This window comes from Sciurus carolinensis, chromosome 11 (genome assembly GCF_902686445.1).
Source record: "Sciurus carolinensis chromosome 11, mSciCar1.2, whole genome shotgun sequence".
NCBI classification, from domain to species: domain Eukaryota; kingdom Metazoa; phylum Chordata; class Mammalia; order Rodentia; family Sciuridae; genus Sciurus; species Sciurus carolinensis.
The window spans coordinates 21,732,267-21,876,445 of record NC_062223.1 but is presented as its reverse complement, the minus strand read 5'-3'; the positions used below and the strand labels follow the sequence as shown (position 1 = coordinate 21,876,445).

The window sequence follows — 144,179 nt, the reverse complement described above, 5'->3', positions numbered from 1 at the left end:
TACCACAGTTTCTTTATCCATTCATCAACTGAAGGACATCTAGGTTGATTCAACAATCTGGCTATTGTAAATTGAGCAGCTATGATCATTGATGTGACTGTATCTCTATAGTATGCTGATTTTAAGTCCTTTGGGTATAGGCCAAGGAGTGGGATACCTGGGTCAAATGGTGGCTCCATTCCAAGTTTTCTAAGGAGTCTCCACACTGCTTTCCAGAGTGGCTGCACTAATTTGCAGCCCCACCAGCAATGTAAGAGTGTACCTTTCTCCCCACATCCTCGCCAACACCTGTTGTTGCTTGTATTCTTGATAATAGCCATTCTAATTGGGGTGAGATGGAATCTTAGGGTGGTTTTGATTTGCATTTCTCTTATTAATAGAGATGTTGAACATTTTTCCATATGTTTGTTGATTGCTTGTAGATCTTCTTCTGTGAAGTGTCTGTTCATTTCCTCACCCATTTGTCGATTGGATTATTTGTATTCTTGGTGTAGAGTTTTTTGAGTTCTTTATAGATTCTGGAGATTAGTGCTCCATCTGAAGTATGATTGGCAAAGATTTTCTCCCACTCTGTAGGCTCTTTTTTCGCATTGCTGATATTTTCCTTTGCTGAGAGAAAGCTATTTAGTTTGAATCTATCCCAGGTATTGATTCTTGCTTTTATTTCTTGTGCTATGGGAGTCCTGTTGAGGAACTCTGGTCCTAAGCCGACATGTTGAAGCTCTGGACCTACTTTTTCTTCTGTAAGATGCAGGGTCTCTGGTCTGATTCCGAGGTCCTTAATCCATTTTGAGTTTAGTTTCATGCAGGGTGAGAGATAGGGGTTTAGTTTCATTCTGTTGCATATGGATTTCCAATTCTCCCAGCACCATTTGTTGAAGAGGCTATCTTTTCTCCACTGCATATTTTTGGCACCTTTGTTTAGTATTAGAAAATTATATTTATTTGGGTTTGTGTCTGTGTTCTCTATTCTGTACCATTGATCTACCTGTCTATTTTGGTTCCAATACCATGCTGTTTTTGTGACTATTGATTTGTAGTAGATTTGAAGATCTAGTGTTGCCATACCCACTGTTTCATTCTTCCTGCTAAAGATTGCTTTAGCTATTCTGGGTTTCTTATTCTTCCAGATGAATTTCATGATTGCTTGCTCTATTTCTGTAAGGTACATCATTGGGATTTTAATTGGAATTGCATTGAATCTGTATAGCACTGTTAGTAGTATGGCCATTTTGACAATATTAATTCTACTTATCCAAGAACATGGGAGATCTTTCCATCTACTAAGATTTTCTTTAATTTCCTTCTTTAGTGTTCTGTAGTTCTCATTGTAGAGGTCTTTCACCTCTTTTGTGAGATTGATTCCCAAGTATTTTATTTTATTTGAAGCTATTGTGAATGGGTAGTTTTCCTAATTTCTCTTTCTGAAGATTCATCACTTATGTATAAAAATGCATTGGATTTATGAGCAATGATCTTATATCCTACTAGTTTAGTGAATTCACTTATGAAATCTAAAAGTTTTCTGGTGGAATTTCCTGGTTCCTCTAAGTATATAATCATATCATTAGCAAAAAGTGATAGTTTGAGTTCCACTTTTCCTATTCATATCCCTTTAATTTCTTTGGTCGGTCTAATTGCTCTGGTTAGAGTTTTGAGGACAATGTTGAATAGAAGTGGTGAAAGAGGACATCTCTGCCTTGTTCCAGTTTTTAGGGGGAATGCTTTCAATTTTACACCATTTAGAATTATATTAGCCATGGGCTTAATATAAATAGCCTTTACAATATTAAGGAATGTTCCCACTATCCCTATTTTTTCTAGTGTTTTGAGCATGAAGGGGTGCTGTATTTTATCAAATGCTTTTTCTGCATCTATTGAAATAATCATGTGATTCTTGACTTTAAGTCTGTTGATATGGTGAATTACATTTATTGATTTCCTGATGTTGAACCAACCTTGCATCCCTGGGATGAAACTCACTTGATCATGGTGCACTATCTTTTTAATATGTTTTTGTATGCAATTTGCTAAAGTTTTGTTGAGAATTTTTGCATCGATGTTCATTAAGGATATTGGTCATAAATTTTCTTTCCTTGATGTGTCTCTGTCTGGTTTAGGTGTCAGGGTAATCTTGGCTTCATAGAATGAATTTGGGAGGGTTCCCTCCTCTTCTATTTCATGGAATACTTTGAGAAGTATTGGAATGAGCTCTTCTTTAAAGGTTTTGTAGAACTCGGCTGAGAACTCATCTGGTCCTGGGCTTTTTTTGTTGGTAGGCTTTCGATGACTTCTATTTCATTACTTGAAATTGGTCTATTTAAATTGTGTATGTCCTCCTCATTCAGTTTAGGCAATTCATATGTCTCTAGAAACCTGTTGATGTCTTTGAAATTTTCTATTTTGTTGGAGTATAGATTTTCAAAATAGCTTCTAATTATGTTTTGTATTTCAATGGTGTCTGGTGTGATATTTCCTTGTTCATTCCGAATTTTAGTAATTTGGGTTTTCTCTCTTCTTCTCTTTGTTAGTGCGGCTAAGGGTTTATCAATTTTGTTTATTTTTCAAAGAACCAACTTTTTATTTTGTCAATTTTTTGAATTGTTTCTTTTGTTTCAAATTCATTGATTTCAGTTCTGATTTTAACTATTTCCTCTCTTCTACTGCTTTTGGTGGTGTTCTGTTCTTTTTCTAGGGCTTTGTGCTGTAGTGTTAGGTCGTTTATTTGTTGATTTTTTCTTCTTTTATTGAATGCACTCCATGAAATAAATTGTCCTCTAAGTGCTGCTTTCATAGTGTCCAAGAGATTTTGATATGTTTCTTTGTTCTCATTTACCTCTAAGAATATTTTAATTTCTTTCCTGATATCTTCTATGATCCATTTGTCATATAATAGCATATTGTTTAATCACCAGGTGTTGGAGTAGTTTCTGTTTTTTACTTTTTCATTTATTTCTAATTTCAATCATTATGTTCTGATAGAATACACGGTAGTGTCTCTATCTTCTTGTATTTACTAACGTTAGCTTTGTGGCATAATATATGGTCTATTTTAGAGAAGGATCCGTGTGCTGCTGAGAAGAAAGTATATTCCCAATTTGTTGGATGGTATATTCTGTAAATGTCCGTAAATTATTGATTGTGTTATTGAGATCTATGGTTTCTTTGTTCAATTTTTGTTTGGATGATCTGTCCAGTGTGAGAGAGGCATGTTAAAATCACCGAGTATTATTGTGTTATGGTCTATTTGGTTTCTGAAATTGAGAAGGATTTGTTTGACATACATGGATGAGCCAATGTTTGGGGCATAGATATTTATGATTGTTATGTCTTGCTGATTTATGCTTCCCTTAAGCAGTATGAAATGTCCTAATTTATCCCTTCTGACTAGTTTTGGCTTGAAGTCCACAATATCTGAAATGAGGATGAATACTCCAGCTTTTTTGCTGAGTCCATATGCGTGGTATGTTTTTCCCCATCCTTTCACCTTTAGTCTATGGGTATCTTTTTCTATGAGATGAGTCTCTTGCAGGCAACATATTGTTGTAAATTTCTTTTTAATCCAATCTGCCAGTCTATGTCTTTTGATTGATTAGTTCAGGCCATTAATATTAAGGGTTACTATTGAGATATGATTTGTATTCCCGGTCATTTGGCTCTTTTTTTTTTTTTTTTGACATGACTTGGCTTCTCCTTTATTTGACAATTCCTTTAGGATAGTTCCTCCCTTTGCTGATTTGCATCGTTGTTTTTCATCTCTTCCTCATGGAATATTTTGCTGAGAATGTTCTGTAATTCTGGCTTTCTTTTTGTAAATTCTTTTAGCTTTTGTTTATCATGGAAGGATTTTATTTCATCATCAAATCTGAAGGTGAGTTTTGCTGATTATAAGATTCTTGGTATCCATGTTCTTTCAGGGCTTGAAAAATGTTGTTCCAAGCCCTTCTAGCTTTTAGGGTCTGGATTGAAAAATCTGCTGATATTTGTATTGGTTTCCCCCTGAATTTAATTTGGTTCTTTTCTCTCACAGCCTTTAAAATTCTGTCTCTATTTTGTATGTTAGGTATTTTCATTATAATGTGCCTTGGTGTGGGTCTATAGTAATTTTGTGTATTTGGAGTCCTATAAGCCTTTTATACTTGATTTTCCATTTCATTCTTCAGATTTGGGAAATTTTCTGATATTATTTCATTGAATAGATTGTTCATTCCTTTGGTTTGTTTCTCTAAGCCTTCCTCAATCCCAATAATTCTTAAATTTGCTCTTTTCATGATATCCCATAATTCTTGTAGATTCTGTTCATGATTTCTTACCATCTTCTCTGTTTGGTCAACTTTGTATTCAACATTAAATATTTTTTCTTCAATATCTGAGGTTCTATCTTCCAGGTGTTCTATCCTATTGATTATGCTTTCTATGTAGTTCTTAATTTGGTTTATTGTTTCCTTCATTTCAAGGATTTCTGTTTGTTTTATTTCAATATCTCTAACTCTTTATTGAAATGATCTTTTGCTTCCTGTATTTACTCTTTTAACTGTCAATTGGTGCAATCATTAAATGCCTGCATTTGCTCTTTCATCTCATCATTCAATGCCTGCATTTGCTCTTTCATTTCATCGTTTGCTTCCTGATTGTTTTAATTATGTACATTCTGAACTCCCTTTCTGACATTTCTTCTGCTATGCTGTCATTGTATTTTATTGATATAACATCAAGATTTGTTTGGGGCATTTTTTTCCCTTGTCTTCTCATATTGTTCAGGTATCAGTGGATCGATGAGATATTGCAGATTTCCTCTATTGACTTATAGTGTCCCTGAAGATTTCTAGTATATCCTCTCTTAGCCTTCAGTAGCCTGAAGTCTTGGAGGAATTTGATAATGCGGTGTTCCACAAGGAAGCTGCCTCTCTAGGGGTGGTGACCCTCAGGTGGGGTATATTCCCTGCTAGTGGGCAGAGGTGCCTCCACTTGTTGACCAATGGTCATCCAAAGGTGAACTAGGCTGTGGGCTGAGGCAAGGCCTGTTTGGGCCTGTGTCTCTGGTTTTACCATCCTTGTGGGAAAACCTCACCCGGCAGGGAAGACTCACCCAGGAAATTTCAATATTTTGCAGCATTCAAGTGATGTCATAACTATTATTGGAAGCATTTAGCCAAATTTATTGTGATAACCAGTAGCAAAGAACAAAGCAGCATCATTTGAAGACTTGCAGTTTGTCTAGAAAAGTGGAAGTACAGCTGGGGCTAATGAAGATATGGTTGTTACAGAGATAACAGTCACTGAAAACATGCTTAGTAATTTACTAGGGAAAATAGGAAAGATGGCCTAAAAGCATCTCAGAAATTGGCAAGACCATTCTCATTAAATGCCCAAGGGAATAAAAAGAGTAAAAATTCCTTTGAGAAGAGACCAGTTGGACACCCTGTTTACACAAAGGCTCCCAGGAAGTGGTTTCACTGTGCTCAGCCAGCCAGTCTCTCAAAGACTGCTTCAACCTGTGTCCCAGGAGGCTTGACAACTTCTCAATATGGCAGCAGACCTTGGCATCACACACACCACATTGTTCTGGTTCTGCAGGGTTTCAGGGTTAGAGGGCCATGGAGCTGTCCACTGAGATTTCAAAGGAAGGCCTCAGAGACCAAGCAAAGTGTACGAGCTTCAGAGTTCCTTGGGGATGTCTCATAAAGGGTGATACTTAAAGAACTGAGAAGAAATATGAAGCTTCAGTGGAGACCCTCAGATTAAGAGATGCTAGTGTTGTGAATTATCTTTTCACGAAAGCTGTAGAAACCCAGCAGATATAATTCAAGAGAGAAGCCATAGAGACTAAAATCATCAACATGATAGGGTCAGAGCTATAGGAGCCCATTGGAGAGAACATCATGATGTAAAATGCTCCAGATACTGAACTTACAGCTACAGAGCTTGTTTTTCCAGCTGGATGTTGGTTTAGCTTTGGTCCCATTCTTCTTTCTATTCCACTGTTTCTCTCTTGTGGAAAGAAAATGTTTATTTATTTATTTATTTATTTATTGTGTGAATTAGGAAGTTTTTATTTTCTTAAAAATTTTTAAAATTTATTCTAATTATTTATGCATGACAGTAGAATTCATTTTGACACATCATACCTAAGTGGAGTATAACTTCTCATTCTTCAGATTAAACATGATGTAGAATCACACATGTCATGTAAACATGTATGCACATTGAGTAACAATGTTCAATTCATTTTACTATCATTTCTACCCCCACACCCACTCTTCTACCTTTACTCCCTTCTGTCTAGTCCAAAATACCTCTATTCTCTCCCCATCCGTTATTGTGAGTTAGCATTGCATATTAGAGAAAACACTCAGTTTTTGGTTCTTTGGGATTTACTTATTTCACTTAGAATAATAATCTCCTGTTCCATCCATTTACTGGCAAATGTCATAATTTCATTCTTATTTAAGGCTTAGTAATATTCCACTGCATATATATACCACAGTTAGTTTATCCATTCATCTGTTGAAGGGCATCTAGGTTGGTTCCATAATTTAGCTCTTGTGAATTGAGGTGCTATAAACATTGATGTGGCTGTGTCACTATAGCATCCTGATTTTAAGTCCTTTGGGTATAAATCTAGACATGGGATGACTTGGTCAAATGATTGTTCCATTCCAAGTTTTCTTAGGAATTTCTATATTGATTTTTAGAGTGGTTCCACCGATTTGCATTCCCACCAGCAATCTATGAGTGTACCTTTTTCCCAACATTCTCACCAACATTTATTGTTGCTTGTATTTATGATAGCAAACATTCTAACTGGATTGGAATGGAATCTCAGTGTAGTTTTGATTTGCATTTCTCTAATTGCTTGAGATGTTGAACATATTTTCATATATTTGTTGATCAATCGTATTTCTTTTTCTGTGAAATATCTGTTCAATTCCTTAGCCAGTAATCCATCATCAAGAGTATCCATAGTCTTAACAGTTGCAGTAGTGCCCAAAAGTACAACTCCAAAATCCCATGAGACTTAAGGCGAGATCTTAGCTGTGAGAATGAAAATCAAAAGCAAATTGCATATATCTAATTCCATTATAATGAGATATTGCATATATATATAATGCAATTATTAATTCATTATAATTAAATATGCAATTTTCATTTTATTTTCACTCTCACAGCTACGAGTTCACCTTGGATTGTAGAATTTGGACTTGTACTTTGGGGCAATGTTGCAACTGTTAAGACTATGGGGTCTCTTGGCAATTGATTAAATGCATTTTTTCATTGTGTGATAGTCATGAGCTTTTGAGGACAGAGATGAAATGTTATGTTTTTTTAAATTTATTTTTATTGTAAACAAATGGGATACATGTTGTTTCTGTTTGTACATGGAGTAACAGCATACCATTTGTGTAATCATACATTCACATAGGATAATGAGGGTTGATTCATTCTGTTATTTTTTCCTTCCCCCACCCCTCCCACCCCTCCTTTCGCTCTATACAGTCCCTCCTTCCTCCATTCTTGCCCCACTCCTACCCCTCATTATGTGTCATCGTCCACTTATTAGTGAGATAATTCGTCTTTTGGATTTTTGAGATTGGCTTATCTCACTTAGCATGATATTCTCCAATTTCATCCATTTGCCTGCAAATGTCATAATTTTATTATTCTTTATAGCTGAGTAATATTCCATTGTATATATATACCACAGTTTCTTTATCCATTCATCAATTGAAGGACATTTAGGTTGGTTCCAAAGTCTGGCTATTGTGAATTGAGCAGCTATGAACATTGATGTGACTGTATCTCTTTAGTATGCTGATTTAAAGTCCTTTGGGTATAGGCCGTGGAGTAGGATAGCTGGGTCAAATGGTAGGTCCATTCCAAGTTTTCTAAGGAATCTCCACACTGCTTTCCAGAGTGGCTGCACTAATTTGTAGCCCCACCAGCAATGTATGAGTGTACCTTTTTCCCCACATCCTCTCCAACACCTATTGTTGCTTGAATTCTTGATAATCGCCATTCTAATTGGGGTGAGATGGAATCTTAGTGTAGTTTTGATGTGCATTTCTCTTGTTACTAAAGATGGTGAACATTTTTTCATATGTTTGTTGATTGCTTGTAGAACTTCTTCTGTGAAGTGTCTGTTCATATCTTTAGCCCATTTGTTGATTGGGTTATTTGTATTCTTGGTGTAGTTTTTTGAGTTCTTTATAGATTCTGGAGATTAGTGCTCTATCTGAAGTATGAGTGGCAAAGATATTCTCCCACTCTGTAGGCTCTCTCTTCGCATTGCTGATAGTTTCCTTTGCAGAGAGAAAGTTATTCAGTTTGAATCTATCCCAGTTATTGATTCTTGCTTTTATTTCTTGTGCTATGGGAGTCCTGTTAAGGAAGTCTGATCCTAAGCCAACAAGTTGAAGATTTGGACCTACTTTTTCTTCTATAAGATGCAGGGTCTCTGGTCTGATTCCAAGGTCCTCGATCCATTTTGAGTTTAGTTTCATGCACGGTGAGAGATAGGGGCTTAGTTTCATTCTGTTGCATATGGATTTCCAATTTTCCCAGCACCATTTGTTGAAGAGGCTATCTTTTCTCCACTGCATATTTTTGGCTCCTTTGTCTAGTATGAGAAAATTGTATTTATTTGGGTTTGTGTACATGTCCTCTATTCTGTACCATTGATCTACCTGTCTATTTTGGTTCCAATACCATGCTGTTTTTGTGACTATTGCTTTGTAGTAGATTTGAAGATCTGGTGTTGCCATACCCACTGTTTCATTCTTCCTGCTAAAGATTGCTTTAAGCTATTCTGGGTTTCTTATTCTTCCAGATGAATTTCATGATTGCTTGCTCTATTTCTGTAAGGTATGCCATTGGGATTTTAATTGGAATTGCATTGAATCTGTATAGCACTGTTGGTAGTATGGCCATTTTGACAATATTAATTCTGCCTATCCAAGAACATGGGAGATCTTTCCATCTTCTAAGGTCTTCCTCAATTTCTTTCTTCAATGTTTTGTAGTTTTCATTGGAGAGATCTTTTACCTCTTTGTTTAGATTGATGCCCAAGTATTTTATTTATTTATTTATTTTTTTGAGGCTATAGCAAATGGAGTTGTTTTCCTCATTTCCCTTTCTACTGTTTCGTCGCTTGCATATAAAAATGCTTTTGATTTATGTGTGTTGATTTTATAGCCTGCTATTTTGCTGAATTCATTGATGAGGTCTAGAAGTTTTCTGAAGGAGGTTTTTGGATCCTCTAAGAATAGAATCATGTCATCCGCAAATAGTGACAGCTTAAGTTCCTCTTTTCTTATACATATCTCTTTAATTTCTTTGGTCTGCCTAATTGCTCTGGCTAGAGTTTCGAGGACAATGTTGAATAGACGTGGGGAAAGAGGACATCCCTGTCTTGTTCCCATTTTTAAAGTGAATGGTTTCAGTTTTTCTCCATTAAGAATGATGTTGCCCATGAGCTTAGCATAAATAGCCTTTACAATGTTCAGGTATGTACCTACTGTCCCTATTTTTTCTAGTGTTTTGAGCATGAAGGGGTGTTGTACATTGTCGAACGCTTTTTCTGCATCAATTGAAAAAACCATATGATTCTTATCTTTAAGTATATTGACACGATGGATTACATTTATTGATTTACAGATGTTAAACCATCCTTGCATTCCAGGGATGAACCCCACTTGATTGTGGTGCACAATTTTCTTAATATGTTTTGGATACAGTTTGCCAATATTTTGTTAAGGATCTTTGCATCTATATTCATCAAGGATATTGGTCTAAAATTTTCTTTCCTTGATGTGTCTTTGCCTGGTTTGGGTATGAGAGTGATATTAGCTTCATAGAATGAGATTGGTAGGGTACCCTCCTTTTCCATTTCCTGGAATAGTTTGAGAAGTATTGGAATGAGTTCATCTTTGAAGGTCTTGTAGAACTCGGCTGAGAATCTGTCTGGTCTAGGGCTTTTCTTGGATGATAGATTTTTAATGGCTTCTTCTATTTCATTGCTTGATATTGATCTGTTTAAATTGTGTATGTCCTCCTGGTTCAGTTTGGGAGGAGCATATGTCTCTAGAAATTTGTCAATGTCTTCGGTAGTTTCTATTTTCTTGGAATACAGATTTTCAAAGTAGTTTCTCATTGTGTTTTGTATCTCACTGGTGTCTGTCATGATATTTCCTTTTTCATCACAAATTTTAGTAATTTGAGTTTTCTCTCTCTTTCTCTTTGTTAGTGTGGCTAAGGGTTTGTCTATTTTGTTTCCTTTCTCAAAGAACCAACTTTTTGTTTTGTCAATTTTTTGAATTATTTCTTTTGTTTCAATTTCATTGATTTCAGCTCTGATTTTAATTATTTCCTGTCTTCTACTACTTTTGCTGTTATTCTGTTCTTCTTTTTCTAGGGCTTTGAGCTTTAATATTAGGTCATTTAGATGTTGAATTTTCATTCTTTTCTGGAATGCACTCCATGCAATGAATTTTCCTCTTATTACTGCTTTCCTAGTGTCCCAGAGATTTTGATATGTTGTATCGTCATTCTCATTGACCTCTAATAATTTTTTTATCTCCTCCCTGATGTTTTCTGTTATCCATATTTCATTCAATAGCATATTATTTAGTCTCTAGATGTTGGAGTAATTTCTGTTTTTTATTTTGTCATTGATTTCTATTCTCAGTCCATTATGATCTGATAGAACACAAGGCAGTACCTCTATTTTTTTGCATTTCCTAAGGGCTGCTTTGTGGCATAACACATGGCCTATATTCCAGAAGATTCCACGTGCTGCTGAGAAGAAAGTGAATCTGTTTGTTGATGGATGGAATATTCTATATATGTCTGTTATGTCTAGGTTATTGATTGTGTTATTGAGTTCTATGATTTCTTTGGTTGCTTTTGTTTGGAAGATCTATCTAGTGGTGACAGCAGTGCATTAAAGTCATCCAGAATTATTGTGTTGTGGTCTATGTGATTTGTGAAATTGAGAAGGATTTTTTGATGTACAGGGATGCACCATTGTTTGGGGCATAAATATTTACTATTGTTATGTCTTCCTGATTTATGGTTCCCTTAAGCAGTGTGAAATGTCCTTCTTTATCCTTCTGACTAACTTTGGCTTGAAGTCCACTTTATCTGATATAAATATGGAAACCCCCACTTTTTTACTGAGTCCATGTGCCTGGTAGGTTTTCTACCATCCTTTCACCTTTAGTCTGTGGATGTCTTTTTCTATGAGATGAGTCTCTTGCAGGCAGCATATTGTTGGGTCTTTCTTTTTAATCCATTCTGCCAGTCTGTGTCCTATGATTGATGAGTTTAGGCCATTAATGTTGAGGGTTATTATTGAGATATGATTTGTATTCCCAGTCATTTGACTTATTTTTGGTTTTTAAGTTGGCTTGGTTTCTCCTTTGAGTGGTTTTTCTCTAAGGTAATTCCTCCCTTTGCTGACCTCCGTTGTTGTTTTTCATTTCCTCCTCATGGAATATTTTGTTGAGCACTTTCTGTAGCGCAGGCTTTCTATTTGTAAATTCTTTTAACTTTTGTTTATCATGGAAGGATTTTATTTCATCATCAAATCTGAAGGTTAGTTTTGCTGGGTACAAGATTCTTGGTTGGCAACCATGTTCTTTTGAAGCTTGAAATATGTTGTTCCAGGTCCTTCTAGCTTTTAGAGTCTGGTTTTAGAAGTCGGCTGCTATCCGTATTGGTCTCCCCCTATATGTAATCTGATGCTTTTCTCTCACGACCTTCAAAATCCTATCTTTATTTTGAATGTTAGGCATTTTCATTATAATGTGCCTTGGTGTGGACCTGTTGTGATTTTGTGCATTTGGTGTTCTGTAAGCCTCTTGTATTTGATTTTCCATTTCATTCTTAAGGTTTGAGAAATTTTCTGATATTATTTCATTGAATAGATTGTTTATTCCTTTGGTTTGTATCTCTGTGCCCTCCTCAATCCCAATAATTCTTAAATTTGGTCTTTTCATGATGTCCCATAGTTCTTGGAGATTCTGTTCATGATTTCTTACCATCTTCTCTGTTTGGGCAACTTTATTTTCAAGATTAAATATTTTGTCTTCATTGTCTGAGGTTCTGTCTTCCAAGTGGTCTAGTCTTTTGGTGATGCTTTCCATTGAGTTTTTTATTTGGTTTATTGTTTCCTTCATTTCAAGGATTTCCATTTGGTTTTTTTTTTGAGAATCTCTATCTATTTGTTGAAATGATCTCTTGCTTCCTGCACTTGCTCTTTCAGCTTATTTGTATTATCATTCATTGCCTGCATTTGCTCTCTTATCTCATCCTGTGCTTTGTGAATCATCTTAATCATGTATAACATGAAGTCCTTTTCTGACATTTCTTCTAACATAGTCATTGGATTCTATTAATATAGAATCTAGATTTGTTTGGATCATTTTCTTCCCTTGTTTTTTCATGTTGTTCATTTATCTTCACCTCTAGCAGTGCAGATCTGGGGTATTGCAGATTTCCCCCTATAGGCTTATAGTGGCCCTATAGGTTTCCAAAATCCTTTCTTTAAGTGGAAATCATATTAGCAGTGCCCACTTCAGACACTATGCAATCCTAGACCAAATAGCCCCTATGAGGACAATAACAAAATTGTCATAATAAACAGAATGAGTTCAAATATTGTCTTCAGTAAAACAAACAGATTTGCAATAAGGTCTGCAGTTTCAAATGGAGGACAAAGAGGATGCAGAGGAATGTAGAATGTGGCTGTTAATGGGATAAGAAAAGAATATACACAAGTTCTAGATAATAGAAAGGTTGAGAGTGTAATCAAAAGAAATCGGATGTTAGCATGCAAAAAAGGAAGAAAAAGACTCTGAGACAACAGGTAAACAAAAGGAGAAGAGAGCAATAAATAAAAACTTAAATTTTTTTCAATAAGGAGAAAAAAGGAAATCTACAGTATAACAGTCATAAAGTAATTAAACCTCCCAGAGTTCAGTAGCCTGATGCATGAGAGGTACCTGACAATGAGCTTCAAGCTTCCAGCAGGCATCTCAGGATGGGTTTTGCCCCACCTAAAGATCAGAGCTACGGCTTCCAGGATTATCCAAGATGGCTGCTCTGGCTTCCAAACGTGTTGGCAAATGGGGAGCTGCAGCTCAGTGTGTGGCCGTGGTCAGCAGGAGGTCCTGGAGGCAGAATGTGGTTGGTCAGGCAGGGATACTGAAGGTCGGGTGTGTTTGGTGTGGTTGTGGGATTCTGGAGGCCGGTTGCAGTGGGTCTCGGGTTCCGGTGATAGGGGGCAGTCAGTTGGTCTGGGGGTCCTGGTGGCAGGGAGCAGTCAGTCGATGTGAGGGCCCCAGAGGCAGGGAGTAATCAGTCAGGCTGAGGGATCCTGGAGATGGGACTCAGTCAGTCCAGCCAGGGGTCATACGGGGCCTGGCTGTTGTCTCAAAATGGTGGCAACCACATGTAATCAAACCTGCGGGTACTGTAACAGTGAACTTCCAGGCAACAGCAGGCAGCTGGTGCTCCACTGGAGGTCGGAGATCAGTTTGCTGACTGTTGTCAGATGATCAGGAGATGAACCTCGTGCATTGGGTGATGGATAGGTGTAAGGCAGGCTATGGACAGGCGAGAGGCAGGCAAATGGGGGTTGATAGGTGCCTGACAGTGAGCAATCTGCACTCAAAAAATGCATCGATATGCTGGCAGACTGCAGGTGATCACAGCAGACAAATGGGGTAAACAGCAGGGGATACATAAACAGGAAAAACAGATATCCTCTGCTTGAAACCAGAGTTACAGAGTGACAAGGAACGCAGCCTCCCTCTAGTCCACCATCTTGGATCTCCCCTCGAAATATTATGATTTTGATATATTGTGTCACCCCAAATCTCATGTTTGAGATAATATAAGTACACAGAAGTATTCGCTAAAATAAGTACAAATGTCCCTTTTTATGTGTTCATCTGTTTATTAATTATACATTTCTCTCTAAAATTAGTTTGAATTTTTCTCATGCATCATCGAGTACTATTTATTATTCAGAATCAACTACTACATTCTACAAGTTGTAATGCTAACATCAAATTCATTTTAGGTGTACAGATGTTATTTAATATTTATTAGATATACAAATATAATTTATTTTCATTGTTACTAGATTTCAAAAAGTATTTTTTCATATATATATTAATAACTAAGTAAATTACATTTTTAGAAAAATTTGTAAATATGTTTCTATCTTTTGAATAAGATGTATTTCCCATTTAAAAATATTTTCAGAGATAAAATGATTACAGTTTGAGAGCTATAGTCTAATTAGTGGATTGATCCACTAACATGGAATAACTGGTGGCAACTGTAGGCAGGTAGGCTGTGACTGAAGGAAGGAGGTCACTGGGGGGCATGCCTACATGATTTGTATGCAAACAAAGGGAGAGAGTAGACCTCTCTCTTTGCTTGCTGGTTGCCATGTACAGAGCTGCTTTCCTCTGCCATATACTTCCACCATCATGTTCTGCTTCACCTGAGGCCCAGAGAGTTGAAACTGTCTGACCATAGACTGACACTCTGAAATGTGGAGCCAAAATAAACTTTTCTTCCTCCAAATTGTTCTTTTCAGGTCTTTTTGTCATAGGGATGCATAAGTGGATTAAAACATAATCCAACCAATTTTTAGTATTTTATCATAGCAGCTCCAACAGTCGGAGACAAACAGAAAGATGGCAGAAACATTGTTTGAATTATATTAAAATATTAAAACATTGTTTGAATTATATTAAAATATTAGCAAAATTGAATGGCAGTGAATTGCCAATAATTTAGAAAAGGCAGATTGTCCTCCACATTAACTCACCTCACTCTCCTATGTGCACTTTTATTGCAGCATCTACAGACTGCTTTGAACTTCACAATTTCCGTTATTATTAGAATCACTGGGTAAGAACTAAAGAGAAGGAAAATTAAAATCCTACACAAGGGTTCCCAGAAGAGTGAACTGATTTGATTAATTATGACTTTTTCTCGTTGAATTTATAAAGTGGAGTATTCATTATATGTAATTAGTTTGCAGGAATTCATGACAAATGGAAACTTGGGCAGATGGTCATACTCTTCTATCACAAGATTCTGCACAGTCAATGCAACATGAAATGTTATGATCTCTTTCATACTGTCTAGTTCATGCTGAAATTCCTTCCCTTCTCCATCTGTCCAAATCAGATTCTGGCAACAAGCATTACTGCCCAAATATTGTGGTACCAGTGATTGTGGAGAGTTAATATCATAGTTTCCACACCTTGACATTATTCTTCATCTTTGCTGCTGAAAATACTAAATATACAAATGAGAAGGAGATGGGATATCTGTGTAGATATATAACACAATATAATTTAATCTATTTCTGCATAAAACAGGAATTTAGTCTAGATTATTTGCAATGTCCTTTCCAGATAGAACATTTGGTCTCTGTGAATTATTATTTTAATCTCATGTGAACCCATCCCCACTACTGAAATGACTTTAAAAAATTTGAATGAATTATTGTTTGTACAAAAATTTTGTGTTACATCCGTTTTAGTAAGCTTTGTGTTGCTGTGACCAAAAGACCAGAGGAGTTCAGCTTAAAGGAGAAAATGTTGATTGTGGCTCATGTTTTCATAGGTTCAGTTCATCATCCACTAACTCCATAGATCTGGGCCTCAGGTGAGGTGGAACATCATTGCAGAATGTAATAGCAGAGGAAAGCAGTTCAGAACATCACAGCCAGGAAGCAAAAAAAAGAGGTCTACACACCAGAAACAAAATATAAACTGCCTAGGATTGCCCCCAGTAATCTCTTTCCCCCAGCTACACCTTACATGACTGCTATTACTACTCAGTTAATCCGTATCAGTGGATTAACCTACTGATTAGTTTATACATCTCATCATCTAATCCTTTCACATCTGAACATTTTTGCATGGTCTCTCACATGAGCTTTGGGGAATACCTTATATAGAAATCATTAAAATGTCTCCAGTTTTTTTTTTTTTTTAATGAAATAAGAGTCAAAAGAATAATGGTGTCAGGGAGATAGTGGTAGCATGGGGGTCATGAGGCCCCAAACTCGTAAACATATGTTCTCCAACTGGTCTCTTATTCGAACTTGAAATTCCATAGGTGTTATATCACGGTGGACACACAACTTATTTTGTGACCAAGTGCATTAAAAATAATACCATGGTGCACTACTATGATTAATCTACAAAAGCCAAAGTGAAAACATTGAAAATACAAAACACTGGTCAAGATGTGCAACAACCTTCTTGACAGTGGAATGAGAACTGACATTTCACTTCACAAATCTGCCTGACCAATTCTACTCTACCTAGATATACAAATGCCACAAGAACCAGTTTCTTTCTTAGATTCATGCTCAAGAGAATTGTGCTCTGAGAGACATACCCCAAGATGCAAATTTTTTCATTGTTGCTTTATTTGTAATAGCACACATGGGAAAAAAAAACAAAACTCAATTTCTAAAAATTTATTACATCAATTCAACAAGCTTTTCTTTAAAATGTCAGGTAGCATATGTGTTAGACTTTGGAGACCAGAACACTCTGTCATAGCACTCAGATTTATCATATAAACAGAATTAGATGGTATATTAATAACTTTGTGTTTTGAGTCCCAAAAATTTTATGTGCCTTATTTTGTCAACTTTAGCTTTATATTTAACAAAAAATTATGATATGTTTATACTGGAATTTTACACACAAATGAGAGTGAATGAATTACCTGCATATCAATCATATCTGGAAATGTCGCAAACATAAAGTAGAGTGAAAGAAGAACAAAAAGCAAAGAAACATGGAATAGTGTAAAAACTTCATGACTACAATATTCAGCAAAAATACAAAATCGATGGCCATTTCATGATGAATTGGCAGAGACCATACGTTGCTGGTAATTTCCTTTATTCACCTAGTTATGGGTAAACAGAATATATATGAAACTCCAAAAACTCAACAGCAAAAATAACAAATATCACAATTAAAAATGGATAAGAGACTTCAATAGATGTTTTGTAAAAGAAGACGAATGGTCAACAGGCATGTGTTCACATACTCAACCTACTAATCATGGCAGAAATGCAAATTGAAACATCACCTCACCTTGATAGAACGGACTGTGATCAACAGAACAAAACAATAGTTAGAGAAGATGTAGAGACTAGGGAACACTTACACAATGCTGGTGAGACTGTAAGTTCCTGCAGACATTATGAAAAAGTGTATGTGACTTCCTCAAAAAATTAAAAATAGCACTATCATGCAATCTAACAGTCTCTTTTCTGAGTATATATTTAGAGGAAATGAAACCAAAGTATTAAAGGGAATCTGCATTCATGTGGTCATTACAGTACTATTCACAACAGCCAAGAAATACAAACCATCTGAGTGTTCATCAACTGACAGTTGAGTAATCAAAATATTCTGCATACATACAATGGACTACTAGTCAGCCACTAAAGGAATAGAATCCAGGAACTGGGGTTGTGGCTCAGTGGTAGAGCACTTGCCTAGCATATGTGAGGTACTGGGTTTGATTCTCAGCAACATATATAATTAAATAAAATAACCCTCCATCAACATCCAAAAAATTTTTAAAAAATGAATAGAATCCTGTGATTTGTGATAGTGTGGATATATTTGGAGATCATTATGTTAACTGAGGTAAGCCAAGAGCAGATCAGGTATCGCATGATCTCACTCCCACATGGAATCTTAAAAATGTTAATCTCACATACATTCATAGTACATTGCTGGTTAGGAGAAGTAGGGGAGAGTAGTAGGTTAGGGGAGAGTAGTAGGTTACGAGGGAAAGGGAAAGTTTTCTCAATGAGTTCTCAGTTTCACTTACATATGAGAAAGAATTCTGCTGTGCTATTGCACTTCGGGGTGACTAGAGATAGCAATACTATACTCCATCATTTGAATCCCTAGAAAAATGGGATTTTGAAATTATTCCCAGAAAGAAATCATGAAAGATTTTGGAGATAGATACATCATTTACCATGAAGTAAAAAGTACAAAATTTTTGTAAATATCAAAAAATATTACATGGTATATCATTAATATGTGAACTTGAGTGTGTTTACATATCACTTAAAATTGATTAAAATGATCTATAGTCATAAAGCTATATCATTTTTGGTGACTATACTCAACATGAAGTACACAGATCTCTTCAGCCTGCTCCTCCTCTCAGTTGTTTTTCCTGCTCTGATGAGAATCTCTGCTATCCCTCCACTCTATCCTCACACCTTCCATTCTACTCTCTGCTCTGAGTTCACATTTGTGGATTACACATAGGAGTGAGATCATAATGTGTTTTTTCTTCATTGTCTGGCTCATATCATCTACTCTAATGGCCTCCAGGTTTTTCCACATTGCCACAAATGACAGGATTTTCTTTATTTTTTAAGAACAAACGATATTCCATTGTGTTTATGCCAGCTTCTATGGATCTATTCAGCTGTTGATGTACAGTTAGACTTATTCCATGTTCACACTTTGTAATTAATGCTAAAATTAGCATGGCAGTATAGCATACTGACCAGTCTCCTTCAGACGCATATCCACTAGTGTGCTTGCTGGATCATATTGCAGTTATATTTCTCATATTCTGAGAAGACTCCATGCTTTTTTCTACATTGACTGAATTAATTTATATTCTGACAAATGTGTTCAAAGTTTCATGTTCTGCACATCCTGACCAAGACTTTTGTCTTTCATCTTTTGATAACATCATTCTTCAGAAGTGAAGTGATATCACCTTGTGTCTTTAATTTGTTTTTCTCTGACAATTAGTGATGTTGTGTAGTTGCCATATGTAACTGTCATTTTTAGGCCTTGAGGAATGTCTGCTTATGTTTTTTTTTCCCTTTTGAAAATTTAGATTATTTGTTTTCATTGTATGGAGATTTGGAGTTCTTTGTATGCCTTGGATATTAACCCATTAGGTTTTGAAAAGGCTCCTTCCCATTCTGTAGGTTGTTTATTCACTCTCATGATTATTTTATAGCTTTGAGTCAAAATTAAGCTATTCTGTATGTCCAGCAGTGGCTTTATTTATTTTAAAATAAAGGTATCAGCAGAACTGCATGTTTTTCAGGAGGATAGCCTGAGAAAACCCTTCATTGCTCAATTATTTTATTGAAAGAATTCTGTTCTTTGAGGAAGCTCGACTGTGATCTCTGCTTTCAATGAGTGTTGGTTAAATGTCATTGGTGGCTTCTCAAAATCACCACTTTGGCATGTGGCCCATTCATGGAAAGACAGCAAAGGTCATTGGGTCCTTATTATCTCTCTCTTTTACTTCCTTTTTGTCATTGAGTATCTCCGACATACTCTTCTTTGTTCTTTCTCTCTTTTAGGGCACATGTCATCAATTGGGATACCTGGATAATTTCCTAAACTCGTAGTATGTGATCTGGCCCAACTATGCAAAGTTCCATGTGTCATGTACTTACTGTATACAAAAGCCCCATGAATTAGGATTTTTAGTCTATCACAGTGTTCCAGTGAATTGGATAACTGGTTTATAAGGACTTTATTTGATCAGATCTCTAACTGTTAAAATTATTAACTGGCACATCATATGATATTGCATTCTATGGAAAGTTTGTTAGGCTACCTAGGGCCAAATTCTAATGCATTCATATTAATGAGTGGCTTTAGATGTTTAATTGAGTGAATAACTTATCAGAAAAGAATGTTGTATTTTATTTTGTACTCAGGAAGTGTTAAGGAAGAAAATTAAATGCTCATAAACTTTTCTTTTGATATTATCTCTGGATAAATATAACACTGACAGTTAAATGTGCTATCCTTGCTTAGCAATGATGTAAAACCTCTAGAGTTTGCCAAGAGACTAAGGTAGGCAACAGCAATATCTTTTATGCATTACTCATTTAATCACTCTCTTAACAAACATTTAGTATTCAACTACAATTGGAAAGTCTATGTATTAAGAATCAAAGGAGGAAAACAATCACTATAACTGTGAATACATAAGAAATTATTTAGGTAAATAATTTGACAGTTTATTTCAATTGCAAGTCATAACATTGAATTCTGCTCATATAATTTACAAGGGATATGTGATTTACATTGCAATTTTATTGATGAGAAAATAATTTTCATGTTCTGCACATCCTGACCAAGACTTTTGTCTTTCATCTTTTGATAACATCAATACTAAATACTAAAGATAAATTTATTTGCCTGAGAGATGTCCAAGCAGAGTAAATTTCAGGCAAATGTTCAAAAATAATGCAAACAAATAAATTAGAAGTGATAAGCATCGCAAAAGGGAAATGTACAGATATGAAATATTTTTCTGATAATTGTGTGATGAGCAATGCAAACATTCATACATAATTCTGTGATACTATCATTTAAGCAACAGTCTTTTCAATGCATCAATCACATCCCTGTTCCGAAGGCTGTATATCATGGGATTAAACATTGGAGTCACTATGGTGTGGAAAAGAGAGAAGAGTTTGTCAGTTCCTGCCAAATGGTTGGATTTGGGTCTAAGGGAGGTAATGGTACCAGATCCAAAAAATAAAACCACAACCACTAGATGTGGGGAGCAAGTGGAGAATGCCTTCACATGTCCTTGGGCTGTGGGCAACCTCAGAATAGCAAAAACAATTTTGGTATAAGAGACAAGTATTAACATAAAAGTGGTTATAATAACCAATATCACAACTACATAGACAGACACCTCATGCACTGAAGTGTCCCCACAGGCTAGCTTGAGAATGGGGGGTGTGTCATAGAAGAAGTGGTTGATTTGGTTAGAATGACAGAAATGCAGAGAGAACATCTGCCACATCTGCCTTACATGGACTGGCATTCCCCCAAGCCAGGTGTCAGCTGCCAGTTGATGGCACCTTCTTTGGGTTCATGACTAGGGGATAATGTAGAGGGTTGCAGATGGCCACATAGTGGTCATAGGACATCACAGCCAAGAGGAAACTTTATGCAGTTCCCAGTCAAGGAAGAAGCACAATTGGGTGGCACAGCCCAGTAAGGAGATGCTCTTATCCTGAGTCCAAAGGCTGACCAGCATCCTAGGGAGAGTGACTGAAACATAAGAGATTTCCAGAATAGAAAAATTTGTCAGGAAAAAATACGTGGGTTTGTGCAATGCAGGGGCAAGCCTAGTTATTTTGACTATAAGGCTGTTCCCAATGAGGACAACCATGTAAATGATGGAGAACAGCCCAGACAGAAACCCCTGGAGCTTTGGAAGTTCAAAAACTCCCAGCAGGACAAACTGGACCACAGTGGAGACATTGTCTTCTGCTTCTATCTCTTCATGCTTCATCTATGGCAAAGTCTCAATCAGAAGCAGAAAATTAACTTCATTTTCCTTTTGTTTTCTTAATGTACACTGAAGATGGCATGCTTTCAAATTTCCCAGTTATCTATAAGATAAATCCAAACAGTCTGAAATTGTGGTGAAGATTTTTTTTTGGTTTCTAAGTATATCTATAAGATATATTTCAGTATTATTTTCTGATGAGTATTATTACACCTCCCTCCTGTGTCTGTGATGAGGCATTTCACTTTATTTTCATTTGAAGACCCCAGAAGTCTAAATCTGAATCCAGGTTCAAGAGAAACAATAATTCTACTGTTTGAGATTATGTTTTTCTGTTTTCCTAAGTAGTTTTTGATTAATTATCAGTTCAAAATTAAATTTATGAGAACATGGTTCTTAAACTATTTCTAATAATTTTAGAGTATATTTAATCTTTGCAATTTGATTTTATATATTTTCAAACACTGTTTTAGCTTTGATATTTTTCATAGTCTATTATAAAAGTTAATCATTAACAGTACAGCAAATATAATGCAATACTATTTAATCTTTAAAACTCTGTGTTCATTTAATATAAGGCCTATAAAATCTGTCACCACCCGCGGCAACAATCCCGCAGATATTTGTTACCGCCTGCAGCAACAATTGCGTGGGTATTTATCGGAGGCGGACTGGGAATAAACTACTTTTCCTATATTCACTAATTTATAGAGGAAGAGAGACTTTGAGAGAAGAGAGGCTCTGCTTTTAGAGGAAGTTTTAGAGGAAGACAGTCTTCTACGCTTATCAGAGATCTATTTCTTCTTAGAGTTCTGCTGCTTCTTCTTAGAGGTAGGTCCCGCATCCTGTGAACTAAAGGTGCATACTAGAGGTGCGTGCTAAAGGTGTTGTCTCCTGCATACTGCGATCTGTGATCTACGACCTAGAGGTGCGTTCTCAGTTCTCCGCTCTACGATCTGCCTTCTGCCACTGCCTGCTTCTTACTGCTCGCTGCTTCTTCTCTCTGCTAGCTGCTTCTTTTCTGTGCTAGCTGCTTCTTCTCTGTGCAAGCTGCTTCTTTTCTCTGCTAGCTGTTTCTTTTCTCTGCTAGCTGCTTCCTTTAGCTGCTTCTTTTTGCTTTCTTTTTGCCTTCTGCCTATATTCCCTCCAGGAGGTGGAGGGCGGGTCCATGCCAGTTGAGATCAGGTGAGGAGCCAGCTGCCCTATCATGGCAAGGTCAAAACGAGCAGGCCTGAGCAGGAGCACTCAGGGAACACCTGTGCACACGTTGTGTGCGTGGACTCATTTGAACACGGCCAATGATAAATCACCTGGGTGTGCTTATATTAATCAACCTGCTCACTGCCGATGTGATCAAAACAACCTCCAGCTGGCTGCCAGGTGCCATCCCGGCACAGCCCACATGGCACAGCTCCCAACAAAATCAAAAGTAACAGATCTCATTCAGATTTTGTAGTACAATCAATGTTGATAGGATTACTTAGAATCTGGAGATTGAGTAGAGACCTTTAATTGATTTTCCTAACCAGGAAATCTCAATAGTAAAGATACAGGATCATTAGCACATGTGGTCTAGGAACCAGTCCTAACTACAATGTGCACCTCTTTATTCTGAATGCAGATCTACTGCATACATAAGACATTAAAAACAAGTCTTCTCCTGGAGATTTTCCTAAATCTTACATGTCCTTAGCAATGGTTGGTCTTCTACAGAGTTCATTTTTTCCATTCAATCTATTCCCTTGCTTGTGTATGTGTGAGTTCATGCACGAGTGTGTTTGAATGCTTTGTTTGTTTGCATTATGAATGAATTACTTTTTGTTTCTTGGCCTTTATTATAGCTATAATATTATATGTGATACTATATACAGTATTTTATATGAGATATTGTATAGTTTTCCAAAAACGTTGATTTGCTGACTTCTTGGTAAATTATAAATGAGTCAACTAATTGAAGTAATGCCCAAGACTTAAGTACAGGTTTACAGATTTCTGAGTTTGTATGCATGCCTCGTGTGTACATATACTTGTTTGTGTGCTTGGTGGTGGTTATGTAGAAGTTATTATATTTTTATTCATTCTTGCAGAAGAAGTCCATAATTTCATTATTTGCTAAATAATTTCCATATTAGTAATAATGATTTAAATACAAGGGGATTAACTGCAATGAGGACAGGTACCACTAATCTTATTCTAAGACTGTTAAAGTGTGCATGGTGGTCAGGATTTCAGCTTTGAAAACAGATGTAAATGGAGAAAGAACAAAGTCCATGCTGGACTTTGGCATCCTGTGGACTTTCTGTAACTGACCATAGGAAAATCAATAATAATTTCTTGTTCTGTCTTCAATAGGTCATCAAATATTGAAGTCCTAAAGGTTCTTTCAACTTATTCCATAATTGTACAATTACTCTGAATGAAAATTTGATATTACAATTTAAAAAGGTGTAACCAAGACTCTAAGAGGATCACAAACTACCAGATGAGAGGTGGCTTTACTATTATTGCAAGGATATGAAACTACACCACTAAGTACTTTTCCTGCTGCAACAAAATTAAAAAATTAAACATTCTTCTTATTACATTAATTAAGCCAGGATCTTAATACCCAATTATAAAAATTGTTGATTGAATCATTACTTCCTTGTGGACTTCCATGGGTTGTGTTCTTAAATTTGATTAGTCAACCTTAATTTTTAGATATTGCCATTCTCTTCTTTCTCTTTGCAAAATCTGCTAACTCTCTTTCATGCTTTTTGTACATTGTAATATCCTTTGGCTCTTATTTCCTCTGTTCAAGTAGGAGTATACATTTATAAAGCAAATTACAACCAATCTTCCAAACTATAATGAGCAAGAAAAAGCCATATGAACAGAAGTTGCACTTCCTCTATAGCCACTAAAATCTAAATTTTCTTCTTTTCTTTTCTGTCCTTTTCGTTTCTTTTTACTAGGTGGGAGAGTCTTAAATTTTCATTTGTAAAATGGACCAGCAATTTCATGAATATTTAATGTAATTCTTAAGCACAACTGTATGTGAAGAAAAAAAATTATAATTTCTATTATTCAGAAGACTTAGGTAGGAGGTTGAAAAGTTTCAGAAGAGTTTGGGCAACTTGGTAAAACCTTATCTCAAAATAGAAAGGAATTAAGATCTGGGGGTGAAGCTCAATGATAGAGTGTCCCTGTATTCAAAAAAGTGTCCCTAAAAAGAGAAATATTATGATTACTCACAACTATTCAAATTGTTCTTAAACTCTAAACACAATTTGGCATAGGAAGCCTCCTCAAATCACTCAATGTTATTCTTGCTATCTCTAATATTTAAAAGCCTTAGAAACATCTATTTATACTACTAAGAGAGAAAATTTCTAGTAATTAACCTAGATGTATCCATATTTGTTTTGGTTCAGATATTTCATGTTTATTTAACTGTTATCCTCTCTGAAACAATGAACTTCTTTGGTATAAATAGTGTGGAGTTAAATTAGAGCTTCTATAATACATAATACTTATATTCAAAGCAAGTTGATGGAACGACATTAAAGATAAGCAATAAAAGTAGATATCGATGTACATAAGACAGAAGGATGTGCTTCTGCCAGAAATCTCTAATGATAAAAAGTAAAAGCATGCTAACATTTCTCTAGCATTTTTAAATTCATTTATCATGCATTTGGACTCTTCACAAGCAGGAACCCTTTTAAAAGCATTTTAATACTGTGTATTCAATATTTTTCTAACCCATTATATACAATTGGATTTTCAAGAGATATGCTTTCCAGATCCTAATGTAAAATAAACACATGCTTAGCACATAATTATTTAGCAAACATTAGCACCTTAAACAATGATGTAAACAATAATCTTTCATGCTGCCTCTTTTTATTGAAAAAGATAATACCACCTAATAATAGCAAATATCACAAGAGTACAAATATAATCTGAAAAGCATCTTGGAAATTGAAAAAGTAACCAACAACGAAATATTCCTTTTAAATTCTAAACATTTATTATTGCTCATGCTAATAAAGACATGAGTAGACCTGAAAATGAATTCTATTTGTCAGAGTAGTTCCTGCATATCTATTTTAGAATTACTTTAATCATAATGCTTACCTTTCTTGATTGGTAAAAGATAGTAATAAAGAACTTTGTCCTTTTTATAACTTACAAATTTATCTTTTTTTTGTAACACAGGGTAAGTCCTTCTAATGTATATTCTACTGTCAGGATAGTAAAAAAGACAAAAGTGCTCCCGAGGTAGGAAATAGCGACTGCCCTGGGAATAAATTCTTTCCTAGGTAGCTCTAATTGAGGAAAGCATTTCCCTTCTACTCAAGAAGTTTCGTAAACAAACTAAAACATGAATGTCTATACCACCCCTCACATTCTCAGTCTCTCTTCCTTTTTGTGGTTATTAAGACATATGAACACTGAAAATATTAATTATGATACAAATGAAGGTATCCTAACAAAGTTGCAAATGATCAGTGACCTCAGTTAGAAAGAAGTTTGTGTCATGGAATTTTCTCCAGAGTTCCAAGGTTCTTTGGGCAGTCTCATCTTCCATGTGAATCTGCCTCCTGTGTGTCCACATGGAGAGGTTAGTCCTCGTGATCCCCACGTGAAGAAAGATGGTGAAGGGGAATGAAGAGCAGTATTCGCTTTTCCTGGAAAAGTCATGTAGACTTTCCAGGAAGAAGCCCCAGTGTAAAATTTAGTTATCAGGACTACAACAACTTGGACAGGACGCTATAAAATGTAATTTCAAGATAGATTGCAGTGTAACCAACTATGATTCCCTATTTTTATAATTAATTGCCTGAACTTGTCAAAACCTAGAATTTCAACAAGTTACTGCTTGAGTTTCCAGTCAAGGAGCTCCAGGTATCCACACACAAACACACTTAGACACACATGTTCAAAGGATACAATATTAGATCCAACCACAGAAACAATACACACACACACACACACACACACACACACACACACATGTGTCTGTTCACACTATAATTGGATAAATGGAAAATACTTTTCAGGAACATATGCTTTCCTCATTTCCAAACTTTGAAAGCTACAACTATTCAAGAGTTGTATATTTATTTACCTATGTTGAGTGATAATTTTTGTGATCAATTTAATTTTAGCCATTAAATTTTACATGAAACATTAATTTTTGTTTTAAATATCACTTGAATGTTGTACATTGTTTAATTAGGCCATGTCTTTCTCATCCTGTTATGTTATGTATATATTCATATATTTTATGTACATTTTCTTTGATAGATATGTGATTTGCCAATATTTTCCTGAGTCTATAGCCCATATTTATATTTTTCTAAGAATTCTAACATAGAACAAAATACTTAATATTGGCATAGTCTAATTTATATATAAAGATTTTCTTTTTTGGTTGACGCTTTTGCTAACATTCATGATATATGTCCATGCATAGTGACATGTATTTTTTCATACATTTTCTTCCAACAACTATATTTTTTAAACCGTCTACAGCTAAATCAATAAGACATTTTGAGTTAGATTTCTTGAAGCAAGAATTTTAAGTTCACAGTTTTTGTGCATAGAAGTTCAATTTGCTTCAAAAAGTCTTTGCGTACTTCTCAAAAAACTATGTACAACTATGATGCACCAACAACATTTTTAAGAAAATTAAACTACCCTGAATAAGAACAGAGAAAATTTGCTGCATTTTGCATGAGACAGCTTTCATTACCCACTTTGAGTTACATGGAACAGAATATCTACCAGGACTCTACATGCCAGAAAGGTTAGCTCTTCTCTGATTATTATAGAAGATTCATGTAAATTGAAGCAGCATATAGCAATGAAATTTCCTGGGTTATTATTATAAATGATGTCAACTTCAGTAGAAAATCATCAAGACTGGGATAAGATTATTGTTTTACCTGGGTGTCCATAGACTTTGGAACAGATTAGTCAACAATTTAACAGGAGTTTCTGGAGAATGAGAAAATGAAAGTGGGTACTATTGAAATCCTAATCATTGTAGTGATCTGAATGACTGGGTGCAAGTGCAAGACCACACATATGCTCAAGGCAGTCCCAAGAGGGATCCGGTGAATGACTGGGTACATGCAGAGAATACAATTCAACCAACATTGAAAAGTTCCTGAAATTTTAATGCATTTTCCAAGCCAGTCCCAGATTCATCATAAATGAGTGTTGGAAACCTCCCTGACTAGGATATTTAAGGACAAGGTCATTATCTTTTCACTAAGCGATACTGACCAATGGGGAATACTTAGGAGTTCAGATATTGGTATATAAGCAATGACAATTAATAATAATAATAATAATGATAATAATAATAATGAACAGGTTTTATCAGTAGTTTCACAACATAAAGAAAACAGCTTCTGCAAAATTAGTCTAGGCAAGACAAAACAAACAAATGTCAACAACAGCCATTTCTAAATGGTGCTAGAATCTGAAGTTGCTATAGTATGTTTAGAAATTGTTCAGTTTTAACCAGACTTTATGAATTATGTAACTAAGCAAGAAATTGTGACCTGTATACAAAAACAAATTCAATAACATTGGCAACAGCAGGTTGCTGCTTGAAGCCCTGTCCTATGAGAAATATTAAATAAAGTCTTACAGATGAATAGAAGTGACAACAAAGCAAGTCAAAATTACTAAAAACAAAGAGAGACTTTGTGAGGTTAATTATACCAGGAATTATAAGGCATAGTGTTTGAACATTTTTCTATTTTTCCACTTAAATAAAGTAGAAATTCCAAATCAAAAATTAAAAACTGTGATTTTGCATATATTACAACTGATTCTGAAAAGATAATGTGAACAATTTTATCACAAACAATTGCACAGCTAAGCAAATCAACTACTGGAATGACATCACACAAAAAAATGATGTGAAATAATGTGAGATAAAATATCCACATAGACTACTAATGAGTAATTTAATTAAAAATTAAAAACATCACTGCCTAAAATGCCAAGTACCAGATGGCCTCACTAATGAATCTATTTCTTCTTCCTACTTTCAATTTTTATCATCAATTTTAATGCTTTTATGCTGCATTATAATTATATGTATAATTATATGTAATAGTTGGGTTTATTTTGATATAATCATACTGGCATGGATTTAATTTGTTCCGTTTCCATTCCCAATGTCTCTTTTATTCCTTCCCTCTTCCCTTTCTGTAAAGATCATCAAACCAAAATATTATTTTCATAAAGTTCAATATATATGTATGTATAATTAGATGACTGAGAATGATAAAGAGATTCATCACAAATAGTAAATAGGATGAAAAAAGGAAATTTCACATCGGAACTCATAGATATTATTAAAGCACTAATGAAAACACTCCTAATAACTTTAAAACTATAAATATGCCAGATAGATAAAAAGAATTCCTTAAAATCCACAAACAGTCATCCTTTCTCAAAATGAAATAGATCATTTGTATAGTCCATCTAACTAGCAGGAAAATTTATTTTTTTTATTTAAAAGAACCAAGAATCAAATTGAAGTGGTGTATGAAGGTCTTCAACAAGACCTGATGTTGCAAGTAATTTAATTGAGAGAAAGGTCAAAATTCTCAGGGTCCTTTCTTCAGCTGCTACATTATTTTTTTCTGCTACATTATTTTCTAATTGTATAATTATGACCTCATGAAAATTGACTTAATAAAAAAAATGTATGGGCCTCGTTTACCTGTTTCTATGTGACACTCAGGAATTACCCTAGAGCTGAGTTCTGCCACAGTGCAGCCCCTTCCTGGGATGTGACTCAAGGGCACTGATGAGGGAATAGGTTCCCAGGGGAAGGACTCTGAGCAGCACTTCTAGTTGTTCATTTAGTTTAGAAAGAAAAATGGCCAGATGTGTACTCATCCATGGGTTAGAGGTAATGGTCTGAGTGAATAGTCTGAGATTTGGAAGAAATTGAATTGAAAATTGATCATTAAGAAGTCTTTATTAAAGATACATAAACATACTTCTCTGATCAAAAAAAAGTGAAGGTATTTGTGAACCACGTGAATGTTTTCCAAAGGTTAACCTCAACTGAGGAGGTTTTGAATCACCAGATGGGTAAGGAAACCCATTCTGTGATTACCAGCAGCCTCTTTCCCAGTTACCATTAGTATTGTCCACCGGGCTACTGTGCCAAATGACCATGCAGACATGGGGCCAAGCTATGCATGGACACCACAGTACTAACTTCCAATCGTCATCCTAAATCTGATTAGAGCCACTGATGAACAGCCAATCTGTCAGAAGCGGGAATTAACCACAAATTCCTGATATGATATCATTTCTGGGGGAGGCCCTCCCAGCTCTCTAATGGCAGGTTGAATACATTGGATATATTTCACCATGATAAGAGTCCTGTGGTCACTAGAATAGACATTGCTTCTTCCCAAACTCTCTTCTCTCAAACAGTGTCTCATTCTATATTTCAAAGGCAGAACAGTAAGAATGAAAAGACTCCTCAAGTTCTGTTTCACTCCATTCTGAAAGGCAATAGTTTGTGATTTGTCCAATTTCTTCCTGGACATTATTTTTTCCAAAATTATTCTTACTATATTTTTCTTTCTTTTATCATTCTTCTATTACCAATCATTTATGTTAGAGTTTAGTAGCTTCTGGTAGAGGCTTTATCTGAGATTACTGGTGATTTACTCATGCTTTTCTTTGATCTCAGCTGAGGTAGACTTCTTTTCTTGGGTGTGTCATTTAGGTTGTTAACACTTATTCTGGATGTCTTCTGCTACACAGAAAGTAGTACCACATTTTCTTCCCACCTTGGGTTAGGCATCTCCATATAAATGTGCTAAGAAAGAATATTAACTTAAAGGAAAATGCTTTTAAGAACAGGTGCAAACTTTACAACATTTGGTTAAGTCATAAATCCTGGTGACAGGTCATGGTTTCCCAGAAATAGGTTACCTTTGTATGCAACAGTAATAAATTTACTTATATCAATATAAATTTTAAAATACACAAAAAACTATTAGATTCTCTTTATCCACATGGATATTGAGTTATCATTTGCTTATTTACTACATAAATAGCACAAATTAATAATAAACTCTATCAGTGAAACAACAAAGAGAAAAATTTATTCTCAGATAAACATTAGTAATTATATTTAATTCATGATTTTCAATGTGTACAGTGTAAAAGTGTGATATACCAGTGATTTTATAGCAGATACTTGCTTTCATAAAATATGTAATTATCTTTCCTAATTCAACTCTATCTCCTAACTCCCCAAGATTTTCATTTTGAAAAATAAATTGTCAGCATTCATTAAAAAATACTTGTCAGTTATTTACAGAGTTCTTCCTTCTTCCAGTTCTTCAGATTGCATGTGTATATTTTAATAACATTCATTATAATATGATATGATTACAATATAGGAATATTAATTTTAAGGGTACATAAACCATGCATAATGTTCACCAACATCATTTATGAAAATATATTTTCATTCTTTTAACAAATGGTTTCTCTGAATAGTCAATTGTTAGTTGAAAATATGTGTGCATATGTGTGTGTGTCAGTGTGTGTGTTCTTCATTTAATGTCCATTATCTACCTTTTCTAAAAATGGTTGTAACAAATCTATGGATGTGAATGACATGATTTTCAATAAGTAGTACAACAGAGTCTGTAATATTAGTAGTACCATTACAGTAAGAGCTGTTAATAGTATGTTGAGAATAGGTGTTGCACAAACATACAAAAATAAATAATTATCAATGCAATGATTTAAAATTTGGTGACACATATATCCCCATATAGATGAAGACAGAAACATCTCTCAACATAGAAAAAAATTTGAAAATAGTATTGAAGAAATACGTAAGAAACAGAGCTAAAAATATACACCACTTGAAATTTTATTCCAAATGGAGAAAAAAGCAAGCCCTGAAAATATATGCTTTTGTCAAGTAAACTATTTAAATAATAATTTTTTCAATGCCATTATGACATCCTTGTTCCTTAAGCTATATATAATAGGGTTAAATGTGGGAGTCACAATAGTATAGAAAAGAGAAAGCACTTTGTCAGTTTCTTCTGAATGACTAGCCTCAGGTCTGAAATATGTAATAATGACTGATCCAAAGAATAATAGCACCACTGTAAGATGAGATGAGCAGGTGGAGAAGGCTTTGGCCCTGCTTGTGGCTGATGGCAACTTAAGAACTGTAGATATGATTTTGCTATAAGATATAAGTATTAACAGAAATGGGGCAGAAACAAACAGCACAGCAGCCACAAAGATCATGAGCTCATTAGTGAAGGTCTCCCCACAAGCCAGCTTAAGTACTGGTCGGATGTCACAAAAGAAATGGTTGACTACATTGGAAGCACAAAATGGCAGAGAGAAAACCTGGAGGGTTTGCCCTACCTGGACAGGAATTCCACTGATCCAGGAGGCAGCCACCAACTGGAGACAGACCTTGTGGGTCATGACCAGAGGATACTGCAGAGGGTTACAAATGGCCACATAGCGGTCATAGGCCATCACTGCCAAAAGGAAACATTCTGCTGCTCCCAGAACAAGAAACCAGAACATCTGTGTAGCACAGGCAACCAAAGAGATGGTCCTTCTCTGGGTCCTGAGATTCATGAGCATTCTGGGGAGAGTAACTGAAACATAACAGATCTCCAGGAAGGAAAAATTGCCAAGGAAAAAGTACATGGGGGTGTGGAGAGCAGGTTCCACTTTGGTTATTACCAATATAGTTCCATTGCCCAGCAGGATGATCATGTAGATGACAAAGAACATTCCAAACAGAAACCACTGGAGATGGGGAACATCAGCAAACCCCCAAAGGACAAATTCCGTCCATGCAGTTAGGTTTCCTTCTGGCATTTTTACCTGGTGTTTCATCTGTGGAAAGCAAAAACTCAGCATGTGCTTCTCACTTTAACTTCTGAGATAGGTGCTGCTCTGTAAATGAATCTGGTCATCCAGAGCAATACTCAAGGCCACTGGGATTGTTTGTGCTGTGAAAATATGAATCCTTACACATTCCACCTTTTCCTACCTTAGACCCTATGGATGATCACTGTACACATTGCCCTGAAATTTCTTCAGAATCATCCCAGGGTATCTCCTGTCAATAATTCAGGATAATCCAAATTACGCGTAGTCATCTGTATACTGGCAACTCCTGAGGAAGAATTCACAGGTCTGCTGTGGTATCTCAAGTTTAATTAATTACATTTAATTAGGTTATTTAATTGCATTTCATGAAACTCCCCTAGCATGTCTTGTGTATTTTGTCAGGCATGCTTCAATCACACTGTATCATAGGTTACCTTTTCCCACAGTTTTTAAAATTTTATTTATTTATATTTTTGGTGGAGCTGGTACTCATACCTATATCCATACAGCTACACTCTCAGCTCTCATAGCTCAAAAATTTAATGGTTATTTAAAATCATTAAAATGGTATATAACAATGGGGTACCATGTTATGTGTGATGCATGAGTGCATTGCAAAATATTTAAATCATGTTACACATTTATTACCACAAACAATATTTCCTTATCGTGAAATTTTCATGATCATTTTTTCTAGCTTTTCAAATTAAAGTACTTCTTTTTATTGTAAACAAATGGGGGACAACTTGTTTCTTTGGTTGTACATGAAGTAGAGGCGTACCATTTGTGTAATCATACATTTACATAAGGTAATTGCATCTTATAAAAGAAAAAGTAGGTCCAAATCTTCATCATGTGAGCTTAGGATCAGGCTTCCTTAACATGATGTCCATAGCACAAGAAATAAAAGCAAGAATCAATAACTGGGATAGATTCAAACTAAAAAGCTTTCTCTCAGCAAAAGAAACTATCAGCAATGTGAAGAGAGAGCCTACAGAGTGGGAGAAAATCTTTGCCACTCATACTTCAGATAGAGTTCTAATTTCCAGAATATATAAAGAACACAAAAAAGCTTTACACCAAGAATAAAGTACATTTTTATGTGGACATTTCAACTGTCCACTTCTTCCCATCAATTGATTTTAACATAAATGCCTTTATTATACATTCCACAATTATAGGAAGTTGGAAAAATAGAGAATATTTTATGACCAAAGGAACAATGCATCCTTCAGTAGGATATTAAGTGGGAAGTACCAAAGGGTTTTACTTAGTATGGGAACTTAGATCCAGATAGAATCAATTAAGAAAGTAACTGAGGGAAACCAGGATGGGGAGTGAGGTATGTGATTGGGTGCATGGCTATGGCACATGTATATAAGAGACTGGCCACTATCTTAAACTCCATGTCCAGGGGACCGAAGTCTTTGCTGTTCTAAAAATGAAAAACAAAAACAAAACAAAGAAAAAACCCCAAACCAAAAAACTTTACAAACTTTCCAATTTTCATTTTTTTTAGAAAATAACATATTGAGACTTGATAATGATAGACAATTTCTTCATTTCCCCATAAGTTTCATGATTGCAAGTTAATGCAAATCTCTTTTATTGAACTCGTGTTTGTATCCTAATTCCACTATTTATTATCTGTGATATAAGAAAAAGTATTTTAACATTTCTAAGGTATCTCATCTGTGTGAATTAAATAAGACAGTATTGGCAAAATATCAGTGATTCATTTTAAGGTTATTGTCATCTAGTTATGTTTCTGTACTTATAATTGTGTAGAGTATAGAAACTGGGCATTAGAATAATATGCCATTAGTCCCTAAGGTAATAACACATTGCTTAAAGAGTTTTATTCCATAGAGTTAACAGCTATCTTTTAGGCACTTTATCCCATTCTTTCTTTACCTTTGGGTCAGGATGATGGAAAGTTGAAGTTGACTCCTTTGATAAAATAATTAAGAGGTACTCCTTCGTTCTCAGGGGCCATTTAGTAAGTGCACGATTCTAAAAGGTACTGCTAGTTTAGATATTGTGCCAAGGTGTCTTCTGCTTCTGGCTCTTCACTAATCCCAGCCTTGCCTATCATTCTTCAAAATCTGCAGCTTTGGACCTTGTCCCCAAAACACAAAATAAGGGTAGTCATGGAAGTGGAACAGAATCCTACCTCAATGGTTCAGAATTGAATTATAACTCCTCTTCTTACTGGTGTGAGATTCATGCAAATTGCTCTATTCCCTGTGCCACAGGTCTTCAAAAAAAAAAAACAGTTTAAGAGTTGTACCCAGACTTAGGATTAATATGTCAGTTACTGATCTTAATATATGTGAAGCAATTTTAGAGGGCATGATATTTATATGTCTCTTTAAATGCTGCTTATTCTTTTTAAGATTCTTTTAATTTTATTCAATTTCCAGCAACTGGGGAAAAACATTTTTAAATTCTTTTTCTTTTCCATGACATATATAGTGGGCATCAAAAGAGATCTTTGAATAATCTTCTAAACTTATGGAATTCAAAAACTCTCAATATGAAATATCCATAACTTCTCTGTCACATTGTTGTTTATATTCTTCTCTCTATTCTGTGGTTTTACTACCCAAAATACAAATTACTCCTCAGCCCAGTGTGTTGAAATTTGGTCTGATTTTTCTGTATACCTTTTATTATCAGTAAATGATCTAAGAGGTAAAGACTATAACTATTTATTATGTCGGAGCAAGACAGATTGTAAAAAAGTGCTTGTCCACCTTTTATGGTGCTCAATATTTTACTCAGAAATGAATAAAAGTAAAAGACACTGTTAAAATTATCCCTCTTAAGAGAAAGAAAATAACAAGAATTCAATCTTTATTGTTATGGTGAATGGCAATATTTTAAAATAATAATTTCCTATTACAATAACTTTCATGATAGATAAAATCTAAATTAATGTTGTAAAACCCCAACATTTTGTTATGAAGTTATTAGTACCTAAAAATGAAATGAATATTATTTCACTCAAAGGAAGCAAGGTAGAAAGAGCAGAAATTTGTCAATATGCTCAAATAAAATTATACTGCCCATCATTTTGGTACGTGTTTATGTTTGTATTAACCAAACATAAAAAAAACTTAATGCTCTAGTTTGTCTCTTTTAAATACAAGTCCCTATATTCAGAAAAATCCAATAGATTAAAGTAATATGTAATAATATCAAGTGAGGACAATGACTGCAATCTCCCTAAGCTTCATCTCTGTGTGTATATTTCCTGCACATTAGCAACTTAAATTCTAAATTAAAATTAAAGAAAAAAATACATCCAATAGATCTTTTATTTCACAAATAATTATTTTTTAAAAAATTATCCTATATTTCTATACTACTATATTGCTTGTATTCCTCAATGATTATAAGTTCACTTCATGAATTGTTTGACTTTAAATCATCTATTAAAATATAATCTTAGACTGAATAGGTATATATGGAATGTATTGCTTACACAGTGTTAGCTTGAAATGAAGTTTTCCTGTAATATTATCTTTGCTTAAAATACAACAATTAGAATAGTTTTTTTCACTTCAAATAACTTCATATCAGTATTTAATAATTATTATTTCATTGCAAGTTATATTTAATATAATAATATTATATATGAGCTACTTTAATAAAAAATTCATTTTCTCACTGTGTTCTAATCATAAATATTGAATTTGTCTTCTGAAGTAAAGCTCACTATCAGGATAAAATAGTTCATACTTACCTTTCTTGAATGGGTAGATTTTCTTTCTCACTGTAAGTCTTAAATATTTTTATATTTAAATTGCTTTAAGTGAGATCACTTATATCAACATAGATATTCCTTCTGCTTTTAAGATACTTGTTCTTTATAAATTGCTCTTCAAATATCAACAATTCTGTCTACTCCAGGGACTTCTTCAACCTACACATTTAAATTTCTAATTAAGAGCAGCTCCTAGGCATCTGATTATTTGCTTTATATAATTTTCACCAGAAAACTCTTATTCTACCCAGAATACACCATCTTCAGGCTTCTTATGGAATAGAGTGCACAGAACATTTTACTATTTAATATAAATTGGGCAATGAGCAATATCATCTGTAACCATCCTAATTTGAAGAGCTATTTTCATGTGTGTATTTATTCATGTGCATATAGTCCTGGGGATTACAACCAGGCATCACACAAGCATATATCTTAGGGTTTACAGCCCTGAACTTTATTACAGCACTCAGATTTACCTTTCTATCATATAAACAGAAATACACAGTATATTAATAACATCTTGCTTTGAGTTCCAAATATTGCGTGTGCCATACCATGCTGACTTTAGTTTTAAATTAAATAAATAAAATTAAGATACATTTCCTACTGGAATGTTACACAGAAATGAGAGTGAATGAATTACTTGCATATCAATCACATCAAGAAATGTCACCAATATAATGTAGAGTGAAAGAGAACAAAAAGCAAAGAAACATGAAACACTGTAAAAACTACATAATTACAATATTCATCCAAAATACAAAATTGATTCACAATTTGTGGTGAATTGATATAGACCACAAAAGTCTAGTAATTTTTCTTTATTTACCTAGTTCTGGCTAAACAGATAAATATATAAGAAACTCCAGAAACTGAAGAGCAAAAATTACAAACATCTCAATTAAAAATGGACAGTAGAGTTGAATAGATGTTTTGCAAAAGCAAAAAAATGATCCTCAAGTATGGGATAAAATACTCAACCTCACTAATCATGGCAGAAATGCAAAACTGAAACATCACCTCACCTTGATAGAAAGGACTGTGATCAACAGAACAAAACAATAGTTAGTGAGGATGTAGAGACTAGGGAACACTTGCACACTGTTGGTGAGACTGCAAATTAGTGCAGACACTATGAAAAAGTGAATGGGACTTCCTCAAAAAATTAAAAATAACGCTACCATGGAATCTAACAGTCCCTTTTCTGAGTAAATATTCAGAGGAAATGAAACCATAATATTGAATGAATGCACATTCACAACAGTCAAGAAATATAAACCCTCTAACTGTCCATCAATTGACAGTTGAGTAACCGAGGTATTTTACTTACACACAATGTGCTATGAGTCAGCCACTAAAAGAATAGAATCCTGTGATTTGTGACAGCACAGATTTATCTGAAGTTTATTATGTTAAATGAGACAAACCAAGAACAGATCAGGTACCACATGATCTCATTCCCATGTTGAATCTTAAAAAAGTTGATCTCACGTACATTCAGAGTACCTTGCTGGTTAGGAGAAGCAGAGGAGAGTAGGGGATTGTGAAGGAAAGGGAAAGTTTTATCAATGGGTTCCCAGTTCCAAAGGAGAAAGAATTCTGCTGTGCTATTGCACATTAGGGTGACTAGAGGTAGCAGTAGTCTACTCCATCATTCAAAACCCTGGAAAAATGGGATTTTGAAAATATTCCCAGAAGGACATGATGAAAGCTTTTGGACATGGATAGGTTTATCATGATGTAAAAAGTACATAATTTATACATGTACCTAAACATTACATGGTACACCATTAATATGAAAACTTTTGTGTAATTACATATAATTTAAAATTAATAAACATGAAATATAGTCATCAAGCTATATTGGTGTCTACACTCCACATGAAGTACCAGATCTCTTCAGCCTGCTCCTCCTCTCAGTGATTTTCCCTGCTCTGATAAGCATCTCTGCAATCCCGCCACTCTACCCTCACACACTCCATTCTATACTCTTCTGAGTTCACAAATGAAGACTACACATAGGAGTGAGATTGTGATTTGTTTTTCTTTTTGCATCTGGCCCACATCACCAATTCTAATGTCCTCCCGGTTCTTCCACATTGCTAAAAATGACAGGATTTTGTTTGGTTTTTAAGAAAAAACAACATCATATTGTTTATATACCAGGTTCTATGTATGGATTCAGATGCTGATGTACTGATAGACTTACTCTATGTCATCACTTTGTAATTCATGCTGTACACAGCAGTACAGGTATCACCTCAACACACTGGTCGATCTTCTTTGGACACATACCCACTAGTGTGATTGCCGGACCATACTCCAGTTCTATTTCTAATATTCTGAGGAGCCTCCATGCTCTTTTCCACATTGGGTGAATTTATTTATATTCCCACAAGAGTGTTCAAAATGTTATTTTTTCCTTATTCTGACCAACATATTTGGAAGACATCATTTTGCAGACATGAAGTGATAATCACTTTTGCTTTTATTTGCTTTTGAATGACAATCATGTTGAGTAGTTGCCTTACATAACTGTGGTCATTTTTATACCTTGAGGAATGTCTGCTCACTTTTTTCACCATTTTTAAATTAGATTATTTGTTTTCTTGGTATTGAGCACTTTGAGTTTTTTGTATGCTTTGGATATTAACTGGTTAGGGTTTGAAAATACTCTTTCCCATTCTGTAGGTTGTTCATGCACTCTGTTGATAGACTTCTGAGTTGAAATTAAGCTATTCTGTAGGTCCAACTGTGGCTTCTCTCTTGCTCAGTCTCACTGCATGTTTTCAGGAGGCTATCCTGGGGAACCCATTTACTTGGTGAATTACATTATTGGAAAAATTCTGTTCTTTGAGGACATTGAAATGTGATACTTGCTTTCTTAGTGAATGTCAGCTAATTGTTTTTGGGTTGTCATTGGTGGCTTCCAAAGTGACCACTTTGGCATACATGGCCCATTCATGGAAAGGCAGTAAAGACAAACTGAATCCTTCTTATGCCTCCTTTTCCCTTCCTCTTTTGTTATTCCATGTACCTGACATACTCTTCTTTCATCTTTCTTTTTTGGGGGGCTCATGTCATGGGTTTCCTTGATGATCTTTAATCTCCTAGTTTTTAATCTGGCACACTTGTGCAAAGTTCCATTTGTCATGTCCTTACTGTATTCACCATCCCATGATTTAGGGTTTTTTACCTATCACAGTGTTACAGAGAAATGCAATGACTTGTTTACATGGTCTTTATTTGATCAGATCTCTACTAACATTATTAACTGACACATCATATAATATTGCATTCCAGGGAAAGTTGATTAGGTTCTTAGGACTAAATTCTAATGCATTCATATTAACCAATGGCTATAATTGGTTAATGGAATGAATAACTTACCAGATAGTCTTGTTATATTTTATCATATACTCAGATAAGAAATGTTAAGGAAGAGAATTAACTGCTCATAAGATTTTTTTTTTATATTGTCTCTGGAGTAAATTCACACTGAGACATAGTGAATTAAATAAATGTGTTCTTAATTCTTAGTGATGCTCTAAAATCTGTAGAGATGACCAAGTGTCTGAGGTATGAAGCAAAAAATATTGTTTATGCATTCACTCACTTAAGCATTCACTTAAGAAACATTTTAATATTCAACTTACAATTGGTAAGTAAATGTATTAAGAATCAAAGAAGAAACTAACAACCTCAGCTGTGAATACATAAGAAATTATTTAGGTAAATAATCTGCCAGTTTATTTCAGTTGCAAGTCATAACATTTGATTCTGATTATTGATTTTACAAGGGGCATTTCATATACACTGCAATGTTTTTGGTGAGAAAATATTTTTTTTTAGATACCAGTTATTGAAGATAAAGTAATTTGCCCAAAATAGGAACAACCAGACTAAAATTCAGGCTTGTGTCCAAAAGTAACACAAAGAGATACTGAATTGGAAGTAATCAGTATCTCAAAGGGGGAATGTAAGATTTAAAACATGTTTCTGATAATTTTGTGACAAACAATGCAAGCATTCATACATTAATTTGTGACACTATCATTTAAGCAACAATCTATTCAATGCAGCAATCACATCCCTATTCCTAAGGCTATATATCATGGGATTAAACATTGGAGTCACTATGGTGTAGAAAAGAGAGAGCAGTTTGTCAGTTCCTCCAGAATGGTTGGATTTGGGCATAAAATAGGTAATGGATGCTGATCCAAAAAATAAAACTACAACCACTAGGTGTGAGGAGCAAGTGGAGAATGCCTTCGCACGTCCTTGGGCTGTGGGCAACCTCAGAATAGTAAGAACAATTTTGCTATAAGAAGCAAGTATCAACATAAAAGGTACTACAGCAAACAACATACCCACGACATAGACAGACACCTCATGCCCAGAGGTGTCCCCACAGGCTAGCTTGAGAATAGGGGGTATGTCACAGAAGAAGTGGTTGATTTGGTTAGAACGACAAAAATGTAGACAGAATATCTGCCATGTTTGCCCTACCTGGACTGTCATTCCCCCAAGCCAGGCGCCAGCTGCCAGTTGATGGCACTTCTTTGGGTTCATGACTAGGGAATAATGCAGAGGTTTACAGATGGCCACATATCGGTCATAGGACATCACAGTCAGAAGGAAACACTCTGTTGCTGCAAGCACAGGGAAGAAGCACAATTGGGTGGCACAGCCCAGTAGGGAGATGCTCCTATCCTGAGTCCAAAGACTGAACAGAATCCTGGGGAGAGTGACTGAAACATAACATATTTCCAGTGAATTAAAATTTGCCAGGAAAAAATACATGGGTTTGTGCAGTGCAGGGTCAAACCTGGTTATTATGATTATAAGGCTGTTCCCAATGAGTATAATCATGTAAATAACGGAGAACACCCCAAATAGAAACCCTTGGAGGTTTGGAAGGTCAGAAAATCCCAGTAGGACAAACTGGACCACTGTGGAGACATTTTCTTCTGCTTCTATCTCTTCATGCTTCATCTGTGGGAAAGATTAATCAGAAATAGAGAATTAACAGCATTTTCCTTTTGTTTTCTTAAATGTACACAGAAGATAGTTTGCTTTCCAGTTTCCCAGATACATGTAAGATAAAAATCTATGACTTCCATTTGGCTGAAATTGTGGTGAAGATTATTTTTTTGTTCCAAATTTTTAGTATTTATTTTCTGCTGAGGGTTATTAAACAACCCTCCTGTTTCTGTGATAAGGTATGTCACTTTAATTTTCATTTAAACCCTCAAAATTCTATATCTGAATCTAGTTTCAACTGAAGCAATAATTTTACTAATTTAGTTTAAATTTTTCAACTTGCCAAACATCGTTTTCTATAATGATCAATTCAAACTTTACTTAAGTTTATAAGAAAGTATACTTTAAGACATCTCTAATAATTTTTGGGAACAGTATATTTAATCTTTGAAACAGATTTTTGTACATTTCCAAAAACTGATTTAGCTTTGATATTCTTTATATTCCATCATGCAAATTAATGATTAACTGTCCAGTAAATACAATGCAATACTATTCAATCTTTAAAACTCTGTATTCATTTAAGTGTAAGTTTATTATATCAGAAGTCACAGATTTTATTCAGATTTTGTAGTACAATTGGCATTGGAATGATATTTATGATCTCAAGAAGGATAAGGGACATTTAAGATGATTTTCCTATAAAGAGAATCTCAATATTCAAGAGGCAATCTAATTAGAATCTGTGGTCAAGGAACTAGTCTTTGCTAGAATGTAGGCCTCTTTATTCTTAATGCAGATCTACTCATACATCAGACATTAAGCACATCCATTTTCTGGACATTTTCCTCAATCATTCATGTCCTCAGAAATGGCTGCTGTTCTACTGAGTTCATTTCCTTCATTAATTTTATTCCTTTATTTGTGTATATGAGTGTTTATGCATTAGTGTGTTTGTATGCTATTATTCATTTACATTATGAATATATTCATTTTCATTTCTTGATCTATATTATAGCTTTTTAAATGTTATGTACACCATTTTATATGAGATATGGTATAGTTTTCCAAAAGTTTTGATTTACTGACATCTGGATAAATTACAAATAAGTGTAATATTGAAGTAATACCCAAGACTCAAGTACAGCTTCCTTGATTTCTGATTTTCCTTGCAAGCCTTCTGTGTGTATACATCTATTTGTGTTTTTGGAGGTGAGTATGTAGGAATTATTTTATTTTCCTTCACTCTTGCAGAAAAATTCTATCATCTCATTTTTTGCTAAATATTTTCCATATTGGTTATAAATATTTCACATACAAAGGGACTAAATGCAATTAGGATGTGTACCTTTAATCTTATTCTGTGAAGTGTACACAGTGGTCAAGATTTCAGCTTCAAAAATAAATTAAAATGGAGAAATAACAAAGTACATCCTGGTCTTGGTCATCCTTGGTCATCCTATGGACTTTCTCTAGATAAACATGGGAAAGTTAAATAAGAATTTCTTATTACATCCATAATATTCCACCAAATATTGACCTTCTAAGTTTCTTTAAACTTCTTTCATAATTATACAATTATGTTAATGAAAATTTGATATTACAATATAAAATGGTGTATCTGAGACTCTTTGATGACACAAACTACCAGATGAAAAAAAATGTGGCTTTATTGTGATTTTAAGGATATAAAACTCTACCACAAAGTATTTTATTTTCTGACATAAAATTTTTTAAACATTTATTCTTGTATATAATTAATCTGAGAGCTTAATACATGAACAGTTATATATATAATTTATATTATATTATATATATACATATATGAAAAAATATACTGAAAAAAATTATTTATATATATATAATTATTTATATATATTTATAATTATATATATAAAAATTATTTATAAATATATATAATTTTTTTTCAGTGCTGGGGATTGAACCCAGGGCCTTGTGCTTGCAAGGCAAGCACTCTACCAACTGAACTATTTCCCCAGTCCTACATGGACAATTATAAAAACCATTCATTGAATCATTTCTTTATTGTGGACTATCATGTATTATTGCCCACAATTGATAATCTAACCCTAAGCATTAGGAAATGCCATCCTCTTCTTTCTCTTTGCTACATCAGCTCACTCTTTTAAATGCTTTCTACACAAGGTAATCTCCTTTGGCTCTCATTTCCCTCTGTTCAAGTAGGAGTGTACATTGATAAAGCAATTTATGACCAAGATTTCAAAATATAATAAGCAAGAAACAGCAATATAAACAGAACTTGTGTTTCATCTTCATCTACAGCTAATGATATCTTACCCTTTCTTTTTCATAGGTGGGAGAGTCTCAAATTTCCATTTGTGAAATGGACCAGCAACTGTATGAATATTTAAGTTGATTCTCCATGCCTAACTGTATATAAAGAAAAAAATTTATAATTCCTACTACTCAGAAGTCTGAGAGTGAAGAATGAAAATTTTTAGATTAGCCAGGGCAAATTTGCAACATCTTATCTCAAAAATAAAGGATTAAAGACCTGGGGATGAAGCTTCTGCTACAGTACCCTGGATTCAATACCTAAAAAGAGAGAAAAATTATAATTATTCAAATTGTTCTTAAATCTAGATATAACTGAACATAAGAAGTTTACTTAAATTACTCAACTTTCCTGCTGGTTTCTCTGATTGGAAAACCTATAGAAATTTTTATTTATACTACTCAGAGAGAAAATCACCAGTAATTCAGTTAGATATAACCATCTTTTCAGAGTTCAAATACTTCATGTTTATTTAACTGTTAGCTACTTTGAAACAATGATTTAATTTGGTATAAATAGTATTGAATTAATCAGATCTTCTGTTATACATATTATATTCAGAGCAAGTTGATGGAACCAAATTAAAAATAAGAAATGAAAGGATAAATCAGTGTACACAAAGCAGAAGGATGTCTTTCTGCCAGAAATCTCTAAAGATAGAAAAAATATAAGCATGCTAACATTTCTCTAGCATTTTTAGATTCATTTATCATGGATTTTGACTCTTAAACCAGGAAACTTTTCAATAGTAGTTTGATGCAGAGTCATTTTTATAAGGTGTATTCAATGTTTTTTCTAATGCATTTTATTTATATAATTGGGTTTTCAAGAGATATGATCTCCAGGTCTTTTGATGTGAAATTGTTAAATATATGTTTATCACATAATTGTTTAGGAAATATTAGCATGTAAGAAGTTGATATGAACAATAAACTCTCAAGTTTCCTCTTTATATTGAGAAGGATTTTCCATTTTGCTCTCAGTTCACCTAATAATAGCAAAAGTCACAAGAGAACAAATTTAATCTACAAGAGCAATTTGGAGTTGAAAAAGTAGACAACAAAGTGTTCTTTTAAAATTTTAAATTTTTCTTATTGTTCATGTTCATAAAGATAAAGGTAGATATGAAAACAAATTCTATATATGTCAAAAGTATTCCATGCTTATCTATTTTAGAATTAGGTTAATCATAATTCTTACCTTCATTGTTTGTTCAAAGACAGAAAATAATAAAGAAGTTCGTTCTTTTCATCTGTGTTAGGAATTTACCTTCATTTGTAACAGAGGGTTGCCTTGTTTAATATATATTCTACTCTCAGGAAAAAAAAATAATAAAAAATAAAAAAAATTAGACAGTGCTCCTGAGGTAGGAAATAGTGTCTGCCCTGGGGATTAGTCTTTTCCCAGGTAGCTTACTGATGGAGGAAATTAATTTCCTGCTATTCAAGGAATTTAACATAATGCACTAAAACATGAATGGCTATTCTGCCCTTATATTCTCAGTCTTGCTTCCTTTTTGTGCCCATAAATACTGAGAAATCAACAATTTATAACTGCAAATTAGTTATTGTACAAATAAAGTTATTCTAACAAAACTGCAAATGTTCAGTGTCTTCAATTAGAATGAAGTTTAGTTTATGTGTCATTAAAAGTTCTCAAGAGGTTTAAGGCTCTTCAGTTGCTCCTGTCCTCTTCAACAGGAATCTGCCACCTATAAATGTACATTGGGTAGTGAGACTTCATCAACACCCCTATAAAGAAAGGGAGAGAAAGGGAACGAAAAGCAGAGTTTACTATACCTTTCCAATTGCACAAACTAGAAAAGTCTTGCAGACTTTTCAGGAAAAATCCCCAGGTTAAATTTTAGTTACAGACTACAGCAACCTGAACAGGAAGCTGTAAAATGTAATGTCTAGCTAGATCGCCATGTGACCAACTAGGATTCCCTATTTTTATCATTAATTGCCTTCACTTGTGAAAATATAGAATTTTAAGTAGTTATTGTTTGTTTTTTTCCAGTCAAGGAGCTCCTCAAATTGAGTGTAAATAAATAACATAGTTTTATATACCTGACCCACACATCCCCACACAAATACACTGACACACATTCACAAGTTCAAAGAAGAAAATATTAGGTCCAGCCACAGGAACCTGGAATATATGTATAAAACCATAAGGAAAAATGATTACTTATATGGAAAATACACTTTGGGAACATATGCCTTCCTCATTTCCAAACACTGAAAGCTACAACTATTTAAGGGTTATATATTTACTTACCAATTTAGAGTGATATTATTTGTGATTAATTTAATTTTAACATTAAAATATACATGCAACATTAATTGTTGTTTTAAATTCATTTGAAATTTGTACATTGTTTAATTAGGCCATGGCTTTCTCATCCTGTTAAGTTAGAGAGATCTTCATGTATTTTATATGCATTTCCTTTGATGGATATGTGACTTTCCAATACTTTCCTGAGTCTGTAGTCTGTATTTTTATTTTCCAAGAATGTTAACACAGAAAAAAATGTTTAATATTGATGAAAGTCTAATTTACAAATATTTTCTTTTGTAGTTTTTGCTCTTGTTAAAATGTATGATAAATGCCTATACATGATCATACATATTTTATCATACACTTTCTTCCAACAACTATATATTTTAAACATTCTACACCTAAATAAGTAACAAAGTTAATAATTTCTTAAAACAAGAATATTAGTTTTGGGGTTTTCTGCATAGAAGTTCAATTTCTTTCAAGAAAAGTCTTTGTCTCCTTCTCAAAAAAAATTGTACAAATATGTTGTACCAATAAAATGTTGAAGAAAATTAATCCAACATAAATAAGAATACTAAAATTCCACTGTGTTTTGAATGAGACAGTTTCCATTACCCACTTTCAGTTACATGGAACAGAAGATCTACCAGGACATTACCTGCCAGATAAGTGAGCATCTGTCTAATTATTAGAGGAGAAGGTTCCTGTGACTTCAAGCAGCATATTGGGTGGAATTTTCAGAATTATTATGAATTATGTCACCTTCAGTTGCAAGTCATTGTGGGGGTGGGGTCAACATTATAGTTATGCCAGGCTGTTCATAGACTTTGGAACAGATTAGCCAACAATTTAACAGGAGTTTCTGGGGAATGAGAAAATGAAAATGGGTACTGTTCAAAGCCTAATTTTTGTAGTGATCTGAATGACTGGGTGCAAGTGTAAGACCCCATACACACTCAAGGCTGTCCCAAGAGGGATCCAGGTGAAGATGACCATGTATGCAGGGAGAATAATCCATTAAAACTTGGAAACTTCCTGAAAGTTTATTACATTTCCCGAGTTTCCAAGTCAGTCCAAAATTCATCAGTAAATAAATTTTGGAAGTCTTCTTCCTAGATTATTAAGGTACAATAAAGATCATTTGGCTGGTCACCAAACTATACTGAACAATGGGGGATTCTTAGGAATTTGGACATTGGAACATAACAACAATAACAACAACAACAATAATAATGACAATAATAACTAGATTTTATCAGTTGTTTTATAACATAAAGTGATTCCATGATAGTAGTCCAGGCAAGAGATTAAACAAACAGATGGCAACTACACGCATTCATAAATAGCACTGGAATCTGGAGATGCTGTAGGGTGTTAGATCAACTGTTCAGTTTTAACCAGGCTTTATGAGATATGTAACAAAACAAAAAAGTATGATCTATACACAGAAATGAAATCAATAACATCAACAGTACTAGGTTGCTTCTACAAGCTTCTGCCCTATGAGGAATGTGAAATAAAGTCTTTGAGTTGAAAGGAAGTGACACCATAGATCAAGTCAAAATTATAAAAACCAAAGAGAGCCTTTGTGAAACTAATTATACCAGTAATTATGAGGCATAGTGTTTATATGATTCTTCTATTGTCCCTTTAAAAAATTTAAAGTAGCAATTTAAAACAATAATTTAAAGCTGTAATTTTGCAAAATTTACAGCTGATTCTGAAAAAAATAAAATTACTTTAAAAGATAATATGATTAATTGTATAAGAAACAATTAGACGGCTTAGACAAATCAACTACCAGTATGACATCACACCCAAATGATATGCAATAATGTAAAATAAAATATCTACATGGACTTCTAATGAGTAATTGAATCAGTCATTAATGAATCTCTGTACAAAAAGCCAAGTAAGAGAGGCTTTCCCTAATGATTGCATTTTTCTTCTTACTTTCAGTTTTGTATTTCAGCAATTGTAATGCTTTTCGTACTGCACTGTTGTTATACATAAGAGTTGAGATTTTTGATATACTCAACTCATGCCCACATGGATTTAATTTGATCCATTTCAGTTCTAAGTGCCTCCTCTTTCCCTCTCCTCAACCTTCCTGTATTAAGCTTCCTCTAATCTGTTGATCTTCCTTCTACATACTTTTTAAGATACATAAATGTTGAAACTTAGAGAAAGAAAGATAACCAAATCAAAATATTTGTTTTATATAAATATTGTTTTTATGAAGTTCAATAATATATACATATATATATTAAATGATTGAGAAAGCAAAAAAGAGATAAATCACAAATAGTAAATATGAGGATCAAAAGGAAATTTTACACCATAATTCATAGACTTTATTGAAGTACTAATAACAATACTCCTAATAACTGTCAAACTATGAGTGTGCCAATTAAATAAGAACAAATCTGTAAAATGCACAAAATTTCATCCTTTCTTAAGCTGAAATGTATAATTTGTATAGCCCACCTAACTAGCAGGAAAATTGAACTTTTCTTTAAAAGACCCCAATATAATATGAAAGCAGTGTGTATAGGACTTCAACAGGTCCAGATGACATAGTAATTTACATGAGAAAAAGGCTCAAATTCTCAGGGTCCTTTCTCCTGCTAGATTATTTTCTCTCTAATTCTTTACTAATGACCTCATGAAAGTCAACGTAACATTGTCTAAGCATAGTGTACCTGTCTATGTGACATTCAGGAATCACCCTAAAGCTGACCTCCATAACAGTGCAGCCCCTTTCTGGGACATCCCTGAAGGAGATTGATGAGGGTATAGGTCACCAGGGGAAAGAATTCTGAACTTCTGAATGTTCATTTAGTTTGGAAGGAAAAATGGCTAGATGTTGCATTGTGTACCTATCCATGGGTTAAAGGTAATTGTTTGGTGAACAGTTGTAGATTTGGAAGAAATTAAATTAAAAACTGATCATTAAGTAGTCTTTATCTTTAGAAAAGATACATAAATATATTTCTCTGAGTGATCCACAAAGAAGTGAAGATATTTGTGAACAATGTGAATGTTTATCAAATGTTGACCTCTGCTGAGGAGGTTTTGGATAATCAAAGAATTAAGGCAAAGCATTCAGTGGTTACCACCAACCTCTTTGCCCAGGTACCATCAGCGTAGTCCAAGGGCTGCTGTGCCAGGGACCATGCAGACATAGTTATGCATGGACACAGCAGCATGAGCTTCCAATCATCATCCTCAATCTGATTAGAGTCACTGATGAATATCTAATCTGTCAGGAGAAGTGATTAGCCCAGAATTCTTGATATGACAACATTTCCTGGACTGGCCTTCCATCTCTTTAGGGGCAGGTGGATTACATTGGACCTATTCCATCATGAAAAGAGAAGCACTGTGTTCTTTCAAAGATAAATGTTGCTTCTTCCAAAATTCACTTCTTTCAAACAACATTCTTTCTATATTTCATAGTAGGAACAGTAAGAAAAAAGGACTCCTCAATTTCTATCTCACACCATTCTAAGTGCAATAGCTTATGTTTTTTCCAATTTCTGCCTGGAAATTATTTTTCCTGAAATTATCCCTCCTCTATTTTTCTTTCTATTATCATTCTCCTATTACTAATCATTTATGTTAGATTTTAGACACTTCTAATAGAGGCATTATCTGAAATTATTGGTGATTGTTCGCGCATTGCTTCGATCTCAGCTGGGGTAGATTTCTTTTTGTGGGCCTGTCCTGTGAGTTATTAACACATATTCTGGATATCTTCTGCTAGTCAGAAAGTACCAGTACATTTGTTTCCACTTTCTGTTAGGTATCTTCATGTAAATGTAATAAGAACAGATATTAGTCACTTAAAGACAAATGCTTGTAATAGCAGGTGCAAACATTACAACATTTTCATTTAATCATAAATCTGGGGACAGGTCAAACTTCTCAGAAATATGTTACCTTTGCCTATACTAATAATACTGTTTACTTATATCAATAGAATGAAATATATCACAAGAAACTGTTTACATTTTTCTTAACCACAATGCATATAATTTACCATTTGATATTATTCATTATATAAATTACACCAATTAATGGCAATAAATTCTACACTATCAGTGAAATGAAAGAAACATAAAAGAAAAGTGTATTTTGAGATAGCTACAATGAACATTAATTATATCTTCATTCATCATTTTCAATGACTACAGTGTAAAAGTATGTGTGATATAGCTATGCTTTATATCAAATACATCCCTTTATAATATCATATCCTCTTCCCTAATTATATTGTATCATTTATCTCCCCAATAAAATCTTGCCTTGAAAAACAACAAATCATCAATACTTAAGAAAAATAAATACTTGTCAATTATTCACAGCATTCTTCCTTTTTACAGTACTCTAAATTATGTGCACTTTGTAAAAATATTTATTATAATATGATATGATTACCATATAGAATAATACCTTTTAATGGTACATAAGGTAGGCATACTATTCACCAACCCCACTTTTGAAACTACATGTTTTTCTCTCTAACAAGTGGTTTCTCTGAATAGTCATTGTTTGGTGAAAATATATGTGTGTGTGTGTGTGTGTGTGTGTGTGTTTGCCACTGTATCTGTTCTACATTTGATGTCATTTTCTGATCTGTTTTGAAAAATGGTTGTCACAAATCTATGAATGGAAGGACATGATTTTCAATAAGTGATAACAAAGGAACCTGTAAAATTATTTACTCAATTAAAATGATTGCTGTCAATAGTGTGTTCAGAATAAGTGTTGCACATACATACAAAAATAAATATCAATGAAATGATCTGGAATTTTTTAACATGTATATCACCTATACAACTTAAGACAGAACCATCTCCCAACATCACAAATAAAATTTAATTTGAAGATAGTTATCACTGAAGAGATACATAAGACAGAGCTAAAGATACATACCACTGGAGATTTTATTACAGATGCAGAAAAAAAAAAAACAAGTCTTGCAAATATAATTTACATTGATTCACATAAACTACATAATAATTTTCTCAATGACCTTTTGACATCCTTGTTCCTCAGGCTATACATCATGGGGTTAAACATGGGAGTCACAATAGTATAGAAAAGAGAAAGCACTTTGTCAGCTTCTGCGGAATGACTAGCCTCAGGTCTTAAATATGTAATAATGGCTGATTCAAAGAATAACAGCACCACTGTAAGATGAGATGAGCAGGTAAAGAAGGCTTTGGCCCTGCTTGTGATTGATGGCAATTTAAGGACTGTAGAGATGATTTTGATATAGGAGATAAGAATGAACAGAAATGGGGCCGATACAAACAGCAGAGCAGTCATGTAGACCATCAGCTCATTGGTGAACATCTCCCCACAGGCCAGCTTAAGTACTGGGGGAATGTTACAGAAGAAGTGGTTGATTACTCTGGAAGCACAAAATGGTAGAGAAAATATCTGGAATGTCAACCCTACCTGGATAGGAATTCCACTGATCCAGGAGGCAGCCACCAACTGGAGACAGACCTTGTGGGTCATGACCAGAGGATACTGCAGAGGGTTACAAATGGCCACATAGTGGTCATAGGCCATTACTACTAGAAGGAAACATTCTGCTGCTCCCAGTACAAGAACACAGCACATCTGTGTAGCACAGGCAACCAAAGAGATGGTCCTTCTCTGGGTCCCGAGATTCATGAGCATTCTGGGGAGAGTAACTGAAACATAACAGATCTCCACAAAGGAAAACTTGCCAAAGAAAAAGTACATGGGGGTGTGGAGAGCAGGTTCCACTTTGGTTATTACCAATATAGTTCCATTGCCCAGCAGGATGATCATGTAGATGACAAAGAACATTCCAAACAGAAACCACTGGAGATGGGGAACATCAGCAAACTCCCAAAGGACGAATTCTGTCCATACAGTTAGGTTTCCTTCTGGTGTTTTTACCTGGTGTTTCATCTGTGGAAAGCAAAAACTGAACATGTGCTTCTCACTTTAACTTCAGGCATAGATGCCTGCTCTCTAAATGAATCTGGTAATCCAGATCAATACTCGAGGCCACTAGGATTGTTTGCAGTGTAAGAATGTGACTCCTAACACATTCCACCTTTTCCTACCTTAGATCCTATGCATGATCACTGCACACATTCCCCTGAAATTTATTTAGAATCTCTCCATTGTGTCCATAGCCCAGCATAATCCAAAGTATACCCAATTCAAGTAAAATTTGCAAATCCATAGGCCTGCCATGATACCTCAGGTTTAATTAATTATATTCCTCTCTTCTTTCACATCTTTGTGTATTTTCTCAATCATGCTTCAATAACACTGTCATAGATTGTCATCTTCCATACTTTTTAAAATTTTATTTATTTATGTTTTAGTGGTTCTGAGGCTCAAACTCAGGTCCATTGAGGTACATTCCTGGACTACATCTTTAAAAAAATTTTAACAGTTATATAAAAACATGAAAATTGTACATATCAATGGGGTATCATGTTATGTTTTTTACAGGAATGCATTGAGTAATATTTAAATCATGTTACATATTTATGACCACAAACATTATTTCCTTATGGTGAAATTTTCATGATCTTTCATTCTAGCCTTTTGAAATATAGTGTACATTTTTATGTGACTATTGCCACTTTTCATTTCCTCCCATCATTCAATTTGAAAATAAATGCCTTTATCTTATAGTTCATAATTGTAGGAAGTTACAGAGAAAACTTTATGACAAAAGGAAAAAAATGTATCCTTCTGTAGGTTATCAAGGGGGAATATTGGAGGATTTTACTTAGTATGGGAACATGGATCCAGATAGACTCAATAAGAAAGTAACCCAGGGAAACCAAGGTGGTCAGTGAGGAATGTGATCGTATATGTGTGACCCATGAGTAAAAGTGATGGCCACTAGCTTAAACTCCATGTGCAGGATGGCCCACCACTGTCAACAAAACACAAAACAAACAAAGAAACAAAAAATACAATCGAACCAAAAATTCTACAAACTTTCTATTTTCATGATTTAGAAACTAACATATTGAGACTCCATAACAATAAATGATGTCATAATTTTCCCATAAGTATCACCATTGCAAGTCAATGCAAATTTATTTTATTGAACTTGTGTTGAACATTAACTCCACCATTTATTATCTGTGATACAAGAAAAAAGCTATTTAATATTTCTATTAATAACTTATTTGTGAGAATTAAATGAGATGACATTGGCAAAATATCAGTGAACGATTTTAAGGTGATTGTCATCTAGTTATGTCTCTAAACATATATTTAGGTACACAATAGAAACTGGACATCAGGTTAACACGTCATTAGCCTATCACCCCAGCGTGATGTCACATTGCTTAGGAAATTTTATTTCATATTGTTATCAGTTTACATTTTAGGCACTTTATCCCATTCTTTCTTTTCCTTTGGGTTAGGATGATGGGAAGTTGAAGTTGACTCCTTTGATAAAACATCAGAGGTACTCATTCATTCTCAGGGAGCATTTAGTGTGTATACAATTCTAAAAGTTACTTCTACTTTAGATGTTCCATCCAAGGCGTCTTCTGCTTCTTTCTCTTCACTAATCCCAGCCTTGCCTATTATTCCTTCAAACCTGGGTCTTTCACTTTGTCCCCTAAACACAGTATAATGGTAGTCATGGATGTGGGACAGAGTTCTACCTGTATAGACTGGAATTGAATTACAGCTTCTATTCCTGTTAGTTGTGAGATTCATGCAGATAGCTCTATTTCTTGTGCAACAAGTTCTTAGAAAAAAAAAACAAAAACAGACTAAGAGCTGCACGCAAATTTAGGATTAGTATGTAAATTACTGATCTTAAGATATGTAAAGCAGCTTTAAGAGGGTTTGGCATTTTTACAAGTCTACAAATGTTACTGATTCTTGTTAATATTCTTTTAAGTTTATTCACTGTTTCAGGCAACATGAAAAAATATTCTCTAAAGTGTTTTTCCTTTGTGTGACCTGTTTATTGTAGGAACAGAGAGAGATCTTAGAACAATCTCTTAAATTTAAGAAAGTCCCAAACTCTCAAGGTGAAATATTCAGGAGTTCTCCGTCACATTTTTTTTAGATTCTTGTCTTTATCCTCTGTCACAGTTTATATATATTCTTATCTCTATTCTGTTGTTCTACTACCCAAAACACAAATTGCTTCTTAGCCCAAGTGTTAAAATTTGGCCTGATCTTTCTATATGCCTTTTATTTTATTATTACTAAAAGATCTGAGAGGTAAGGTCTATATCTATTTATTACTTCAGATTAGTATTGATCTAAAAAAATGGTTGTCCACCTTGGTATGGTGCTCAATATTTTATTTGGAAATGATTCAAAGTAAGAACCACTACATAAATTACCCCTCTTAAGAGAAAGAAAATGACAAGAATCCAAACTTTTTGTATTGTTACAGTGAGTGACAATATTTAATAAAATAATTTTACAATTACTATAATATTCTGTGATAAACAAAATATAACTTAATGTTGTACAATCCCAATATTTTGTTAAGAAGTTATTAGTACCTAAAATGAAATAAATTTTATTTCACACAAAGAAATCAAGGTAGAGAGAGCAGAAATTTGTCAATATGCTCAAATAAAATTATACTACCCTTCATTTTGGTAAATGTTCATGTTTTTATTGACCAAAGGTAATAAAAGTTTTGCTAATGTTTATTTTTCTATTAACCAGTGTTTAGAAAAAAAATTTAATGCTCTATTTTTTTTTTCTAATTTAAATTTAAGCCTCTGTTTTCTGGAAAAATCCAAAGATTAAAGTAAGATGTAATAATATTCAAGTTCTGCCAACTATTGCAAGCTAACTAAGCTTCATATTTCTGTGTATATTTCCTGTACATTAAAAACTTAAACCATAAAATTAAAGAAAAATTTGATGCTATAAGATTTTTGTGCACAATTATTTTTAAAAAATTATTATCTTATATTTCTCTACTACTATCATGCTTGTATTGCTCAAATATTGTAAGTCTGCTTCATGAATTTTTTTTTCTCTAAATTATCTATTAAAATACAATCTAGACTGAAAATATATACATAAAACATTTCCTACAAAGTGTGAACTTGAAATCAAGTTGTCCTATACTGTTTGTAGGAATTTCAGGTCAGTCAATGCACAGAGGAGCAAAAGTCCTTTGAGTCCAGCAAACTCCTCAGGACAAAAGGTGCTTTGTTTAAATGGTTTAGAGATGCTCTGCAACTCCTCTGTCCTTGAGGCCTGGAGACTTTATCTTCTTATAATAACCTTTGGTAGTAGTGGACTCTGAGAAGCAAGCAAGTTATGTGATCTGCACATGCACAAATCTAACTGTACTGTGTAACCTAGGTAAGTTGATATGACCCTGGATTAGATAATACTGGCTTTCCCAAGGAATTCACTTCTTGCTCTTCGCCATCCTCTGTGCTTGCCTTTTTATTGCTCTCCCTTTAACCCTTATAGTTGGACCACAACTAACTTTTACAGCTGCTGCCCTGAGCAGGGACCCTTTTGGATGTGTTGACAGGAGAAGGGGATACCTTACTGCCTGGAACAGGCTTTGATGCGCAACACTCATTGGCTGGTACCGATCCCACTAGTAAGCTATGGGGAATTCCCTATCTGATGCTCAACCTCATCATTGGACTGAACTTTCTTATTTGCTTAGTAAGGCTAAACATTCTGTAAGTAATGCTGATCTTGCTGCTTTGCTGTCTGAAATAGATTCTTGTCATCCATGGTAACCAGAGGGTAGGTCCATAAGACCCAAACATTGAGGTAAAAAATAGGTATGAGGAGAGGAGGACCCCTATACCTGTGTTACATGCTTGGTATTTGTGTCAAGATGCTATCTCAAAAATAGCCATGACAGAGTTGCAAACTTCTCCGGTAGTCTCTAAGACTGAAGTTTTTTCTCAGCCATCTACTTGCATTCCTACTCCTTCCCCCTCCTTTTCTGTCTCTAGCACAGTCTCAGACAGGCAGCTGCAGAGGGAGAAACTCATACCTTGGCTCTCTGTCCCATTAGATTAAACAATGTTAATGAGCAAGAATATGAACAATTGCCTTTTGTTGTGTTTAAAGAATTAAGAAGGACAGTGTTGCAAAGAGGAATTAATAGTAATTTCACTCTTAATATAATAGAGGGACTGGGAATGGGTTATGCTTTGGTTCCTAGTGATTGGAAAGCATTGGTGAAAATGGTGACTTCTTTGACCAAAATAATGTTTTTATGAGAATACTCTGATTTAGCCCATGTTCAAACTGAGGATAATGCTCAAGGAAATGTTAATATTGATTATGATGACTTGTTTGGCCTGGGGCAAAGAGGGACATTACAACAATTAGCTCAGTGCCCTGAGCCGCCATTGCCCAGATTAGAACTTTAGGTTGTAAAGCATGGAGGAGGATCCCAGACACTCGGGATCCTTCCAATTCCTTTGCTGGACAGATTACACATTGCCTCAAGCTTCTCCTCAGCAAGCAGAATTAGCTGCAATTATTTTGGCTCTTTCATGTGTTTCCCACTGCCTTAAACATCATTACAGATTCTCAGTATATAGCCAAACTGATGCCTCGTATTTGCTCTGCAATGTTGTCACCTCCTTTGGACTGTAATCTGTCATCCCTGTTTATCACTCTTCAATCTATTTTGCAGGATCATACAGCTCCAATATCTCTTGCTCACATACGCAGTCACACTAAGATTCCTGGACCACTCAATGAAGGAAAAGCTTATGCTTATGCTGCTATAAAATCACTTTATACCCTTTTTCAGATGCCGTGGAATCACACAATTTTTTTCGTCAAAATGCTCATTCCTTAATGAAAACCTTTTCTATTTCCTCTCAACAGACCCATTTCACCATTAATAATTGCTCTCATTGCACACCCTTTGGTCCCCCTACTTGGGAAACTGTAAACTCTCGAGGTTTACACTCTAATGCCCTTTGGCAGATGGATGTAACTCATGTTCCTCCTTTTCATCTCTATTCCTTCATATATGTTATCATAGATATCTCCTCAAGCCTTATATGGGGCAGTGCACATCATTCAGAGAAGTTCTCAGCCTGTGTCTCTCATGTGCTCCTTTGCATTGCCATCATGGTAAAACTCATTGTTTAAAAAGTGACAATGCCCCTGCTTATACTTCTTGTGCCTTTGCTCAGTTTTGTAAACAATGGAATTTGATTCTAAACCATGGAATTCCTCACAATCCTACTGGATAGGCCTTAGATGAACGTGCACATTGCACACTTAAAATGTGCCTTTAAAAAAAAAACAAAAAAAGGGTCCTAGCCTTTCTCATGCTTATAATGCACCTTTAATTGCATGGGGAAGGGGATATACTGCTGTTCTTACTCCTACAGGTCCTGTCTGGATTCCTGCCAGATGTGTAAGACCTGTCAATCATCATGAGTTACCATCAAGGTCTTCAAAATTTGATTCCCAAATTCCATTTGACCCTGATGAAGAGGACCCTGATTCAAAGAAGGAACCTCCAACAAGAACAAAAGACCCAAGAGACCTTCTGTCTTCAAATTATCTAGTGACTTCGGGGATATAAAGAGTTTAACAACATTTGCTTAACAATCGCTAGTCAAGATGAGTTTAGAATGTACCCTGGAAAATTTGATTACAGATCTGTTTGCCAAACTTACCCAAAATTCTATAACTATGCTGGCTATTATTGTGTTATTTCTCTCTATTTTTGAATCCTTGTTGGTGGTGCCTCCATACTTACTGGAAATTTTTAATTCTTCTGAAATTTGTATCATCAAGTTATTGTTGATATTAGGGCTGCTAATGATTATTTGCTGTTGTTACATCATATGAGATGCCAAGATTTTAACAATATGTGTTGTTTCAATTTAACTGATTATAGTATCCCTATTCAAAAGGAATTGGATCATTTTAAAGACATTGTAAATCAGATACAAGATGACGGAGGTTTGGATTTATTAGTTTGATTAACCTCATGAGTACCAAATTTTACATGAATCAAACATCTTTTTATTGGAGGATGTTTAATGATACTTGCATTAGTGTGCTGTGCTTGTTTTTGCCAATGTTTGCTTTGTTTTCTCCCTCCAATTTCTTTAAACAGAAGACAAGTCATGTCTAATCAATAGGTCATACAAAACAAAAAATGGGAGTTGCTAGGATTTAGGTCAGTCAATGTAGAGAGGTGCAAATAAATTCATATCAGTGTTTTATAATTATTATTTCATTACAATGTCTTTTAATAGAATAAAAATTATATATGAACTGTTTTAACAAAGCACATTTACCCACAAATTTCTAAACACCAATTCTGCATGTGTCTTATGAATTAAACTTACTATCAGGATAAAATAGTCCATATTTACCTTTCTCCAATGGGTGTTTTTTTCTTCTCACTGTAAGGCTTAAATATTTTGATGTTTAAATTACTTAAAGTGAGACCACTTATATCAACATAGATATTCCTTTTGCTTTTAAGATATTTGTTCTTATAAAGGTCACTTTAAGTATCAACAGTTTTGTCTACCCCATGGACTTCTTCCACCTACACATTTAAATTTCTGATTAAGAGCAGATCTTAGGCATCTGCTTCTTTGCTTTTTAAAAATTTTGCCCAGATAAATATCAATCTACCCAGAACACACTATATTTAGACTACTTACGGAAGAGAGTGCACAGTACATTTTATTTCTTTTTGTTGTTGTTCATTCTATTTAGTTATACATGACAGAAGAATACATTTTGATTCTTTGTAAAAAATGATATACAATTTTCATTTCTCTGGTTGTACATGATGTAGAGTCATACCATTTGTGTAATCATACAAGTACATAGGGAAAGGTCTCATTACCTCCATGTTTCCTTTCCCCTGCCCCCTCCCCCCACCTCATTTTCCTCTACACAATCCAAAGTCCCTTCATTCTTCCCTTAAACAACTCCCCTGCCACCCCCATTATGTATCAACATTCACTTGTCAAAGAAAACTTTTGACCTTTGTTTTTTGGGGGGATTGGCTTATCTCATTTAGCATGATATTTTCCAACTCCATCCATTTACCTGCAAATGCCATAATTTTACCCTTCTTTATGGCTGAGTAATATTCCATTGTGTATATATACCACAGTTTCTTTATCCATTCATCTAATGAAAGGCATCTAAGTTGGTTCCACAATCTAGCTATTGTGAATTGAGCTGCTATAAATATTGATGTGGCTGTATCACTGTATTACGTTTATTTTAGGTCCTTTGGGTATAAACCAAGGAGTGGGAATGGTGATTCTATTCCAAGTTTTCTAAGAAATTACCATACTGCTTTCCAAAGTGGTTACGTCAACTTGCAACCCTACCAGCAATGTTTGAGTGTAACTTTCCCCGCACATCTCACCAACACCTATTGTTGCTTATATTCTTGATAATAGACATTCTAATTAGGGTGAGATTAAATCTTAGTGTAGTTTGATTTGCATTTCTCTAATTTCTAGAGAAGTTGAACATTTTTTCATATATTTGTTTATCAATTGTATATATTCTATGAGGTGTCTGCTCAGTTCCTTAGCCTATTTATCGATTGGGTTATTTGTATTTTTGGTGTTAAGTTTTTTGAGTTCTTTATAAATTCTGGAGATTCGTGCTATATCTGAAGTGCCTGTGGTAAAGATTTTCTCCCACTCTGTAGCCATTCTCTTCACATTATTGATTACTTCCTTTGATTAGAAAAAGCTGTTTTACTTTTATTTCATCCCATTTATTGATTCTTGCTTTCATCACTTGCACTTTGGGAGTCTTGTATAAGTAAATCTGGTCCTAAACCAACATGATGAAAATTTGGGCCTACTTTTTCTTCTATTTGGTGCAGGATCCCTGATCTAATTCCTAGGTCCTTGATCCATTTTGAGTTGAATTTTTCACAGGGTGAGAGAGAGGAGTTTAATTGCATTTTGCTGTGTATGGATTTCAAGTTTTCCCAGCACCAATTATTGAAGAGTCTATCTTCTCCATGTATGTTTTTGGCTTCTTTGTCTAGTATGAGATAACTGTATTTATGTAGATTTGTTTCTCTGTCCTCTATTCTGTTTCATTAGTCTACCTGCCTAATATGGTGCCAATACCATGCTGTTTTTGTTACTATTATTCTGTAGTGTACTTGAAGTTCTGGTATTGTGATACCTCCTGCTTCACTCTTCCTGCTTAGGATTGCTTTGGCCATTTTGGCTATTTTGGCTCTTATTTTTCCACATGAATTTTAATTGCTTTCTCTATTTCAATGAGGTACATCATTGGGATTTTCATTGGAATTGCATTGAATCTGTAGAGCACTTTTGGTAGTATGTTCATTTTGACAATATTAATTCTGCCTATCCAAGAACATGGGAGATCTTTCCATCTTCTAAGGTTTTCTTTAATTTCTTTCTTTAGTGTTCTGCAGTTATAATTGTAAAGGTATTTCACCTCATTTATCAGATTGATTACCAAATACTTTATTTTATTTTTTGAAGCTATTGTGAGTGGAGTAGTTTTCCTATTTTGTCTCTCAGAGGATTCATCACTTATGCATAGAAATGCATTAGGTTTATCAGAGTTGATTTTATATCCTGTTACTTTGCTGAATTCATTTATTTGTTCTAGAACTCTAATATAAATTGAGCAATAAGCATTCTACATTTATACTTATCTGTTTATTAATTCTCTAATGAAAAACTATTTGCATGTGTGTATTTGCTTGTGTGCAAGTAGTGCTGAGAGTTATGAAGAGGCCTCACACAGGCATATATCTTAGAATTTGCAGCCCTTAACTTTATCATAGTCATTCAGGTTTACCCTACTGTCATATAAAAAGAAATAGTATATAAGAACCTCTTGCTTTGAGTACCAAAAATTGCATGTTCCATGCTGTGCTGACTTTAGATTTAAATTAAATAAATAACATTGAGATATATTTCCTATTGAAATGTTACACAGAAATGAGAGTGAATTAATTACCTGCATATCAATCACATGAGGAAATGTCACCAACATAATGTAGAGTGAAAGAGAACAAAACCAAAGAAATGTGAAATAGTGTAAAAACTATATAACTACAATATTCACCAAAAATAAAAAAAAAATTGATTCCCAATTTGTGATAAATTGGTGTAGACTGCAAGAGATAATAAATTTTTCTTTGTTTACTTGGTTCTGGGTAAACAGAATACATAAGAAACACCAAAAACTCAATGGCAATAATTACAAATATCCCAATTAAAAATGGCCAAAAGACTTCAATAGATGTTTCACAAAAGAAGAAAATAGTCAACAAGTGTGGGAAGTCATCCTTATTTAGCAGAGTCAGACTAGGTTGAACCATTGGGTGCAGAGGCTTGGCTTCCAGGAACTAACTCCACCCTATTCTGTCTATCACAGAAGCAGCTCCTCCCAGTCCTGGCCCCCTTTACCTGTGTGGCCAGAGCTGGTATGGCCAGACCTGTCATGCCCCCTCTCATTTTAAAAAGAGTATTGGCTGTTGTATGTTTATTGAGTAGATAAGTTTTGGGGGTAATTGAGTGATATAACAGCCAACGTTCTTCTCCGGCAGTTAACCCATTTCTCATCTAGGCAGGACCTGGTTGAGAGGCTTCCCACAAACAAGTATGTGACAAATACACAACCTCACTAATCATGGCAGAGAAGCAAACTAAAACATCACCTCACCTTGATAAAAAGGACTGTAATCAACAAGACAAAAGATAACAATTTTTGTTGAGGATATAGAGAAAAGGAAACATTTGCACGCTGTTGATGAGATTGTAAATTTGTGCAGACATTATGAAAACAGTGTATAGGACTTCCTCAAAAAATTAAAAGTAGAACTACCATGGGATCTCAAAGTCCCTTCCCTTTTCTGAGTAATTATTCAGAGGAAATAGAACCAGAATATTGAAAGAATGTGCATTCCTGTGGTCATTGCAGTACCAGTCACAAGAGTCAGGAAATACAAACCATCTAAGTGTCCATCAACTGACAGTTGAGTAACCAAAGTATTTTGCTTACATACAATGAACTATGAGTCAGTCACTAAAAGAATAGAATCCTGTGATTTGTGACAGTATGGATTTATCTGGAGATTATTATGTTAAATGAGACAAACCAAGAACAGATCAGGTACCACACGATCTCACTCACATGTCAAATCTTAAAAGAGTTGATCTCATGTACATTCAGAGTACCTTGCTGGTTAGGAGAAGCAGGGAAGAGTAGGGGGTTGTGAGTGGAAGTGAAAGTGCAAGGTTTATCATGGGTTCTGAGTTACATATGAGAAAGAATTCTGCTGAGCTATCGCACATCAGGTTGACTAGAGGTAGCAGTACTCTACTCCATCATTCAAAACCCTAGAAAAATGGAATTTTGAAAAAATTCACAGAAGGACATGATGAAAGCTTTTGGACATGGATAGGTTATCATGATGTAAAAAGTACATAATTTATGCATGTGCCAAAACATTACAAGGTACATCATTAACATGTAAGCTTTTGTGTAATTATTTATAATTTAAAATTAATAAACATGAACTATAGTCATCAAGCTATATTGGTTTTGGTGTCTACACTCAACATAAAGTACCAGATAACTTCAGCTTGCTCCTCCTCTCAGTGATTTTTCCTGCTCTGATAAGCATCTCTGCAATCCCTCCACTCTACCCTCACACACTCCATTCTGTACTCTTCTTCTGAGTTCACAAATGAAGATTACACATAGTAGTGACATCGTGATTTGTTTTTCTTTCTGCGTCTGGTCCACATCACCAACTCTAATGTCCTCCAGGTTCTTCCACATTGCTGCAAATGACAGGATTTCTTTATTTTTAAGAATAACAATATGGCATTGTGTTTATGCCAGGTTCTAGGTATCTATGCAGTTGCTGATGTATAGTTAGGCTTACTCCAGGTCCTCACTTTGTAGTACATGTTGTAAATAATATGGCTATAAGTATCTCATCAACATACTGATAATCCTCTTTGGACACTTACCCACTTGTGTGATTGCTGGACCATATTGCAGTTCTATTTGTAAAATTCTGAGGAGTTTCCATGCTCTTTTCTATGTTGACTGAACTAATTTACATTCCCATAAAAGGTGTGAAAAGTTTTATTATTTCTGCATTCTGAACAACACTTTTATCTTCCATCTTTTTGTTGACATCATTCTGCAGAACAGAACTGATATCACCTTTTGCCTTTAATTTGTTTTTGAATGCAATTAGTGATGTTGGGTAGTTGCCTTATACAACTGTGGCCATTTTTATACCTTGAGGAATGTCTGCTCATTTTTTTCACCATTTTTTAAATTAGATCATTTGTTTTCTTGATATTGAGCACTTTGAGTTTTTTGCATGATTTGGATATTGACCCATGAGGCTTTGAAAATACTCTTTTCCATTCCGTAGATTATTTATTTACCCTATTGATAGACTTCAAGACTGAAATTAAAGTATTCTGTAGGTCTGGCTGTGACTTCTCTTTAACTCAGTCTCACTGCATGTTTTCAGGAGGCTATCTGGGTAATCCATTTACTTGACCCAATACATTATTGGAAGAATTCTGTTCTTTTCATTTGAGGATGTTGAAATGTGATACTTGCTTTCTCAGTGAATGTCAGTTAACTGTTTTTGGGTTGTCATTGGTGGATTCCAAAGTCACCACTTTGGCATATATGACCCATTCATGCAAAGGCAGAAAAAGACAAACGGAGTCCTTCTTACCCCTCTTTTCCCCTTCCTCTTTTGTTATTCCATGGATCTGACATACTCCTCTTTCATCTTTCTCTTTTTTATGGTTCATGTAATTGATTGGGTTAGATTGATAATCTCCTAATCTCCTAGTTTGTAATCTGGCCCACCTGTTCCATTTGCCATGTGCTTACTATATTCACAAGCCCACGAATTATACTAACACAATGTTCACATTCTTTGTGAAATGTAATGACTGCTTTACATGGTCTTTATTTGATCAGATCTCTAACTGTTACAATTATTAACTGACACATCATATGATATTACATTCCAGAGAAAGTTGGTTAGGTTATCTGGGTCTAAATTCTAATGCATTCATATTGATCAATGGCTTTAGTTGGTTAATTGAATGAATATTTACAAGATAGGTAGTTGTATTTTATCATGTACTTAGATAGGCAATGTTAAGGAAGAGTTAAATGTGCATAAACCTTTTTTTGGTATTTTCTCTTCAATAATTTCACACTGGCACACAGTGTTTTAAATAATTGTGCTTTCAGTGCTTAGTGACTTTCTAAAATCTATAGTTTGCCTAGCATCATGTGTATGAAGCAACAATATCATTAATGCATTCCCTCATTTAATCACTTACTTAACAAGCATTTAATATTCAACTACAATTGGCAAGTCTATGTATTAAGAATCAAAGGAGAAAATGAACTACAGTTGTGAATACAAAGAAATTATTTAGGTAAATAATCTGCCACTATATTTTAGTTGCAAGACATAACATTTGATTCTATTTGTCAATTTCATAAGGGATATATCATGTACATTGCACTTTTTTGATGAGAACATATTTTTCTTGAGATATGAATATTGAAGATAAACTAATCTGTCCAAGATACTAACAAGCAGAGTAAAATTCAAGCTCCTGTTCAGAAGTGACACAAATAGATACTGAATTTGAAATAATCAATATCTCAAAAGGGGAATGTAAAATCTGAAATAATCTTCTGATAAATGTGTGAGGAGTAATGCAAGCATTCATACATAAAATTGACACTATCATTTAAGCAACAATCTATTCAATGCAGCAATCACATCCTTATTCCTAAGGCTGTATATCATGGGATTAAACATTGGAGTCACTATGGTGTAGAAAAGAGAGAGCAGTTTGTCAGTTCCTCCAGAATGGTTGGATTTGGGCCTAAGGTAAGTAATGGATGCTGATCCAAAAAATAAAACCACAACCAGTAGGTGTGAGGAGCAAGTGGAGAATGCCTTAGCGCGTCCTTGGGCTGTGGGCAACCTCACAATAGTAAGAACAATTTTACTATAAGAAGCAAGTATCAACATAAAAGGGACTACAGCAAACAACATAACCATGACACAGACAGACACCTCATGTGCAGAGGTGTCCCCACAAGCTAGCTTGAGAATGGGGGGTATGTCGCAGAAGAAGTGGTTGATTTGGTTAGAATGACAAAATTGCAGAGAGAATATCTGCCACATTTGCCCTACCTGGACTGGCATTCCCCCAAGCCAGGAGCCAGCTGCCAGTTGATGGCAATTCTTTGGGTTCAGGACTAAGGGATAGTGAAGAGGGTTGCAGATGACCACATAGCAGTCATAGGACATCACAGTCAGGAGGAAACACTCTGTTGCTCCGAGCACAAGGAAGAAGCACAATTGGGTGGCACAGCCCAGTAAGGAGATGCTCCTATCCTGAGTCCAAAGGCTGAACAGAATCCTGGGGAGAGTGACTGAAACATAACAGATTTCCAGTGAAGAAAAATGTGCCAGGAAAAAATACATGGGTTTTTGCAGCGCAGGGTCAAAACTGGTTATTATGATTATGAGGCTGTTCCCAATGAGGACAACCATGTAAATGATGGAGAACACCCCAAATAGAAACCCCTGGAGGTTTGGAAGTTCAGAAAATCCCAGCAGGACAAACTGGACCATTGTGGAGACATTGTATTCTGCTTCTACCTCTTCATGTTTCATCTGTGGGAAAGTTTTAGTCAGAAGTAGAAAATTAACTTCATTTTACTTCTGTTTTCTTAAATGTACTAAGAGATGGTTTGCTTTACAAATTCCCAGATACCTTTAAGATAAAAGTGTATGACTTCCATGAGGCTGAAATTGTGATGAAGATATTTTTTGTTCCAAAATACATCTTCATCAATTTTTTTTAGTATTTATTTTTTTGCTGAGGGTTATTAAACATTCCTCCTCTTTCTCTGATATTTCATGCCACTTTAATTTTCTTTTGAACACTCTAAATATCTAAATCTGAACGTAGGTTCAATTGAAGCAATAATTGTACTTTTTTACTTTTATTTTTCTCTTCTCCCAACATTGTTTTGTGTATAATGATAAATACAAAACTAAATTAAATGTATGAGAAAGTATTGTTTAAGACATCTCTATTAATTTTAGGAAGAGGATATTTAATCTTTGAAACAAATTTTTGTACATTTATGAAGACTGATTTAGCTTTGATATTCTGGATAGTTCATTATGAAAATTAATGATTAATTGTTCAGCAAGTGTAATTCAACACTATTTAATCTTTAAAACTCTATATTCATTTAATATGTTTATAAAATCAGAAGTCACAGATTTTGTTCAGATATTGTAGTGTAACTGATGTTGAGAAGGATAATGAGGATCTCAAGAAGGATAGGGGACATTTAATATGATTTTCCTATAGAGAGTAGCTTAATATTCAAGAGGCAATCTAATTAGTATCTGTGGTCAAGGAACTAGTCTTTTCCATAATGTGGGCCTCTTTATTCTGAATGAGATCTACTCATACGTAAGACATTATGCACATCTCTTCACCTGGATGTTTGCAGATCATTCATATCCTTAGCAATGGCTGCTATTCTACTGAGTTCATTGACTTCATTCACTCAATTCCCTTATTTGTGTATAGGGGGGTTCAAGTATGAGTGTGTTTGTATGCTATTATTCATTTATATTATGCATGCATTCATTTTTATTTCTTGACCTATATTATAGTTTTATTTTTTCTTCTTTCACCCCCAACCCCTCACTCCCATTATATATCATTAATCCACATATCAGGAAAAATATTTGGTCTTTGGTTTTTTTGGGATTGCCTTATTTCACTTAGCATGATATTCTCCAATTCCATGTGTATATCTGCAAATGTCATTATATTATCATTCTTTGTGGCTGAATAATATTCCATTGCAATTTTAAGTCCTTTGGGTATAAACTGAGGAGTGGGATAACTGGATCAAAATGTGGGTCCATTCCAAGTTTTCTGAGGAAACTCCACACTACTTTCCAGATTGGTTGCACCAATTTGCAACTTCACCAGCAATGTAAAAGTGTGCCTTTTTCCCCACATCCATGCCAACATCTGTTATTGTTTGTGTTCTTGATAATAGCCATTCTAATAGGAGTAAGATGAAATCTACTAGACAAAAGATCCAAAAATATACAATGGAGAAAAGATAGAGTGTTCAACAAGTGGTGATGGGAAAACTGGAAATCCATATGCAATAAAATGAAATTAAACCTCTATCTCTCACCCCGCACAAAACTCAACTCAAAATGGATCAAGGACTTAGGAATTAGACCAGAGACCCTGCACCAAATAGAAGACAAAGTAAGCCCAAATCTTCCTCGTGTTGGCTTAGGATCAGACTTCCTCAACAAGACTCCCAAAACACAAGAAATCAAAGCAAGAATCAATAAATAGGATGGATTCAAACTAAAAATCTTTTCTTCAGCAAAAGATGCAATCAATAATGTGAAAAGAGAGCCTACAGAGTGGGAGAAAATCTTTTCCACACACACTTCAGATAGAGCACTAATCTCCAAAATTTATAAAGAACTTACAGAACTTTATACTACCTTATTTTTATGTTATATATGCCATTTTATATGAGGTATAGTATAGTTTTCCAAAAGTTTTGATTTGCTGACTTCTTGGATAAATTACAAATGAGTGTAATAATTGAAGTAATGCCAAAGACTCAAGTATACCTTCCTGGAATTCTGCATTTCAGTGCATGCCTTGTGTGTGAGTGTACATGTGTTTGTGTTTTGGGTGGTGGGTATGTAGGAATTATTTTATTTTCCTTCTCTCTTTCAGACAAAGCCAATCACCTCATTGCTTGCTAAATATGATGCATATTAATAATAATTTAAATACAAAGGGAATAAATGAAATTTGAATGCATACCCCTAATCCTATTTTGTGGACAGTGGTCAAGAGTTCAGCTTCAAAACCAAATGCTAATGGAGAAAGAACAAAGTGCATCCTGAACTTGACCATCTTGTGAAACTTCTCTAGCTGAACATGGGAATGTTAAATAAGAATTTCCTGTTACATCCCCAATATTCCACCAAATAATGAAGTCCTAAGGTTCTTCAAACTTCTTCCAAAATTATACTCTAAATGAAACTTTGATATTACAATATAAAAAGGCACAATTGAGACTCTATGATGACACAAACTCCCAGATGAAAAAGAAGTGGCTTTACTATGATTATAAGTATGTGAAACTCTACCACAAAGTATTTTATTTTCTGACATAAAAATTTTTTTTAAATTTATTCTTATATCTAATTAAGCTGACAACTTAATACATGGACAGTGTTTTAGTCAGTTCTTTAGCTCCTTTTACTAAATTACTACATAATTGTAGAAGAGAAAAGGCTTATTTGAGGACTCACAATTTCAGAGATCTTAGTCCATAGAATGCGGGCTCCATTCCTCAGGGCTTGAGGTGAGGCTGAACATCACAGCAGAAGAGCGTGGCAGAGGGAAACTGCTCACATCATCAGGAAACAGAGAGACAGAGAGTCTCCACTCTTCAAATACAAAATATATACGCCAAAGTCATGCCCCAATTCCAATCTCCTCCAGCCACACCCTAGCACTTCAGTTACCACTTGGTAAATGCCTGCTGATTGGGTTAAGACTCTTCCACCCAATCATTTCTCCACTGAACCTTCTTGCATTGTCTCACACATGAGCTTTTTGGGGACACCTCATATCCAAACCATAGCAGACAATTATTAAATCTGCTGATTGAATCATAACTTTACTCCGGACTATCATACATTGTACGTGCACAGTTGAGTATCAAACCCTAACTTTTAGGAATTGCCATCCTCTTCTTTCTCTTTGCTAAATCAGCTCACTCTTTTTAAATGCTTTTTGCACTTTCTAATCTCCTTTGACTCTCATTTCCCTCTGTTCAAATAGAAGTGTACATTTATAAAGTAAAGTAGAACCAATCTTTAAAATATAATAAGCAAGAAACAGCAATATGAACAGAACTTGTGCTTCATCTTCATCTACAGTTAATGAATCTTAGCTTTCCTTTTCTTTTTCATAGATGGGGGAGTCTTAAATTTCCACTGGCAAATGGACCTGCAATTTTATGAATATTTACAGTAATTCTCCATGCCCAACTACATATAAAGAAAAAATATTATAATTCCTACTACTCAGAAAACTGATGGGAGATGATGAATAATTTCCCATCAACCTGGGCAAATTTGCAATACCTCATCTCAAAATAGAAAAGAATAAAGACCTATGGATGAAGTTCCTAGTACAGTGCCCCTGGATTCAATACTCAATACCTAAAAAGAGAGAAAATTTATACTTACAATTATTCAAATTGTTCTTAAATTATAGACACAATTGGGCTTAAGAAGCTTACTCATCTCACCCAACATTCTTGCTGATTTCTCTGACTTTGGAAAACGTTTGGAACTTGCTACTTATACTACTCAGAGGAAAAAAATCACTAGTAGTTCTGTTAGATATAGCCACCTTTTTGGAGTGCAGATACTTCATGTTTATTTGTGAGCCCCTTTGAAACAATGATTTCATTTAGTTTGAATAGTGTGGAATTAATCAGAACATTGTCGTACATATTATATTCAGAGCAAGTTGATGGAACTAAATTAAAAATAAGAAATAATGGGTGATACTAGTGTATAGAAGTTGGAAGGATGTCTGTCCTTCTGCCAGAAACCTCTAAAGAAAAAAAATGTGAACATGCTAACATTCCTCTAGCAATTTTAAATCCATTTTTCATGGATTTTTGACTCATAAACTAGGAACCTTCTTAATAGTAGTAGGATGCAGAGATATTTTTATACTGTGTATTCAATATTGTTCTAACCCATTTTATATAATTCAGTTTTCAAGAGATAGGATCTCCAGGTTTGTGATGTGAAATAGTTAAATGCATGTTTATCACATGATTATTTAGCAAATAGTAACATCTAAAAATATGATGTGAACAATAAACTTTCATACTTTCTCTTTATATTGAGAAGAATTTTCCATTTTGCTCTCAGTTCACCTAATAATAGCCAAAGTCGTAAGAGTGCAAATGTAATGCAAGAGCAACTTGGAATTGAAAAAGTAACCAACAACAAAGGGTTCTTTTAAAATTTTAAATATTACTTATTGTTCATGTTCATAAAAATAAAACTGAACATAAAAATGAATTCTATATTTGTCAAATGTATTCCATGTTTATCTACTTTGGAATTAGGTTAATCCTAATGCTTACCTTTATTGATAGGTAAAAGACAGAAAATAGTAAATAAGTTTGTTCTTCTCATATTTTGGGAATTTACCTTCATTTGTAACAAAGGGTCAGCCTTATCTACTATATATTCTACTCTCAGGAAAAAAATAAATAAAAAAGCAGTGCTCCTGAGGTAGGAAATAGTGTCTGCCCTGGGGATTAGTCTTTTCCCAGGTAACTTATTAATAGAGGAAATTAATTTCCTGCTATTCAAGGAATTTAACATAACAAACTAAAACATGAATGGCTATACTATCCCCTATATTCTCAGTCTCTCTTCCTTTTTGTGCTTATTAATAAATATAAACACTGAGAAATCAATCGGAAAGAAGTTTATGTGTCATTAAAAGTTTTCAAGAAGTTCAATGTGTTTCAAATGTTCCTGTTGAGTCTGCCACCTGTAAATCCACATTGGGCAGTTAGACCTTGTGATCACTTCCATAAAGAACAGGGCAGGAGGGGAATGCAGAGCAGTACACACTTTATCTTGTCAGTTGCAGAAACTAGAAAAGTCTTTCAGACTTTTCAGGAAGAATCCTCAGTTTAAAATTTAGTGACAGATTACAGCAACCTGGACAGGAGACTGTAAAATGTAATGTCTAGCTAGATCGCCTTGTAACCAACTAGGATTTCCTATTTTTATCGTTAATTGCCTTCACTTGTCAAAATCTAGAATTTTACGAAGTTATTGCTTGATTTTCTAGTCAAGGAGTTCCTCAAATTGAGTGTAAGTTAATAAAATAGGTTTCTATACCTGGCCCACACATCCCCACACAAATACACTGACACACACTCCAGTCCCAGGGAGACAGTATTAGATCTAGACACAGGAACCCAGAATATGTTTACACAAATAAAAGGAATAATGATTACATAAATGGAAAATATACTTTAGAAGCATATGCCTTCCTCATTTCCAAACTTTGAAAGCTACAACCATTTGAGGGTTGTATATTTAACTTTCCTATTTTGACTGATATTATTTGTGATTAATTTAATTTTAGCATTATAGTATACATGCAACATTAATTGTTGTTTTAAATTTCATTTGAATCTTGTACATTGTTTAATTAAGCCATGTCTTTCTCATACTGTTCAATTAGGGAAATGTCCATATATTTTCTGTGCTTCCTTTGATAGATATGTGATTTACCAATACTTTCCTGGGTCTGTAGGCTGTATTTTTATTTTCCTAAAAATGTTAACACAGAATGAAATGTTTAACATTGATGAAGTACAATTTATAAAGAATTTCTTTTCAAGTTTGTGCTTTTGGTAACATTTATGATGTATGCCTACTCATGGTAACATATTTTATCATACATTTGCTTCCAACAACAATGTATTTTAAACATTCTATACCTAAGTAAATCATAACTAGTCAATAATTTCTTGAACCAAGAATATTAATTTTCAGGTTTTTTGAATAGAAGTTCAATTTCTTTCAAGAAAAGTCTTTGCATCCTTATCAAAAAACTCTGTACAACTATGTTGCATCAATAAAAAGTTGAAGAAAACTAAGCTAACCTAAATAAGAATAGTAAAATTCACTGTGTTTTGAACAATACAGTTTCCATTGCCCACTTTCAGTTACATGAAACAGATCTACCAGGATGTTATATGCCAGATAGGTTAGCAACTCTCTAATTATTACAGGAGAAGGTTGCTGTGACTTCAAGCAGCATATTGGGATGAGATTTCCAGAATTTTTATAAATGATGTCAACTATGGTAGAAAGTCATTGTGGGGGTGGGGCCAACATTATAGCTATGTCTGTGTGTCCATAGATTTGGGACAGATTAGCCAACAATTTAACAGGAATTTCAGGGGAATGGGAAAATGAAAGTCAGTACTGTTGAAATCCTAATTATAGTAGTGATCTGAATGATTGGGTTCAAGTGCACAGCCACATCCATACTCAAGACTGTCTTGAGAGGGATCCAGGTGAAGGTGAACATGTAAATGCAGTGAGTATAATCCATCAAAACTTGCAAAGTTCCTGAAATTAATATATTTCCCAAGTTTCCAAGCCACTCACAAATTCATCAATAAATAAATATTGGAAGTCTTCCTGGCTATATTATTAAAGAACAATAAATATCACTGACTGATCATTAAACTATACTGAACAATGGGGAGTGCTTAGGAATTCAGACATTGGAATACAAGTGATAATGGTAATAAAGATAGTAATAATAATAATAAGAAGAATGACCAGACTTTACCAGCAACTTCACAGTGTAATCTGATTCCACGAAATTACTCCAGGCAAGAGCATAAACACACATATGGCAACAAACACGCCTTCCTAAATGGCCCTAGAATCTGGATGTGCTATAGGATGTTAGATCAATTGTTCAGTTTTAACTGGACTTTATGAGATATGTAACAAAATAAGAAAGTATTATCTATACATAGAAACAAAATCAATAATATCATCAATAGCAGGTTGCTGCTAGAAGTCCATATGCTATCAGGAATATTAAATTAAGTCTTTGAGTTGAAAGGAAGTGACACCATAGATCAAGTCCAAATAATAAAAATCAAAGAGAGTCTTTGTGATGCTAATTCCATCAGCAATTATAAGGCAGAGTGTTCACAGAATTTTTCTATTTCTCTTGTACAAAATTTTAAGAAGTTATTCGAACCAGTAATTTAAGCTGAGATTTTGCATAATTTATAGACAATTCTGAAAAAATTAAAATTACTATAAAAGACAATATGAATAATTTTATAGGAAACAAGTAGGTTGGACAAACCAACTTCTTGAATGACTTCACATCCAAAATAATGTGAAATAATATGAAATAAAATATCTATATAGACTTCTAATGACCAATTGAATTAATATTAATCTCTACACAAAATTCCAAGCAAGAGAGGGTTTCACTAATGATTGTATTTTTCTTCTTACTTTCAGTTTTGTATTTCAGCAATTTTAATGTTTTACTACCTCAATATAATTATACATGATAGTTGGTTTTATTTTGACATACTCGACTCATAGTGGCATGGATTTAATATGATCCATTTCAGTTCTAAGTGTCTCCTCTTTTCCTCTCCTCGACCTTTCTGAAAGAACAAATATTTCAAGATGAATCCACAGGCCTGCCATCGTATCTCAGTTTTAATTGGTATTTTCTCAAGCACGTTTCAACAGCTCTGTATCATAGATTATTTTCTTCCACACTAAATGTTATTTGTTAATAAATATCATTTATTATTTTAGTGGTGCTAGGGCTCAAACACACATTAATGAATCTACAATTCCAGCCCTATCTTTAAACAATTTTAAGTTATATAAAAACATTACAATTGTACGTATCAATGGGGTACCGTGTTATGTTTTTGTACATGAAATCATTGTATAATGTTTAAATCATGTACATATTTATTTCCTCAAACATTATTTCCTTATTGTGAAAATATTCACGATCCCTCCTCCTACCTTTGTGGAATATAGAGTACATTTTTACATTTATTTTTCAACACTCCATTTCCTCCCATCACTTGATTTGAAAATAAATGCCTTTATCATGTAGTTCATAATTGTGGGAAGTTACAGAAAATATTTTATGACAAAAGGAAAAAGTATCCTTCAATAGGTTATCATGTGGGAGCTACTTTGAGTTTTACTTAGTATGGGAACATGGATCCAGATAGAATCAATCAAGAAAATAACTGGTAGAAACCAAGGTGGTCAGAGGTATGTGATAGGGAGTAAGTTTGTGGTCCATTAGATATAAAGAGACTGGCCACTAACTTAAACTCCATGTGCAGGGGGTCCTTCACAGTCTCTACTGTTATAAAAACAAAAGAAACAAACAACAAAAACCACAAACAAACCAGAAAACTCTACAAACTATTCTATTTTCATTTTTTTGAAAACTAACATATTTCAACTCAATATGAAATAACATATTTCAACTCAATAATGATGGACAATTTCTTCACTTACTGATATGTTTCATGATTGCAAGCTAAGGCAAATCTCTTTCATTGAACTTGTGTTTGAATCCTAACTCCAGTATTTATTATCTGTGATATAAGAAAAAAGTTATTTAACATTTCTAAGGTAACTTATTTATTGAGATAACATTGGCAAAATATCACTGATCCAATTTAATGTTATTGTCATCTAGTTATGCTTGAAATTGTGTAGATCTTAGAAATAGGGCATTAGGATAATATGTCATTAGCTCCCAGGTTGTCACATTGCTTAGATAATTTTATTTCACAGAGTTATTGGCTTACTCTATAGGTACTTTATACCATTCTTTCTTTTCCTTTGAGTCAGGATGATGGAAAGTTAAATCTGACTCACTAAATAAAATATTTAAGAGGTATTCATTAATTCTCAGGGAGCATTTAGTATATATACAATTCTAGAAGTGAATTCTACTTTGGATATTGCACCCAAGATGTCTTCTGTTTCTGGCTCTTCACTAATCCTAACTTTACCAATCATCCCTCCAAATCTGCAACTTTGGACCTTGTCCTCCAAACATAGTATAAGGGTAGTCATGGAAAAGGAACAGAGTCCTACCAGGATGGACTGGAATTGAATTATAGCTCCTCTTCTTGTTGGAGGATTCATGTTGTGAGATTCATGCAAATAGCCCTATTCCATGTGGATAGGGGAAAGGATGGATTGTATAGAGAAAAATGAGGGGCAGGCAGCAGGGAGGAAAGATAATAGAATGAGACAAACATCATTACCTTTTGTACATGTATGATTACACAAACGGTGTGACTCTACTTCATGTAAAACCAGAGGAACAAAAGTCGTACCCCATTTGTGTACAATGAATCAAAAGAAAAACAAAAAACAAAACAAAACAAAGAAACAGGCTAATAGTTGTATGCAGAATTAGGACTAGTATCTAAATTACTTATCTTAATATGTAAAAGAGCTTTAAGAAGGCATGGCATTTATTCAAGTCTATATAAATGCTACTTATTAATTTTCTTGTAAGTTTATTCACTGTAGTTATTTGAAATGGAGGTCCCGCTGACGTGAGGACAGCAATGTCCCCCAGTAAACACAGACATTGGAGAACAGGCTCAGAAGCCACAGATCTAATTTTACTTATGATTGTACAAGACATACAGAGGCACATTATCCACTCAGGTTAAGATGCTTGTTAAAACTTAACAGAACCAACTTATAGGTAAGCTATACATCATACTATTGTAAACAAACCAAGTATGCCTAAGTGATTTTGTCTGGCAGCAAGTCTGAGACAAATGACTGGGCAAGCTCCAGCACACAGCATGAGGCGACGCAGCCCAGGTGAACTCACATCCAGCAAGCTGAGGCTTCCCCTCAGCTTGTAGCTCAGCCTCAGTAACTGCAAAGGTCTACAATCCATGGTGAGTCTTTACCATTTCCTCAGTTTCTCCAATCCAGACTGTTTGGTTTTTTTAAACCATGGTGTCAGCAACTGCTGTCAAATAAGCTTGAGGAATGTCCCCTACATTTCCTCCTTCTTTACTAATTGAAGCAAGCAGGGACTTTGCAAGTACTTGTGATTTGACGTGGTAAGCTAGTTGCTTAGAAAGAAGATTGAATATACAACAAAACCCACATATGTATAAGAATACAGCAAATATAAATATGAGTGCAGTTACAAAAAGCTGCTTTAACCAAGACATGTCTGGTAACCAAGAAGTCAGCCAATCTAGCAGGCCTATAATTCACTGTTTTAGGCAACATGAAAAAATATTCTCTTAAGTGTTTTTTTTTTTTTTTTTTGACCTGGTATTGTAGGAAGAGAGAGAGAAATCTTATAGCAATCTCTTAAATTTAAGAAATTCCCAGGCTCAACTTGATATATTCAGGAGATTTCTTCACAGTTTTGTTTATATTCTTATTTTTATTCTCTCTCACATTTTATTAAATTCTTTTCTTTATTCTGTTGTTCTACTACCCAAAATACAAATCACTTCTCAGTCAAATGTATTAAATTTTGGCCTGATCTTTCTATGAGACTTTTATTTTACTATCACTAAATCATATAGAGGTAAGATCTATAACTATTTATTACTTGAATTTAGTACTAATCCTAAAAAAAATTAGTCCATTTTGTATGGTGCTCAGTATTTTATCTGGAAATGATTCGAAGTAAGAGACACACTACTTAAATTATCCTCTTTAAGAGAAAGAAATGACAAGAAACTTATCTTCATGTATTGTTAAGGTGAATAACAATATTTAATAAAAATAATTTTACTATTACAATGACTTTTACTGATGAACAAAATATAACTTAATGTTGGAAAATCTCAACATTTTTTTAGGAAGTTATTAGTACCTAAAATGAAATAAATATTATTTCACTCAAAAAAATCAAGGTAGAAAGAGCAAAAATTTGTCAATATGCTCAAATAAAATTATACCCCCCTTCACTTTGGTTAACATTTATGTTTGTATTAAACAAAGGTAATAAAAGTTTTGCTAATGTTCATGTTTTATTAATGCTTTAATTTTTCTATTTTGAATTTAAGCCCCTGTTTTCTGGGAAAATCCAAAAGCTTAACATATGATGCAATAATATTCAAGTTCAGCCAACTATTGCAAGCTGCCTAAGCTTCATCTCTCTGTGTATTTCCTGTACATTAATAACTTAAACCATAAAATAAAATTAAAGAAAAATTTCATCCTGTATTTTATTGCACAAATAATTATGTTGAAGCACAGAATGAACCACTAAAATTCAGTATCATTTTGACCATTATTTTCTGTTTTTTTCTTTGCATTTATGGATGTTTGTCACTCTTTTCTTTTTGCATTTTCAAGTGGAGTGTTTATTGATGACCCTGATTCTTCTAAATGTTGTATTGGATTTATTTGTATCTACTGTGAAAACCTTTGGTTTTGAAAATTCTTAGGGACTTTAAAGTTACATTCTTTAATCATGTTGTGCATTTTGCTTTGATGTAATTTAACCCCTCAAGTGGTAGTGTTTCCCCAAACTTTATGCATTTCATTTAGTAAATAGAGAATATTTTGTTTTCACCTGAATTTTATCCATTGTATACATATTAACACTTTTACATAGTTTGAAATTGTTGAATCTAGGCCATAAGTATCTTATTACAATTTTAGGTAGCTCTTGATCTTTCATGATATTTCACATTCAAATTGTATGTGAATATTGTCAATGAGAAAATAATTTGTTTTTGTGGTTAGATCTTTTGCTTTATCATTGAAATATTATCACTCTGGATTATCTGGGATGAGAATCCATTTTGTACACTAGCGTCTGTTTACTTAAGATGTAATAAGGGACCGAGTAGGGCTCACCTCCCTTACAGAGCTCAGAAGGAACTGCCAGAACTGTATAATGTTAGGGTGATAAGTGTTGCACTCTCTGTGGGCCTGGTCTGATCCTTACCACCCACCACAGTGTAGTCTGCTAAATGTTGACAGGAATACCTCTTAAATCTTTTTTGCACTTGAATTATCTTAATTTGTCTCTCTCAGCAAAATGATTGGTGATTAAAAAATGTAAAAATATATATATTTTTTTTATATTACTGTATTGCTTGTATTCCTCAATGATTATAAGTTAACTTCATGGATTGTTTTCCTGTAAATCATGAATTAAAATATAATCTACACTGAATAAGCATATATGAAACATTTCTTACAAAGTGTTCCCTTAAAATGAAGTTGTCTTATACTATTCTCTAAAAACCAGGTAAAACAAATTGATGTATCTTAGGATTTGCAGCCCTGAACTTTATCACAGTCACTCACATTTATCCCTCTGTCATAAAAACAGAAATAGAAAGCATATTAATAACTTCTTTCTTTGAGTTGCAAAAATCGCATGTGCCATCTTGTGCTGACTTTAGCTTTATGTTAAATAAATAACATTAAGATACCTTTATAATGGAGTGTTACACAGAAATGAGAGTGAGTGGATTACCTGCATGTCAATCATATCAGAAAATGACACTAACATAATGCAGAGTAAAAGAACAAAAAGCGAAGAAATATGAAATAGTGTAAAAACTATATGACTACAACATACATCAAAATACAAAATTGATTGCCAATTTTTGATGAATTGGTGTAGACTACAAAAGTCTAATTTTCTTTGTTTCCTGGCTCTGGGTAAAAAGAATATGTATGAAACTCCAAAAAACTCAATAGCAAAATTGACAAATATCCCAATTAAAAATGAGCAAAGGAGTTGAATAGATGTTTCTCAAAAGCAGACAAATGATTCACAAGTATGGGACAAAATATACAGCCTCACTTATCCTGTCAGAAATGCAAACCAAAACATCACCTCACCTTGACAGAAAGGATTGTGATCAACAAGACTAAAGAATACAATTGTTGGTGAGGATGTAGAGATTAGGGAATAATTGCACACTGTTGGTGAGACTGCAAATTAGTGCAGACACTATGAAAAAGTGTAAGGAACTTCCTCAAAAAATTAAAAATAGAACTAACATGGGATCTAACAGTTCCTTTTCTGAGTAAATATTCAGAGGAAAAGAAACTAGAATATTGAATAAATCTGCATTAATATATCCATTGTGGTACTATTCGCAACAGCCAAGAAATACAAACCATAATAGTATCTATCAACTGACAGTTGAGTAACCAAAATATTTGCATATATACAACGGACAGCCACTAAAAGAATAGAATCATGTCATTTACAACAGTGTGGATATATTTGGAGATCATTATGTTAACTGAGGCAAGCCAAGAACAGATCAGGTACCACATGATCTCACTCACATGTCGAATCTTAATAAAGTTGATCTCACATACATTCAGAGTACATTGCTGGTTAGGAGAAGCAGGGGAGAGCAGGCTATCCTGGGGAATCCATTTGCCTGCTTAATTATATTATTGGAAGAATTCTGTTATTTGAGGACATTGAACTATGATAATTTCTCTCTCCATCAATGTCAGCAACATGCTTTTGTTGGCCTCTCAGCATTATCACTTTGGCATATGGCCCATTCATGGAAAGGCAGAAAAGACAAACCAAGTCCTTCTTATCCTTCCTTTTCCCTTCCTCTTTTGTCATTGCATACATCTGACATACTCTTACTTCTGTTGCTTTTTTAGGGCTCATGTCATCAATTGAGTCACCTTGATAATCTCATAATGTCATAGTTTGCAATCTGGCATACCTGTGCAAAGTTCCATTTCTCATGTGGTTACTGTATTCACAAGCCACATGAATTAGGGCTTTTAGCCCATCACAATGATCTAGTGAAATGGGTTAACTGGTTTACCTGGTCTTTATTTGATCAGATCTCTAACTTTTAAAATTATTAACTGAAGCATCATATGATATTGCACTCCAGGCAGTGTTGGTTAGGTTATCTAGGACTAATGCTATTGCTTTCATATTAATAATGGTCTTTAGATGTTTAATTGAGTGAATACCTTACCAGATAGGAGTGTTGTATTTTATTTTTTACTCATATAGGAAGTGTTAAGGAAGAAAATTAAATGTTCATAAGCTATTTTTTTATATTGTCTCTGGAGTAATTTCACACTGACATGCACTGAATTGAATAAATGTGCTATCCTTGTTTAGTGATGCTGTAAAATCTGTAGATTTTGCCAAGGGTCTGAGGTAGGAAACAGCAATATCATTTTGTATTATTCATTTAATTACTCACATAACAAACATTTAATATTCAACTGCATTTGGAAAGTCTATGTATTATGAATCAAAGGAAATTAGTAAGCACTATAACTGTTAGTACATAAGAAATTATGTAGGTGAATAACCTGCCAGTTTATTTCAGTTGCAAATCATAGCACTTGATTCTGCTTATTGATGTTACAAGAGAAATATCATGTATGCTTCAATGTTTTTGATGAGAAAATATTCTTCTTGAGATAACAATTATTGAAGATAAACAAATTTCCCCAGGATATTAGCAACCAGAGTAAAATTCAGGTTCATGTTCAGAAGTAACACAAATAGATACTAAATTGGAAATGATCAATATCGCAAAGGGAGAATGTAAGATCTGAAATATTTTTCTGATAACTCTGTGATGAGCACTGTAAACTTCATTCATAAATCTGTGATACTATCATTTAAGCAACAATCTTTTCAATGCAGCAATCACATCCTTATTCCTAAGACTGTATATCATGGGATTAAACATTGGAGTCACTAATAGTGGTATAGAAAAGAGAGAGCAGTTTGTCAGTTCCTCCAGAATGGTTGGATTTGGACATAAGGAAGTTAATGGATGCTGATCCAAAAAGTAAAATCACAACCAGTAGGTATGGGGAGCAAGTGGAGAATGCCTTAGCTCATCCTTGGACTGTGGGCAACCTCAGAATAGTAAGAACAATTTTACTATAAGAGGCAAGTATCAACATAAAAGGTACTGCCCCAACTAATATCACCACTACATAGACAGGCACCTCATACACTGAGGTATCCCCACAGGCTAACTTGAGAATAGGGGGTATGTCACAGAAGAAGTGGTTGATTTGGTTAGAATGACAAAATTGCAGAGAGAATATCTGCCATGTCTGCCCTACCTGGACTGGCATTCCCCCAAGCCAGGCACCAGCTGCCAGTTGATGGCACTTATTTGGGTTCATGACTAGAGGATAGTGCAGAGGTTTGCAGATGTCCACATAGCAGTCATAGGACATCACAACCAGGAGGAAGCATTCTGCAGTTCCCAGTACAAGGAAGAAGCACAATTGGGTGGCACAGTCCAGTAAGGAGATACTCCCATCCTGAGTCCAAAGGCTGGCCAGCATCCTGGGGAGAGTGACTGAAACATAACAGATTACCAGAATAGAAAAATTTGCCAGGAAAAAATACATGGGTTTGTGCAGTGCAGGGTCAAGCGTGGTTATTATGACTATGAGGCTGTTCCCAATGAGGACAACCATGTAAATGATGGAGAACAGCCCAGACAGAAACCCTTGGAGGTTTGGAAGTTCATAAAATCTCAGCAGGACAAACTGGACCACTGTGGAGACATTGTCTTCTGCCTCTACCTCTTCATGTTTCATCTGTGGGAAAGATTCAGTCAGAAGTAGAAAATTAACTTCATTTTCCTTTTGTTTTCTTATGTGTACACTAAAGATGGCATACTTTCAAATATCCCGATTACCTTTCAGATAAAAGTGTATGACCTCCATAATGTCTGAAATTCGGTGAACACATACCCATTCTTTATTCCTAAGTGTATCTGCAATAACTCTTTTAATATTTTCTTTCTGTGCTGAGTGTTGTTATACATTCCTTCTGTTTCTGTGATGAGGCACATCACTTTACTTTTCATTTGAATCTAGGTTTAAGTGAAGCAATAATTTTCCTCTTTCAGAAGATGTTTTCTGGTCTCCAAACATCATGTTGAGTATAATTATCAGTTCAAAATTAACTTAAATTTATGAGAAAACCTTCGTTAAGAAATCTGTAATCAGCCCAGAATGATGATGTGGCTGGGGCATCACTGGCCTCACTATGACTATTGGGAATATTTTGGAAGTGTGCCAGAATAGGTGAATGGTATGCTTGTGGTGATGGCCTTCAGCATCCTTTTCATACAGTAGCTTGGAAAAATGCCAGGATTTAATTGCCATTGGATTTCAGTGTGAACGTGGACTTGCCTGCAGAAAATAATGGAAAGAACGGTTCACCCTTTTATCTCTGAACATTGAATGAGATAAATTTCCAGATTGTGTTCTCTATTTTTATGTTATTGGACCTATAATACAAAGCTGCCTTGCATCACAACCTAGCTTGTCAGTGTGAAAACTGCTCTCCCTGCCTTTTCCGGTGCAGCCATTTTCCCCGCCTCCGAACCACTTGTCAGTCTGTGAACATCCTAGTTAGCTATTGGTTCATCAGTTAGCTTCCAAGTGTTCTTCTCCATTATTGGTCCCCTGTTAGCCTGGCAGAATTCAACTGCTTAAGGGTGGCTACCCCGCCATCTTTTCTCTTGCTTTTCTCTCCCCCTGACTTGCTTTCTCTCTCCTCCTTGCTTTTCCACTCTTTCTTGCATGCAGCCTTTCTCTTTCCCTTTCTTTTCCTCTCATTTTCTCCCTTACCCTGCACGGAGACACTCTGTTTGCTTAATAAACCCTCTTATGTGATTTCCCATGTCGTGCGTGGTTTTCGTGGGATTCCTTACAGGACCAATGTATAAATAACTAAGATATAACCATTTAATACAGTTTGATAGTATGTAACAATCAACCTCAGTACTGTCACTACAATATTACATTCTGTGCAAATGTCAAAAAAAAAAAAAAAGAAATCCTTAATAATTTTAGGGAAGAGTATATTTAATCTTTAACATTGATTTTTGTACATTTCCAAAGACCATTTTAGCTTTGATATTCTGTATAGTCCATTATAAAATTAATGATTAGTTGTTCACCAAATATAATGCAATACTACATAATCTTTAAAAATCTGTATTCATTTAAATATAAGATTATGAAACCAGAGGTCACAGATTTTCTTCAGATTTTGTAGTCCAATTGATGTTGAGATGATTACTGAGTATCTTGAGATGTAGTAGGAACCTTTAAGATGGTTTTCCTATCCAGGGAAGCTCAATAGTCAGGAGGTAGGTTTATTAGCATCTGTGGTCTATAAACCAGTTGTAGATCAAATGTGCACCTCTTTATTCTGAAGGCAGATCTACCGCATGCATAAGACAATAAACACAAGTCTTCTTGATATTTTCTGAAGTCTTTCATGTTCTCAGAAATGGCTGCTATTCTACTGAGTTCATTGGCTCAATACCATCTATACAGTTGCTTGTGTATATGTGGGTTTGTGCATGAATGTGTTTGCACACTTTATTCATTTACATTATAAATGAATTCATTTTTATTTCTTGACCTGTTTTATAACTTATTTTGATATTTTGCACAATATTTTATTTGAGATGTAGAACAGTTTTCCAAACACTTTGATTTTCTGACTTCTTGGACAATTTACAAATGAATCAAATAATTGAAGTAATGCCCCAGATTAAAGTTCAGGATTTCTGGGTTTCTGGGTATTCCTCTCATGGGTGTGTATATGTGTTTGTGTGTTTTGTGGTTGGTATGTAGGAATTATTATATTTCCATTCAATCTTGCAGAAGAAGTCCATCATCTCATTATTCACTAAATAATGTTCATATTTGTAATAAGTAATTTAAACACGAAAGGACTAAATCCCAAAGGATGTGTACCTCTAATCTTATTCTAAAACTGTTAAGTGTGCATGGTGGTCAAGATTTCAGCTTCAAAAACACATGATAAAAGGAGAAAGAAACAGTCCATGCTAGACTTGGTCACCTGTGAACTTTCTATTTCTAAACATGGGAATGTTGAATAAGATTTTCTTTTTCCATATATAGATTCCATCAAATATTGAAGTCCTTAAGGTACTTCAAACATCTTTCATAATTGTACAATTACTGTAAATGAAAATTTGTTGTTACAATGTAAAAAGGTGTAACTGAGACTCTAAGTGGAACACAAACTACGAGATGAGAAATACCTTTACTGTGGTAACAAGGATATAAAACTCTACTGTGAAGTATTTTCTCTTGCTGCACTCACATAAAAATTTTTGAGCATTTACTTTGTATTAAATTAAGCCTAGAATTTAATTCATGGAAAATTCTAAAAAACACTGGCTGAATCCTCACTTCACTGTGGACATGTGATGTGTGCCCACTTTGATATGTAACTCTAACCTTGAGGAATTGCCATCCTTTCCTTTGTCTTTGCTACATCAGCCCACTCTTTTTCATGGTTTTGCATATTGCAATCTCCTTTGGCTTTTGTTTCCCTATGTTCAAGTAGGAGTGGACATTTATAAAGTAAATTACACCCCAGTTTCCAAAATATAATGACCAACAAAAAGCAATATGAACAGAACTTTTGCTTCCTCTAACCTACTGAATTTTTCCTTTTCCTTCCTTTCTCCTAGATGGGAAAGTATTAAATTTCCATTTGTAAAATGAACTAGCTATTTTATGAATACTCAATATATTTCTCCATGAATAACTATATACAAAGGAAAAAAAAATATTATAATCCCAGCTACTAAGAGAGCTTAGGCAGGAAGATGAAATAAATGTTTGAGACCAGCTTGGAAAACTTAGCAAGACCTTATCTCAAAATAAAAAGGAATGAAGAACTGGGGATGAAACTCATTGTTAGAGGGCCCCTGGATTCAATACCCAACACCAGAAAAGAGAGAAATGTTATACTTTCTCTGACTATTCAAATTGTCTTATACTCTAAACACAATTTGGCATAAGAAACTTCCTCAAACTGCTGAACATTCTTGTTGGTTTCTGTAATTTTGGAAACTTTAGAAAAATCTTTTTATACTACTAAGAGAGAAAATTACTACTAACTCAACTAGATGTAGCCATGTTTGTTTTGGTTTAGATACTTCATGTTTATATAATGGTTATTCCCTTTGAAATAATGATCTTCTGTGATATAAATAGTGGATAGTTAAATTAGAGCTACTATCATACATAATACTTATATCAAGAGCAAGTAGTTGAAATCAAACTAAAGTTAAGAAATGAAGGTAGATCCAATCAGAAGGATGTCCTTCTGCCAGAAATCTCTAATGATGAACAACAAAACCATGCTAACATTTCTCTAACATTTTTAGATTCATTTATCAAGCATTTTTACTCATCACAAGCAGGAACCTTTTTAATATTAGTAAGATAAAAAGCCATTTTAATACTGTATATTCAATATTTTGCTCACCCAGTATATGTAATTGGGTTTTCACAGGATATTATGTCCAGATCCTATTGATGTAAAATAGTTAAATACATGCTTATCACACAATTATTTATCAAATATTAGAATATAAGATGATGATGACAATAATCTTTCATGTTGCATCCTTTCAAGAAAAGGATTTCCTACTTTGTTCTCAGTTCACCTAATACTAGAAAAAGTCACAAGAGTACAAACGTAATCCTAAAGAGCAACTTCGAATTGAAAAAGTAACCAACAACAAAGAATTCCTTTTAAATTTTAAATATTTCCTATTGTTCATGCTAATAAAATTAAAAGCAGACATAAAAAAATTGTATATTTGTCAAAGTAGTCCATGCTTATCTATTTTATAATTAGGTTGATTATAATGTTTACCTTTATCAATTGATAAAAGACAGAAAATAATAAAGAAGTTTATCCATTTTATAGTTTGGGACTTTAATTTGTAACAGAAGGTAAGCCTCTTCTAACTAACATATATTCAACTTTCAGAAAAAAAAAAAGAAGAAGAAAGAAAGCAACAATAACAGTGCTCCTGAGGTAGGAAATAGTGTCTGCCCTGGGGATAAATCTTTTCCCAAGTAACTTTCTGACTGAGGAAAGCATCTTCCTTCTATTCATGTAGTTTGGTTGAAAAAACTGTAACATGCATGGCTATTCTACTCCTTATATCCTCAGTTTCTCCTCCTTCTTTGTGCTTAGAAATATAAACACTGAAAACATCAGAAACTTATAACTGCGTATTAATTATGATTACATTCTAACAAAGCTGCGAGTGTTCGGGGTCTTCTGTTATAAAGAAGTTTATGTGTCATTAGATGTTCTCAAGAGGGTTGAGGGTCATCAGACAGTCCTGCCATCTTCACCACTAATCTGCCTGCTATAAATCCACACTGGGCAGTTAGACCTCATCATCCCCCAGATAAAGAAAGAAGCAGAAGGAGAATGGAGAGCAGTATTCACTGTTCCTTATCAGCTGCACAAACTAGAAAAGTCATGCACACTTTCCAGGAAGAATCCCCATTGCAATATTCGGTGACAGGACTATAGCAACCTGGACAGGAGGCTATAAAGTGTAATGTCTAGCTAGATTGCCATGTGACCAACTATGATTTGCTGTTTTTATGATTCAATGTCTTCAACTGTCAAAACTTAGACTTTTTAAAAGTTATTGCTTGGGTTTACAGTCAAGGAACTCTTCATATTGAGTGTAAATAAATAACATAGTTTTATATACCTGACCCACACATCCCCACACAAATACACTGACACACATTCACAAGTTCAAAGAAGAAAATATTAGGTCCAGCCACAGGAACCTGGAATATATGTATAAAACCATAAGGAAAAATGATTACTTATATGGAAAATACACTTTGGGAACATATGCCTTCCTCATTTCCAAACACTGAAAGCTACAACTATTTAAGGGTTATATATTTACTTACCAATTTAGAGTGATATTATTTGTGATTAATTTAATTTTAGCATTAAAATATACATGCAACATTAATTGTTGTTTTAAATTCATTTGAAATTTGTACATTGTTTAATTAGGCCATGGCTTTCTCATCCTGTTAAGTTAGAGAGATCTTCATGTATTTTATATGCATTTCCTTTGATGGATATGTGACTTTCCAATACTTTCCTGAGTCTGTAGTCTGTATTTTTATTTTCCAAGAATGTTAACACAGAAAAAAATGTTTAATATTGTGAAAGTTAATTGAAAGATTGTCTTTGTGCTTTTAGCAACATAAATATATGCCTATACATAGTCATACATATTTTCTCATATATTTTTGTACAAAAAATATTTTTTTTAAATTTCTACAGCTAAATCAATAGTATTTTGAGTTTGATTTCTGGAAGTAAGAATTTTATGTTTAGGTTTTTGCATGTATAGAAGTTCAAATTTCTTCAAGAAAGTCTTTTCATCCTTCTCAAGAAACTATGTACAACCATAATGTACCAATACAATGTTTAAGAAAATTAAGCCAACCTGAATAAGAAGAGTGAAATTTGCTGTTTGGCACAAGGCATTTCCTATTATCCATTTTCAATTACATGGAATAGAAGACCTACCAGGACTCAACATGCCAGAGAGATTAGCTACTTTCTGATTTATACAGTAGAAGGTTCATATAACTTCAAGCAGCATGTAGTAACGGAATTTCCAGGATTCTTATTACAAAAAGATGTCAACTTCTGTAGCAATTCATCAAATGGAGAATCTAAGATTATAGCTATACCAGGGTGTTCATAGACTTTGAGAAAGATTAGCCAACAATTTAACAGGAGTTTGTGGAGAATGAGAAGATGAAAGTGGGTACTGTTGAAATTCTAATTTAGTGATCCAAATGACTAGGTGGAAGTACAAGGCCACACACACACGCAAGACTGATCCTGGTAAAGGCGATCATGTAAATGCAGGGAGTACAATTCATCAAAAACTTGCAAAGTTTATGAAATTTTAATGCATTTTCCAAGTTTCCAAGCCAGCCACAAATTCATCAATAAATAAATGTTGGAATTTTTCCTGGCTAGGGTATTAAAGTACAATAAATGTCTTTGACTGGTTGCTATGTTATACTGAACAACGAGGGATGCTTAGGAATTCAGACATTGGAATGTAAGCAATAATAATAATAATAACCAGATTTTATCTTAGTTTCACAACATAAACTGATTCCACAAAATAAGTCTGGGCAAGAGACTAAACAAACAGATGGCAACTACACGCATTCATAAATAGCACTGGAATCTGGAGATGCTGTAGGGTGTTAGATCAACTGTTCAGTTTTAACCAGGCTTTATGAGATATGTAACAAACAAAAAAGTATGATCTATACACAGAATGAAATCAATAACATCAACAATACTAGGTTGCTTCTATAAGCTTCTGCCCTATGAGGAATGTGAAATAAAGTCTTTGAGTTGAAAGGAAGTGACACCATAGATCAAGTCAAAATTATAAAAACCAAAGAGAGCCTTTGTGAAACTAATTATACCAGTAATTATGAGGCATAGTGTTTATATGATTCTTCTATTGTCCCTTTAAAAATTTAAAGTAGCAATTTAAAACAATAATTTAAAGCTGTAATTTTGCAAAATTTACAGCTGATTCTGAAAAAAATAAAATTACTTTAAAAGATAATATGATTAATTGTATAAGAAACAATTAGACGGCTTAGACAAATCAACTACCAGTATGACATCACACCCAAATGATAATAATGTAAAATAAAATATATACATGGACTTCTAATGAGTAATTGAATCAGTCATTAATGAATCTCTGTACAAAAAGCCAAGTAAGAGAGGCTTTCCCTAATGATTGCATTTTTCTTCTTACTTTCAGTTTTGTATTTCAGCAATTGTAATGCTTTTCGTACTGCACTGTTGTTATACATAAGAGTTGAGATTTTTGATATACTCAACTCATGCCCACATGGATTTAATTTGATCCATTTCAGTTCTAAGTGCCTCCTCTTTCCCTCTCCTCAACCTTCCTGTATTAAGCTTCCTCTAATCTGTTGATCTTCCTTCTACATACTTTTTAAGATACATAAATGTTGAAACTTAGAGAAAGAAAGATAACCAAATCAAAATATTTGTTTTATATAAATATTGTTTTATGAAGTTCAATAATATATACATATATATATTAAATGATTGAGAAAGCAAAAAAGAGATAAATCACAAATAGTAAATATGAGGATCAAAAGGAAATTTTACACCATAATTCATAGACTTTATTGAAGTACTAATAACAATACTCCTAATAACTGTCAAACTATGAGTGTGCCAATTAAATAAGAACAAATCTGTAAAATGCACAAAATTTCATCCTTTCTTAAGCTGAAATGTATAATTTGTATAGCCCACCTAACTAGCAGGAAAATTGAACTTTTCTTTAAAAGACCCCAATATAATATGAAAGCAGTGTGTATAGGACTTCAACAGGTCCAGATGACATAGTAATTTACATGAGAAAAAGGCTCAAATTCTCAGGGTCCTTTCTCCTGCTAGATTATTTTCTCTCTAATTCTTTACTAATGACCTCATGAAAGTCAACATAGCATAGTCTAAGCTATAGTGTACCTGTCTATGTGACATTCAGGAATCACCCTAAAGCTGACCTCCATAACAGTGCAGCCCCTTTCTGGGACATCCCTGAAGGAGATTGATGAGGGTATAGGTCACCAGGGGAAAGAATTCTGAACTTCTGAATGTTCATTTAGTTTGGAAGAAAAAATGGCCTGATGTGTGATTTGTACCCATCCATTGGTTAAGATAATGGTTTGGGTAAACAGTGAGGGATTTGAAAGAAATAAAATTGAAAAACAACCATTAAGAGGTCTTTAGAAGCGATACATAGATGTCTCTAAAGGATCCAAAAAAAGTGAAGATTTTGTGAACAATGTGAATGTTTATCAAAGTTTGACCTCAACTGAGGTGTTTTTTAATAATCACATGGGTAGGGAAACACATTCATTGGTTACCACCCAGCCTCTTTCCCTAGTTACCATTAGCATTGTCCAAGGGCTGCTGTGCCAAGTGACCATGCAGACACAGGGAGAGGCTATGCATGGACACAGCAGCCTGAACTTCCAATCATCTTCAATCAGAGTAGAGCCACTGATGAATATCTAATCTGTCAGAGGCAGGGATTAAGCCTAAATTCCTGGTATGACATTTCTGGGGTGACCCTCCAACACTCTAGTGGCAGACTGAAGACATTGGACCTATTCCATCATGAAAAGAGAAGCACCGTGTTCTTTCAAAGATAAATGTTGCTTCTTCCAAAATTCACTTCTTTCAAACAACATTCTTTCTATATTTCATAGTAGGAACAGTAAGAAAAAAGGACTCCTCAATTTCTATCTCACACCATTCTAAGTGCAATAGCTTATGTTTTTTCCAATTTCTGCCTGGAAATTATTTTTCCTGAAATTATCCCTCCTCTATTTTTCTTTCTATTATCATTCTCCTATTACTAATCATTTATGTTAGATTTTAGACACTTCTAATAGAGGCATTATCTGAAATTATTGGTGATTGTTCGCGCATTGCTTCGATCTCAGCTGGGGTAGATTTCTTTTTGTGGGCCTGTCCTGTGAGTTATTAACACATATTCTGGATATCTTCTGCTAGTCAGAAAGTACCAGTACATTTGTTTCCACTTTCTGTTAGGTATCTTCATGTAAATGTAATAAGAACAGATATTAGTCACTTAAAGACAAATGCTTGTAATAGCAGGTGCAAACATTACAACATTTTCATTTAATCATAAATCTGGGGACAGGTCAAACTTCTCAAAAATATGTTACCTTTGCCTATACTAATAATACTGTTTACTTATATCAACAGAATGAAATATATCACAAGAAACTGTTTACATTTTTCTTAACCACAATGCATATAATTTACCATTTGATATTATTCATTATATAAATTACACCAATTAATGGCAATAAATTCTACACTATCAGTGAAATGAAAGAAACATAAAAGAAAAGTGTATTTTGAGATAGCTACAATGAACATTAATTATATCTTCATTCATCATTTTCAATGACTATAGTGTAAAAGTATGTGTGATATAGCTATGCTTTATATCAAATACATCCCTGTATAATATCATATCCTCTTCCCTAATTATATTGTATCATTTATCTCCCCAATAAAATCTTGCCTTGAAAAACAACAAATCATCAATACTTAAGAAAAATAAATACTTGTCAATTATTCACAGCATTCTTCCTTTTTATAGTACTCTAAATTATGTGCACTTTGTAAAAATATTTATTATAATATGATATGATTACCATATAGAATAATACCTTTTAATGGTACATAAGGTAGGCATACTATTCACCAACCCCACTTTTGAAACTACATGTTTTTCTCTCTAACAAGTTGTTTCTCTGAATAGTCATTGTTTGGTGAAAATATATGTGTGTGTGTGTGTGTGTGTGTGTGTGTGTTTGCCACTGTATCTGTTCTACATTTGATGTCATTTTCTGATCTGTTTTGAAAAATGGTTGTCACAAATCTATGAATGGAAGGACATGATTTTCAATAAGTGATAACAAAGGAACCTGTAAAATTATTTACTCAATTAAAATGATTGCTGTCAATAGTGTGTTCAGAATAAGTGTTGCACATACATACAAAAATAAATATCAATGAAATGATCTGGAATTTTTTAACATGTATATCACCTATACAACTTAAGACAGAACCATCTCCCAACATCACAAATAAATTTAATTTGAAAATTGCTACTATTTAAGAGATAGATAAGACACAAATTTAAATATGCATACCACTTTTAATTATATTACAAATGCAGAAAAAAGCAAGTTCTGCAGATGTAACTTATGTTGATTTAAATAAACTATTTACCTAATAATTTTCTCAATGCCCTTTTGACATCCTTGTTCCTCAGGCTATATATCATGGGGTTAAACATGGGAGTCACAATAGTATAGAAAAGAGAAAGCACTTTGTCAGTTTCTGCTGAATGACTAGCTTCAGGTCTTAAATATGTAATAATGCCTGATCCGAAGAATAACAGCACCACTGTAAGATGAGATGAGCAGGTGGAGAAGGCTTTGGCCCTGCTTGTGGCTGATGGCAATTTAAGGACTGTAGAGATGATTTTGATATAGGAGATAAGAATGAACAGAAATGGGGCCAATACAAACAGCAGAGCAGTCATGTATACCATCAGCTCATTGGTGAACATCTCCCCACAGGCCAACTTAAGTACTGGGGGGATGTCACAGAAGAAGTGGTTGATTACTCTGGAAGCACAAAATGGTAGAGAAAATATCTGGAATGTCAACCCTACCTGGATAGGAATTCCACTGATCCAGGAGGCAGCCACCAGCTGGAGACAGACCTTGTGGGTCATGACCAGAGGATACTGCAGAGGGTTACAAATGGCCACATAGTGGTCATAGGCCATCACTGCCAGAAGGAAACATTCTGCTGCTCCCAGGACAAGAACACAGCACATCTGTGTAGCACAGGCAACCAAAGAGATGGTCCTTCTCTGGGTCCCGAGATTCATGAGCATTCTAGGGAGAGTAACTGAAACATAACAGATCTCCACAAAGGAAAAATTGCCAAAGGAAAAAGTACATGGGGGTGTGGAGAGCAGGTTCCACTTTGGTTATTACCAGTATAGTTCCATTGCCCAGCAGGATGATCATGTAGATGACAAAGAACATTCCAAACAGAAACCACTGGAGATGGGGAACATCAGCAAACTCCCAAAGGACGAATTCTGTCCATACAGTTAGGTTTCCTTCTGGTGTTTTTACCTGGTGTTTCATCTGTGGAAAGCAAAAACTGAACATGTGCTTCTCACTTTAACTTCAGGCATAGATGCCTGCTCTCTAAATGAATCTGGTAATCCAGATCAATACTCGAGGCCACTAGGATTGTTTGCAGTGTAAGAATGTGACTCCTAACACATTCCACCTTTTCCTACCTTAGATCCTATGCATGATCACTGCACACATTCCCCTGAAATTTATTTAGAATCTCTCCATTGTGTCCATAGCCCAGCATAATCCAAAGTATACCCAATTCAAGTAAAATTTGCAAATCCATAGGCCTGCCATGATACCTCAGGTTTAATTAATTATATTCCTCTTGCACTTCTCTGTGAAATTTCTCAAGCATACTTCAATAGTATCATATATTATCTTCTCCCACAGTTTAAAATTTTTATTTCTGTTTTAGTGGTGCTGGCACCCAAACCCAGGTCCATTGAGCTACACTCCTAGCCCTCATCTATACAAAAAGTTAATGATTATACAACACATTAAAATTGTGCGTAACAGTGGGGTACCATATTATGTTCTGATATATCAATGCAATGTATAATGCTTAAATCATGTTGCATGTTTATTTTCACAAATATTACTTCCTTATTGTGAAACTTTTATGATCTTTCCTTGTAGCTTTTTTAAATAATGAGTACATGTTTAAGTGTGTAGTTCAACTCTCCATATCCTCCCATCACTCGATTTGTAGGTAAATACCTTTATTACATATTTCATAATTATAGGAAGCTGGAAAAATAGAGAATATTTTATGACAAAAGGAAAAATGTATCTTTATTTGGGCTATTAAGTGGGAATATTGGAGGATTTTACTTAGTATGGGAACATGGATCCAGATAGACTCAATTAAGAAAGTAACCCAGGGAAACCAAGGTGGTCAGTGAGGAATGTGATCGTATATGTGTGACCCATGAGTAAAAAGTGACTGGCCACTAGCTTAAACTCCATGTGCAGGGTGGCCCACCACTGTCAACAAAACACAAAACAAACAAAGAAACAAAAAATACAATCGAACCAAAAAATTCTACAAACTTTTCTATTTTCATGATTTAGAAACTAACATATTGAGACTCCATAACAATAAATGATGTCATAATTTTCCCATAAGTATCACCATTGCAAGTCAATGCAAATTTATTTTATTGAACTTGTGTTTGAACATTAACTCCACCATTTATTATCTGTGATACAAGAAAAAGCTATTTAATATTTCTATTAAATAACTTATTTGTGAGAATTAAATGAGATGACATTGGCAAAATACCATTTCAAGGTGATTGTCATCTATTTGTTTCTAAACATATAATTAGGTACACTATAGAAACTGGGAATTAGGCTAATATGTCAGTAGCCCATCGCCCCAGGTGATGTCACATTGCTTAGGAAATTTTATTTCGTACAGTTATCAGCTTACTTTATAGGCACTTTGTCCCATTCTTTCTTTTCCTTTGGGTCAGGATGATTGATAGTTGATGTTGACTCCTTCAACAAAATATTCAAGAAGTACTCATTCATTCTCAGGGGCCATTTAGTTTGTGTAAAATTATTAAATCAAATGCTACTTTAGATACTGCACCCAAGGTCTTCTGCCTGTGGCTCTTCACTGATCCCAGCCTTGCCTATCATTCCTCCGAACCTGTGACTTTGGACCTTGTCCTCTAAACATAGTATAAGGGTAGTCACGCAAGTGGGACAGAATCCTACCAAGATGGACTGGAATTGAATTACAGCTCCTCTTCCTGCTGGCTGTGAGTCATGCAAATCACTCTATTACCCATGCCACAGGTTCTTAGAAAAAAAAACAAAAACAGACTAAGAGCTGCACGCAAATTTAGGATTAGTATGTAAATTACTGATCTTAAGATATGTAAAGCAGCTTTAAGAGGGTTTGGCATTTTTACAAGTCTACAAATGTTACTGATTCTTGTTAATATTCTTTTAAGTTTATTCACTGTTTCAGGCAACATGAAAAAATATTCTCTAAAGTGTTTTTCCTTTGTGTGACCTGTTTATTGTAGGAACAGAGAGAGATCTTAGAACAATCTCTTAAATTTAAGAAAGTCCCAAACTCTCAAGGTGAAATATTCAGGAGTTCTCCGTCACATTTTTTTAGATTCTTGTCTTTATCCTCTGTCACAGTTTATATATATTCTTATCTCTATTCTGTTGTTCTACTACCCAAAACACAAATTGCTTCTTAGCCCAAGTGTTAAAATTTGGCCTGATCTTTCTATATGCCTTTTATTTTATTATTACTAAAAGATCTGAGAGGTAAGGACTATAACTATTTATTACTTGAGATTAGTACTGATCCTAAAAAATGTTTGTCTACCTTGTATGGTGTTCAGTATTTTATTTGGAAACGATTCAAAGTAAGAGACACTACTTAAATTATTCCTCTTAGGAGAAAGAAAATGGCAAGAATCCAATCCAATCCAATCCTTTATGTATGGTTAAGGTGAATGGTGATATTTCATAATATTACATTTATTAATATAATAACTTTCAGTGATAAACAACATATAACAATGCTATACAATCCCAAATTTTGTTATGTAGTAATTAGAACCTAAATGAAATAAATATTATTTGACTTAGAGGGAACAAAGTAGAAAAAACAGATGTGCTCAAGTAAAATTATATATCCTCCTGTTTCGTAAATGTTTACGTTTTTAACCAAAAGTAATACAATTTTGTATACGATCATGTTTTTATTAATCAAAGGTAATAAAACATAATGCTCTAATTTTTCCATTTTAAATTCAATTCTCTATTTTCTGGAAAAATTCAGAGTTTTAAAGTTGTCACTTGCCGCCGACCAGCGGGACAAACGACACGTACTCTTCAGAAGTTCATGAAGCAGTTTCCACTTTATTCGGATAACACCCTCAATATATAAGCAGTCTCATGCATATGCAACTGTAACCAGATATGTCCATCCAATCCTATTAAAGGTCAAGCGATCACGAGCTCAAGCATACATGTAAGATATATCTGTCCACACGCTAGGCGGCTGAACTAATTATCATACAGCCAATGGAAAACGCTCCCTGTTTTTCTCAAGGCGCATTCAGCACGCCGTTTGGCTCTCTGCCAGTCGCCATCTTTGGATGCATGTGGGTAACCCTGGGCCCCGGGTTTTGCCTGCCACATAAAGTGACATGTAATACCACTCAAATTCAGTCAACTGTTGCAAGCTATCTAAGGTTTACCTCTGGGTGTGTATTTCCTGTACATTAACAACTTAAACCATAAATTGAAGTTAAAGAAAAATTAGATCCTTTAAGTATTTTATTTCACAAATAATTAATTTTAAAAATTATTATTGTATATTTTTATACCACTATATATCTTGTATTCATAATGACTATAAGTTTGCTTCAGGAATGCTTTACTTTAAATCATATTAAATTAATCTACACTAAATATATATATATATGAAACTTAATTGTTACAAAGTGTGAGCTTAAAATGAAGTTTTCCTTTAATGTTATTTATGCTTTAAAATACATCACTTAGTGCACATTTCTTATTTCAAAGTAACTTCATATCAGTGTTTTATAATTATTTCATTGTAAGTTATATTTAATAGAATAACAATTATATATGAGCTGCTTTAAAAGACATACATTTTTCCACTATGTTTTAAATATCAATTTTGAGTTTGTATTATGAAAAAGCTCACTTTCAGGAAAAAATAGTCCAGATTACCTGTCTTGAATGGGTTGATTTTTTTCTCTGTGTAGAAGGCTTAACTCTTTTGATATTTAAATTTGCTTAGTAAGACTACTTATAGCACCATAGATATTCCATCTGCTTCTAAGATATTTATTCTTTGTAAAGTGCTCCTTAATATCAACATTTGCCTACACCAAGGACTTCTACAACTTGCACATTTAAAGGTCTAATTAAGAGTAGCTCTTAGGCATCTGCCTATTTGTTTTTTTTAAATTTTGCCCAGATAACTCAACTCTCACTCTACTCAGAATACACTCTCTTCAGGATCCCTATGGAATAGCATGCACAGTACATTTTATTTCTTAATGTAAATTGGGCATGGAACAATACCATCTGCAACCATCCTAGATTTACAGATAACCATTTATTAATTCTCCAAGGAAGAACTCTTTCTCTCTCTTCTCTCTCTCTCTCTCTCTCTCTCTCTCTCTTTCTCTGTGTGTGGGTATGTATGTGTGTGTGTGCGTTGTGTGTAGTGCTGAGGACTAAAACCAGGGACTCACATACACTAGGTGAACACTCCACCACTGGGCCAGATCTCCAGCTATAAATAGTATTTTAAATACCAAAGAAAAATCTAAAATACAAATTAAAAATCAACTGAACAAATTAAATTCACAGAAAGGTTGGGCAAGCTCATTCTTTTAACAAAGGGACAGATATCTGACCTAATTCATAAAAGAATTTCAAGGATGCAGTTGAAAAAAAAATATAAGAAATTCTACTATATATTCTACCTATTGTTAGAAATTTAGACTAATTGACCATAAAAATGCCTTTACTTTCTGAATAAATTAATACATTGTGTACAATTTAGTAAGCTAAGTGTGAGCCACCATTGTGTGTCTATCTCTGACTTAGCATTAATTTTTATATTGTAATTCTATTATTTTCTTTTTCATAGCTATTGGGTGCCTCTAAGTATGAGTTTGATAAATTATTCAGTTTTTTTTTTTTTTTTTTTTTTTTTTTTTGGTACTGGGGATTTAACTCAGGTTGCTTAACCACTGTACCACATCCCCAACCCTTTTTATTTTAAATTTTGAGACAAGTTCTCATTAAATTGCTTAGAGCTTGCTAAGTTGCTGGGGTTGGCTTTGAACTTGTGATTCTTTTGCCTTAGGCTTCTGAGTTGCTGGAATTACAGATGTACCACCATATCCACCTATATTTTGATTTTTATAACTTGCTATGGGAATGCTGGGTTACTATGACCCAGCATTTTTTAACTAGAAGTAGAAATTAAGTTTTTAAATCCTGAAACATTTAAATTTTTTAATTATGTCCATTTCAGAATGAAGGAAGAAAATGTTGAGCAAGATCACCCATTTTGGAACACATTTTGGGGGAAGCAAAAGAAAATTCATATTTTTAATTGGTTTCAGGCCAAAATATATTGTTTTTCTTTTCATCATAATGATAATATGTTCATTAAACAAAGCATAAAATAGGATGGAAAGTAGAAGCATATATATATATATATATATATATATATATATATATATATATGTGTGTGTTCAGATATGTGGTAGGCATTTCTGCATACTCTTATAAACTTAACCAAAATAGTACATTCTTAGCATAGAATTTTTTTTTTCTCAGCAAACTTTATTCATTTATGTTCCTGGGTTTGTCAGTTGCCATCACCTCCGGTTTCCCTTTTGTAAAATTATCACAATTGCTTCAAATTCTGGTTTGATAAATATTTATAGCTATGAATCACATGAAGATGAACATTCTTGGAGGTAACTCCTGGTTTGCAGTTATACATGTTTCTGCTGAATAAACACAGGTAGACAGAATCTCCCAGTGAGGGCAGGCTGTTTGCTGAATTGGATTAATCCAATTTCACATGCCAGAAATGGAGGTATTTGCCATTGCTCCACTTCTTTCGTGCATGTACTACACTCTGCTCCCTTTACAAATGTTAGTTGTGCTGATGGTTGTGTCTTGCATTTCACTGGAGTTTGATTTTCCTTTTGCTTATTAGTAATGGATTATTATTATTTTTTTCTTTTCACCCTGGGCATTTGTGAAGTGCTCCTTTCTCTCTTCTCCATGAAAATTCTTCTTTCAAATTTTGACATTTTCTCAAATTTTCTGATTTTGTTTTTTTGTTTTTGTTTTTGTTTTTGTTTTTTTCACTTGGATAACTTCTTCAGGTATATTAGATTTCAGTATTTTTATTTGCAAAATTTCTTTGACTTCCTTGGAGAAAAAGTACATTTTCTTTTTATTTATTTTTTTGCTCACATACTCTTTATGCAGACTAACAGGTCTCATTCTGGCATATTTTTTACAAGCATATAATTTGATCAGTTGCACTTCCCACCAACACTTTTTAATCATGACAGTTTGATTTATCAATGTTTTCCACTATGGGTAATGGCTGTGTTAATAGAATTTTCTCATACTAAAATCATGAAGATTATTTGAATTGCTTTTGAAAGCATTGTGTGTATTATTTCATATTTAGATGTAAAGTATTTGAAATTGTTTTGTATTATAAATGATGGGCAGTAAATGTTAAGGAATCTGCTTTTTTTAAACAAATTAGAATTCGATTAAATCAGAAAGATTTATTATAGTCTGTCATATTCAAGTTGGTCCATGTGCCGGGCATGTGTTGAGATCTCCATGTGTAATGGTCCATTTATATATCACTAGGTCATATCATGCTGTCAGAATCCCTGCAGCATTAAAATAGCATTTGCTGGTAAATGGGTGAAGTTAGAGAATATCATGCTAAGCAAAATAAGCCAAACCCAAAAAATCAAAGGCCCAGTGTTTTCTCTGATATGGGGATTCTAGTCCACTGTAAGTGATGCGGGGGGAGGAGAATACAGTGACAGTCTGACTTAGTAACATGACCAAGAGAGATGAGACCCCACCTCAACTCCCCTTACCAGCCTTGAAGTCCACATTCCCTGCACAGTCCACTTGATGTCAAGCAAGAGTGCAACCTGGAATGTGGGACAATAGGAATGCAGGGGATTTCCTGGAGCCCAGTGGGTCTCCATTGCTTACCTGCATCTTTTCTCTGCATCACTGAGCTATGTATTTGCCATTTTGAGTACATTATAGTCTGGTGAATCGTTTCAAATAAACAAACTACAGAAAACAATGCAACTGCATTCATTTTCCAGTAGGTGTATTAATGACCCCCACATAGATAGGAAGATGTGTTTGATTGACGATATGGTCATTTTCAGAGACCATACATTTTCAGTGTATTTTTTTACTCAGATGAATAATGGGTTTCTTTCTTTCCTGTTTGAAAGTGGGAATTTCCACTCATGAGTTGCTGTAAAGCATGACCTTGAGGGACTGGTAGTAAAACAGAACATAGATGTACTCCAGGTTCCTGTAGGTGCACAGTGCCTCCCCCTTTGACTCAAATTTGGCCTTACATTGTTAAGAAAAAGAAAACCAAAGCCTTTTAAAAATAATTCAGAGGCAGACACAATGGCACAGGCCTGTAATCCCAGTTCCTTGGGAGACTGAAGGAGGAGGATCACTTCAAGACCAGCCTCTGCAACATAGGGAGACCCTGTCTCAAAGTAAAAAATAAAATAAAATAAATTAAATTAAATTTAAAAAAGTGCCAAGTGCTCTTCGGTTCCATCCCCTGTACAACTACAACATAATTCTTGAACAAATACGTATCTGTAACAATTCTTGGGCAAATATTGTTTCTATAAGTTGAGATGTAAAAGATCTGGTTTGTAAAGTAAAAGATAAGTAATTCATTTTTCACAAAAAGCATACCAAATCATTTCTGCAAATGGGTGCAAGAATACAAATGGGGGTTTTACCAGTGTGAGCAGACAGGATACACAATTCATTTAAGGCAATTGAAATAAAAGAAATTTAATGATAGAACCACTTACATGCTATATTCTTTTCTTATGTCTGCCTTAACAGATTACCTTTAACGGATGACTTACAGCAATACGAAATTAGTCTCTCATAGTTCTCTAGACCAGTATCCCAAATCACAGTGTGGTTGGGACTCGCCAACTCTGGTCTTTAGTGCAGAGTAACTCCCAGCCTCTCTCAGACTTCGGAGGCCCTTGTCTTCCTTGGGTCATGTTTGAATCACTCCAGTGTGGGCCTCCACCTTCACGTGATATTCTTCTCTCATTCTCTGTGTCTGTTTTCAAAATTTCTTCTGACTTCTGACTTGATGAGACCTCTGATCACTGGATTTGCTTCCTAACATGATGATCTCATTTTAAAATCCTTACCTAAGTACATCTGCAAAAACCCTTTTATCAAATAAGGTCACATTTGAAATTTCTGAGTAGAGATATACTTTGAGAAAACAGCATCCAACCCACTCAAAATGGGTATCGATAGTAAAAATTCTACAAACTTCCAATACTAAATAGTTATCACCAAAGCCACACTAGAAGTTACAACATAAGGGACTGAGGTTAACTGAGAACATTGAAATCTGGGCAGTAGAGGAGGGAACATACTCAGGATTTTTATAATTAAAGGAATATGATTTACCATCATAGAGCTATGAGTCAAATTCCACTGGTAAATACAAACATAATGAGCAGCATATTAATCTGGAGGAATCAGAAGATTAAAGAAAACTCATCCCAGATCATGATCCTAAACACTGGTTTATGACACAGTTAACCATCCTTAATGTGCTGCTCGGGAAAAATCTGGACTGTATAGTTAGCCATGAGAGGAAAGATTCATATTCAAAATAGATCTTATAATTGTGTTAATTTGTTCTCTGATTATACTAAAACCCTCACTTGAATGCTATAAAACAAAGATTCCTTGACATAATCAGGATCTTTACTAAATATTAACTATCATTATTTGAGAATATAGCAATAAAACTCATTTGTTTGTAGCAACATTATAAACCCATTAGCAAGTTATTTCTGTTTTTTTAAGTTTTTGCCTCATGTTAATACTTTAGCTAGTAGTTTTCTCAGTGACACCATGATGTCTTTGTTCCTCAGAGTGTATATGATGGGATTCAAAACTGGGATCAAAATGGTGTAGAAGAGAGAAATCAGTTTGCCCATTCTTTCAGATTGATTTGGTTTGGGCTGCAAGTAAGTGATACTAGCTGTTCCATAGAACAAGACCACAACCATCAGGTGAGAAGAGCAGGTGGAGAAGGCTTTAGCCCTCCCTGTGGCCGATGACAACTTCAGAATACTGGAGATGATTTTGCCATAGGAGGCGAGGGTCAACAAAAATGGAACCATTACAAACACCACTGCAACTACATAGACTGCCATCTCATTCACAAAAGTGTCACCACAAGCAAGATTGAGGACTGGAGGGATGTCACAGAAGAAGTGGTTAATTCTGTGAGATCCACAAAAGGGCAAGGAGAAAATCTGGTAGGTTTGTCCAATCACAGCTGGAACTGCACTGAGCCAAGAGGCGGCCACCAGCTGCATGCAGACCTTGTGACTCATGACTACAGGGTAGTGCAGAGGGTTACAAATGGCCACGTAGCGGTCATAGGCCATTGCTGTCAGGAGGAGGCACTCTGTGCCTCCGAGCAAGAGGACAAAACACATTTGTGTAGCACAGGCATACAAGGAAATATTTCCCCTCTGTGTACAAAGGTCCATGAGCATTCTTGGGATAGTGACAGTTACATAACAGATTTCCACAAGGGAAAAATTGCTTAGGAAGAAATACATGGGGTTTTGAAGAGCAGGGTCAGTTTGTGTAATTAGTATGATAATGCTATTGCACATCAGAATAGCCAGGTACATGAGTAAAAATATACCAAACAGCATCCACCGGAGATGGGGAATATCAGAAAATCCCAAGAGAACAAATTCCAGCATTGTCGTGTTTGATTTTTCTGTTTTAATTTGATCCCCATCTGCAGATATTACAAATTCAAGATGGTTAATTTATTTATCTTTGTAACTACATTGAATTCTTATGTTATCTAGCTTAGGTGAATGAATATACTTTATAAACCCTTAAATTATTTTTATAATTTGATTGCTCTTTTTCTATGAAATGAACTTTAAAGCTTCATATGCAGTTAAAAATGAAGATTGAATTTATTTATTAGATGTGACTATAATGATACCAATGTTATTGAGAAATGTGCAGTATTGTTTAGAACATTTGTGGAGAAATAATATTTTTATTATGTTTTCCTTAAGGTTGGAATTATGTTAAATACTTTTTCTCTTTTTTTTTTGAGTTTGTTATTTTTCACTGTATCAGTAGTGATATTTCACTTTCTTTTGCTACCCTCAAAGTTTTTATTCTATTCTTAGTCAAAATAATTTGTAATTTCTCCTTAAATACACCAATGAGAATATACATTCTTAAACCAATACTTTGTTTCTAAAGGAATAAATAGGTTTATTATTATTGTTAAACTTTATGCACCTCCACCACAAATTATTCTAAAAAATAAATACCTTAGTCTCAGCATGCTGTTTATTATCTTCTCCTTTTAATAACTGCTGTCCAGAGTATTAAAAATACTAATTGGGTCTGGTGGTGTTGCTCAGTGGTAGACTGCCTGCCTACCCTGTGTTAGTCCATTGGTTCAATGTACCCAGGATGAATACAAAATAATTAATAATTATACAATACAAATACTAATACAAAATAATAATAATTATTATTATTAATATTTAGCTCAATAAAGATGAGTAATTCTCTTATTGTTTTCATATTCCTTTCCTTCACATGTGAGAGTTTCATTTTCATATAATTTCCTGGTTAAAAAATACAGCTTCTTTTCTCTATTTTCCCTTCATAAAACTGTCTAATAATGATACAGCTTTGATTAAACCTAGATATGATTTACCCTGATCAGGGAACTGGCTAGCGCATAAAAATAGAATTGGCAGATAAAATGAAACAATACAAAACTCTCTTCCTCCTTCATGTTAAAATCACTGAAGGAAGAAGTCAGCAGTGTTTCTCAATTCCCATAAAGCTCTCTAAATAATTTTTCTCCAGAATTCCAAAATAAATATTTATGTACTTCTTATCTGTTCAGACTGATTATTCTTGTATACTTTCTAGGCCCTTTAGCTGAAGTTTTTGACTTAATAAACTGACAAATAAAAGTGACCAAATATCTTCATGTTTCAATATTTTTTGTACTTGTTTTCAAGTTTAGTTTAAATAAATCGTTTATCTCATAAGTGGCATTATCATTATTTACATATATTCAATATTATTCAATTTATAATATAAAATTTAAGATATGCATGTATTATATAAGTAATGAACTTTTAGGTTTGGATGTTAGATTTTCATGATTTTCTGTTTTATTAATTTACAATTATCGTTGAATAAAATAGTCTAACAACACAGATAAAGCCTACCTTTATAGATTTGCATGAAGCAGTCTATGACAGTGTTAAGTGACTTTTATTGTATAAACTTTTAGCTCTTTCTTGGGAAGTCACTCATTCTCTATCAGGTTCATTTGCAGGAAACATGAATTGTTCTTAAATAGCAATAGTCCTGCTAACCCTGGGGAACATCTTCTCTTGTGTATCAATTTAATTTCTAGAGGACTGCTTCTGTTTGGCAAGCATTCAGGTTCATTTTTCTCGGTTGTGGCTTTTGGATAGACTCATCCTTCTGTCCAGCCCCTCTGTGACCTAGAGCCTCCCTCTGAGGAAGGAATTTTGGTAGTGAAATATCACTTAACTGTCCAGCAATTCATGCCACAGGAAGTTAAAACCTTTCAAAGCATCATATTTAAGGACTTCAGCAAGTGAGGTGGATGTCCCTTCTTCACTTTTTTATTTATTTATTTATTTTTTCAGGTTCAGGCCATCCAGGCTTCTAGTAAATGTGACACATATTGTATAACATACAATTCTCAGCTTTGAGTCTCCCTATTTGGGTTGGTGAGAGACCTTTTTTTTTTTTTTTATTATTATTGTATACAAATGGGATACATGTTGTTTCTCTATTTGTACATGGAGTCAAGGCATACCATTTGTGTAATCATATGTTTACATAGGGCAATGATGTTTGATTCATAATTTTTTCCCTTCCCCCCACCCCTCCCACCACTCTTTTCGCTCTATACAGTCCTTCTTTCCTTCATTCTTACCACCCTCCTTATCCCTAACCCTAAACCTAACCCTAACCTTAACGCTAACCCCTCACACCCCCCATTATATGTCCTCATCCGCTTATCAGCGAGATCATTTGTCCTTTAGTTTTTTGAGATTGGCTTATCTCACTTACCATGATATTCTCCAATTTCATCCATTTGCCTGCAAATGCCATAATTTTATCATTCTTCATTGCGGAGTAATATTCCATTGTATATATATGTCACAGTTTCTTTATCCATTCATCAACTGAAGGGCATCTAGGTTGGTTCCACAATCTGGCTATGGTGAATTGAGCAGCAATGAACATTGATGTGGCTGTATCTCTGTAGTATGCTGATTTTAAGTCCTTTGGGTATAGGCCAAGGAGTGGGATAGCTGGGTCAAATGGTGGTTCCATTCCAAGCTTTCTGAGGAATCTCCATACTGCTTTTTTATTTATTTATTTATTTTTTCAGGTTCAGACCATCCAGGCCTCTAGTAAATGTGACACATATTGTGTAACATACAATTCTCAGCTTTGAGTCTCCCTATTTGGGTTGGTGAGAGACCTTTTCAAAGCTGGATCACTTGAACACTAAATTCATATTTGTGAAATTAAAGCACAACATGCATGCTGACAAATATCTAGGTATTTTAAAATTGGTGTAGTGCTGGCTACTCAGGCTTCAGTAAAAGTATGGTGCTTGAAAATCACAGACTATCCCCCAAATAAATATTTTAAACAAGATTAAGGCAGAAAGAAAAGAAGAAAGTTTCATCCAAACACCCTATCCTATTTAACTGTTTACAGGTATATGTGGAGAATAGTCTCAAGCAAGAAGTTATGAGCCTATAATCATAAGTATGTGGAATCGATTTTGTGCCTTCCTGTTTGGGTTTCCAGGAGCATGGACAGTGGGTTTCTAAAAGCACAATCCTTGGAGGTTTTGAATCTGCTTTCCTTTACTACTGCATACATCTACATTGCTGCTCCATACATTTTTTTTTAACAAACTGCATTTTGATTCATTGTACACAAATGGGGTACAACTGTTCATTTCTATGTTTGTGCACCATGTAGATTCACACCATTCATGTAATCATACATGTACATAGGGTAAAAATGTCTGTCTCATTTCACCATCTTTCATACCACCTCCCCCCTTTACTTTTTTATTATCAATTTTTTATTCCCTCTTGTGGTTTTTTCACTTATATCCACAAATAAGAACTGCACTCATGAATTACCACAATTTCAATTTTACTGCCATCTGGGACGCATTGAATGTCCATTCAGAATTAAAGCAGATTTATCTAATCTTCATTAGAAAGGATATCCTTCCCTAGAAAGGATGTTTATTATTCTATAAGACATATAAAATATCCAAGAAACTGGAAAAAATACCTGAGATATGCCAATGACTTAGCAAAACAAGCAAGTCCTTTACACAGTACAATTTTGCATGTAGCATCTAGGAAACTCGAGTTCCTTTAATCTGTACCCCACTGTAGAGTTCCCTAAGCCATTTTTGTAGTCGCTGTTGAATAACTAGCACTCAGAGAACTTAAAATTGAATACAGACCATATAGAGGAAACACACTGTAGAGAGCATCAACACATAATGCATATCACTTTAACCCGTATGACATTGGGGAAACTAGTTAGAGTCCACACATAAAACAGTATATGCTGATTAAAAATGATCTATAACTAAAGAAATCTGGTCATTCATTTCAAACTAAGTAGGATGGTGCTGAGGAACACTGCTTTATTTCAAAGACACAGGAACATTTTGGAGAGCATGAAACCACAGCACCAGCTTTTGGTCACTAATGGTGTTTTTTATTATTTCTCTCAAACACAGCAGATCCTTCCCTGATCTCACGGAGTTCAGTTTTTTAACATCTACAACCTTTTGTAACAAATTTCTCTATGGCCTAAGTCATCCCCTTCAGATTCAGAGACCAATGAACAACACCAACAGATTCTCACCAGCCTGCACTGGTATGCCCTGGGGTGCCTGGAAGTGGCTGTGCTGGTCTACTTTCCCTTTTTCTTAGGTCAGACAGCTGTTGCTGTGTGGATTTGAAGAACACTTACTCCAGAAAGAAATTCCAAGTGGTTTTCCTTTTGGCACCTGCTTCCATACCTAACCTTGTTCATCCTCGGTCTTGATTTCATCTAAATGGTATTTCAGCACTCAGAGCCTCCTGCACCCTGTTTCAGCAAGTTAGAATTTGCTTACAGATCAAAGAGTCAAAGTCTTTAAAACCTTGCTCTTTTGAGGTCTTTGCTTGCTGTACTTTCTTGGAATTAAAAAAATTTAATATAGTTACTTGACATCACCCTGGTGATTTTATTTTTAAAGTAGTTCTTACATATGCTTCTTTTTTTCAAATCAAATCTAGCCAATTATTATCAGTGTTAGAATGCTGTTACTAACACAATGAGATTTAAAATTCAATGAGATATCAGATATGTATGCTCCGATACCATCATCATAATGTATAGAATATTTGCATTTTCCATAAACTCCTCCTCATGCAAGTTTGGGACACCTCCTCCCTCCACTCTTCACCCTAGGAAAGCACTGACTGGCTTTCTTAACTTGTAAGTCATTCACAATTATTCAGAATGTACTCTTATGTGTGCAGTCTCTCCTTCAGGGTGAGGATGGAAGAGTCATCCAAGTTCCTGTGTATATCGTAGTTCACTAATTGTTGTTTCTGAATAAAAGTGCACTGACTAAATACACCACAATTTGCTTATTTCCTCAACTGACTTTTGATTAGCTCTAGCTTTGTGTAATTAAAAATGGAGATGTTGTATATTATCATGAATAAATTTTATATTTGCATATGTTTTCATTTCATTTCCTTAAAATAAGTGTTCTTTGGAGATATATTTTGGAGTGGAATGGTTGGGTAGAATTTCAGATTTCTGCTTAAAATTTTAGGACACTGTCAAATGTTTTTCAAAGTTGTTTTACCATTTCTGACAGTAGTGTATGAGGGTAACGATACCTCTCCAATTGGCACTGTTTGAATTGTCAACCTTTGCTCTTCTAATGCCTGGATTGAGATATATGAGCAGGGTGTGGTTGCTCCTGCCTGTAATCCCAGAGAACTGGGAGGTTGAGGCAGGAAGTTTGCAGGTTCAAAGCCAGTCTCAGCAACTTAGAGAGGCCATGAGGAACTTAGCAAATTGCTATGTCTAAAGAAAATCTTAATAATAAAATAAAATAAGGGGCTGGGAGTTGTCTCAGGGGTTAAGTGTCTCTGGGTTCAATCCCTGATACCAAAATTAATTAGTAATTAATTAATTAACACCTAACTCTTAGAATTGAATACTATCTTCTTTTTTAAAACAAAATTCACATTTTACTTAGACTGAAATAAACTCTACAAAATTGATTTTCTTCACCAAAAATGACAACAATATTTTCTGTATTATTTCAAGATAAAGAGCAAAACATTTATTGTGTAGGTTTTCCAGGTTTTGCTTATAAACCAAGACGAGGCAGTAGACATAGTCATGGAAAAGAAAACAGACAAGTTGTCCATATCAAAGGCCTCTGATTCTGTCTTCAGCATGAAGCAGAAGCGTTCAACATTTACCTGCTAAAATGAAGGTGTAGGCTTATGAAGATATAGATTCAAGAGGGTATGTAAACAGCAAGAACCAGATGTGGAAGAACAATGGCAGTCTCTTCCACTCAAACTTTGACAGTAACTTGTTCTTTAAGATCATTTGACAGAGACAAAATCTATTCTGAGATCTGTTTGGTGAGCACACAACTTTCTGGTTAATTCCCTTAACTGTCCATTTCAGATTTTAACACGCTTAAAACTCATAATAGTCAAAAGTCATCAGTAGGCTTCATTGTGACATTTCATAAGATGCATGCTTTTCTTACACATCCTCAAAATTTATTTCTTCAAAATTGATAACAATATCTGACAACTGGATCCATGGTAGTAGTACATTTTATATCTAAAAGACTTACTTAAAAAACAATTCCAGAGAGCTACTAGCAGATGTCACACAGAGGTGAAATGTGGTACTTCCAGTGTTGCCTTCTGGAAGAACAGCCACCTTCTCAAAGCATGAGAGCTCAACATAGGTACCATGTATATAGGCAGATTACCAATGACTGATGTATTCATGAAAGGCCTGTAGGCAAAGATATTCAGCGATTAAGTGACCTACATACGCCTTACAGAGAATGAAATGGAAACACAGAGGGAAAGGCAGAGCTTCCATCCACCATTTATGAAGCCCTCCATCTGCCTGATATCAAGTTTTTTCCTAATGTATATGAAAGTTCTGAAGGTTCTGTGTATTCTTCCTGGAATGAAGGTTGAGAATGAACATTATGAAAATGGATGAAAGCTTCTCAAAGCGTACTTGAGGAACACTTCGACAGACCAAAGGTCAAGTAACTTGGCTCTGTTTAACATAAATTTTGATACAAAACATGATCTGTTTTTAATGGTAGACACATATATCAAACTATATACAACTGAGTCAGAACTTCCTACAGATAATTCAGAAACTGTTGAAATAGTTAAAGGACTGTTAAACTGAACTTTCTCTTATATTTGTTTTTTGGAAGAAAACTATTTTCTTGAATTCAACATAATTAATATACTTTAAATATTTAGTAATGAAAAACTTGGAATGGTGATGATTGAGATTGTGTTTTCTCATTAGAATTGTGTATATACTTATGTAGTGATGTTTGTATACATACAGATATGGAATTTTGATTAAAATTTTCTTGGGAAGTTATATATTACTTTTTATTACTTGTGACATCTACATAAAAATAAACACATTGTTGCTATCACACATTGTATATCATATATTTTGTTTTTTATTACTTTATAACTTTATTAAATACAATTTTAAGATGGTCCCAAACTTTGTTTCCTCCTATGCATGCACTACCTCCTACTTATTCAAAGAATAATCTATATGTTGCTGTAAAATCATTTTACACTGGCTTGAGTGAGTTGCTAAGCAACTCAGTGAGACCCTATCTCTAAAGAAAATACACAATAGGGCTGGGTATGTTGCTCAGTGGTGGAGTGCCCCTGAGTTCAATTCCCAGTACTCCCCTCAAAAATCTTTTCACATTTTTCATAAAGAACAAACTTCAGTTGCTTTTAATTAAGGCTATTAGCATTGTAAACCTGACTGAATCACATAAACTTTTTAAAATTCAGGTTCGGCGGTCAGAGTCAGCAATCCAGGATTCAATGAGCAATAATTGAAAGACACTGTAGGAGGACTCCGTGTGGTTGGTTTCCAGGAGCTAATCCTTGGTCCCCAGCTGGCATTCTTCCAGAAAAATGCACCTGGAATTTACCACCACAAGGAACTCCATGCTTCAAACAACCTAGCTGAGCTAGAACCAAATACTCTCCCTCACAGTCTCCACACCGTGAATTCCGCCATGGAGACCCAAGCACAGAAACCAGCCACCCTGCATCAGATACCACCTACAGATGCTCTGAGATGATAAATTCCGGTTTCCTTCAAATGTTGAGTTTTTGGTCACTAACACACCACTAGAAAATCTGGCAGTACTTACAAAATATTGAAATTAGCCTTTACCTTTGTGGTGACCGAGTGGATTTGCATTTGATCTGGGGAAGGTGTCCTTGTCTCTATGTATGCCTAGTTGAGAATCCTTTCATTAAGATAGGACAGTGTGCTTTAGGATGTTCTGTGGAAGGTCCAAAACAACTGGTAATGTCACTCACTTCTTTATTGGTGGTTGTCAAAAGTCCTAATGTGTTTGACTGACAGCCTGGCTGCCATGATATGACATAACCAGGAGAGATGAGACCCCATATCTACTTCCCATACTCTCTCAGCCTCAAATCCAGATTCCCAGCATAGGACATCTGAGACCAAGCAAGAGTACAGCATGGTATGTGGGGAAATGGGGAAAGGCGGAAATTTCCTGATGCCGAGTGTCTCTCAGAGCCCAGATAATTGACTGAATTTTCCTTTATATCGCTGAACCATATTTCTTTTCATTAAACTAAAGCCTTAATGAATGTACTTGGCTTAATCTGGTGAGTCTCCAAATAATTGAAGAACAGAAAACAAAGCAATCATGTTTTTCTTTAGGTCTAATATTGACACAAATCGATAGAAAAATGTATTTGATCACTGATTTGGCAATTTTTACAGGTATGTATTTTCTTAATTATAATGACATGCTGAGATTTACATTCTTTCCTCCTTCTTAGGAAAGTGGGGTTTCCTCAGTGGATCTGCTCTAAAGGACTATCTTGAGGGGCTGAATACTGTTAGGGTATACATCTACTCCATACTCTAAGTCACTTCCCTTTGATAACCAGTTGGTCCATCAATGTTCCAGATACATACAGTTTCATAAACACTTTGGAACTAATGTGTGGCCTAATTGTGGAAAAAAAAATATTAATCCTATGAGATGGTATTTCATTGATTCAGTTCACTAAATAAAAGGATAATTAGTTTTATTTTACATAAAAGAAAAAAAAATGTCAATTTGTGAGCCAAAATGGGTAGACATATAGAAGAAAAGGTAGATGATACATTAGCTGAGACAGCTGGATACAAAACTCATTGTGGATCATTTAAATAAAAGACTTTAATCAGAGCATAATTTACATGGGATAGTTCATTCCTAGACCCAAATGAACACATCTACACAAATTGGTGACTGAAAACAATGTGATATCAATCTCTTATGTTCTCAAGGTCACTGTCCAAACTGGGTTTTATGGGGTCTCACCTCCTCCAAAGGCCTTAAGAGAGGGTCATTCCTTGGTTCTTGCAGCTTTGGGTGTTTCTTGTCTTCCTTGGTTTGTGCCTGAATCACTCCAGTCTCTTCCTCCATCTTCATACAATGTTCTCTGTGTCTGTTTTCTAAACTTCAGTATTTTGTGTCTTGTAAGAACACTTCCTTCAATTGGTGCCCGTCATAAATCTTATTTCAAAATCCTTACTAAACTACATCTGAAAAGACCTGTTTATTACAAACAGAATCACATTTTCATGGTTCAGATAGAAATATATTTTGTATTACCCAGCAAGACCTGAAGTTACCATAGGTGAGAATTAACCTAGCAGAAATCAGTGAGATCTGGAATAATAGAGAAGTGAACAGGATTTGCAGGCTTAAAATGACTAGGAATACAAGAAGAAATGGAGATGTAAAAATGAAAAAGAAAAAAGTTAAGATACGAAATGCTTTTTTTACCACCATCATGCCTTCTTCAGGGATTTTTCTTTGGCTAAACCCAACCATAAGATCAGAGAAGTGTAGCAAATGTATGCTAGAATGAGAGAGTTAGAAGAAATTAGGTAGAAGAATAAGGTGGTTTGCTAAAAATAATATAAATTGTTAAGTAGCTAAACACTTGTAGTATATTTGAAATATTTTCCTTCTGGAATTAAATGAGAAAACTACGAGCAAATTCTTGCTGAATTTTCAGATCTTTGCTTTATGTTCATAACTTAGTAGTTTCCTCAGTGCCATGGTGATATCCTTGTTCCTCAGAGTGTATATGATGGGATTCAAAGCTGGTATCAAAATGGTGTAGAAAAGAGACAGCAGTTTTCCCGTTCCCTCAGACTGATTTGACTTGGGTTGTAGGTAAGTGATGCTAGCTGTTCCATAGAACAAGACCACAACCATCAGATGAGAAGAGCAGGTGGAGAAGGCTTTAGCCCTCCCTCTGGCTGATGACAACTTCAGAATGTTGGAGATGATTTTGCCATAGGACACGGAGATCAAGATAAATGGAACCATGACAAACACCACTGCAACTACATAGACTGCCATCTCATTCACAAAAGTGTCACCACAAGCAAGCTTGAGGACTGGAGGGATGTCACAGAAGAAGTGGTTAATTCTGTTAGACCCACAAAAGGGCAAAGAGAAAATCTGGTAGGTTTGCCCAATTTCTACTGGGATCCCACTGACCCAGGAGGCAGCCACCAGCTGCATGCAGACCTTGTGACTCATGACTACAGGGTAGTGCAGAGGGTTACAAATGGCCACGTAGCGGTCATAGGCCATTGCTGTCAGGAGGAGGCACTCTGTGCCTCCGAGCAAGAGGACAAAACACATTTGTGTAGCACAGGCATACAAGGAAATATTTCCCCTCTGTGTGCAAAGGTCCATGAGCATTCTTGGCATAGTGGCTGTTACATAACAGATTTCCAACACTGAAAAGTTGCTAAGAAAAAAATACATAGGAGTTTGAAGAGCAGGGTCAGTTTTTGTTACTACTATGATAATGCTATTGCACGTCAGAATAGTCAAATATATGAATAAGAATATTCCAAACAGCATCCACTGTAAATGAAGAATATCGGAAAATCCCAAGAGAACGAATTCCATCAATACAGTGACATTCGATGTTTCTCTTCTAACTGGTTCTTCACCTGCACACATGGTAAATTTAACATAGTTAGTTTATTCCTATTTTGAAGCACATCAACCTCTTATGTTACCTGGAGTTAGGTCCATAAATACACTTTTATAACATCATAAATCATTTTACCATTATTATTGTTTCTACTAGTTAAAATTTGAAATTTCAGAGATCAAGTGATATGAATTTAAAATGGGTTCAAGAAATAAAAGCAAAAGAATTTTTTCAGAAACAGATTTTCATCATTTAATCCTTAAAAGGAAAATAATGTTACAGGGTTTTATTTTCCTGGATTTATTATTTCTTTATTGGCATTCTAATACTATTGTTTAATACCAAGTATTTCCCTTGAATTTTTACTTTAATTATTATTCAAAATGAATGTCATCTTTTTAATCTTAAAAATACAAAGTTTTTCACTAATTCATTATTATTGAGAAAATAAACAGAAGCATTATTATTACTCTGTTATTATTACCTGTTCATTGCTTATACTAAATAGGAGAAGCTTAATTCCAGCATGCGGTTCATTTACTTTCCCTAATAACAATCACAGTACCATGAACTGAAAATATTAATTCAGGCAGGGGATGTATTTCAGTGATGGGTGATGCTCTGGGTTTGGTACCCAGCACCATGCAAGAAAATAAATAAGTTTAATCATCCTTTGAGTTAATCAATAAACATGACCAATTACACACACTTTTTTTTTTGTATTTCTTACCTGTGTGAGGTTCTCCATTGTCATGTAATTGTCTTGTAAACAAATACAGCACCATTTCTTTATTTTCCTAAATTCTGCTTTGTTTGGTACTCTAGGTGTGATTTACTCTGGCCATTCAAGGGAATCAGACATAAGACAAAAATAAAACTGCTCAAATTAGGATCATTCCTGTGCTGCACTCAGCACTGCAGGACCATTCCCCCTGCATTTTCCCAATTCTTGTTTCCAACTTCCCAGATGAATAGTATACATTCCTTATATTCTGAAATCTATTACACCTGTACACCATTGAGTCCCATCAAGCTACGCTTTTGAATTAATAGGTCGATAGGTAAAAGTGTCCAGAAGCTAGTCCCTCATTTCTGTTAGTACTAGTTTTTAAGATTATCTTAAGTAAATACGGCTATTGTAAATGACATTATCATTATTAGACATGCATCTTATTTTATTCAATTGTATGATTAAGAAAGTTAAAATATAAGAGTTCTTTGAATGAATTAGGTCATTTTCATAGAATGATCTCAAAATTTCCTTGTTCCTCTTTATTACATTGTTCTTGATCTTCAAATTTAAAATATTTTTAAATAAAATGCTATTATCACCAAACTACACCATACCTTTATTAATGCGTCTGAGTGTCAGTGAATTTTAATCTAGAAACTTTTTAAGCTCTTCTTTTTCTGAGAAAGTCAGCGTTATTCTACAATATTTTTGCTTGATGCAAACCGGATTACTCTTAAGTAGCAATAGTCACACTCCTGGGGGAACATCTTCTCTCACATATCAATTTAGTTCCTAGAGGACTGCTTTTGTTTGGCAGTCATTCAGGTCCAGTTTGCAAGGCTATGTTTCCCAGATAGACGCTCCTTCTCCTCAGCTTCTCATTGGCATAGACCTTTGCCCATGAGAAGGAAACTGCCAGCAGTGAAATACTACTTACTTGTTCAGTATTACTTTTCAGAGGAAGTTAGTGTCTCTAACTGCTGCATTTATGTGCTTTAGTCGGGGTTGTGGATTTGCCTTCGATACCTTACTTATTCCCCACAATCCATACAGGTCCAGTCCCATAGCAAAATGTGCCATTTTTTCCCTACATACACACTCTTCTTGGAGTGTCTCCAAGATTTGAAGGGTCAAAGCCCTTTCCAGAGATGGAATTCTTTGAGAGTAAATTAACTTTTGTGGAAATTAAAGCAAAGTGTCCTTTCAATCTTTTTGTTCATTTATTACTGGGTGTCTGCTTTTTGGATGGCAAGTGTTCTTGATCCACTAAGATGCAAATACTTCAGTGGAATTATGTCTGAGCAACATTTTATTAATGCTATCTTTTGAAAAAATAGATTTTAAGGTGGCTTCATATGTATATATTTACTAGTTCTGTATTTGAGCTGTCTTTAAGAATTGTATTTCACCATAGTATTACAAAGATCTTCTCTTCTGATTTCTTCTAGATTATTTTATCATGTACATTTCACTTTTATGTCTGTGATCTATTTTGTATTGATACATGTATAAGATATGAGAAGAAGTTTGAGGCTTATTTTTCCTTGTGCAGATAATTGATTACTCCTGAAATATTCATTGAAAATGTTTTTCATTGCCCATGGGTTGCCCCAAAATCTTTATTAAAATTCAACTTGCAACATATGTATTTATCACTTTCTGGATTATCCATGGGTGTATATATTTACTATTTCACAATTGTTACTATTTTCTTCACATCACAGTGTTATTTGTTAATAAAATTGATTTTTCCCTCTTTTATCCCTTGAATTTTTATAAAAGTTTTAGAATAAATTTACCAATTTCTGTAGAATACATGGTGGATTCCCCCCCGCCTCCGCACTGGGATTCACATAAATATATAAGTCAAACCAGGAAGAAATACAGTTTAATAATTTTGAGTTTTGAGACTGACAGGCATGAGATTATTGAAGAGATAGGAAGAAGGAAAGGGGACATTCTTAAGGGAGAAAGTGGGTCTCTCAGAGAGGAAATGGTTGGTGCAACTCTCCTACCCTCTAGTTTGTTTGTTTTTGTGAAATTCTTTTCTTTTTTAAATTTTATTGTTCTTTTTAGATAAATATGACAATAGAGTATATTTTGACATTTAAACATGCATGGAGTATAACTTATTATAATTAGGATCCCATTCTCATGGTTGTACATGGTGCAGAATTTCATTTGTCAGGTGTTTATATACGAACATAGGAAAGTCATGCCTGATTCATTCTACTATCTTTCTATGTCCTCTAGTTTTACTGGAAAGTCCCAGGGAAGTTTTCAGAGAGTCCTGCTCAGGTCTACCTCTTAAGTTTTAACTGACAGCAAGATGATATCAGAGTTTCAAATCTCCATTTCAACTATATTTCATTTTGGCCCATGCTGACCAATTCTAACTGGAACCTGTTCTTACAGATTTTATGGGGAAATAATTCTCATCTCCCTGAATTCTGGCATTGGGTGTGTGTGAGGGTCACTTAAAACCTCTCTTCAGAGTAACTTGTGTTCTTTGTAGCTACATTTGGGGCTTGTATTTCTCCTGCAGACTATAGGTTGCTTGCTAAGGAATATAACATGACCTATTGATTGAAGCCAGGCAGGACTGCAGGTAAATTGCCTTTGAAAAGAAAGCATGTGGGGATCAGCACAATGGGCCCAGTTTATAAAATTATTTCCTTAGCTTCACATTTCTACCACTCCTGGTTGTCTTTTATCTATCAGAAGTGTATTGTAAAGTATTTAGAAAAGTCAAATATCTTGAAGTCATACCATTTAAATGTAATTAATATCCTCCCACAGGAATTTTAGGTAAACAGAATGAGCAACTTACTGTGTATTCCCATATCTCTCTTTGTACCTTATATAATCATGCGCAATTGCATAAGTTCACTCATGCAAAAGAATATATGCAATGGATATATTTGCCACATGCTTTAAAATAATTTACAACTATATTTGAATTCTTATTCTTATATGTCAATATATCTTTTTAGAAGTATTTTTACATGTATTAGTGATTTATAACTATCTAAGATTTTGTTTTTTTTTTCTGTTAATAAGGGTTACCAAATTATAACCTATGGGTAAGGCTCATTTAAAAAATAATCTTCTCAAACTAAGTTTTGAATAAAATATACATTATGTTTAACCAACTTTTCATCACTGTGACCACAACACCTAACATGAACAACTTAGAGAAGGGAGTTTATTTGGGGTCATGGATTCAGAAACTCAGTCCTCTAAGAACTGACTCCATAGATCTGGGTCCAAGGTGAGGAAGCACATCATAGGGGAAGGGCCTACCGGAGGTTAACCTCTCAACTCCTGGTCAGTCAGGAGGCAGAAAGAGGGAGAAGAGGGGCCAAGGGAAGACGAACCCTTCCAGGGCACGCCCTCAGCTGCCTACAGTTACCAGTCAGTCCATTCAAATTACTCTGGACTGGTTAGATTACAGCTCTCACAATCCAATCATTTCACCTCTGAATACTCCTACCTTATCAGCTACTTTGTGGGGACACCATCTGATCAAACCATAATACATTTTATTTGAAAATTTTTTGTTGTGTTACATTTAATATTTAAATCTATAAACTACTAGAATTGCTTTATGAGTAATTATGTAAAGTATGAATTGAGTTCTCTATTTTATTGTACATTTATAGTCACTTTAGGATAGGAAATTTTTAATAGGATAATTTAATAAAAATCACCTTTTTGACACTATCCTGCAGAGCTAATATTTTTCACATTCAAGTGTTTCCCCAGGTGTTAGGTGTTCCCATGCGTTGAACTCTCTAATGTAATGTCACTTTTTCCATTATTGGTTGTAAAACTGTATCACATAGTTTGGATTTCTACAACATTATAGTACATTGTGATGTCCTCTTAAAAAGTCTCTCTCTGTCTCTCTGTTTCTGATTCTCTCTATCTCACACACACACACACACACACACACACAAAATTATTCTATTTATTTAAATTCGTGATTCATTTGAGAAAGTTTACATACTTTAATTACTGATATTTTCATTGTGTGCACATGCTATTGGTATGAATTTACTTCCTTCCTTCTAAATTTTCCTCAAAATTATTTTATTATTTATTGGGTAGTTTTTCTGAAATTTATACTAAAATGAATTTTTATTATTTGATAATTTCCATTCTATTTCAGATAGTATTTAAGTTAGGTTTTGTTTTCTTGTTTTAGATATTTTAATATGTGGAATTAGTATTTTCTGGAATACTGCACATTTATTTTTGTTATTTGTGGTTTCAGCAATAAATGTAGGTGTGTATATATGTATATATTATGTATGTGTGTATACATATGTATAAACAAACAAAATAATCTCATATTTTAAACAAATATTCTTAGCTTCTGAGGTCATATTTTCTGCTTTTTACTAGTTATAACCATATTTTCTCAATTAAGTAAACCTGGCAGTTTACTTAAATATGTTTTTCAGAGAATCTCTCTGACAAATATCTAATATTTTAATTTTTAAATTATTTTATTTTTGCTCTACTATGTTTTATCATTTTTTGTTTTTATTCTTTTGTGTTATAGCAGTATTAAATATGATTCTAAGATTGCCAGATAACTATGCTTCCTATTATAACTACATCTCCTCTTTGCACAAGCAAACATTAATGTAAAATCATTTTGCGTGTATAATTTGGGTCTGTCAGTTAAGATTATTAATGGAAGACTATTTACATGGATCTACTCAAATCACATAAATATATATAAGTACAGTGGTCAAAGTCAAGAGGATTAGAGATTCATGGTAAGAGAAATGGGAGACACCAGAAGACATGAAATGTAGTTGGCTTCTAAAAGCCAAGACTTGACCCCCAGTTGAAATCCAGCCAGAAAAATTATACCTCAGTCTAAATCCTCAAGGAACTGGATTCTGCTAAAAAAACTAACTGAACTGGAAACAAATAATTTTCCCTGCACCCTCCAGGCAAGAACTTGTCTCAGCTACAATGTTCATTTCAGCTGAGATCCAAAGTGGTCCAGAACCCATCTACTCTGCACCAGATTCATAAACTGCAGAAAATATGAAAACATAAATGTGTTTTATATTGCTAAATTTGTGGTTGTGTGTAATGCAACATTAGAAAAATTATTTCAGTAGCATAAACAGTAGCATAAACCCGGCTCAGTGCCAGGTGCCACACTGAAGTCCTTGATGTTGCAAACCAGGCTGCCCCGGCTCAGTGCCAGGCTAGGGTGGGGTCTGCAGTACCCCAACAATTAAGTATTATAAAATTAGTAATATAAGGCAATAATATTTGCTACATTAATTGTCTCACAATGCTAACAATTTGGGAAGAAATTTTCTCAGTGCCTCTGTAACATCTTTGTTGCATAGACTGTATATCACTGGATTGAACACTGGGGTCAAAATGGTGTAGAAAAGAGACAACATCTTGTCTGTTCCTTCATACTGATTGGATTTGGTGTTTAAATAGGAAATACTGGCTGATCCATAGAATAAAAATACAATGATCAGGTGGGAAGAACAAGTGGAAAAGGCTCTGGTCCTTCCAGTGTTTGATGGCAGCTTCAGGATGGTTGAGATAATTCTGCTGTAGGACCCAAGGATCAACATAAAGGGAACAGTGACAAATAGCACAGCAAACACATAGACCACCATCTCATTCACAAAGATGTCCCCGCAGGGCAGTTTGAGCATTGGGGGAATGTCACAGAAGAAGTGGTTGATTTGGTTGGATTCACAGAAGGGCAGAGAGAAAATCTGGCAGGTTTGCCCTACCTGGACTGGCATTCCAATGACCCAGGAACCAACTACCAGCCGGACACAGACCTCGTGGCTCATGACTAAAGGGTAGTGCAGAGGGTCACAAATGGCCACATAGCGGTCATAGGCCATCACTGCCAGAAGGAAACATTCTGTGGCTCCCAGTATGAGGAAAAAGCACATTTGTGTAGCACAAGCAAAAATAGAAATATTTCCCTTCTGGGTCCAGAGATCCACAAGCATTCTGGGAAGAGTAACAGACACATAACAGATTTCCAGGAAAGAAAAATTACTGATAAAAAAGTACATGGGGGTCTGCAGAGAGGACTCTGCCCTCCTGATTAGAATGATGATACCATTCCCCAGCAGGATAACCAGATAGATGACTGAGAATGTTCCAAAGAGAAACCAGTGCAACCTGGGAATCTCAGAAAATCCCAAGAGAACAAATTCCACTACTAAAGTGAGATTAGTTTCTGTGATTTTCACATTTTCTTTCTGTGGATTTACAGTTCTTGACTGCATTTTCTTCATTGCGAATTGGCTTAGTATGTGAGTTTTGATCTTTATAATTTCTTAGTTTCATTCTGAAGTTTACATCCTGTTCTTCGGGGAAATTTGATGTGAAATGAAGAGTAATGAACACACCTAATAAAAATAAAAAGTAATGTGATTAATAAAATGTTTTTAAATATGAGCTGGTTATTTTAGATCGACTTTCTGAGGAGAGCACACAATAAGATCCATTGAGATGTAGGTTTTGATTAAATTATAATAACAGAAAAGATAATGCACATTAGTTTTGTTTTCCAAACTGTAAAATTCTTCTCCAGTCTCCCTTTCTCATGCTTTCATTTTTAAACAAGGAAATTTGTTCAACTTCTATATTTAGAAAAATTGTTTTTCTCTTTTCAAATACTGTTTATCCCCCTAGTCTCAAATATATCTAGGAAGTCTTTGCTTTTTGTCTATTTTATTTTCCTTCCATTCACACATATAATCTCAATCTCTCACACTATTATATTCCAATAGAACTTCCTTCTTCCATTATTTGTCCTAGAGGGAGCAGGTTCTGTATTTCCCCCCACACTTATGAGACTGTACACACTCCTTGTCTGAATTTACACCTAGGTCATTAGATCAGGAAATCTTTTGGAGGATCTTTCTAATCACCATCTCCCATATGGTAATAACTATGTCTCATTGTTATTAATCAACAACTTCAAGACATACAATTCATTTAATTCAACATATTTTTGTATTACCCAAATACATTCATAATTATTACTTTACCAGGTTAGCTAGAATTCAACATTCAACGTTCTTTATAAGTACTTCTAGATTTTTATCCCATTACAACAACTTTCCACTCACATGTCCTCCATTACAAAAGCTAATCCTTAATAAAAAAGCAAAGCCACATTTTCCTTCTTCTGACCATGGCCTGGGTCATCTGAGATAAACTTACTCAAGAAGAGTGCATATCTCTTTGTTCTCACGGTTAATTTTGCATGACTCTAAAGAGTAGAAATGCAAATAACTCTTAAATATCCTATGTCCTACCACCTTTTGTTGCAATTTGCATAAATAGTATTTTCTGTAACATCTACCTCACTCCATGGACACCACCTGCCCTCCCTATTAATTGCTTATCCTACCTTATTTTCTTGAATAGGAAGTAAGAATCAACTGATAAAAATTTAGAATATTCTCATTAAAAAATCCTCCTTCCTGCATTTGACTAAATAAGCTTTCTGTTTTTTATTGTCTTTCAGATCCATTCAGATGAAGTTCTCCATTGGAGTTTCCTCTGAAAGATCCTCAGCTGGTCATTCCACCACAATTCCGCCCTCCCCAGAAGAACATCGACAGTGATCTATTGTTACCACACCTACATGAACTCTGTCAGTCTGTCATGGCTTCTGGTGTACTAGCACTAAAGCTTTGGGAAGTGGGGATATAGTGGTTTTAATCTCTAGCAGGTGACTCCTTCTGGGGCTGCATTTCAAGTTCTCTAGAGCTATATAAACCTGAGCTAGCTCGCACATACCAATCAGTGCTTAAAAATTTCACATATGTTGCTTCTTCTCAGTTCCATTCCTGGTCCTTAGTTATATCTACTTTCTTACTTCTTGAATTGCCCTAGCAGCCTGGCCCCACAGCACTTCATTTTGCACAGAACAGCAGGTGAATATTTAAAAGATGTGAATCCATCATTAGACATCTCTGTTAGATGTAGTTCCGTGGATTCTCCTTGTACTTGAAATAATATTTAAACTCCTTTTCATTGATTACAAACTGATGTATAATTTGGTGCCTGGAAATCTTTTTAACTTCATCTGCTAAATTTCTCTGCTGATTTGCATTTTGTCAATATTGAGTTCTATCTCCTAAGAATGGAAACTTAAGGGTAGTCTACTTTTATTTCTTCTGACCATGAGGTTCATTGTGTGAATATTCCAAATTTATCTCAAATGCCACTTCATCAAAGACCAACACAATTATCTTTTTAAGATTATATTATTACTACTGAATTGTATTAATATAAGTAAGTTATTTGTTAATCATATACTTATTGCCTTCTGATTTAAAGTAACTTGTTTATACCCCTACTTTTCATTACATCTGAGAAATTAGATTCAAAAAGTTCACAAAATTTTCCCAGATTTTCACAGAATTTTGGATTCCAACTCTATTTTTTTCCTCTTACATACCCTTGGTTTGATATTTCAAAAATAAGTAGCTATACAGAGATCATTCTTTTTATTTTAAGTAGGTAATTTTCTTATGTATTTTGCTGGTTCTTTGGAAGAAACAGATATGAAAATTCTTCAAAATCTCTATTACCATTTGCATTAGTCAGGTTTGTGTAACTGTGGTCAAAATAACCAACATAACAACTTATGGGAGGAAAAGTTAATTTTGATTCATGATTCTAGAGGTTTAGTCCAGGGTGAGCACAGTCTATTGCTCTGGGTTGAAAGTGAGGCAAAACATCATGGTGGAAGGGCCTGGGTGAAGAATGCTCATCCATTCACAGCAGCCAGCAAGCACAGGGAGGGAGGGGGAAAGGGTCACAGGGAAGTTGGACCCTTCCAGGGCATTCCCCCAGTGATCCATCTCCTCCAGCCATGCCCCACCCGCCTAGAGTTAACGCCCACTTAGTTCATTCAAACTGGCATGACCTGATCATGTTATAGCACTCACAATCCAATTATTTCACCTCTTAATATCCCACCATTAACACAGGAGCTTGTGGGAATACCACATATCCAAACCATAAAACCATTATCAAGTTGATTGCATGCCATGTACTCTACCACTGAGCCTATATCCCAAGTCCTTTCTAATTTGTATTTTGAGTCAGCCTCACTAAGTTGCTGAGGCTGACATGGAACTCATGATCCTTCTGCCTTAACCTCCCATGCGCATCACTGCATCACTGCCTGTTATTTTTTGAACTGATTATTTTCTCATACTCCTGAAAATAAAACATTGTCTTAACATTGACATTTGAACATTTTCTGTGTTTTTGCCAGCTTGAAATATTTTCTTCTTCCTGTCTTATTTCCACATTGTTTCCTAAAAACGTTTTCATTATCACTTCACTTTATTATCAAAGGCTTTTAGATCTAGAAAGTAGAAATTAGTATTCACCATTTGACTCACTGCAGACAATTCAAATTACCTGCGGATATCATAACTCCTCCCTTGTCTTTACCTTAGGGAGAAAAATAAGTAGTGCATCTGTCCTTGGGAATGTTGTGAAGCAGATAGGTATTCTACATACACACTGTTGTGAGGAGGAAAACATCATTAGAACCTTGAGCAAACTGTGAATCCCAACTCAATTAGCCATCAGGCTAATTAGCTTCCTTAAAACCTCTTCCAATCAGTCTCTCCCACACCATAGTCTGCCCTATGAATATATTCACTGACTGGTCCTTGGAGTTCTCATTCACATGTTCACAAATCTTCTCTGCCCTTGTCATTACATTCTGTGAATGATTTTTATTTTTTTGAAGAATATAGGCAAAATTCTGTTCTACTGTTACTCTACCTGTGATCTTGAATTAAGTTGAAAGTAGAAATTAACATGAGAATTGGTTATTTTTTTACAAAGAGAGGTAATTACAAATACAGTGAGAATCTAGAAGCATAAACATGAATTTTCAAAGAGAAAAATAGCATTCTTTTTTATTGGTTAACTATAGATGATTTTGTTAAAAACCAAAACCCATTTGGAATTTTGCTCATTTTTAATCCTATAATATTCTGCTACCTTTCTTTTAAGCCCAAATTAAATATTCCCATGAACCACATCAAACAATACATAGAAAGTTTAGCAAATGTACTTATGTATTGGGTTCCAGCTCCTGCCATGTTTATGGTCTTATTGATTATAATCACATAAACAATGATAGGACATGGCTCAGATATAACAAATTGTTGCTTATGAGCTGCAGGAATTTATAATTTGGATGAAAGAATTGTTTCATATTTTCCTTACCAAACTGAGATTCCCTAAGGAAATGGATTTGTGTAGAAATTATTTTATTTATAATGGCAACATTTCCTTTATCAACATTGCATAACATACTTAATATTCAATGCAACATTCTTCGATTTTAGTTTTCATATTTTTAAAATGAAAAATTTTAACATCATTGTAATCATTAAAAACAGATAAATGAGTTAGGAATTTACATATTTCAGATTCTTAAAACATATTAGTTTAAATTATTAATTCAGAAAGTAAAATAACTGTGGGACAAATAGTGGATTCAATTTAAGACCAAAATATACTCATGATTTTAGATGTTTGATATTATTTATTAAATTGAGATCCTGAAATTAACAGTCCTGAAAAATAGAATATCAACATATGAGCAGTTTACCTTTTCAGTTTTAAAGTTGCTTTCTTCTCATTGACATTTTTATATTTTGTAAATATTTAAATACACTGAGGTCTGAATCACTTTCATAGAGGAGCTCCACTTGCCTTTGAAGTAGTTAGTGCTCTTTGCAGAAGAAATAGTCACTTCTTTCCAATGGGGATATCTCATCTCCCTTGTGGCACATAAATTGCTAACTAACTAACTCCACAAGTTTAAGATTAATTTAGTATGTTTTGCAAAATATTTGCTCCATAACAGACAAGACTTTCCTGACATCTCTCCATGGACTATAATTTCATAAAATATTTTTTTCCAAATAGAGTCAGCACATGCATGTCTTCGAAGAGACATTCCTCGTATGATGAGACCTAAAGGAAAATATTGACATTATTTTTTGCCTGAATTTCTTACTGATCTTAATTTATTTTCTCTAATTTTTGTGGATAGAACTTTTTAGCAAATGATGGCTCTTTATGAAATAATCTGAACAAGTCCAGTTTATATTCTCATCTTTGAGGGGTACTCATTAGTTTTGTAGCAGTGGACATTTATGGTTGTGGGGTAATTGCTCTGAAGATAAAAGCAATTTGATCTTAAAGAAACTAAAATTACTCTATTCAGAGTATGGTATTCTCTCAGACAGCAGGGGAGTCCCTAAATTAAAAAAAAAAAATTGTTTATTAATGAACCTTAAAAGAACTAAAAACAAGTAACATCTGTAAAAATTTAAAATGCTTCTATCTCATTGCAAACTTTGATAATTTAGCATTTCTCAGTTCCAACTCTTCTACATTGTTCTTTATGGAAAGAAACACTCCAAGCTCCAAGCATGAAGTTAGAGCTTCTATCTTCCGTTGACTTCTTTACTTTCTATTGAGTTTTGTTTCAATATCAGTATGTGATTGTTTCTGCGATGGGATTATTTTCCAGGGCTGCACCCTGCTCACATTTGCTATGTCAGGAGATGCTTCTCCAAGGTTCATCCTCACTTCCTTTCCTTAACCATAGGATGCTGCTTCCTTTCAGCTCTTTCACTACACTAGAATTTGGAAATGATTGATGCTTTTAAATCTTTTACGCCTAATAGCAGAGACAAAGTACCCCCTGCCTCCACTCCCAGGGAGGTGGAACTGGATACCAGGGAGGTGGAACAGGATATCAGTTGACAAAAGGATGCTTGGTGTTTCTAACCCTAGATAATGTTCCCCTTTGTTCTCCACTGATTTCAAGCATAGTTCTTAGCAGATAGCAGGTACTAGTGGGAACTTTGTGACTGAATTTTGGCCTCTATGACTGTGATAATATTGCATGCTCTTCAGAGAAAAATGACATCTAAATGTACAACACAGGTATAGTGAGAACCGTGATTTTCTGACACAAACTCTGTAGCCAGAAAAAAATAAGACATACCATATTTTCTTTTCCACACATACAATAACTTTCTACCAGCTGGAGAGATCCCATAAAGGGATTCTGCTGAAGCTGGAAAATGTTATTATTAACAACCGAAGATACATTTATTTATGGAAAGACTAAGGAAACAAGATATGCTGTCAGTAGTGTGTGATACTACCAAAGAACCAAATAATTTTCAGATGCTATTTTTGCATTAATTCTTGTTTTCAATAGTTTCCTTTGACGGTTGTGACTTTGGTTTTACTTTTGATGATTATCTGCTTCATATTCAATGTATAGTGATGGCTTCCTCAATCTACTGTATATGTACGTTCAGATTTTCTTTTTTTCCATTTCTTGTTTTTTTTTCCCCACAATAGAGTGATAAGTTTTATATTTCCATGCAGTAGTTTTTGGAAGCTTAATGTTGTTGACAGTAACATGAGAAATGCCAGAATTTTTTAAAATCTTGGTGGCAGTCTTTAAGCTCATCTTTCCTGGGGTCTTACCAAGTGCTGCAATGCCCCAGTCATGAATTAACTAGTAATCAGTAACCACAGATGAATCACCACAGATCTCTGGCGTGATCTCTGGCTTCTACAGTGAGTTCTCATAGAAACAAATCACCTGGATGATTTTCCCGGCATACTCAACCAAACACACTGAGATTGTTGTGGGTCTCAAAAGCAGCTTGGTATGAAGTATTGAGCACTCCGGGGTTAAGAAAGTAGGAAAAATATCTGTAGGGGAGACAGAAGGGACTTTATTTGCTGTACTAAATATATAGGTAATTTCATTAATGTTGTGACCATCTATTATCTTTCCAAGATCACACGACCAAAAAAAAAAAAAAAATTTAAAACCTATGTGTAAAATATGTAGCCTTTTTATTCCTCTTACTGGCAGATATATTATGTTCACATTGTCTATTTATTAAAGTTTCATTCAACATCACTGCATATAGTGTGCCTATACTTTTCTGTGTTAGTGTCTACCTTTTAATTTGAATGCTTCATGTATTTGAATTAAGGTCATTATAATACACTACCATTTCCTATTTGTTTCTTCTTCTTCTTCTTCTTCTTCTTTTTTTTTTTTTTTTTTTTGGTTTGTTTTGCTTGTCTCCTCTCTTCTGTTATTTTTAAGCTAATTCAATTATTTTCCATTTCATTTTTTTGCTGCCTTTTTACATACAATGCTATAATTTTGTGATGGTTTCAGTGTTAAAAAGTATCAATGTGTATGTATACTTAACTCTCCATCCTTTACAATTGATGCTTTCCTCTGGCTCTTTCTTTTGATCCTCCATATCTCACATCTCACACTTCAAAAAGGTAATAATCTTATAACAGTATAATTCTCTTTGCCCATATTTCATCCTTTGGATGGTGGTATCATTTTATATATGTTAATGTTATAAGTTTTTTACTTATGCTATTATTTAAGTAGTCAGTTATTTCGTGTTGATGTGGACAGAAGAATTTTATTTTATGTTCATTCTAATAAAAAATTGAGAGGAATATGTATGTTGACATTTTCCACTTTTAAAAGAAAAACTTTGTTCAAAATAAATTTTAGAGAGTTTGAATGGACAAAGAATGATATATGAATTAAACAACACTCAAAAAAAGAGAGGTTCTGAGAGTTCCCCTCTAGTGCCATGGCAGTGGGACTTCAAAGTTTAACAGAAAAGGAAGATAAAGAAATTACTTAATTGACTATAGCTAATCATTTGCCTTACTTGGGTATGTTTCAATTGAAGGTTGTTAATGATATAAGTAATTGACTGTTTGGTGGACTATGAAATTCTTCCAGGTAAAACTTAGCATGGTCAAAAGATTTACTTTGTGATTATTCCTTTTCAAGATGGTGAGCAGATTAGTAAATTGGGCCCCGTGATTCTTGCTTCCTGGTACTCAAACTTTTGTTGATTATGAGAATTGTGACCCAGAAGTAATAAGAATGAAGGCTTGAGGGGACCTTGGGCATTAACAAGACCATGTCCATCACAGGCTCAGGGGTGTAAAAGTAAAAATTTCTTTGAAAAGAGACAATGGGGACACCCTACTTATATAAGGGGACCCAACAAAGTTGTTACCCTGTGCTCTGCCACCTTGACAGTCATGGACCCAGAAGACTTGGGTACTCAAAAGGGCAGCAGACTTCACATTGACTGTGTGAAGCTCATTCTGCAGGATAGTGGAGTTAATTGGTTCTAGAAGCTTCCACTGAGATTTCAAAGGAAAGATTGGGAGGTCAGGCAAAGTGCAGTAGGGTCACAGTTCCAGGGGTTTTCCCCAGAGAGAGTGATATGTGAAGATGTGAAAAGGAAGCTGCAGCTGCAGTGCAGACCCTAAGATTAAGAGATGCCAGCAACTTGGGATGTCTGCTGAGGAAAGCTACAGGAATTGAGCAGAAACAAGTTGAGAGAGGTCATCAAGGCCACAGGGGTGAAGCTACACAAGCATTTTGGAGTAAACATCACGATGATGAAGCCAGAATTAGGGACAGGCAGTTGGTGTATAAATAGGGGATCAGGTGAAATTGAGGAAATGGAAGCCATGAAAGTCATGAAAGCCATCTGCCTCTGGAAGTTGGAGACTGCCCTTGGGAGAATGGAATGTCAAGGATCTCCAGAGCCCACTGATTACCAAATTTACCTGCGCTTGTCAGGAACTATAGGCAGGGAGCTGCTCAGTAATGCCCCCTGGGCCCTTACTTGGCTGAATCACTTTGGCCCTCCTGCTGCCCCATTCGATTCTCACTTTATGCATCTCACTTGCAAAACCCAGACTAGTCACGTAGGCAGGAAGGAGAAATAAGAGGGGAGAGAACTGGAGAACAAGAGACCTTAACCTATAAAAGATGTAGGGCGTGCTCACTTCTTCAGATTCCAGAACATCAGCCAAGGCCCCCTTCTCCTTCCTGGGAGAAGTCTGTATTACTACCTTTAAATAAAATCTACTGGTTTCAAGATGGCCGACTAGAGGGCAGCTGCATTTCATGTTGCTCCAGGACTCAAGATTCAAAAGAGGAGATAGTGAGTGACTTTGGACCAACTCAAAGCCGCCGGGTGAGTTTCTCCCATTGGGGAGGCGTCCCGGATGGGGCGGTAGCCCCGGAACGCAGGGAACTTTGTGAAGTAGAGTGGCTCCGCGAGTCGTCCCTCCCCCCACTGGAGCGGTAAACACGGACAGCGGGGAACTTTGCAGAGGAGGCCGTGCAGCACAGCGCTTGGTTTTGGAGCAATCTGCCGGGGCTGCCAGAGGAAGAATTGGGCGATTGGGCGGCGAGCTATTTGGACTCAGCAACCGCCTGAACAACGGCGGGGGAGCTGTCCTGAGGAGGTTGAGGTTCACAGTGAGTTGCTTGGTCTCCAAGCGCACACACAGAACACCGGGTGGCTGCCTGGAGGAAGAGATGAGCGGCGGGTCACTGGGGCTTGGAGCATATGTATGAGGCTCCAAGTGACTGCTCAAAGGACGGGTCGCATAGCCAGGCAATCAGGTGCAAAGCACGGTCCGGTCTGGGGACCTAGGCACCTTTTGTTAAAAGAGCTACACAGAGACAAGCTGAGGGGCAGAGCGAAGGTTCCAGGACTGCGGGCAGCTTCTCTAAGAAGGGACAACCTAAGGAGACTCGTCTGCGAAGGGCAGAGCTCCCAGGCCCAGGAGGTAGGTCCGGGCCCCTGGGAACGTTGCCTGGGAAGGCTGCCCTGCCCAGGTGGTAGTTGTGGACTGAGGGGAACCTCTAGGAGGGGAACTGACCAGCGAGACCTCCCATCTGGTGAGTCTTCCCCAATGGGTGAGGATTTCCCACAAGGACGGTAAAACCAGAGACACAGGTCCAAACAGGCCTTGTCTCAGCCCGCAACCTAGTTCCCCTTTGGATGACCATTGGTCAACAAGTAGAGGCACCTCTGCCCACTAGCAGGGAATATACCACCTGAAGACCACCACCCCTAGAGAGGCAGCTTCCTTGGGGAACACCGCAGTATCAACTTCCTCTAAGACTTCAGGCTACTGAAGGATAAGAGGGGATACACTAGCAATCTTCAGGGACATTATAAGTCAATAGAGGAAATCTGCAACATCTCAGCAGTCCACTGATACCTGAACGACATGAGAAAACAAAGGAAGAAAATGCCTCAAACAAATCTGGATGTTACATCAATAAAATCCAATGACAGCATGGCAGAAGAAATGTCAGAAAGGGAGTTCAGAATGTACATAATTAACATGATAAGGGAAGCAAACGATGAAATGAAAGAGCAAATGCAGGCATTGAATGAACACACCAATCGACAGTTAAAAGAGCAAATACAGGAAGCAAAAGACCATTTCAATAAAGAGTTAGAGATATTGAAAAAAAACCAAAGAGAAATCCTTGAAATGAAGGAAACAATAAACCAAATTAAGAACTCCATAGAAAGCACAACCAATTAGATAGAACACCTGGAAGACAGAACCTCAGATATTGAAGACAAAATATTTAACCTCGAAAACAAAGTCGAACAAACAGAGAAGATGGTAAAAAATCATGAACAGAATCTCCAAGAACTATGGGATATCATGAAAAGTCCAAACTTGAGAATTATTGGGATTGAGGAAGGCTTAGAGAAACAAACCAAAGGAATGAACAACCTATTCAATGAGATAATATCAGAAAATTTCCCAAATCTGAAGAATGAAATGCAAAATCAAGTTCAAGAGGCTTATAGGACTCCAAATGCACAAAATTACAACAGACCCACACCAAGGCACATTATAATGAAAATACCTAACATACAAAATAAAGACAGAATCTTAAAGGCTGTGAGAGAAAAGAACCAAATTACATTCAGGGGGAAACCAATACAGATATCAGCAGATTTTTCAATCCAGACCTTAAAAGCTAGAAGGGCCTGGAAAAATATTTTTCAAGCCCTAAAAGAAAATGGATGCCAACCAAGAATCTTATACCCAGCAAAACTTACCTTCAGATTTGACAATGAAATAAAATCCTTCCATGGTAAACAAAAGCTAAAAGAATATACAAAAAGAAAGCCAGCATTACAGAACATTCTCAGCAAAATATTCCATGAAGAAGGGATGAAAAACAAAGAAGCAAATCAGCAAAGGGAGGAGCTATCCTAAAGGAACTCTCAAATAAAGAGGAAACAAGTCGTGTCAAAAATAAACAAATAAATGAATAAAATGAGTCAAATGACCGGGAATACAAATCATATCTCAATAATAACCCTGAATATTAATGGCCTGAATTCATCAACAAAAGACATAGACTGGCAGATTGGATAAAAAAGAAAGATCCAACAATATGTTGCCTGCAAGAGACTCATCTCTTAGAAAGAGATACCCAAAGACTAAAGGTGAAAGGATGGGAAAAAACTTACCATGCACATGGACCCAGCAAAAAAGCTGGGGTATCCATCCTCATTTCAGATAAAGTGGACTTCAAGCCAAAGTTAGTCAGAAGGGATAAAGGACATTTCATACTGCTTAAGGGAACCATAAATCAGCAAGACATAACAATCATAAATATCTATGCCCCAAACAGTGACTCACCCATGTATGTCAAACAAATCCTTCTCAATCTCAGAAACCAAACAGACCACAATACAATAATACTAGGTGATTTTAACACACCTCTCTCACCACTGGACAGATCTTCCAAACAAAAATTGAACAAAGAAACCATAGATCTCAACAACACAATCAATAATTTAGACGTAACAGACATTTATAGAATATACCATCCAACGAAGAGTGAATACACTTTCTTTTCAGCAGCACATGGATCCTTCTCTAAAATAGACCATATATTATGCCACAAAGCTTATGTTAGCAAATACAAGAAGATAGAGACACTTCCTTGTATTTTATCAGATCATAATGGATTGAAATTAGAAATAAATGAAAGAGTAAAAAACAGAAATTACTCCAACACCTGGAGATTAAACAATATGCTATTATATGATGAATGGATAACAGAAGATATTAGGAAGGAAATTAAAAAATGCTTAGAGGTAAATGAGAACAAAGAACCATCATATCAAAAACTCTGGGACACTATGAAAGCAGTACTTAGAGGAAAATTTATTTCATGGAGCGCATTCAAAAAAAGAAGTAAAACTCAACAAATAAATGACCTAACACTACAGCTCAAAGCCCTAGAAAAAGAAGAACAGACCAACACCAAAAGTAGTAGAAGACAGGAAATAGTTAAACTCAGAGCTGAAATCAATGAAATTGAAACAAAAGAAACAATACAAAAAATTGACAAAATAAATAGTTGGTTCTTCGAAAAAATAAACAAAATTGATAAACCTTTAGCCACACTAACAAAGAGAAGACGAGAGAAAACCCAAATCACCAAAATTCGGAATGAACAAGGAAATATCACAACAGACACGATTGAAATACAAAACATAATTAGAAGCTATTTTGAAAATCTATACTCCAACAAAATAGAAAATTTCGAAGATATCAACAAGTTTCTAGAGACGTATGAATTGCCTAAACTAAACAAGGAGGACATACACAATTTAAATAGACCAATTTCAAGTAATGAAATAGAAGAAGTCATCAAAAGCCTACCAACGAAGAAAAGTCCAGGACCTGATGGTTTCTCAGCCGAGTTCTACAAAACCTTTAAAGAAGAGCTCATTCCAATACTTTTCAAAGTATTCCATAAAATAGAAGAGGAGGGAACCCTCCCAAACTCATTCTATGAAGCCAATATCACCCTGATACCTAAACCAGACAGAGATACATAGAGGAAATAAAATATCAGACCAATTTTCTTAATGAACATCGATGCAAAAATTCTGAACAAAATTTTAGCAAATCGCATACAAAAACATATTAAAAAGATAGTGCACCATGATCAAGTGGGTTTCATCCCAGGGATGCAAGGTTGGTTCAACATCAGGAAATCAATAATTGTAATTCACCATATCAACAGACTTAAAGTCAAGAATCACATGATTATTTCAATAGATGCAGAAAAAGCATTTGATAAAATACAGCACCCCTTCATGCTCAAAACACTAGAAAAAATAGGGATAGTGGGAACGTTCTTTAACATTGTAAAGGCCATCTATGCTAAGCCCATGGCTAATATCATTCTTAATGGTGAAAAACTGAAAGCATTCCCCCTAAAATCTGGAACAAGGCAGAAATGCCCTCTCTCACCACTCCTATTCAATATCGTCCTTGAAACTCTAGCCAGAGCAATTAGACAGACCAAAGAAATTAAAGGGATACGAATTGGAAAAGAAGAACTCAAACTATCCCTATTTGCTGATGATATGATTATATACTTAGAGGAACCAGGAAATTCCAACAGAAAACTCTAAGAGCTCATAAGTCAATTTAGTAAAGTAGCGGGATATAAGATCAATGCTCATAAATCCAATGCATTTTTATACATAAGTGATGAATCTTCAGAAAAAGAAGTTAGGAAAACTACCCCATTCACAATAGCCTCCAAAATTAAAATACTTGGGAATCAATCTCACAAAAGAAATGAAAGACCTCTACAATGAGAACTACAGAACACTAAAGAAAGAAATTAAAGAACACCTTAGAAGATGGAAAGATCTCCCATGTTCCTGGATAGACAGAATTAATATTGTCAAATGGCCATACTACCAAAAGTGCTATACAGATTCAATGCAATTCCAATTAAAATCCGAATGATGTATCTTACAGAAATAGAACAAGCAATCATGAAATTCATCTGGAAGAATAAGAAACCCAGAATTGCTAAAGCAATCCTTAGCAGGAAAAATGAAGCAGGGGGTATTGCAATACCAGAACTTCAACTGTACTACAAAGCAATAGTAACAAAAACGGCATGGTATTGGTACCAAAATAGACAGGTAGATCAATGGTACAGAATAGAGGACATGGACACAAACCCAAATAAATATAATTTTCTCATACTAGACAAAGGGGCCAAAAATATACAATGGAGAAAAGATAGCCTCTTCAACAAATGGTGCTGGGAAAATTGGAAATCCATATGCAACAGAATGAAACTAAACCCATATCTCTCACTGTGCACGAAACTAAACTCAAAATGGATTAAGGACCTCGGAATCAGACCAGAGACCCTGCATCTTATAGAAGAAAAAGTAGGTCTAGATCTTCAACATGTCGGCTTAGGACCAGACGTCCTCAACAGGACTCCCATAGCACAAGAAATAAAAGCAAGAATCAACAACTGGGATAGGTTCAAACTAAAAAGCTTTCTCTCAGCAAAGGAAACTATTAGCAATGTGAATAAACAGCCTACAGAGTGGGAGAAAATCTTTGCCAATCATACTTCAGATAGAACACTAATCTCCAGAATCTATAAAGAACTCAAAAAACTCAACACCAAGACTACAAATAACCCAATCGACAAGTGGTCTAAGGAAATGAACAGACACTTCACAGAAGAAGACCTACAAACAATCAACAAACGTATGGAGAAATGTTCAACATCTCTAGTAATAAGAGAAATGCAAATCAAAACCACCCTAAGATTCCATCTCACCCCAATCAGAATGGCGATTATCAAGAATACAAGCAACAACAGGTGTTGGCGAGGATGTGGGGAGAAAGGTACACTCATACATTGCTGGTGGGGTTGCAAATTAGTGCAGCCACTCTGGAAGGCAGTAAGGAGATTCCTTAGAAAACTTGGAATGGAACTACCATTTGACCCAGCTATCCCACTCCTTGGCCTATACCCAAAGGACTTAAAATCAGCATACTACAGAGATACAGCCACATCAATGTTCATTGCTGCTCAAATCACCATAGCCAGATTGTGGAATCAACCTAGATGCCCTTCAGTTGATGAATGGATAAAGAAACTGTGGCATATATATACAATGGAATATTACTCAACCATAAAGAATGATAAAATTATGGCTTTTGCAGGCAAATGGACGAAATTGGAGAATATCATGCTAAGTGAGATAAGCCAATCTCAAAAAACCCAAGGAAGAATGATCTGGCTGATAAGTGGATGATGATACATAATGGGGCATGGGAGGGGTTAGTTTTAGGGTTAGAGTGAGGGTTAGGGAGGGGGGCAAGAATGGGGGAAGGAAGGACTGTATAGAGGGAAAAGAGGGATGGGAGGAGTGGGGGGAAGTGGAAAAATAACAGAATGAATCAACCAATATCACCCTATGTAAATTTATGATTACACAAATGGTATGCCTTTACTCTATGTACAAACAGAGAAACAACATGTATCCCATTTGTTTACAAAAAAAAAAAAAAAAAATCCGCTTAACATGCTTGCCTTGGCGTACTTCTCTGATGTTATACTTCAACACCTGAGAAAGCAGAACTTGTCACTGGGAAATGGCAGTATCAATGACATGGACCCTAGACATTGGATGAGAAACTACAAGAGTTTTGCTTTGGGTCTCAGATGAGATTTTGGATTAGGAATTTTGGGAAGTGCTGAAACTGTCCAGACTTTAAGGACTCTTGAAAGTGGACTAAATATATTTTGCATTACAAGATGGGTATACAATTTTAGGGACCAGGGACAGGATGTTACGATTTTGGATATCTGGTGTCCCCAAAAGCAAGTATGTGAGAATATGTGAGAATATTCTGAGGTACAATGATTAGATTTTAAGAGTTGTGATCTAATCAGTGGGTTAATTTCCTTATATGGATTGACTGGGTGGTAACTATACACAGGGTGTGGCTGAAGAAGGTAGATCAATGGCACCAAGCTTGGAGGATATTTATTTTGTCCTTAGTGAGCTTAGCTCTTGCACTATTTCCTGTTATGTCTAGAAATGTCTTCTTCCACCATGATATTCTGCCTCTTTTTTAGGCCCAAATCTGTGGAGCTGTCAATCTCGGACTTAAACTCTGAAACAATGAGTCTGAATAAACTTTTCCTCCGCTACACTGTTTATGTCAGAACTTTTGGTCACTGAAATGAAAAAGCTGATAAAACTATTTCAAAGCATCCTACAGTTATTTTAGTACAATAAACTATCTCTTCTGTTTTCTAGATACTTACAAATTAGTTCAGATCTTATGTAAACACTGGTTAGATTATAACTATTTTATTTATAGATTTCAAGAAATCACACAAATCCAAAAATATTTTCAAGTTGACTAGATATTTTGAATTCATTTTTTTTTTTTTTTTTTGAGGAGGTAGGAAGTGGGTGTTGAAACGAGGACACTCCACCAATGAGCTACACCCCCAATCTGTTTTTTATTTATTTTATTTATTTTATTTTGAGACAGGATTTCACTAAGCAGTGTAAGCTGGCCTGGATCTTAAGCTTCTCCTATAGTTTCAGCCTCCTGAGTTGCTGGAATTACAGGTGTGTGGCACCATGCCGGCTTCAATCTGTTTCTAAAATGATTTACGTATTTTAGTAATCCCTTGTTTTCGTCAGTTTTTTTTGCTGCTGTGACTAAAAAGGTCTGACCAACACAATTGTAGAGGAGAAGTTTATTTGAGGGCTCATGGTTTCAGAGGTCCTTGACCATAGAAGGTCAGCTCCATTCCTTAGGGTTCCGGGTGAGGTTGAACATCATGGCAGAAGAGTGTGGCACATGGAAGCAACTTGCATCATCAGGAAGCAGAGAGAGAGACTCCATTCTCCAGATACAAAACACATACCCCAAAGCCACACCCCAGTTCCAAACTTCTCCAGCCACACCCTACCACTTCAATTAATCCCATCAGGGATAAAGACACTGATTGGGTTAAGACTCTTACAACCCAATCATTTCTCCCTCTGAACCTTCCTGCATTGTCTCACATGTGCGCTTTTGGAGGACACCTCACATCCAAACCATAACATCCCTCATTAAAAATACCAGGAAAAAGTCACTATAAATCAAAGAGGTGATTGTAAATAATTTATCAGAGATGTCTAAAACTCATAAAGAGTCAGAGTAGAGAGTATCTCTGAAGTGCTAGGGAATATTATAAAGTCTTTAGGTAAGGGGCGAAAGTAAAGGAAATGTGGCATAACTGAAAGTATGTTTTATGCTAAACATTGTGTTAACTGCATTCTAAGTCCTTGTTTCATTTTTTCTTTATCTCAATTTTCATATATCTGAACCAACTACTTATTTTCTGGGGAATAAGAAACTTAGGGCCAAATTTGACCATACTGTTTTTTTGTTTTTGTTTTTGCTTTGTTTGTTTGTTTTTGCCATTTATTGTCATATCTCCTTTTCCTTTCTTTGGTGTTTGGTTGTTTTATTTTGGCTAAACCTCAGTCAGGTAAGATTGCCTTTTACATTTTGAAAGGGTTTTATTCTCAGTAGAGATACTAGTACTAACATAATATTGGAACAAAAAGAAAACATATTTACTTTGTGTAATTTAAGAAACATTTTTGTGAACACTGCTGGATGAAGTCTGTGCCAAGTATTTTAGCAGTCTAAATGATCTCTCGTCAGTCAACACTTGCTATCTAAATATTTTTTTGTCACCTACGATCATGTGGGTGCACTCATCCTCAGCATCTATGTGACTATGCATAAGTTAGTCCACAGATTTTGGCTGATCATTCTCCTTGTCCACCATAATCCCTGGCATAAATTAAGTGCTAATAAGATGTTGAATTAATGCTAATGGAATTCATTCAAGGTAGAAAATATCCTCAAAAACACCATTCTCTCAAAAGTGGGAAGAGATATAAAGCTCCAGTTTAAGCAAAATACAACACACTTTTGTTTTTAAGTGCTGGAGATCAAACTCAAGGCCTCATGCATGCTAAACACATGCTGCAGAATGAAATTATATGACTTCCTTTTTGGGGAAAATAAATGATTCCATAGTTAGATAACTAGGAAAAAAACTGTCATTGATATACAAATGTCAAGCTGCAATACAAAATTTTCTTTTGGATTTCAATTTACATTATTTTGTGGAATTAATGTAGTTGCTCAAGACTTTCCTGATAAATATCCTTTTTGGACAATAATTTTGAGAGAGTCATAGAGAATGAAAGACAGGTATGTACTGATTTCAAGACTAACTGTGAAGATACATTATCTAAATGGTGTGTGGTATTGGTAAAGAATGGACTAATAGATCAGTGGAATAGAATTGAAATCAAAAATAGACACACAAAAATAGAGTTGAAAATGTAGTCTGATGTTAGAATGAAGTAAAATCAGCAAAATGGAGCAAAGATACGCTTCTCACCAAATCTTACTGCAAGAACTGTACATTCACTCATTAAAAAGAAAAGAAGGTAAACAGTCTTAATATCCTTAAATAACTCAAGTGGGTGTAGTACTAAAATGTAAAGCAAAACAATAAAAGTCTTAGAAGATAGAAAAAGTCAAAATGACTTAGGGTTTGTCAATCAATTGTTAGGTACAAAAAGGCTAAATGGAAGATCCATGAAAGTGAACAGTAAACTATAATTTATTAATATTAAATTTTGGCTCTGAATAAGACATATTAAGAACAAGTGAACCCATGTCATACATGGGGGAATATTTTCAAAGATATACTTGATATACTGTTTTTCAAAAAGTATGAAGTACCCTTTAAATTCAATAATAAGAAATAAAACTGATTAAAAACTGTCAAAGACTATCAAACCCTTCAAAGGAGAAGTCATAAAGATGGCAGGTAAGCAGAATGAAAGATGGTCCATCACAAGGTCATTAGTGAAATGCAAGTTAAAACAACAAGGAGATCCAATTACATACCTATAATAATGGCCAAAATCCAGAACACTGACAATACTAAGTGCTGAAGAGAATGTAAACCAATAGGACTGCTCATGCAGATTGTGGGGATGCAAAATGTTACTTTACCTTACACTTAAGATAGAATCCATCAGTCATGCTCCTTGTTATTTACCCACAGTAACTGAAAACTTTTGTCCACAAAGAATCCTAAACATGAATATTTATAGCATTCTAGCACATTGGTTCATAATTGTCAAAACATGGACTCAATCATGAAACTCTTCTGTAAATGAAGGCATAAATAAATTGTGGTGAATACAGAAAATGTAATATTGTACAGTAATAGGAAGAAATGAGTGATCAAGTTATAAAAAGACACTGAAAAAATATATATCCCTGAGTGAAATAAAGCAATGTGGGAAAACTATGTGTTGTATGATTCCAAGTATATGACATTCTGTAAAACAGAAAATGAGAGAGACAATAAAATGATTAATGTCTTCAACTGGATAAGGGTAAGAAGGGATGAACAGGTAGAGTACAGAGAATTTTGAAGGCAGTGAAAGCACATTTAATGATGATATAAAGGTGAGCTATACACTTTTTCAAACCAAAAAAAAAAATGCATAACTTCAATAATGAAGCATACTGCGAATTATATACTTTTGGTGATAGTGATCAGTCCATTTAAGCTCACAATTGTAAGAAATATACCATTCTGGTGATGCTTTTGATAGTAGGGACATGCTGTACTGTGTAGGAGCATGCTGTATGGGAAATCTCTGCTCCTTTTCCTCATTTTAACCAAATTTACTGTTGACCTAAACCGTTCTCCAACACAGAACATTTTTTTAAAGTAAATAATGTCATTAAGTAATTAATATCTTTACTAATGTCATTAGTAAAGAAAATGTGTCTGTGGTATATAGGACTTTATACGCATGCTTTATTTTCATCATTTGTCTCATTTTCTTTTATTAGTAAAATCAGAAACATACATGGATATATAAAAGAGAAAGTGCTTTTTAAACATGTGACATTGTATCTATGATTTTTATGAATTTTTTAATTTAATGATGTAAATTGACACTTTCAAAAACATTCCCACAAAACAATATTAGCAAAAAATCTTATGTCATAGTCAAGCTGTAAATAACACATTGTTTTCTCTCTAGGAATAGATAAATGTTTTGTTCACATTTTCATTTGTTCAATGAATACCTTTTAGCCTATACTGTATGAAAGGAATGTTTTAGGTGGGAATGCAGAGCACTGAAATATTAGTAAAGTTTCCTTTCCTCCTGCTGTCTATTTAAATTCTAGTAAAGACAATTGATATTAAGTAATATAAGAAATACATAACAGGTTATATTTAGTGCTAACATTTAAGATGCCACAAGAAGGAGAATTGGAAGTTTGTGGAAGATCTCACTGATTAAATGTCAATTGAATGAAACATGGAAAGAGTGACTGCCTATGGGAAGATTGGCATAGGCAAAGGGGCAGGTAGAGGGAACCTAAGAGGCTCCAGCAGCAGGAGGCCAGGATGGTTGCAAGAGATATGACTAACCATATTCAACAGAAAAACAATCAATACTACATGATTTTCATTTTTGAAGACAAAATCCCTTCCATTGAAACATAGTTCATTTTTCAAAACAAATATTTCAAAATTTATTTATTTGGTACCTAAGATTGCACCCAGGGGCACTTAACCACAGAGCAACATCCCTAGCCCATTTTTATTTATTATTTAACTTTTTTTTTTTTTTTTAATTTAGAGACAACGTTCCTCTGAGTTGCTTTCTCACTAAGTTGCTGAGACTGGCTTTGAACTTACAGTCCTCCTGTTTCAGCTTCCTGGGCCCCTGGAATTACAGACGGGTGCCACCAGGCCCGGCCATATTTCAAAATTTAAATACTCAGTGTTACAATTGTCTTAGTCTAGTCAAGTGCTACAACAAATACCTTAGACCTGGGCACTTATAAACAGCAGTAATCTTATTTTTTTCAGTATAGAGACTAAGAAGTCAGTGTTTACTTTCTTTCTTTGTCTTTTTTCTTCCTTCCTTCTTTTCTTTTCTTTCTTTCCTCCTTTCCTTCTTTCCATCTTTCCTTTTTTCTTTCTTTCTTTCTTTTTCTTTCTTTCTTCTCTCTCTCTCTCCCTCTCTCTCTCTCTCTCCTCTCCCTTTCTTCCTCCCTCCCTTCCTTCCTTCTTTCATCAATACATGAGAGTGTTCATGTCTGAGGATATCATGTGTATACATGTATGCACTCACATTAGTTGCCCTGCTTGGTCCCTGGACTTCCCTGTGACTGAAATTGATCTCAAAGCAATCACCTGAGAGTTAGGAAGTAGTCTATAGATTGGCCTGGTGTGAATTTTTTTACAAAATTGAGGTGCCCTGGTGATTGCTGGACTCTTATTATCTTCTCTCTTGGGTCTTTAACCTCTGAATACAACACAGAATGCACAATGTAAACACAGAGCAAGAGAGGGAGTTCCAGAACTACAGGTAGTGAGTAAAGAAAAAAGCCAAGAAGTAACGTGAGCTATAGACTACCATCAAAGTGGAACATCATGAAATGTGGAAGGTATAAAAGAGAAAAGGCGAAAAAATCTAATTTAAAGGGTTATTTAATTTTATTTATTTTTTTTTAAAAAATGACCCATTCCTAAATCTGTGGATTATGAGAGCTGTGGTTGCATTTTGAATGTTAAGGAACAAGAATCTGATTCTCTAGAAGGGCCACCAAAATTGTTTTCTCTATGTTGTTTTGCACTCTGTGTCTTCCCATTGTATGCCTGTAAAGGACTTAGTAAGTCAAGCAGGAATCAAGATGAAGGTACACATTTACATCGGGGGAAAGAATGCTGCATCTATTTTAACTACCCTTCCTGGTATCCGCTAAAGATTTTGTGCCCCTGCTACTTTCCAATGAGCAAACAGATGTGTTCTCCTGTATTGGGACAGTTTTCCCACCACAGTGAAAGGAGGAGGGCACTCTGAAATAGGCTGGCTCCTTCTATGTCTTAAGAGAAGGCACTTACATGGTGCAGACTTGGTCTTGACATGATTTAGGCATTCCAAAACCATGCTTTACCACAGAGGCAGTCTTCCAAGATTCCTGCAGTATTTATGGTTCCCATGCTTACACAGTGATGAATCTTTTTCCTTAATAAGTGAAAAGATATTATTCTTCTCCATTAAGCCCCTTCCTTATTGTTTGAGCTACCTGTAAAGTCAGTTTGTCTACTTTGTCTCGGCTATGTGTTTAAAAAGCCTGCTTCTGCCAGGTGCGGAGGCACACACCTGTAATCCCAGTGCCCCAGGAGGCTGAGGTAGGAGGATCAAGAGTTCAAAGCGAGCCTCAGCAATGGCAAGGCACTAGCATCTCAGTGAGATCCTGTCTCTATAAAATACAAGATAGGACTGAGGATATGACTCAGTGGACAAGTGTCCTGAGTTCAATCCCCAGTACCCAACCAAGAAAAGTGAATGAAACCAAATATGGTAGGTAGTATCACTACATTAAATTTCTCTTAGCTGGGACTAGAGTATTTTAGAGGCCTTATAAAAGTCTGTTGTAAAAATCTAAAAGTGTTCAGCTCTTGAGCATATTTTTCTGGAGTCTGCATTTGAATTACCTCTTCTCTTTCTCTCTGCATGCCCAGACCCTTCTCAGTCACCCTACAGAGAAGATGGAGAGGCATGTGCATGTTTTTGTACACGTACAAGTGCATAGAAATAAAATGTAGAATTAAAAAAAAAAAGCCTGCTTCTGTGAGGAATGTTTATAATTGTACAGAAACCAAAACTAGCTGATGGGTAAGTGTTCTTCCTCTGGAGTGAAATGCTTTGAACTCACCAAGCTACATATTAAAAGTCTGCTTTTCCTATTTTGATCAATATTCTTGATAAATTGCTATAAAAGTAGATCAAATAATGATTGACTTTAACAGAACTATATACACTACTATCAAGTCCTGATGTCTCTTTCTTTTTATAAACCTACTTCATTAATTATTAAGCAAATAATGATTGTGAGTATATGGAGCATTAATAGTTAAATATTTGCCATTAGTCACCTTTCAATCTAATGCATATAATTAAATAATATTACTTTCAGGACAATACATTGGGCTCTGGAGATATAAAGGTGAATAATCTTTACTTTGTGAAAAATAAAATGGAGACATTATTCTAAACTCTTAAAAATAACAATAGAAACAATGGCAATAATCTTTGATGACTCCAATATGTTATTGTAGACACTTTATTTTCTTGAATCAAGCCTTGTAGGTGGCTGCATGTTAGTCATAAGAAAATATTAATTTGGGGATTAACTTACTGTTTGAAAATAAAAGTAGAGTTGATTTCATGTAGAATAAAAATTGATAATACTAATTCAAAATAACTCGGGGTTCTAAGCTAAATCGATTTACGGAGATTGTGATAAATAAGAACACATTCCATAGGTTCCTGCTTCATGAGTCATAACATGATCCATTTAAGATGAAACTTTTTCAGTGCCTTCATAAAATCTTGGTTTCTCAAACAATATATCATTGGGTTAAACATAGGTGTCACAATGGTATAAAACAGAGAAAGGAATTTGTCTGCTCCTGCTGAATAACTGGACTTTGGTTTCAAATACGTAATGATGCCTGATCCAAAGAACAAAGCCACCACCATGAGGTGGGAAGAACAGGTGGAGAAGGCCTTTTGTCGCCCAGAGGCTGATGGTAGCTTCAGGATGGTTGAGATTATTCTTACGTAAGATCCAAGTATCAAGAGAAAAGGAATAGTGACCACTAGAAGAGCAATCACATAAATCAACATCTCGATCACCAAAGTGTCCCCACAGACCAGTGCAAGCACTGGAGGTATGTCACAGAAAAAGTGATTCAGCTGGTTAGGGCCACAGAAAGGTAGAGAGAAGATCAAGTAGGTGAACCCCATGTGTACTGGGATCCCACTGACCCAACAGCCCGCAGCCAGTTGGATGCACAGCCTGTTGCTCATGACGGTGGGATAGAGCAAGGGACGACAAATGGCAACATACCTGTCATAAGCCATTGCAGTCAGGATCAAGCACTCAGTGGCTCCCAAGACCAGAAAGAAGTATATTTGAGTAGCACAGGCTACAAAGGAAATAATTTCTATTTTGTCTACAGAGGTCTGTTAATAATCTTGGGACAGTGACTGACACATAGCATATTTCCAAAAAAGAAAAATTCCCTAGGAAAAAATACATGGGGGTCTTGAGAGAAGGCTCAACATTGGTTATTATGATAATGAGGCCATTTCCCATCAGGATAATTACATAGATTATCAGAAACACCCCAAAAAGAAACTCTTGTACATTGGGAACATCAGAAAACCCAAGGAAGATAAATTCCACCAGTGTACTGTGATTCTTCTGTGGAAGATTTTGTCCTGTGGATTCCATTTATGAACAACGTGATTTCAAGATACAGAAGTCACTTCAATCCGCTGGGTTTGGTGGCAAAATGGTACATAGTAATAGTGGCAAATCCACAGGCATGGAAGAGACGTCCAGTCTGTTTGTATATCTTGTATATTCGCCGATATATTTCAAATTCAATGCCCTAAATTTCCACAATGTAAAAAAAAGCAATTTTAAATTCTGTTCCTGCTTGTAATTAATGTCATAATCATGTGACTCACCAAACCAAGCAAAACAGACAGCAATAAAATAAGAGGAAAAAACGAGCAGGTATCCTATGTTAGGATCTGAGATGTTCCCATCAGTATTTAACATCATCTAATGAGCAAAGGTTTTCCTTTCCAATCAGTATGGACTTTATTTGCCTTTCATTTATATTTTTTTCCCTTCCCAACCACTTCTAATTTGCACTTTATTTATGTCCTTCTTTCATGTTTGATTTGACATTTTCTCTGTAAGCTGAATCCTAGATTGTCAAATGGCAAGATAGTCTGCACCTAAGATTCCACTGCCCTGCCCAGTTCAATCCATCCTGAATCTGCATAACCAAACCACTAAATATCTTGGAAAATGACTTAGACACTGCTCAGAAAAGTGAGAAATGTTACTCTGTCTCCATCACAAAAAAATTCTACTAAATTAGTTATGCATATATACATTAGAAATAATGCATTGTAGTGAATCATATGTGCACTGTAAGATCAGAATGTGAAATGAACTAAATAGGTTTTGCTTGTCATATGCTTTAAACCCCAGATAATCTTAATAATTCCACTTAAATTGTAAAATATAGGCCATATAAAACATCATTAGGGAAGTTTAGGACTTTAAACGGCTAATTAGACCTCCAAAGGGAAAATTAAATG

General features: G+C 34.8%; 7 protein-coding genes and 4 pseudogenes across 7 annotated transcripts; all 11 read right to left on the bottom strand.

The window, feature by feature from the left end:
* Window positions 1–20,427: 20,427 nt before the first annotated feature.
* On the bottom strand, window positions 20,428–21,369 carry LOC124960277 (olfactory receptor 10AG1-like; annotated as a pseudogene).
* A 9,975-nt stretch (window positions 21,370–31,344) lies between these two features.
* Window positions 31,345–32,310, bottom strand: LOC124959955 (olfactory receptor 10AG1-like). Its single transcript, XM_047518459.1, has one exon. The coding sequence runs from the start codon at window positions 32,308–32,310 to the stop codon at window positions 31,345–31,347; it is 966 nt and encodes a 321-aa protein (XP_047374415.1).
* A 7,798-nt stretch (window positions 32,311–40,108) lies between these two features.
* Window positions 40,109–41,068, bottom strand: LOC124960004 (olfactory receptor 10AG1-like). Its single transcript, XM_047518524.1, has one exon. It carries the CDS (start codon window positions 41,048–41,050, stop codon window positions 40,109–40,111), a length of 942 nt encoding a protein of 313 aa, XP_047374480.1. The 5' UTR covers window positions 41,051–41,068.
* Window positions 41,069–50,633: 9,565 nt separating this feature from the next.
* LOC124959168 (olfactory receptor 10AG1-like) lies at window positions 50,634–52,686 on the bottom strand. The gene is made up of 2 exons (XM_047517785.1): window positions 52,664–52,686; window positions 50,634–51,594 (listed from the first exon to the last, which is right to left on the bottom strand). The coding sequence occupies exons 1-2, from the start codon at window positions 52,684–52,686 to the stop codon at window positions 50,634–50,636; spliced, it is 984 nt and encodes a 327-aa protein (XP_047373741.1).
* An 11,745-nt stretch (window positions 52,687–64,431) lies between these two features.
* On the bottom strand, window positions 64,432–65,391 carry LOC124959979 (olfactory receptor 10AG1-like). Its single transcript, XM_047518485.1, has one exon. It carries the CDS (start codon window positions 65,371–65,373, stop codon window positions 64,432–64,434), a length of 942 nt encoding a protein of 313 aa, XP_047374441.1. The 5' UTR covers window positions 65,374–65,391.
* A 14,654-nt stretch (window positions 65,392–80,045) lies between these two features.
* LOC124960037 (olfactory receptor 10AG1-like) lies at window positions 80,046–81,009 on the bottom strand (annotated as a pseudogene).
* A 10,130-nt stretch (window positions 81,010–91,139) lies between these two features.
* On the bottom strand, window positions 91,140–92,106 carry LOC124958834 (olfactory receptor 10AG1-like; annotated as a pseudogene).
* An 8,657-nt stretch (window positions 92,107–100,763) lies between these two features.
* Window positions 100,764–103,203, bottom strand: LOC124958835 (olfactory receptor 10AG1-like). The gene is made up of 2 exons (XM_047517351.1): window positions 103,188–103,203; window positions 100,764–101,710 (listed from the first exon to the last, which is right to left on the bottom strand). The coding sequence occupies exons 1-2, from the start codon at window positions 103,201–103,203 to the stop codon at window positions 100,764–100,766; spliced, it is 963 nt and encodes a 320-aa protein (XP_047373307.1).
* An 8,206-nt stretch (window positions 103,204–111,409) lies between these two features.
* LOC124959167 (olfactory receptor 10AG1-like) lies at window positions 111,410–112,384 on the bottom strand. Its single transcript, XM_047517784.1, has one exon. It carries the CDS (start codon window positions 112,376–112,378, stop codon window positions 111,410–111,412), a length of 969 nt encoding a protein of 322 aa, XP_047373740.1. The 5' UTR covers window positions 112,379–112,384.
* A 6,016-nt stretch (window positions 112,385–118,400) lies between these two features.
* On the bottom strand, window positions 118,401–119,378 carry LOC124959866 (olfactory receptor 10AG1-like). The gene has a single exon (XM_047518331.1). It carries the CDS (start codon window positions 119,376–119,378, stop codon window positions 118,401–118,403), a length of 978 nt encoding a protein of 325 aa, XP_047374287.1.
* A 22,959-nt stretch (window positions 119,379–142,337) lies between these two features.
* Window positions 142,338–143,295, bottom strand: LOC124959885 (olfactory receptor 10AG1-like; annotated as a pseudogene).
* Between the last annotated feature and the right edge of the window lie 884 nt (window positions 143,296–144,179).

Excerpts from the sequence above, each read along its gene's own strand:
- LOC124959955 (XM_047518459.1), bottom strand. The coding sequence starts at position 32,310 with ATGCTGAGTTTTTGCTTTCCACAGATGAAACACCAGGTAAAAATGCCA.
- LOC124960004 (XM_047518524.1), bottom strand. The coding sequence starts at position 41,050 with ATGAAGCATGAAGAGATAGAAGCAGAAGAAAATGTCTCCACAGTGGTC.
- LOC124959168 (XM_047517785.1), bottom strand. The coding sequence starts at position 52,686 with ATGGAGTCTCAATATGTTAGTTT. Across the intron at positions 51,595-52,663 it reads GAGTCTCAATATGTTAGTTT|ACAGATGAAACACCAGGTAA; the intron begins CTAAATCATGAA and ends TTTTTGCTTTCC.
- LOC124959979 (XM_047518485.1), bottom strand. The coding sequence starts at position 65,373 with ATGAAACATGAAGAGGTAGAAGCAGAATACAATGTCTCCACAATGGTC.
- LOC124959167 (XM_047517784.1), bottom strand. The coding sequence starts at position 112,378 with ATGTGTGCAGGTGAAGAACCAGTTAGAAGAGAAACATCGAATGTCACT.
- LOC124959866 (XM_047518331.1), bottom strand. The coding sequence starts at position 119,378 with ATGCAGTCAAGAACTGTAAATCCACAGAAAGAAAATGTGAAAATCACA.